The sequence below is a fragment of the Zophobas morio genome, unplaced genomic scaffold (assembly GCF_036711695.1).
Source record: "Zophobas morio isolate AGI-343-1 ecotype UQ-CSIRO unplaced genomic scaffold, CSIRO_AGI_Zmor_V1 ptg000014l, whole genome shotgun sequence".
Taxonomy (NCBI): Eukaryota; Metazoa; Arthropoda; class Insecta; order Coleoptera; family Tenebrionidae; genus Zophobas; species Zophobas morio.
The window spans coordinates 2,089,088-2,220,924 of record NW_026972119.1 but is presented as its reverse complement, the minus strand read 5'-3'; the positions used below and the strand labels follow the sequence as shown (position 1 = coordinate 2,220,924).

Here is a 131,837-nt window from a genome sequence, read left to right as displayed (position 1 = left end):
AGTTTACCCCAGACGAGTTCCACAATAGGTCACATTTAAAAACGAACGGAAAATGGAATCACCCTGAAGTACTATTTAATCTGAGATACAGTGCGTAGTGTGCCCCAAGCGTCTATGGACTTTCACTAATTTTTATGACGGTTTGACGACCCACTGTTGTAAGTAAACTAATACACAGAACTTAAAAAGAAAGCGCTTGGTAAAACGTGTAATCAATGTAGACATATATGTATATAAATTTCGGTATAACTGAACTGAATAACTTTATGTTTTAATATACTTTACGTATTCTTTTCCCTAGCTACACATACGAAAACTTATTCTTACGCAGCGAAGTTGTTTTTTTTTTTCGGAAATGTTTTAACTTTTCTCTACTATATTATATATAATTTGGTAAGAGGTTATTTCTGATAAAATATTGATAGGTGTACTTAAAAAAATCAAGGAACAAAACCACTTTTCTTTAAAGATGGAATATTTCAAATTTAGTTAATAGGTTGTTAAGGAAATGGTTCATTAGTTCGTAAGAAAATGAAAAAAAAAATTGTATCATTTGAGGAAAATTGACTTAAGTAAATGGCTACTACAAGCTTTCACACATCGTCGGCACCATATTAAACTAACAAATGTGGATTTTCATGCTTTTCAGGAGAAGAAAAAAATTTCAATTTTCCACAAAGTATTAAGTGACTTTTAAAATTTAAAGTCAATTAAGTCTAATAAAGAATACAATTTTCGTTGGCTGCTTTTATATTTTCTCGACGTTTCATGACCCTTAGAGTATAAAAATAGGTCTCCCTTTTCAGTCTGTCTGTCGTCTGCCTATATGTGTCGATTCTTTTTACACATATAAGCTCCAAAACTACTAGACCAATTCTTGTCAAATTTTATATGTATTTTAGAAACATCGTCTAGAAGGTAAAATACTAAGCAAAATGTCCCTAATCATCCCAACCAACAACGTGATGCTAGCCCTACAAAAGTTTGTGTAGCAAATACGATTTAAATTTTATAAAATAAAATACTCCTCTACTCGTAGTTACTGAATCCCCCCGTGGTTTTTTCTGAGGTATCTAAATTTTCGCAAAATATCGAAACTGTATGCGAGCCTTTTCTACTGATATCGCAGGTCGCGCAATGGTATTCGAAAGCGCAGTGATCACCGTGGGCGACTTCGAATCTGTAACAACCCGAACGTTGTGCTTTCGACACTCTCATAGGCCTTTTTATATTCACAGTCACTGCCATTATCTATATTTTTTAATGTATAGCGGCTACAAATAAAATTTTCCACATTAGATTTTATAATTTTTCAAAGAAGCGGGATTTGTTAGGCCGTATGTACTTGCGCGGCGAGGGAAGTTCTTTTGAAATAACCTTCGATCAATATGTTTGTCATTGTTGTAGTTTTAATTAAGGTATATTTAACACAATTAATAAAATTATTTTAAAATATGCGCTACTTTACACCATATGGAAAATTTGTGATGGGATATCCGCGGATTGAAGGTAAATTATCAAATGTACAATTTTGTTGTAGATTCGCTAATGTACGATGAATTTTCATTTCAGATAATTATCATGTTACTAGTGAAAAAATTGCTCGGAGGTTATTTCGACAGACGTATAGTCCGACAAATCCCGCTTCTTTAAAAAAATATAAAATTTGATTAACTTTGTCGCTTCAACGTAGAAGAGAGGACTAATTAATTAACCACACCCTGTGTTTTTCCAAAAAGCACTCATATACATATTTGAAGAATATTTATTCGGCATCGATTTACAATGCTTCCAATAAGCTTTAAATATTTGCAAGATTTCGCAGAATGAGGTTTTTGCAATTTCAAAGTTAAATTGTAAATTATTGTTATATAATTTAAATTTTTTGCCCCAAAATCTAAACGTCTAGGGTAAAAACTCAACACGGGTTCATAAACCCGATGTGCACGAGTATCTTATTTTATAAAATTTAAATAATAATTACTAATGTAAATTTTGAGATGACGTCATCAATTTCTAGGGGGGAGGTCATAAACGGATAAATTTTAATTAACGATTTACTATGTTTCCGAGCGTTTTCACGGTTTCAGAATATTCAGTTTTGCAATTTTAAAGTTAAATTGTAATATGGTGTCGACGTTTACATACATACATTTTTCGCAGACAATGCTTTTCAATTTTAATATTTATTTCAATTAGAAATGACATTTCTTTTTTTTTCTTTTTATAATAATGAATGTACAAAAATGAAAAAGTTAATAAAACTTTAATTTTTGGAGAAAATAAAAAAAAATACAGTCGAAGTTTCTAATTAATAATTACATTCTTCTTCCACGATATACTGTCGATTAAATGTTTTGCAAATTCTAAACAGTTTTTATAACCTTATATTTATCAAGAATTATAATGAAGAAATTTTTTCATGTCTTGCATCTTGTTTAGAGACAAGGAAAAATTTTTGTATAAACTAGCGGTCGTTTAATTTTCCATTTTTTACAATTTGATTCAAGTATTCTCCTCGGAAGAAGTCTCATTTTCCACTGTGGATCGCCTACGACTTCAAAGCGTGAAGAAACTCTGTTTTGAATGGAATGTTAGAAGGAAGGTACCGCAGTGAAAGCTTAGGTAAAAACTGGATCAGCAGGGGAGCAGGGAATATTAATATATGACCCCCACGTAATCTTTACATAGTAAAAAACAAGTTTGTCGAATACCAGTTAATGGTCGTGAGATGTATTTAGGAAGCCAGAAACAAAATAGATGCAGGTACTGAAATAATTCCTGAGTTATCGATACGTGTTTCACAATCTTTATTAAACAGGTTGCTAGTAATTTTATGAAGAAAGGATACACATTTCGAGTATTTGTTCGTTAGTTACACTTCTCATTTTTTTAATTTGAAAATTAGAATAGCAAAATTTAATGTAGATATAAGATATAATAGAATTTGTTTATTATTATGTCATGTTGTTTTTCTGTCATGTAACTATAGAAAGCACTCTATAATATACAATATTTATGAAACCAGCAATGGTGTAGTGGTTCATATTTTTTAAATAATTTTAAAATGCAGAAAAACGTTTGTTGGGTTGCAGTTACAATTCGTCGCCGTCATGCTCTTATGCGAATCCTGTTACTTTGGATCACAGCTTTGGATGTAGTTCACGGCATATGAAGATGTTCTTGAGAGTACCTGCCTATTATTTCGAAAGCAAATGAACGCAAAATTATAAAAAAAAATAATACTAGGAGAGTAGAACAAACTAATCCCGACTGTTGATGTTAAAGATTATTATTAGGTTTTAATGAAAAAAAAAATGGGAATTTTGTTTTTGGAAATTGATTATTTCATTTTCAGAGGGTGTCCTTTTGCCTATCTGTAACTTTTAATAAAAAAATGTTCTAAAATTAGTTACACAGCCTTTCGCATACCTCTGAAACACAATCAAAGAAGTTCAGTTTCTTATTGGTTAAATTATAAAAATTTATTCTGGTAATTTTATTATTTTATGTTAAAATAAGAAATATAAATGGATTGGTAAATCACATATGTAAAATCATATTATTTTGCATATTTTAAATAGGATTTTTGCGAAGGGGCTTTGTCCCCATGATACATACCTATGTAGTCAATTAGTCATACAATACAGTACAAATACAATCTAAAACCAGAAATCAGTAAAATCAGAAAGTACACGTGTTAGTAAAAGGCACAAAAACAGAACTAGTACACACACATCTACTAGTGCGTGACCTATTCGAAAACGCGGGTAAAGTGCGTAGCATATAACGTTTCAAACCATCAGACCTATTAAAGCGAAATACTTAGGTACATAGTTTCTTTATTATACTATCTGATGCATATATAGATATGGGTGCACTCATAAACTACAATTATAGACACCATAATATTTTACATATTTTAATTAAGATTTATTTATCTAAATTTTGTTTTTGGTGCAAATACACCAATTTTAGTTAGCGATTTAGCATATTTATATCAACCTCAAAATTTTATTTTATTTTTTTATACCTATTTACCCACCTATATCCTATTTTATAAATTTTGAGATGAAGTCAACAGAAATGTTAGTAGGATGAACGCACAAATTTTTGTTAGTGCTTACTACTTTTCCGTAGTATTAAAATTCATCTAAGATTCCGTAGATTGATCCCGTAGATTGGTATTATGTTTTAAATAAAATTGCCAACAGACTCGGACGAAACGGGAGATTCACATTTTCGCAACTACAAGCCGTAAAACGTGGAGAAAATATGAAATTAGCTTTTCGTTAAACTCCTGTTACAAAAATGTATAAGAGATAAGAGGATGGACTTAAAATCATAACTTACAATTTTGATATTAAATTAATAAATTAAATAATGAAAAAAAAATGCATGCAGATATATTTATTAACGCTTTTTCTTTAAAGTGACTACAAATTCACCATTACTACATGCATGTGGTGATATTTGTAACATTGAAATAACGAACATTTTTTTGTTATTCACTTAGTTATTTCAAGGTGACTTAACAATATTAGAAATACAGCGATATTTGACTGATCTATCTTTATTATGTCAAAAAATTTGTAATTACCAACATATATATTTGAAAAAATTAGTCTATATTTTTGTAAAACGTTCGCGAGTGTGCGTAACGTGCATATTTTTTTTTTTTTTTTATTTAGACACAAAGATGCATCAGTGGAAATGTTCGATCTCATATACCTACCATATACCTGCTAAAATTAGTGATCCTGTACTATATATCGGCTACAGCAGCCTGTCAAGCGTTTCTGAATGTTTAGACAAAATGTAGTTTCTGTCGCTGAGAGTTCTGTATTCTGTATAGGCAGAATATAGATACATAGAGAAATTAATGTTGCTTTCATTGTTTCTTATTTAAACGATCTAATTGACCTAAATATATCGAATACTAGTACTGACATTGAAGAATATAATTTAATCCACTTATAGGTAATGTACTACTCATATTAAAGATTAAAAAAACACTTAAAATAAAACAACAAACACAAATCGTAAATCAAATAAGTATAAATAAAATGCATACTTAGTTTTTGTTATGTGAGATGCATATCTACAAGTACATTTTCACGATAAATAAAAGATGTGTGAAATGACATTGGTATTGGTGGTCAAGTTAGTTACAGTTAGTAAAGCCTGTATAGACAATTAAGCCAGGCTTAGGTTTTTACAGTTAAATATGTATGAACAAAACAATTTCAAATGTGCTGATGGAAAATATTCTTCCCTATAACCTATAACCTATAACAAAAGATATAGGTAACGTTTTATACTGTCGACTGAAAGGGCAATTATTTGTATACAAGTCAAAATCCATAAATTGTGATATTCAAGTCCGCTTCAACCAAGTAGGTAGTTAATAACAATAAGAACATTTAAATGTTTTCGTGATAAGATATATATCATTCTATGATAATGATAATACAATCTGTGAAGCGATCTTGGAGGTGTGTAGTTCATTACAAATTTTTTGACGTCATATACAATTTAAAATTAATAAGATATCATTCAACAAGTTTTACTTTAATTCAATGTTTTTGCCACTCCCTTGTTTATGTAACCCTCGAATTGTACCTACATCCTATAGCAAAAAAGAGAAAACAACTGAATCTACGTTTGAAGAGTAGTATACATATATAAACATTTCACAACTGTTCTATACAAGTGCAACGTTCAACAAGTTTTTTTAACTTTGTACTAGCACTGAGGTCGACTGAGATTTGTTTACATGTTGTAATCAGCAACATGGATGAGTTCAAGTTTTTAAAGTCTTAGTCAAAATACTTGTGATGTACGAATTAGGATGCAAGTGACGAATTAGGATGCGAGTGGTGTTTTGTCAATTGATTACAAAAAATGGAAGACAAAAGACTTGAAACGAATTCGAACGAAACCTGTGTAAAAATTAAGTTATATTCGATGTGACCCATATGCATTTTTAACATACGGAACGAGCTCGTGTAGTTAGGTTGTTGTAATATGGAATAAAAAACCGTTTTTTAAAAAGATAAGAACAAATTTTTTACAAATATAACACTGACATTTTGGTATAACAATTTTCTTTTTAAAAGTAAAACATTTGGAGAGTAGGTAAACATCGCATTTGTACCACGTAAATCAGTCATTACGTTTTATCGTAATAGATGAATGATTAGTGTTCACACCTTGTTAAAACAGTCACCATTTAACAGGAAATACCTACTTATAATTTGGCAAGACATATAAAATTACATTTTTTTGTTTTTTGAGTCTATTTTCTACAGTGGTTCGACATTTAATTGCAAAAGCTCACATTATCAAAATTTGAAAATGTCTTGTCTATTTGGGTAGATCTACTCTTTAAGAATCAAAAACTATGGCAATAGTTTTCGCTAACATGTGTGTCATAGATTTTCTGTTCAGAAAAAGATTTGTCTTGAAATGCGAAGAATTGCAAGGAACTGATTAGAACTTTCCTTGAAGAGTCGATAACGTAATTCGTTGAAATCGAAGTTGCTGATTACTATCTCATCTCATTTTACTGATTTGGCGGGTATTGCAACAAATTCTATAGAAATGCAAACGCTTTTCTACCAGTACTAGTGTCAGCTTTTTATTATCATGGTTTTCGGTGTGTGCTCAGTTAGTAATTTTTCTTCATCATTCCTAAACAAGGTAGGCATCAGATAGCATAAAAAGTTGTGATTCGTCACAATTGCAATAGTTTTACTAAGTCTAAATCTTGTCTCAAGACACAATTCTAGAAAAAAGACTATCGAAATCAAAAGAAGTTAAATTCTTCTGTACAACCACTACTCAGATAGACACAGTCTAAGAATCCAATATACTTACTCTTTTCTCACATCCAAATCATCATTTCAATTTTCCAAACAGTTGCTTTCGGTAAATAGTGTTCTGGAGTTAGCTCGTGACTTAATTTTCAGTGAAGAAAAACTTGATACTGGCTATTTCATTACTAATACGAAAACTCTTTGCACCAAAATTTGACTTCAAAATAACTTGGTGCATTTTGCCTAGATATATATAACATGTTCCCACTTATCGTTTTTCCCCGCCCTTTTGATAAAAAATGTATCAGTCCAAAATTCCACTTTAATATTATTCTTTAAGAATTACCACATTATTTACATTATTGTTAAGAGCAAAGATAAGTGATCTGCGAGAAAGAACTAGAAGCATCTCAAATGTGTTGGGAACTCACAGTCTGGTACAGCAAAAGCCGTTACAAAAATCATTCACATTCACAAATCGGAATCCAGTACTGTCAAAGTGCTACTATAAGAGATTGAAACAACAACAATTTGTTTTTACAGACATAACGGATATGATAGGTACTATATGTGGTGTGTTGTCCGTCGGTATTGATTTATTGCTTCATCTAGGTATCAGTTTACAGTTTAATGACTATAAATACACCAGATATTAAAAATTAGGTGTAAATTACACAAGTCAACAATCAAAAACGGTAAGATAAATATTAGAAGTACATACTATATGAAATTTTAAAAGAAAAGAATTGATATTTTATTGGCTTTGTCGAGCTAAAGCTAAAATTCACCCGATTTGTAAATGTTGTTAGCGAAGACAACTGGACAACTTTTCTCGAAAGAAAAATTCTTTGGAATACTGGAAAAAAATGTTCAAATAAACTGATTCTAAGAACTTGAAAGCCAGGACAGGTCAACTAATGGATTTTTGATTCCATGTGTAAATAAACTAATGGTCAAAAAACTCCAAGTGTAAAAACAAAGTTATACAAGCTTATTTTATTAGCATATGATCAGGTACATGCGAGTTATGTCGGTTTTTGAACCTCTGTCAAAAAATGAGGATAGGTAAATTGGCTCCGATGGTGCAGGGAGGATAGATTTTTGATCTTTTTATCGAACAACCAACAAGTGAGTCGCTCCATACTAAGCTTGATTCACTTTTTTATTCAAAACATCCTAATATCAGTTTGTAGAAGTTTGAAAAATATAAATTCAGACTGCTACATACTGCAAAAAGGCAATTTCCGAGCATAAATTTATCGATCAAACAAAATACAACAACAAATTTTTAATTTGTAACATGTATAGCATATTATACTTAGAAACAAACCGAAAACAAATAATATTTGGTTTTGTTTTGGTCTATTATTTAATTTATCTTTGCAGCAAAATACAATAGTATTAACGAAAATAAGAAAATATATTTGCTAAGTAAATAACAGTGATTTGTTAAAATTATTACATGTAATCGATCAAATATGTTTTGTATTTTTTTTGTATGATGAACACTAATAAAATAATAACTTTAATTTGAAATAAACATTGTAATGCTTAATTTGTAGGATTATTAAGTTTTGTGAAAATAACCATTCGCCCGGCAGGGGATGGAAGCCAATGGTCTAGCAGGAGCCAATTTACGTGTAAGTCACAACCTGAGTTACGTTATTGACGAGTAAAACACTGTTGTCCTTCTGTTGCTGTAATACACGTCCCATAAGGGAAAAGGATTTATGACTATTTAACCTATTTATACATCTGGAAAGTTAGCTGTGCATATGAGATCACAAGGGTCAGTGTTAGGATCATTTGTGTTTCTCAATTTTATAAATGATTTTAGTTGTCATAAGTAGGTATAGGTCGGCCACGGAAATAGTGGTTTTATGACTTTACCTTTTCCAAACTCCTCGTTTGCCAAAAAGAGAGTAATTTAACTAATACCTCTAAACAGGTAAGCCGGTCCTTTATGAGAAACGTGTCTGCAAAACACAACAAACAACCATTATCTAAATTTGGGGTGGTGTCTTAACTTGCATCTACTAAGTTGCATTATTCGTTGATACGGGTAGCGAAGGAGTCATAGTCGTAAAACTGCATTGTTACAAAAGTATATACGAAATTGTATAACACAATATGTAAACATTGCTGTCAACAAAAGCAAGAATACATGGTGTTTACTTTAAAATAAGGTGATCAGTTGCCTATTGTCTTATCCGAAGAGAGAAAATTTCTAAGGGTAATTGTCGATTCTAAATTAATCGTGATATGAGAAAATTAGTAGGAACACTTATTTTATCAGCACTATGTAATTAACATAAAATTAGTTCTTATGTGTTTCGAACAATACTCTACAAACTATCTATGTCCCGATCTTATTGTGTCAGGCTTAAATTTTAGAGACGATTGTTGAAATGCCTTTAAGGGATCGCAGGTATTAAAATTTCCTTTTCTTTTTATCTTCCATAACACCCTGAACATAAGAGCCAAAATAAATGCATTTCATTCATATGAAGATTTTCATGAATAAAACATTCGTGGGAAAAATATATGGTAGAATGTAGACATAGGATTCACTATAGAACTCAAACGGTAGACAGGTAGCAGGCTATACGTTTTTATAATGGCGTGTCGGACACTATTAGATATTTGGGGGTAAGAGCACTCAAAAATAAAGTCAAAAGTGTATTCATAAATCAGAAATTCCACAGTTTCGACGTATTCTTAAATTTTAAATTTTTTGGTGGCATACCTACTGCAAGTAAATGTTATTTTAAACTGGTGTACTAAACTGAAGTAGCCTTTGGATATTGAATAGTTATAACTTCATAATAGCAAGTAGTGTAATTTTTAATATACAAATATTAAGAAAAATCTATTATCATTGATTTCACATAAAAACAGGTAACATATGATTTGATCATTTGAAGTCGACAGCCCTAATCCACACTAACGAATAAACTTCAATAACTGCAAAAAATAATAAAAACTATTTTCGAAGGTCATGACGACGAAACTCAAAAGAACTAAGTTTGATTCTCGATACTTCAACCAACATTAAATAATGTATCATTAAACATAAAAACTTTTCAGCTCACCAAAATTCCTTTGTTTGTTTGCTTTTGGTTATTCTAATCGTGAAACCATAATTTAAAATTAAACAATAAATCAGTACCAAAAGATAAAAGAACAAGAAAGAAACAGTCGTACCTATGTACATGTCTCTTACTAACAAGTAATAAAAGTTAAGCAACACGCTTTTTAAAGAAAAAAAAAATATATCAACAAAACAATTAAAGCTGAATAAGTATATTAATATAACTCTAAATGAAATTGTGAAATATCTACAAGAACCCTTTAATCAAAAGTTCAGTTTAAGTAAACAATTTTTTATTAATTAATGATTACAATGTAAATACTGAAATGAAAACATTGTTTTTGTTAATTTAAAATAATTTGAAGAATACAAATTAAGATATTCTGCTTTTAATTTATGGATTTTTATTAAAATTTTTGCCAACCTGCCACTGTAGGATTAGACCTATTAACATAAATTTGTATTATCCTAGAAATGAGTTTTTTGACTTGTTTGATCTCATTTTGATGCTGATTAGTACGTAAATTAACAAACTTTATTTCTTTAAGTTGAGAAAGAATGTTTCCAATTATCAGGCTGGTATAAGTGTAAATTTTTTCTCTATATAAGTACATTGTAAACACGGTGGACTACACGTAGGTAAACTGGGTTCACTTTAAGAGCTGAGTGTTAATTTGTGTTTAAGCTGTAAGAATCGGCCTATTCGATTCAGCTCTGAAATATCCATAACTTTAAATGTGAAATCCGTCCTAATTAATAATTATTGAAAACGTAATAAATAATAATCTAGTGAACTTTTACGTTTGCTGTAGTTTTACAGTATGTGGAATTTGTACTATTTTGATACCCCTGTCATGACGCAATAGTGCAATTCTCATTAAACCGTTGGTTTTTTCAGCACACCACTTTATTAAATAAAATTTTACCTTATCAGTGAGGTCACAAGTTCACCACGTGCTATCAGTAACATGGTGGGGCACCGGCTTAGCCCACGAACTTGCGTGAGGAGAGTCTCCGAGTTGCCGGCTTGTCGGTGTGTAGTGCCAGTTCTACGTACTCTTTCAGTAACTCAAATATGACATTGATTCAAATTTTCTAAATCAAAAACATGTAAATTTACGGTTTTTTACCTTTCTAGTAGAACTGTCTTTAGTGTGTACAATATTATCCGAAAATGCAATAAAAGAAATCAGTTTTTCGAGGCTGTTAAAGATGATCGTCACCAAACTCTTACTTTAGTTAACATAAACACCATACGGCAACTAGGTAAGTCCTTTTTCCACTTTGTAACTTCAGAGCATTAATCAAATACTTGAACCTACCTCAATGCATGTTCAAGGAGTGAAAGCATAATTGCTGCAGACAAGGTCGGTAGACTGAGCGCCGGTCTTTATTGATTAACTTGCAAAAACATGAGATAAGATTTTTAAAAATATCATTAATGTGTAAATAAATGCTATAGTTGACACGTTAATTGTAATTACAAACCTTGCCTGTGTACTTTTTTAAATTTAGTGCTTATATATTCAAATCATAAATTATTTTATGGTCATTACGTCAAACCATATAAGTATTTTTAAGTTTAATTTCTTCACATTTCCGATTATTTCAGTACATTACGTGGTTTTCTCCCTAATATTAGAAATTTCGTGGCATGAGTAGGTGTATTTTTTTCTAATGCAAAATTAAACTTTTATCACCTGCGATACAAGGGTTATAAAGATTTGCGTAGAAAAGATAAAAACATCGGATGTAATACTTATTACAGGCATATTTATGTGAAAACTGTTAGTCCATTGAACTTTATCTTTTGAATTCTGATACCACTTACTGCGGATGCGATTACCATAACATTCGAAATTTCGTCAAGAAATTAATCTAATTATTTAATTATAGCTAAATAAAAGAAATGTTTTCGTTCAATAGAATTTTTGTTGTGTTAACTGTTAAATACTTATGTGTTGTACTTACTTATGTGTACTCATGATTGGAATGTAAAAAAGGCTTCCTTATTACGTAGGTATTTTTCTCCAGACCGAAACAGATAAATAAAATTTCAGATAATAAAGATAAATGGTCAAATTTATTATCAAAATACATGGAAATTTTCCGTACTACGTAGCAGACAAATCTCACAAATTAGACCCGTGAAAGTGTCATCTTATCAAATGCTAATTATTTGGGAAGTGTAAAAGTGCCAACAATCATCTGGCATCTTGTACATACTAATTTAAACACAATTGCAACGACCTTACAATAAGACATGAATTAAGCCTTTAAATGAACTAAATTAAGCTAGACAGAATTCTCTAATTGTATACAAAACTGATAACAGAACAGACAAAACTATTTTCATTAAAATTTTCCGATAATAAATTTAGCGATTTACATAAAAATTCACTCGTATCTTATGAAACTCCTTGCTGGCGTCGCGTGATACAAGAAAGTAGTGGGGTGTCTAATGTATTCTGGGCAAGCTATTTTGAGGTTTTTATGCCATGCGGTAGGTGACTGATTCGATGAACTTGTATTTGTATCTCTATTTAAAGATTAAGACATTTTAACAGTTAATTTTAAAGCAGTGTTCACCTCGAGTTTTGCATAAAGGTGAGTTTTAGTACATGGCCGTTTTCTGCAGTAGATTTCTGCAACTAGATAACATTGAAACGGTCCTTGTATTTCTGTGTCACTAATAAGGGTTCTAAGCACGGTGGCAAATTTTTGCCAAATACACAGGATAAGCAATTTTGAAAATGTGGAAAAGAATTGATAAAAGAAAAGAAAGCATTTCAGTTGCAACTACACAATATAAATGTTGTAGAAAGCCCTTGTATGCAGCAAAGACGAGGTCAGTTTCGTTCTCGTTCCATTGATATACTAGCAAACTGTATCTAACAGGAGTGTCTACCTACGAAGTCTGTTTCTTAGGAACGGATTTTTAAAACGCAACGCGTATGCGTTCCACTGCAAGAACTGACTGAGCATGAATGGAAAATAAACTATTTTAACAAAAGCTTGGGTAGAATTGGTACACAGTTTCGCCCCCAGTCAATCGCTTGATATTATAAATAACTTTTTGATTTTTGTACTGCATTTCAGTAACCGGTTATTGAGGTTTCACATCTATCACATAAATCTAATCCGTTTTTTAAATAATTCAGATTTTTCTTTATTTGAAAATATTCCGATAAAACATTTTCATATTTTATTTTATTTTTAACTGTGGTTTTGTTTTACTCATTTAAAACATGATAAACTTAAATACATTAAGTTAAAAAGTATACACTGCGTTTAGTTTTTTGCAAAACTCTGATATATATTTGTAAGTTATTTTGTGCTGTAATGGGGTTGCACAATAATATTTTTACTAACTAGTATCAAAGTAAAATGGTAAGTTGTCACGGACAGGTTCTGCAGTGAAGTTACATTATTCAAAATTCCATTTTTTAAATAATGTATCTACTCATATTCATGATAAAATGAAATCAACAAAAATAATTGCTATTTTTTCACTATACAGTGTTTTTTGCGAAATCTTTGTAAGGCACTGCTTCATGAGGGGACCTTGCCAAACTGGTTCATAGTTATTTAAAAATAAAGCAGATATAATCAAAAATAACTGACCATGTGCGCAATTTATTCTACGTTATTTCGTTATACAACCCGTTTTTGTTATATAATGTCGCCCAAATGAAAATTTTCTCATCATCAGTTTTATTTAAATTTACAAAGATTTCAGAAGTTCAAAATGTATAGAAAAAATATTTATCAAACGAGGACGCAAGTCTTGTATAAAATTTCTTCATTGTGTTGATGGAGTGACAGTAATTTGCATCACAATGGCTATATTTTGACGTATGCAGTTATTATGCCACTTCAGAGGACTTCCAGCAGTGGCTCACAAAGATATTGGATTATCGACTTGATACTGTAGGTTCAAATTTCATGCACCTCTTATAGGTATGTTTCATTTCTTATAATCGCCCAGGGTAACTACAGCATCATTTAAATACAACATCTATTACAGTAAAAAGTTGTAATAAAAGCTCCAAAAAAAAAACAAATAATGCATAAGACAGTATATTGATACATACAGGTGTCTGAACAGTTTGGTGGCGGGAGATAACGCATTTATCTTGAACTAATACTAAAAAATGTTTGATGCTATCTAGTAAAACTCGGATTACTATTTAAAAATATTTTCAAATATACAAGAGGCTCCATTTAAAGATTATAGATTTAAGTTGCAGTTTTTAAATAGAACACCTATAGATATTTATATATTTAGATTCTTAGTGAAAAAAGGAAAACAAATATTTTGGGCACAAGAGTTTTTGACCAAGAATTCTGATAAGATATATTTATAGCATTTATAGATTATATAAAAAAATTCTCACATGTGAAAATTCACACCTCAGTATTCAGTATTTTTTAAAATGGTGGTTTGGAATTTTGCATACAACTTTTTGGTCACATGTTGCTTTTAAATAGGACGACCATACAATATACAGTTTTTTAAGATTTTGAAGTTTGCGTCTAAAGTAATCTTCCTTCTACTGCTAGAATAAGCTTTAAGTAAAATAAACTAATCTTCCTTGAAAATTATGAGAAGACAGACAATTTGCAAATTGAATCACCCTATACAAATAAATTAAAATATTCTTCAATTTTTATACGTTTTAAAGGTAAATAAAAAGTTTTGTGTAAAATTCTGGTCGAATTGGGAAAACCCTTTATGTCTGAGGCTGCGGTATGTTTTTTCAGTTAATTCATAGAAAATGCGTAATAGCAGTCATAACAAAAGTTATCAAAGTGTATATCTCTTTCCACAAAATTAAATAGGTTAGCGATTAGTCAAATGTTGATACCTACTTAAAAATTTTGAAATTTGTAGTAACGAACATTTAAATTCTTCATCTATTTTTTATTAAATATTTCACGTTCTGAGACAAAAGGAAATGACATAGTGACTGATCATAAATAAATTAACTTATATTTTCTAGGCAAAGTATAATTATTTCAATTTTTTTTTTAATTTATAAAAAAAATTGTACCTACACTTAATTTTTATAACACTATAATACATGCAATTTCTCCAAATTAGATGACGCTAGGTACTAGAAAACATTTTAAATGATTTTGTGTCTGTCGATTTTAATTAAAATTCTGCGCATCAAACTTTGTATTCATTTTAAGTGATTTGAGAATGTTTCGCTAAAGAAGTGTCTAGTAAAATGCAAGGTGTTTCATCTCATTTGTACGATCTCGAAATATGTGCAAACTGAAAACAGCGATCGCCCGTATAAAACAGAATAGGTGTAAATTATCTGCATAGAGCAGAATCGATGCGCGTGTAAATAATCGTCTTAAGAGCATTTAGATTTAAGCAGATATCGTGCAAACGAAGCCAATTTTTGATTTGTAGTAGAGAAAGGACGTTTATGGTATGTAAACTAGTAGTACTGTGGAGAGTGTTTGTGGAGTTTAAAAATACAAATTACTCTATTTAACGACTCATCCTTTCCGCTACCTACGATACAATTCGATTTCATCAGGCTGATAAGTTAATATAATGTTATATAATAATATAATTAAATACAATAAAAAATATCATGTCATTATCTCTTACAGATTTCGTCGTATCACCCAGTTGTATTTAAAATTTTATTTGTTTGTTCTATTTAAATTAATTTCGGGAGTAAAAACCGGATAAATAAAATATGCTGTGCAACTTGCCAAAAACATATTTTAGTTAACTTGGCATTATTATTTTTAGCTATACGTCCTACAGTAAATCTGTTACATAGTATAAAGATAACAAACAGTTATATTTTTTCCTTTTGTTTGGAAGTCAACCCATGCACATGAAGTTGAAAAGGGGAGATAAAACACCATTCTGTGTTTTATATTTTAAGTAATATCACAATATCCACTTTGTGGAGGGGCTGAATACATTGAAAATAGAACAAATTAAATTTACTTAACAAATTTAATAAGATCTAAAAAAACAGAAATATGAAAGAGGAAACGGACACAGAAGGCATAAGAAATTTGCATTTTTGTATTCGACGGTAGGTGGAAATAAAAAAAAACATTGATCACGACAGATGAATGTACCACAATAATTTGGTCCAGTTCTGAGCCTATTTGGGATGTAATTTGGTTGAAATAGGTCTACATTTATCTAATGTATCATTTAATCAATTTAAATTAAAGTAAATTATTAGATAAATATGACGACTGAACAACACGACATACATATCAAGCCTGCACAGACAACTCTAAATATGAAGACTTGTTACAATACGTAAGACTTTTAAACACAAACTGGAAAGCTACGTAACATCAAACGTAAAACTAAAATCTTATAATCTAGAAATGTGTAAAATATATGCTGCACGGTGTATTGAAATTTACACAAAATTCAAGAAATTTTGTTCGTCGAGGATTCAAGAATATCTTTTTATAATGAACTTAATTTTTATTGAAAAATAATAACATATTGTTCGATAAAATTTTGTTCTTGAAAAACAGGGTATCTTACAAACAGTTTTTTAAGACTGCGGATCTTGTGACACGGCATTTGAAACCTCTCTCATTGTCGGTTTTAAAATGTTTAGAGTTAAAAATTACCGTCTGTTGTGTGATGAAATAACGAATCTTGGAAATTTGTAAACAACTATGTAAATAAAACGAGCAAAGAAAAATTGTACAAATTAACACAGATACTGTGGTCATAGTAATCATTATAATTATATAAAGCAAAAATATCACTAATTAAAAGCTAGTGTTCAAAATATTTGTGTTTTAGTTGGCAATTATTTTTTAGTTTTTATGAATTTTGGTAATTCAGTTCTTATTAATAATTTTTAACGAATTAACACGCTGCTCTTTTCTACCTCAAAAAGTTTTTATTTTTTTCAAAAAACTTAATTTGCATATAAAGTCTATCATTAAAACATGACTGCTTCAATGTATAGTACGGAAAATTAATTTCCGTGTAACCAATAGAGTGATTCTGAGCAAATTTAGGAAAGAATCAGTATAAATAAAGATCTCTTATCACGTTGAAAATTTGGTAAGTACCACATCTTCGAAACTTTGATAGTTTTCTATTTTTGTAATGAAAACTAATTCTTGGATGCAGTTTCATTTATGAAAATTGTTCTAATCAAAAAATTCTAATTACCGAAAGAAAATATTAACAAAATCACAACACTTAATAAACTATCATGACCGTTTCTTATGTCATTATAAAGACATTAATCTGACGAAAGTGGTTTGAAAATTTTTGACAACTTTTCAAAAAATGTCGCTGAGGGTAATTCGAGAGCTTTCGACAAGCCGTTCGAAAATTCAAGAATGATTCTTGATATCAGATGGAGATTTTAAAATAACTTCCACCATCTGCCGAAATTTTCCACATGACTTCTGAAACCACTTGTTCGTAAAGTTTTTTAAATTACCTCTAAAAGGAACGAAATAATTTTAATTTGGCAAACAGACATGGAGAAAAATAATTTCCGAAAATTTTTTTGTTTTTTGAGTGTTTAGCTTAATAAAATACGCTTTCCAATAAAATATCCTTTCAAATGGTTGTAATTTTTATAATATTTCTTTCTCATTTCACGAACTAAGTATAAATATCTTAAAAAATTCTTAAATTTTGATATCTTAATAAGTACCTACATATAAAATTACACTACAAAGTATTTAACATGCAGAAGGAAAACATTCCTTTTTAGTATTACGATGTCATACAACATCTTGTTGAAGGTCACAGAAATTTGAATCGTTTTCGTTTAATGTCTTTTTAACAAATAAACTAGATTATAAACAGATTATTCTTTGATTAAACAAGTATTAAACTTTAATGAATTTGTCTTAAAAGATGAACGCAATGGAAAATAACCAAAATAGTACTGTGCCAATTTTTGATCAGCGTTGCTGTTATTGTGTAATTATTTGTATTTATTTTAAATTTAGTATTTACATATATCCAGTAGCACATTTTTTTTATATAAAAACAAGTTAATTATGCGATAATGCGTTTGACCAATTTTTGTAGACATTAGGCATTATATTATTTTCAAATATTACACATTCTATTGAATCATATAATACACCTTAAAGTTTAAAACACTTGGCATTAACTTTGCCAGCTATATTTAACTCAAATACTATTGAGAAACCACGGGATGTTCTGTATTTTGATGCCACATTTTTTTCAGCACTCAGTGTCTCGGGGTAATTTACGAAATGCTGGTGTCACACAGTCCTCCCGTGTTCAGTCACAGCCCTCCAACAGGCTTCCTCTCCGAGTACTCTTCTTTTCGACTGAATTCAGACCATTTTCCACGAATTTGTCGCTCCAGTACTCAAGCATCACTACCAATCTCTAAAAAGATATTTTCGAGAATGCCGGCGTCTCCCAAAAGGCCGTGCTTAGTTATACGCCCTGATGAGAATTCCGTATCCAGCGATGAAGATCCTGTAAGTCCTACTCGTATGAAGAAAAAGGTGGTATTCGCCGACGACAAAGGCATGTCATTAACGCACGTGCGTGTTATGACTGAACCTTCAAATGTGCCACCTCTGTGGAGCTACAGATTCTTAGCAGAAGTAACTCAAGGGCTATCTGCCGAACCGGAAGCTCAAGATGAACCATGGGAGATAACTTTTCCACAACCAGCTTCAGATTATGTGGATTTTCGCAAAAGACTGGAAACGAAAAAGGTAAAATCAAGAGAGATTCAGTCCTATGTTAAAAACTGTTAACCGCCCTGTCGTTTTAGGTTTCACTTGAAAACGTTATAATCAAAGAGACTGAAGAAACTGTCGTCGGAACAGTAAAAGTTAGCAACCTTTCGTTCAAAAAAGAGGTTGTGGTTCGAGTATCTTTTGATAATTGGGACACTTACGAAGATATTTTTTGTAACTTTGTACCGAGTTCATCTACATCTTCTGGGAGTTCGGCATATGTACTGTACGACACTTTTTCATTCAAGATACCACTACGATTACGAACAAACAAAATAGAATTTTGTATTTGTTTTCAATGTGAAGGGACTGAATACTGGGACAATAATAATAGTAGCAATTACATAATTATGAAGAAAACAAGTATGCCGTCCATGCACAAATCCTTCTCAGCTGATGATATTTACAATAAGGACAAAGTGGTTGCTCCTTCTTTGACGTCGACACCGAAGTGTGCTGATGCAGTGCAAGCTAAATTAGATTCCTGGTCGGAATTTGCTAGCTGGAACCATTTAGAAAATTCTAGCCCTTATTGGTGAATGTTGTCATGTGTCTTGAAGATAACAATTTTACGACTGAATACAAGGTGAGTGTTGATATTTGCCGATTCTATTGTAGTGTTAAAATTGCATTACTTTCTATGAATAACAAATCCTACTAATTTTACACACCTGGGCTTTGCCTACAGAAATTTTTATAACCTATAAAGGTATTCTTGTTGTAGTTTAAATTTTAAGAGTGTGAACTCATCTTTGCTCTTTCATTTTTCACTTGATCTTGATGCGAATGATCCCATTTTATGAATATACATTTACGAATTAACAATTATTAACTAGGTTATTACTAACTTATCTCCGTTTACATTTATTGGAGGCCGATTGTATGTTGCAATTTCGTAAATAATATGACAAATACATGCAAAATAACTGATAATTCTGCAAAAAACTTGCGCATAATACTGTAAAATGAGTGTTTTGTCTAGAGTTGGGTTCCTGTTCATATACACCTGATATTCGGTAGAAATTTTTTAAAACAAAAAGTGACAGTTACATAAGTTACAGTTGATTAAATTTTAGTAAGTTCCTATAAATTATAATAATTGATATAATAACAGTTTGAAAATGCAGTTGTATTATCATTATCTTGTTTACTCTGCTTGAACTATCATATCAGTTATCAGTATAATTGTCACAAAATTTTACGCATTTTTCTAGTAATTTATATAGATATAGGAGAAATTTCAAAAATAGATTAGTAAGTTTAATAGAGTTTTCCTAAATAGAAATATTCTGAATAACCTAATTCAGAATTAATTGATTTGAAACTATTTCAGCGGCGGTACATTATCTAAATTAAGTACTAAAAAATATGCAACTGTGTACCTTCTGTCCATTTCACAGAGTTCGAGCTTTATAACTGGTATTACTCCTCCAGGTATAAAACTAAAACAGCTTTGTTTTTTTAAATGCATCTTTTCTAGTTGACAATTTTATTAACTCCTATAACAGGAACGGTTAATATTATCAGGTCCCGAAAATAACTTATTAATAGCTACACTTTCGGGATGAAACTCAATTCAAATTATAAATTTTAACCTCGAACTTTTCGATATGCTCTATCACTACCTTGAGCTGTATTGCTTATTATTATACTTGGTGTAATTCTTGGTGTCCATATGTTTCTGAAAATTTATGCGCCATGCTTGCGTACAATATTTACTATACCTATCCATCATATATCGGAAATTGTGAAAAAATAAAAGCACAGTTTGACAGTTGATTATAATTTCTAATTCTGTTTCAACAAAGCGTACACAAGTTAACGCTGACATTGATTTGACATTCATTTATTCGTCTTGTTGGCTGCCGAAAGCAACTATCTTTAAATACAAATTCTAAAATGTTACAAAACAACCTGCAAGAAAATGTTTTCATCCGTGTAACAACTTGCTATATTTAATTTAGTAAATTTAATCCATACTCCATGTAAACAGAAAGAAGACTACCGAACTAAAATTTTGAAAAATATATTGGTGTGGTTCGAATGCAGTAACGAGATCGATTTTCGTTTAAATTTAAATGAAACTGTTGGAGTAGAGTCAGTATAAACCAATCGCTGTATTAAGTAAGAAATATCTGCAAAGAACAACATTGTTTACTGGAAGAAAAGCTTACAGATTAATCCTTTCTTAGTCAAATAATCTACTTTCAGAGATAATTTCAATTAACGCGATGAGGTGACTTGGACAATACGCAGATTACCTATTTTATCAAAGACAAATATTATGTTAACAATATCTTTAAAAATGTATTTCATGATACCTATTCGTCGCAAAAATATTGTGTTAATAATAACTTAACTGTCTGACCTCCACGTGACATGCTCATGTCTTTGCTGGATAAATATTTGATTTTACCGTAATCGTGATGACTGCATGAACAGTGTAATGTAAAATTTAATTTTGCTTTGAAAGAAGGGATACCGTTTGATTAGAAACGTGAGGTGATGATGGGTTTCTAATTTTTGCAATTATAAGTACTTTTCCAAAAGACTGAGTTGAAAATATGTTATATTCATAAATATGCCGTACAGTAACGACGATGAATAGAATTTACAATATTCAATGCCGATATCCGTTATTTCAGACATTAGAACTACAGTGCAAAAATGATAGATGGTGTATTGATTGTCTAACAAAGAGGTCAAAATATTTACTTTTTTTATTTTGTTTCAGAATCGCATGGTGTCCGTGAATTCACAGTTGCCAAACGAAGCGATCTTAGGGAGAATTTAACGACTGGATACTTCTAGAATAGTCATTCTCTGCTATCGATCTGTGCAAATTTGTTCCTGTTTTGTTTAATTTTAGTTACAGCGGAAGATAGAAGTTAGTCTTTGACTGGATCTGTGATATGAACTTACAAATTTTGGATAAACAGTTTTAAATGATTACAAGTGCCAAACCGCGTAGCTGTGCCTTTAGTGTCAGTTATTAGAAGATATTTTGTATTACACAAAGTATCTACTGCGAGAAAAGACTGATTATAAACGTTGCATGGCTGTCTACATTTTTTTTTCTTTTTGTAATAAATTATTATATACTTAATAAGTGATGAAATCCACCTGGACGAATCACATTAGTTTTACCCGTACTTTTGGTTTGATATTATCTTTGTTTTTTATGTTTTAAAATATGGTGTTTTGCAGTACATAAATGTATTTTTATAGCGTAATATGTTACTATGTATATGGTTTTAATGTTTTCTCTAGGTACATATGTTGTCTTTTTTAATTGTGTATTATTTTTTTTCTTTGTAACTTAAGACACTACTACACATTGTTATAATAGAATGGAAGTGTTGTACGTTATGTATGTAGATATTACCATCTCACTGAGTTTTTCTTTCATATTGTGGAGATCTTGTTAATAAAGGTGTTGACATTACATATACATAACATTCTTTTTTATTTTTTCTAGATTTTGTTTATGTGACATATGCTCCCACGTGACTGGTACCATGTATAACTTGCAGCATTTGATTTCACCTTCTTCTAGATATCTGTCATCCAAAAATGTACCTACGTTTTAATGTATAAGTTTGCGATGATATTGTTAGGTTGATCGATAATAATTAAAATCGGCGTGGGTAAAACTCGGCAATTTATTTCACAGTGATACAAAACTACACGACCAGCTAGACTTATAGAGATTATGTACAGGATAATTCCGACTCGATCGGAATGGATTCGACTAGACTCAAATTCTCTCATTTACTGGACTCGATTGACCGCTTCCGGCAGTGGTCCATATTTAAGCAGTTACCGATCATCACCGTACATATTAGACAACCCATAGGGGTCCTGCCGCGACGGCGTATGGGTTTATTTCGTAAGAATATGTGCCGCAAATAATAATAATACTGTTTCTATTCCTTGCGGCACATATTCCATCTGGTGGGTGTACAACTTATTACAAGAGGAATTGTTTTCCCTCATGTACCTACGCATTCAGTTGATGGAGAAAAGAAGGGTAATAATCATAATCTTGAAAATACTTGTTTGGCGATACATTAAAATATTTAATATTTTCCGGGACCGTTTCGATGGAATTGTGTGGATAGATTGTGATATGTACCTTTTTCATATTCTTTTCTTCTTTTGAGAAAATGACGCTACATATTATTAGGTACAGTTTCTTGTAGTTTCAACATATTTCCAAAACAAAATTCTATTAATCCAAATTCCACAGAAATAAGATAAGAGATTTTCGAATCATAAATGAAGAAATTTTTAAATTAGTTGCAAAAACAACTAATAATATTCTTAGAGTAAAGTCATAAGCTGAAACGCTGAAACAAAGAAAGATGAAATTCTTAAATTTCTTCAGTTTTTTCTAGCAATTAAGCGTATATTTCAAAGAGACAATGTTTGTCTCCACACAGTTACAGAGCCATATTATATTTTATTTAGAAAGCGTGCCCACAAATGTATCAAGGGCTGTTTTGAAATGTCAAAAAATATAACTGTGGCAATAACTAACAAGACCAACCTTGATAAATCGACACATTGTATAAGCTATTTGAGTCCAGTGGTTATACATGCAATCCAAAATGTAACACACGTGAAGTGACATCAACCAAGTCAATTGTATTAAAATTTCGGAGTATGTTAATCTACAAGGAGAAGGAATCATTCAGATCATTTTTATTCTGATGTACATATATCTAAAAAAAGATTATGTGAAATGAAAATGTTTTACTGTAACACGGTAAGAACGGACGGAGATGAAATATTAAAAGTTTCAGTACTTAAAAAAATTGATCGAAGGTTAATTCGACAGAACTTCGCTCACGCCTAAAGTACAGTTGAACAAATATCGAAAAATTATCACATTTTACTTTGAGAATGTTTTTTTATGATGACCCCTATGAGCTAAAATTAATATATTTATCGATTGTTAAAGTACAGGTAAACAAGCACTCGCCTGCAATGTTTCTAGTGAGCTTTTCCGTACAAAAATTTATTAATGACGCCATCAACATTGTAGCAAGATCAATTTGAATAAGTACAGGGTAACACTATTAATAACAGTACCGGATTCTTAAAATGGGAGGGGAAATAAAACATGTCGCCTCATTCATTAATTTTTTTGAGTCACCTTGTATTAGCAATTCAAAAAAATATGTATTCATAGATAAACGACAAGTATAGACTCTTTAATATTGTGCATATTTTAGATTTACACATATGTGTATTTAAATTGACGATTCACTATAATTACGATAATCGTAAGACGTTTGTAAAATTCCAGAGCATTGGGTTTTGCAGTTTCAAAGTTAAATTGCAAAATGTTATTAACAAAAAATATATTGGTACTTAGTTCTGAATGTTTTCTACAATAAAAAACCTAGAGAAAATATTAAATTAATTAACCTAGAATTTCAAACTTAAAAAAACCAGTCAACTAAATTCATTCAACTATCTAACAAACCGTGTTGTACAGGTTCTAATGCACTTATACCGAAATGGGTGTTTTTAGCGGACAGCGGCTGGATTCTACTTGTATAAAGATTTACCTAGTTCAGACAATTTCTGGTCTAGGAAGAGTGGCCTGCGTCTAGACCGAGCTATTTCTAGCATTCTTTTTACGTTTGTTATTGAGTGTACTTAAGATAAACGCCCATGTTATGATTTTATCGGATTTTTCTTGATTAAGACTTCCTAAACTGTTATTATAAGATTACTACTCTAATCCGTAAACAAAGTTTTTATCTATAGCTAAACTGCACGTCGCCTGATCTAATCTGGAATATGTTGCCAATACAGAGTGTTCCAGATAAAACTCTTCGGAGTTATATCTTGAGAATGGATAGAAATATCTATTGCAATTCTGTATAAACCACTGAAACAACAAGGGCTCAATAGAAATGGTAAAGTAAGTATTTTACATCATTGTAATCGTGATTTAATAAATCTATCAAAATCGATTAAAAATTGTATACGGGGCAATTTAAGAAACAAAGGTTTGTATCGCGACACCGACGCCATTTATACGTACGTCATATTTGCACTGTTACAATGGTCTTTACAAAATTTCAATATCTCTATCCATTCTCAGAATTATAAGGCCGGGGAATTTTATTTGTATATTAGACTGGACATGATTTTTAATGTGTTTTTATTCTCTTTTAGAAACATAATCTTGTTTATAAGCACCCAAATGCAGGCATAAATTGGCCTTTATGACACAAATCAGTTAAAAATTGCTAAGCAACGATTGATGATTCATTTACATTAATCAATTAATTAATTATTCAAACAAGTTTCGATTTTCAACATTTTTATTAAAGTTGGGAAAATAATAGGTATTTCATCAAACCATTCCCTAACTTTAGATTTTCTAAAATTTTTTTTGAATAAATGTTTTCCCCTTCTTCAGTTTCCATTTTGAAAATCGATTATTTAACAAATAAACAACATGGTATCCACAACAACATCAAAATAATAGCCAGCTTTGTATTAAAGTTCTTATCGGCACAATTCAATCTTGCCGGAAATACCTACTCAATATTTCGTTAAAAATATTTTAGAAACTAAAATAAAATAAAACGTTGTACGTATCGCGGGCATAATTGTCGATTGTGCCCTTCGGGAAATTAAAAGCCCTCCTTCGTCGGGCTTTAACCATTCCCTCGTGCCATAATCTCCTTAATTAGGCTCTTAATATATAAATAACTATTATAGTTGTTGAAGGTAGTGGTGTATTAAAATTGTTGTTAGTTTGTTGTCACCATTCCTTTATTTTGTTTATCATTCGTTTAGAGACATTATATTATTGAATTTTATCACCAACTTTGTTAAAATGTAGTACATTAACAAGTAGGTACCAAAACAAATATATAGATACTCTGCCCACTGACAATTGTCTTGCGGAAAATGACACCAATGGTAATTGGTGCCACCCATTTTACAGAAAACGCTGAATGCGACATGCAATAAAACAAATTAATTATTTTAAATGTGCTTTATTTAAATGAATTAATATTCCATTTACAAACTAAACTTTAATAATTAAAAAACTACGTTTGATTCATATTTTACGTCATCATGAATATTTTTTAAAATATCATGTATCCACTCTACATACATGCCGACTTTCGTGAAAATTGTAAAATAATTTGGATCACAAAACGAAGTTCCTGGACGCCGCGGGCTTATACTTACAATTCCTCGAAGAAAATACTTTGTGGGATTTTGGGCTGAAGGAAACATGAGTCCTCCACCGCTATCGCCATTACAGACTCCAGTTCCTGAAAGTAATCGATGAGGATAAAGGTTTTCCCACAACCTTATATACAACTAGACTTCATATGTGTTAGTTTACTCGAGAAAGCAACGTTTTTTATTTTTTAATAACAATAATAAATTTGTCGTAATCATCATATACGGAGTCGGCATAGATTTTGTACCTAATTAATGCTGTGAAAAATGCAATACCCTAAAATATTTTTATGACAATCTTTTGTTTGACCTAAAAATTTGTCCATTATAAAAGCTTAAGTTTTTATGAATTTGTTGTATACCTATCATACTATGAGTGGATGCGATTACGGCAAGTATTACAGAAAAGAGTTGGACCAAGAGTTGTATTCAACAAGACAATGCAACAAAAATAGCTAATGTAAAAAATTAACTCAAACAGAAAAATTATAGGGGAGTAAAATTTGATTTTGCGAAATTTTATTATTATTTTTTTTTATAATAACCTGCGTATAAGTTAAAATAATGTCTGGAGGGTGAAAATGGAGGGTTAAAATACAAATAAAGAAACAGACTAGGCGTGAGTTTTTCCATAACAAAAATTTTAGCAATACACGTAAGTTTGAATAGGTTCAGTAGTGTATTAACTAGTATTAACTTAGTATTAGTAGTAGTATTAACTAATAATAACAGTACTGTCAAAACTTCCCAAATTTTCAGGAAAATGGGGTGAACCGTTCTTGATTTGATCAATAAAATAAATTTCTTCATTTTTTAATTTTTTTTAAGTCACGCGTATGAGCAATTCTAAAAAATATGAATTGATAAACTACAAATATAGAATCATAGTACATTTTATAAAGAATTTATTGAGTAAAATTTTGATATGACGTCTTCAAGTTTTTGGGGGCAAAAATAGATAAATTTTGATCAGCGATTTACCATGCTTACGATGCAAAATTTCAGAGGATTCTGTTAAACTATAAAATGTTGTTATAAAATTTTGCTTTTTTTCCAAAAATCTGGATATCGAGGGTGAAAAATCAAGGCCAATTCGTAAACCATGAAAATAAGAGTACGTTATTTGATAAAATTTATGTACCATTTAATGTGCAAAATTTCGAGGTGACATCATCAGTTATTGGACAATCAGACAAATTTTTCTTAGCTCTTTACCATTTACACAATATTCTAAAATATACACATAAAATTTCACAAAATCAATCCAGTAGTTTTGGAAACTTGCCAATAGACAACAGACGACAGCTAGACGGCAGTTAGACAGAAACGGGGATATATTTTTTCATACTCTAGGGGTCATGAAACGTCGAGAAAACGTGAAAGTAGCCTGCTACTTCGGTTACGGAACACGAACAATTGGAATATAGAGTACAATACTTCCCTAGATTACAACAGGGAAATGAAAATGACATTTGCGCATAATCTATTGTAACACGATTGTTTTCTTTAAACTTGAATTTTCTACACTATTATTGTAGATCCTTTTGAAGGATTGCGTACACGCTCAGCTGTGTTCTCACTTGTCAAGAATCCATAATCCATGCGTCCATTCTTGTAGCATCAAGAATTTGTAGGTTGTCTGCGATTGGTCAGTTTCACTTAAACGCAGCCATTTCATTGGTCAAATTTATTTGCGTTGAATTGTCCTGTTTTCAGCTTCATGAGCAAAAGTGTAAGAGCTAGGGATCGATTTACTTTATAGGTATATTTCACTACTCATTAAAATCGGTGAATGAAGTCTTGTATGTCTTGTATTTTGGAATCAATAAGGAATGCCCGTTTTGCCAACTAATACCGATCGGAAAAATCAACCCCTACTTCCTAAAGGAGCTAAAAAAGTTTATAATTTCTATTAACTAGCAGGTCTGGCATTTGAAGATGAGTCGGTAGTTGTTGTGAAGAACAATACTTCCAGAACATTTTCACTGGATAATAAAAAATTGTATATAGTTTTTTTTTGTTTATAAATTGGTCTGATGAATACTTCGAAATAATACCAGAACAAAATTCCATCACCAAACCGTCGCCAAAGGCGCAAAAACCTTTATAAATTTCGGGTTGTTTATTCCATCCGGTATCATTTGCCAGAACGGACATCCTTTATTCTGTAGGTATACAAGATTTTGGTTATTGATTGATAAAAAAGAAGCCCAGTTATAGATTTATTCGACTGTTATTCGAGTTCCTTAAGGCTGGCGTCTGGTTCGGTTTAGCCCTATACTAAATACATTGAAAACATCGTCGCGGTTTCCGGAGTTGCATTTTAAAAATATGAGAAATATCGCTTTAAAAAAATTATATTTCGAATTAACAAACTTCAGTCCAGGGGACCTCCATATTTATATTCATATCTAGTATGCAGTTTTTACAAAAAAAAATTATAAAGTTGAACAACTTTTACATCACATTTTAACCGGCACATTGATGCATTTTTTGACGAAGTGCTGAAGTTTTTTGCATTCTGAGATAGGAGGTCCCCTGGGGAAAAGTGTCAGCTTTCTTTTGATACCATTTATCTATACTTATATAATAAAGCTGAAGCTTTTGTTTATTTGAACACGCATATCTCAGAAACTACTGGTTCAAATTTAAAAAATCTTTTTGTGTTGGATAGTCCATGTATCATATCTACATATAGGCTATATAACATCACGCTACGATCATTAGGAGCGAAGTAGCAATGAAAAATTCGGAAAAACGGGAAAATTATTCCTCCTTTGACAGCTTCCGTTGCTTACGCTGCTTAAACGGTTAAAGTTACGTAAAAATCATGTGTGACGAAATTGTTCCCCTCTAAAGGTTCTAAAGAAAAGTCCGCGACAGCATATGTCTATCTTTTAAGGTCGAATCAGTATAACCTTTTTTATGGTAATGAAATTTGTTCTAAAATAATAACGCATTATGTATAAAATTCTCGCGTCACAGTGTTTGTAACCAAACTTCTCCGAAATGGGTTGACCGATTTATATGAAATTTTTTATGTATATTCGGTAGGTCTGACAATAAGTTGTAAACTATTTTTTAAGCCCCTAAGTGATAAGGGTGGCCCACCCTAAAAAATGTTTGTCTATTTTTTGGACAAAATTTTTTATTTTTATTTTTTTAAGATTTGGCACCAAAAAATACACATAACCCTAAATTTTCACCTTTCTACCACCAACCCCCATTTTTTAATCGTCTATAAAATAAAAATCAATTGTTGTTCCTGTTAGTCTCGCTAAGACTCAAAAACGGCTTGACCGATTTGAAATTTTTTTTATATTACGGGGATGGTTTATAAATAAAAAAAATAAGGATAACTTAAAAGAACAGTTAAAAAATAAAAACATTCTAAAAATTTTGTATGGGAATTGCCACTTGGAAATAATTTCAATAGTTGGCGTTTCTGACGGACCTGTCGTCTAACTGACGTGTCTACAAAACTAATTCTTCCGTGCAATTGTGAAAAGTATATTGCATTTCAAATCGTTCTTTGTTTTTTCGTAAAAAAAAAACGTCGTTTATTTTAAGAAAAGTCTTGGTTAAAGGGAATTTAATTACACATTGCGAAAGTTTCTTATTAATTTTGATCTGCCACTCTATTTACCTATATTCACTTTGTTGGTTTCGACAAAACCTCAAACTTTACCGTTATTCGAGGATTTAATTAGAAGTTTTCAATATTTTAAAATTCTCAAGACAAAATTTACAGATTTGATTGACTGTGAAAATAATTCTCTGTCGTTTTATGAAGTTCATTAAAATGCCGAGAAGACGACAACCTCACATAGGTCCACGAAGTCATTCAAATGTGGGACGAACTACCTCAGGTGCAAACCGCAATGATTTATTTCAGGGGTAATTCGGATATGGATGTTGATCAGCGTTGTGCTCATAATCAACTTAATCAAACATTGAAGCGAGACAATGAGTGGTATGAATAAAACTGAGTAGGAACTAATATTCGAAGTACGAAGTACCTACTTCATTATTACTCTTATATACCTTAGCATCTACTCTATGTACAGAGTACCTACTTGGAAACATTGTATCTCCCCGGACACAAATTGAACATCTACGCGTTTTGTGAGCATTTAATCTAAAAATGAGCAACGGCGTGGCAAATAACTGAGCTGTCCGTAAAGCCGCTTAGAAAACGAGATCGTTGTAAGAATGAATTTTGACTAAACATGGCGACTTTCATGAACGTGGAACGTCGTCAAAAGGTGCATTCAGTTTGAAAAACACATTAGGAGCAGGAATATCGAAAACTTTTCATGTAATTAACTTTTATTTATGCATAAATTGTGCCGTGCGTTTTTTATAACACTGGCCATAGAGATTCCCATCTCAAGGTGTCTACCCCATACTAACTTATATTTTGGTGACTCGATTTTTGTTTTGATGGTTGAACACTGTCACTGTTGTCCTTTTTTGTTGTATCGAGATGCTACTTGAGCATCAACTGTTACCTACTGAAGTATTAATATCATCTAGAAAAACTAGAAATATTTTGATTTGATATTCGAGTAGATACTTCGTATTTCGAGTATGAGCATCTACTGAGTTTTATTTATATCAACCATTGTCAAAAATTGATCGAACGTTGTTTCAACGCACCAAAAGTATAATGAAACATATTTAGCATTTTCGAGTTGAGTCTTTTCTTCACACAATTTTGTGATGACCTAATCAATATTTACGATCAACACGTATACCACCTTGGATTGGTGCAGTGTAAAACTAAAAATAACTGTATTGTATTCCAAAAATTTTCTGCGAAAATCGAGTGAGCCATTCCATCAATTTTTTGGGGGCAATAAATAAATATTCTTAACAATTTACCATGCTTACAATAACTTTAAAACGTCTGCAAGATCTCAAAGTATACATTTTTGCAACTCTTGAGTTATTCACTAAAATAAATTGACTGATCCATATATTTTTTTGAGTCACTGTAAAAGCAAATCTAAAAAATATGAATGCAATGATGAATTACGAAAATATGCTGATGATATTTTCCACATTTTGTATAGGATTTATTCGGCAAAATCTTGAGATGATGTCTTCAAGTTTTTGGGCTTGATAAACAGATATATTTTGATTGAAAACCTACCATGTCAAACAGTAACTTCAAAACCTCTGCAATATTTCAAAATTCAGTTTTGCAATTCTTGATTCAATCAATAAAATAAATTGACTCAGTGATTAATTTTTTTGAGACACCCCCTATAAGCAAAACTAAAAAATATGAATGGAATGATAAATCACAAGTATAATCTCATCCTATTTTGGACATTTTAGATAGAATTCATTTGGCAAAATTTTGGGCTGACGTCATCAATTTTTTAGAGGAGATAAGTAAATATATTTTGAATAAAAATGTATTATGCTTATCATATGTTTAAAACATCTGCAAGATTTCAAAGCATTCGATTTTGCAGATTCAAAATTAAATTGTAGGCGAAACGAAGTTCACGGGGTCAGCTAGTAATATTATAAAAAATCCACGACTGAGGTAAATAACTCGCGAAAAGTCAAAATCTATTGAAACGAGAAATCGGCATTAAACGAGCTGTGATGCGGTAGCAGAATGCAGGTTTACTTAGATTCTGACTTGGTTGGAGATTTCAGTATTTTAAAAATGCAATTCCGGAAACTACGACGATGTTTTCAATGTATTTAGTATTGGGCGAAAGCGAACCAGACGCCACCTTTAATGAACTCGTCACCAAAATAACTACTTATTTACTAAATGCATAAATAAAATTCATTTTAACATCAGTTTTCGTGGTTAAATAATAATTATTAAAATTCAGAGATTTATCGATGATAAATACTCTTACACTAAATAGGACTAATACAAGATTTATTCCACAACAAGTTACCGATATAAAAATTTCTATCTCTCCGAATTAAAGATTTCAAATCAATGACACGACTTGTACAGAAGTAACGACCACCCACATTAATCTTGCCGCTCCTTACAACGCCCCCTGTCTTGGCAACATCACCCCTGCTTCCCGGTTAAAACCCGTACCGACACTAGTTTCTTCTGTGTTGGATGTTAATTAGAAAAATTTGTGAAACGGTGTAAACATTCTCAAAAAATAACTTACGTAAAAAGTGTGTATAACCAGTGAATAATTAAACAAAACAGCTATATAAGTACCTAAATATCGCCCTGCACTAGAAGAGGTAGGTACATTAGATGAATTATCCTGAAGAAAATGCCAAAACAAAAAAACATCACAAGGAAGTCTAGTGGCTAAAAAACTGACTAGTTCTAATTCCGTTCCAATAATTCCACTCTTTGCTCAGCATCCTCAAAACTTGTTCCATAAATTGATAAATACTAAGAATACTAACAATGTTTCTAGTTACTACAGCTACCTCAAAATTGACGGAGAGACTTAACTTGATTCCTTGAGATTCATCTATGGTAAATACCACTACTAGCAATAAAATAAAATAAATAAATAAAATACTAAGTATTAGCACTCAATGTCTTACACGGCAAGGTACCGAAATCAAAATTTGTTATGGTGAGAAAGCTTAGAACTCTTAGAAACTTATCCAGTAACCCGAGAAAGTGTACACTTTTAGGTATAAACTTCCTTTGAACCCGTCCCAGAGATGTTATTAAAGCACAGGTTGATCAACATTTTGAGCGTGTAGGCTGTAAAAGTAACTCCCCCAAAGATTGAGAAATCGACAGATCATAGGCTGCTAAATATTATTTACCAAATAAAATAATAAAAAATAATAAAAGTACATATTATTTGTTTCCACCAAATCGGAAACGTTACTGTATCAAGCAAAATGAAAATATAAACATAAAATATTTATATGTATGCTATATACACACCATTTCCCCATCCGGCACAAAATGATGTAAACGTAAGGTACTTCTGGAAATCCCTGTTCTGCTTTTGGATACAAAAAGTATTGTTGACAACGGGAAGAAAAATTGCTCTAAGATGGGTACTAAACGTATCATTTTCGGTTACCCCCATACCTGCAATCTTAATTGTAACTTAATTAACTGCATTGAAGTAGTAAATAGGTATAAATGTACCAGTCCCAATTTGTTACTGCTTAATTGTTCAGATAAATCGTTTAAATTCCAATCTAAACAAGCAGGGCGAATAAAAGTTGAAAACTCCACCGAACTACTCAAAACCAGAATGGCTATATCTGATCCATAGTTTCCTACAGCATCTTGATAGGCAGATTGAACAATAATTTTCGAAATATTTTTAAACTGTGCGTAGTCTTCTTCTTGGTAATAATCGCTGTAATATTTATTCAGTCCGATCTGGAGCATTTCTTCTTTTATATTCCATGCACAATGAGCAGCTAATGGTGTTTGTTTCATTTTAGTTACACATGTTGACAATATTTAGTAATTGCGTTTACCTGTTAAAACAACTTTTTCCGTCACTAATGTACCTCCACAAGTGAAAATCCATTTTCCTTCTTCTAAGGTAAATAACACTGCATGCCATGGAAATCTTCCTCGTTGAGTTGTCCAACCTTTAACTATTAATGGCGCAATGTCAAGTTCTGTTGTCCCACAATCTAAACAGCACCAAATGCGATATAGATTATTAATGTCATATAGTTAATCATAACCAATAGTAGGCATAAATGCTGCTAAAATGATTTGCTGGACAGATAAGTCGCTTAAGACAATTTTTATATAATTTAATAAAGGACTACTGATTTTAAGCAGTTCACATAGCTTTATTTTTGTTATTTATTTTGCAAAGCGCTAGAAAATTTTTTCAGTTGCAATAAGTCATTAGATACACACGCATCCTTAATTCATTACATTACGTCAGCGGGGTTCTACTTCTTGTCTTGCGGTTAGTTAGATAATAACTTTAAAGTATATTGTGAACTGTAACAAAATTGTTCAAGATGCAAGAGTAAAATTATTAAACGACAACAATCAACAGCAGAAGAAATAAGTAAGTATTTATAATACGAAGAGACCAGCTGTGAATCCAACTTTCAGAAGCAAAACTGATATAAAGCATAATGACAACAGCATGACTATAGAGTTTGTCGAAAACCATTTTGTACGAATAAGTAGGTATACTGTATGCATTTTGTATTTACATTGTCAGAAAAATAAAAATCTAAATATGTAGAGTAGAAGATTCATGCTTCATTTTCGTATAGTCGTCAACAGTAAAATTATGCTCCAAAGCACTTAGAAGGATTGAGGTAACTGAAATAAATTGAAGCAATTATGCTTGGAATTGAACGAAAGCTTTTCATAAAAGCACATTTTGTAAACTTAATCAACTTAATCTGTATCTTTATCTGTAGCTATCAGTTGTTAACATAACATGAAGAAATAGGAGTCACCTGCAGATAACTGTAAGTTTAATAATCAAAAAAATTATTCTGTATTGAATTGAGGATTATCTGTCTAAAGAAATGTGTCAGCAAAACTGACTGTCTCTCACTATATTCGAGAAGCTCCGTGGGACCATGGCTTGTGGGAGTGCCATACCTAGCCGTACAAGCGAACGGGTGATTCTTCTCGGTCTTGATTTCGGGTAGCGTTAGTGAACTCACCTTAGCGCTACGCCGAGACGTTGACCTGTACGGTCCCGCATCCCCTTGAAGCAATATTATGTAATAGATTAATCAAACTGCATTCAGTTCAAAGGCCATTGAAGCTATGCTTTCATATGCGGTTCAAGGTTGTTTTAAGAATTCAATGAATGCTCGAAAACTCACACTATATACCTCTACAAACACCCTACACCTACTCACACTAAAGTTGTAACAAGAATTACTGAGAGAACAATAAAAAACGTAATCAAAGGCGGCCATGGATTTTTGAAAATTTGTCTTTAATTGATGAATTTTTAATTGAACTATCAAATTGACGGTAATCTCACAAGATGACAAATTCATGGTTGTTTTGATCGTATTTTTTATTGTTCTCTTGGTATAGTTTGTGTACGTCAATTATTGAAAAAAGAACTTTTAATGGTTGTATCAAAGCGTGTTTTCGTAATGAGCTGGTCAAATTCGCTTTGATCATTATCACCTTTGCGGGTCTGGTTCAAAATAAGGTTGGCAAATGACCACCACAACTGTGACCAGGTGCACAAAAATATAATTCGGCATTTGGACGGAACCGCAAACTGATAAACATATGCCCGAACTTGTACTACTATATTTTGAAGGATTCTACTTGTTCATTGTGAAAATACTTAATTACTACGTCTCCATAAATAATAGTTTATTATTAACTTCAATTACTAAAGTATTGTAGCGCATTTAATTGCAAATAAAATATATAAATAATAATGGACAAATACTTTCATTTTACTTTTTTAAAATGTGTTTAATCAGTTTTGTAAATAATTAGTTCAATTCTTTGGTACGTTAATTGTTTGTAAAAAAATCCTCCATCGCCCCAAACTTTACTTATCATTTGACTTATTAGGAACCTGGGTATTATTTTTTTGTGCACGGTCAGAATTTTCGAAATTAACGTAAAGTAGAAGAACCAAAACGCCAAAACAATCCATTTGGTTACAGTGTTCAATGATTTATCACCTGGTAAACCGCAACAATAAGCTTTTATGTCTTACGAATGCAGATTAAGTTAACGACGACCTAAGGCGTAGGTTTCATAATTTATTACATAATAACAAAGTAAGATTAGTTTTTTACCAAAAACCTTCAATCACCCTGTGAATGTTTGAACTATCAAACATTTATTTTTTTTATTGCAGAATTTTAAACAACAAAATATAAATAACGCGATTGCACATACGTATTTTTCTTCATCTCATACAGCCATCGACAAATTTGCCCTTTCAAGAAGAAACTAAGGCAAATGACAACTGATATTGTGTTCTGTAGAAATAAGTTTGACAAATCAAAGAGAAAATTGTATTCAAACCCAACTAACGGAAAACTTGAATAAGCCGCACAAACAATTAGTTGCATGATGCATTAATATCTAAAACTACCTTAAGAACAGTAACAAAATGCTGTTTTCATTATCTTCACCTGAATTAGAAAGTAAAGTTGTTCTGGCACATGAATTTGAAAATCTCTATTCAAACGGAAAAAATGAAAATATGAATGAACAAAAATTTCGCTAAAATATAATACATAGGTATGTTACTCCTGATGAAATGGAAAATAATATTGGACATGGAAGTAAAAATTAAATCATTAAAGTTTTCCAAACAATAATATTTTCTATTCAACTAACCGTCGCCCCGGAATGTTTAGTATACGACCAGCGCATAAATAACCCGTAAGCTTATTATCTCATCAAACGACAAATGTGTCCAACTCTGTACCGTTTGGTCAAGAGTCATATTTGGGCTAACGTTAATGTCATTTTCAAACCAATAATGCCAATCCCACGACATGATGTCATGGCCTAGTGCAATTCAAAAAATTTGTGCTCAAACCTCACAAAAGTGGACAGCTGAGGCACAAGAGAGTGATAATACAAAATAAAAAAAAATTAAAATATGAATGACGTAGTTAAGTGTAGGAATTTTCTCAGGAATGGTTGAACAAATAAATAAAATTTACCGGGTATGCACCGTAATAATTCACGATTCCATGTACCATCCATCTGACAAATCACCTCTTTATTATTTTCATGTTTGAGACTAGCTGGAATATAATACTCCTTGCATTCATAGTGGACTACTGCTCCTGGTGGTAAGGGTTGGTTACAAGGATAAACTCCTTTCTTTGGTCCAGAAGGTATCTCGCAGCGAACATTTATTCTGTCTGATACAATTCGAGGACACTTTATTTGCATATTTTCTGAAATACAGATATAATATAATTCATTCAAAGATTAATAACTTTATGATCCTAAAATTTTGGTCAACGATTACTATAAAATTCTGTATATTTTAACAAAATGATATAAAAAGTAGCTTCATTACTGTATTTTCTTAGATTTTTATGTTTAAATAAGCCGGATATTTTACATAATTTGGTAGTAAATTTCTATGATATTGTTCCGAAATAAACCCATACGCCGCCCTGGTACGACGCCTATGAGTTCTCTAGAATGAGTGGAGATGATCATCATCAGTCAAGACGGCCGAGCGGCGCTAGCATAAAGACAAATCTGGAGCCGGTTACTGGAAGTCTCGATTGCAGAAGTATAGGTTTAACTAGAGGCCACCTTCGGGAACGATTATTATTCAGTGAACAAGTCAGGTCCAACGTGTGCCGAGAAAACCCAGTGAAATTGCTCCGGAATTATTTTGTACATACTTAATCACTTTGTAATGCGTCGTGTAAATTCGAGTTATTAAGAAATAAATTGTTGAGTTTTACCCACGCCGATTTTAATCACCCATACAACGTAACAATATATTGTGATACACTGATAACTGTAGCGGTGTGTCCAATATGTGTTTGATATTTTTATTTCTTATTATTTAAATCTATTTATACGTGAACCATCATCATCATTACTCAAAGTGAACATTAAATGGAACGCGACATAAGATTATGGTATATATTTCTAATCATTTTCTTGACTTAAGTACTCTATGTGGTCGTTTTGCAATTATGTGAAAACTCACTTATGTTGGTATTGGTAAGTTCAACTACAATAATTTTACGTTTTTTATTTTTTCACTTACAAGGATTAATGGCTACAAATCATTGCAGAAGATGCTGTAAAAAATAAATTATCTATTTTCATTGCTATGTTTCTTCTAGTGGTTAATATTCTACCAGCTGTGAAACTTCGAATAAAATATAAAATTCAACATTCGTCAAAGTGACTGCTTTGTTCTTCTCTAACTTACTCGCAGGAAGTACAAAAATCAGAGTTAGACAGAGCGTACATGGCACCATATGACAATTCTTCACAAAAGATAATAAATAAAATAGGCCTGAAGTAATTTCTATCGTAAGGTTTCTTACGGTTAGTATCAACAATTTCTGCATTATAAATTTCAACAGAAAGTCACAATTTAGTCCAAATTATAGCTTCGTAATGAAAATTAAAAGATTCATGTCTATGTGTTTATCGCACCCGTCATCTCAAATTTTGTATGAATAAGTCAAAATGTGCAAAAAGTTATGACTCTATACTTGTCAAATCATGAATGAAGCAATTTGTTTAGTGATCAGATCAAAAACGGCTCACCCCACGTTACAAAAAAATTTCGGCATAATAACATTACTGTTAATATTTTACTAGTCCATAATGACTATACTTGTCCAAATTGATATATTTATGTCTCCTTACTAAAATAATAATGACATAATCACAAAATTGTGAATACTGATACTGCTTATAGATTTTTTTTCAATTTTATTTTGATTTTTAAACACAACATTGGTTTTTTGGTTTACCTTTATTATAGCAGTCGTCACTAGTACAATTTAACATTGAACACAAGATCGTTGATTCATCGGATCCATCAATGCAGTCTCTGTGTCCATCGCATCGTTGATCAAGATAAATACAACTTCCAACGTTACATCTATGAGTAAAGGGTGGACATGTAAGTTTTTTACAAATACTTCCTTCGTCTGTATTATCTTTACAGTCTGAATTTCCATTACAAAGTTTTTCAACTGGAATACATTCTCCAGTAGAACATTTAAATTCAGTTGTACTGAAACACAAACACATAACTGAAGAACACATATTTTTAGCTTGAGTTATAGTAATTGTAATTTTTTGTAAATATGTATTAATGAACACCCTATTAAAAAGTTGTAAATATGTAAGATATGATTACATAAATAAAATCGAACCTGCAGCTATTTAACTGTTCTTCACACTGATTTTCGTCAGATCCATCGGCGCAATGCTCAATACTATCACATCTCAAATTACTTGCAACGCAGCCTCCATAGTGACAGCGAAACGTACTCACTGGACATCTACGAAAAAATCGGTACTATATTATTCTTTATGTAGGACAAATTACAGTAAAATTGTTTAATAGCTCTAAATCATTAAAGAAATTCTGATTAGCTTGTAACCATTTAAACCAATCCACGACGATATATCCAGTAGTTTTGGAAATTAGGTGCTTATTAGTGAAACGAACAGATATCGAAGCACTTTATTTTGCATTTTGTTTAAAATTTTAAAATGACGCAATCAGTGTTTTGGAGAGGATAATCAGATAAATTTTTATAAGCGAGTTACCAGCCCTACGATAACCTAAAAATGATTTCAAGCATTCGGTTTTGCAATTTCTAAGTTTTTTTTCAGGAATCGGGTGACAGCCAGACGGAAATGAAAGATCGACTTTTGTATCCTCCAGAAGTTATGAAATGTTGAGAAAACATTAAATTAGTCATTCGCCAGATGGACCATATTAGGATACTTCTTACGATTACGAAATAAAAAATGTTATAAAACTAAAAGAAATGGAGGTAGATCTTAAACGCAACAAAAATAATGTGAAATCAGTTGAAATAGAGCTAAAATTTGGAATTTTAAAAAAGGTCGAAAATCAAGTAAAATTGTTTAAAATATGGCGATATTTTCATATTTTAAAACACAAAATTAATTTTGATTTTTGAAAAATCAGTTCATTTTATTTAAAAAATAGGCTGCAGTATTAGTGGTGCTATACCAGCAGCTGAAAAGGATAAAACATGCTCTGACTAGAAATATGAATTTGTTCTATTAATTTAGTGATACTTAGAAGGGTATTTTGCTTAAAATGTTGATTTATCCTGGAATATTTGTAATTATATTCGTATACCTACATATTTATTGTAGTACGAGTATTGCTAATACTTACAAGATTTGATAACATAACTTTCGTGTTTCATCAGCGCCATCCAAACAATCTTTTAACCCATCGCATATTTTGTCTACATTTATTACCTGTCCATCATTACAAATAAATTTTTTCTCGTTGTGCGAAACTGCAGCGCAAATAAAAACTGAAATATAAGCAATAATTCTCATTTTTCACTACAACTTAGAAATATTATTTTGAAGGTAAGAGAAACATTTAAACTGAATTGGAAATATTATTGTAACAAAAGACAATTTACTGTCAGATATGGTTTCAACATTAACATATTTACAAATTATTCTATTAATGTGCATATACTATGTGATTTCAAACGTGCATGAACACAGCAGTGGACGATTACTTACAGAAATAAAATTCCTTTGTTTATTTATTTTTTTGAGAGCAAAATACGGTTTGCTTTCATCTTTACTCCTTTTGTATTCTTCATTTCTGTGAAATTGTAATTATTTAAAAATAATAGTAACAAAACAATGTATGTAAACGCACTGGATTTGGTTAGCCAATATATAGTTTTAAAAAAAGCATAAACACTTGTTCTCTTTAAAATAAAACGTTTTGTTCATAAATTTTCATTCATTTCGGTATTCTATTGTAATTTATATTGTAATAATTGTATCTAAGACGATGAAGTGTGTGTGTGTGTGTACGCCTCCAGAAACTGAAGCAACAAAATCGATTACGATTTATTTACCAAGAGAGTTTAATGAAAATTACTAATTTCGCTTTCATATTGTACAGTCGTGCCCAAATTGTTTTTGGCCGCGGCCGAGCATTTGGACATTAACAAAATTATTTATTTGGGTGTAGGCCCATTTCCTTGGCAATGGAAGAGCTAAATAGCGTGCGGGGACAGAAGCAATAATTAAACGCTCATAACATGTTGATACATAGATTGAAAGACAAAAACTACAATGTTAATAAAAGAAAAATGAGTAAATATATCAGGAAAACGGCAAAATAAAACACAAAGCTAAACTTACATAACTAAAACATACATAACTGATACTCGTAATACTAATTAAAATTAGATCTAAAAATTCACTAATAACTTCATGCGATTAAAACCTAAGAATAAACTAATAAATCCCAAAATATGTGTTATTCTTCTAATATATAAAAATGGATGTTGGTATATATATATATATCTGTGATCGATAGACTCCGAAATCGTTTGACCGATCACCATGAAATTTGGCACATGTAAGTGGTTTTTCATGGAGAAGGTTTTTGTGGTATCCGCTTTGCTGTAACTAGCCACTAGATGGCGCTACAGCACATCAACTTCTACACCGTTCAACCGATTCTGATAAAAATTGGTACACGTTGGCATTTGACTATGGAGAATATTTTCGCCCTATCCATTTTGCTGTAACTCGCCACTAGATGGCGCTGCAACACATCAACTTCTGTACCAATCAACCGATCCTCATGAAAATTGGTACACGTTGGCATTTGACTATGGAGAATATTTTCACCCTATCCATTTTGCTGTAACTCGCCACTAGATGGCGCTGCAACACATCAACTTCTGTACCAATCAACCGATCCTCATGAAAATTGATATACGTTGGTATTTGACCATGGAGAATATTTTCGCGTTATCGATTTTGCTGTAACTTGCCACTAGATAGCACTGCAGCACATCAGCCTCTCTGTTAAAGTATTATGAACTTAGAGAATCAGCGGCACCCATATATCGAATACTACTATATTGCTATCAGGCCTCAAAAGAGTCCGAAAACACAACGGCAAAGCAATATATCGGACCTCTTTGTCTCTCTATAGTGCCAAACAGTACTGCTCATATACTCGTACTTGCTTGATTTTTAGTCGATAACGTGACTAGATGTGTTTTGACATTTCATACGTTCGCTTCTATTTTGTGTACGTGCGCACAGACCCTCGGTACTTTTCTAGACAGAAAACAATATCTTCCGTCTCCCTTTGTCCGTGAACACCGTTTCTATTATGTTACTTCTGAAGAGTTAGCAAGTATTAGATATATGGCGGCACCAATGACAGCATTGTTTTCGTTGGTATTACAACAAAAATCGTATTGACCGCAAAATAAAATCATTAGTGATGTTCACTGTCTACAATCCTCAGTAATAACAAAGAGTGAATTACTAGAGATTATTGAAAATGCCATCCAAAAAATCAAACTGATTCCGCGCATTCCAATGGTTCCTACTGATTTGCCCTTTACATTCAAACGACTACAGTTGCGTCTTGCTTTCGCGATGGCAATCAACAAAGCCCAAGGGCAGTCTCTGCGCGTTGCCGGATTAAATTTAGGAAATCCATGTTTTTCGCATGGTCAACTGTATGTTGCTTGCTCCAGAGTAGGAATTCCAAAAACTCTGTACGTCTATACACCAAATCGAAAAACCAAAAATATTGTTTACCCACTAGCGTTACGATAGATGTTAGTATTGATTTAAATGTGTTCAAGTTGTTTCAGTTATAGTGGACCAAAAGCTATAAGGTTATATGGCCATCATAAAATTATCCCATTGTGTCGAAGTTAAGTTGTTTACAATAGAAAAGGTTTTAGGGTCGTAAATAACGTGTCCAATGGAGCTCGACCGGCTGTTGTGGTTTCGTTCAGGGACGGCTTTCACTAAATATGTAAATCCACCACTCCATTATTTCTTTACTACCTGCAGCCGCTGAGGGTTCCGAAATCACCACTCGCTTTGAAAGCCGGCTCTGTTAAATATGAGCAAGAAATGTTGAGAAGACGATTTATTGCCAACCGGGTAAGCTTAGTGCGAACCACACAAAGGGGGTACTTATTTGCGGTCAACTACTTTTATAATGGTCAAAAATTTTGTTCATTCACGTGAATTACTAATACAAAAATGTGTACATTGTGTATACTAATGAAAATAAATGGAATAGCATCAATATGAGTTATCTTATTATTCAGTTTTCTACAACGCATTCTGCGCTCCAGACCATACATTTATATCCACATATATACAAAGTAAATATATACACAAGCAGGACAACGTCTGCCGGGTTCCGCTAGTACTTTCTAAAAATAATAATACATGTGTGATAACTAAACCTCGAAAACTGCAAGAAACGAAATCGAATAATGCACTTATTAATCATTTAATAAACTGCGACTGGGTATCTATACGCTACCTAAGTACTATGAAAATGCTAAAAACAATTTAAACTAAGATTTTAGTGGAAATCGAAGGAACCTTCCCCTGAGCATAAAAAAACTAAAATTAACCAGATTAAAAAACACTTAATAGGTACGGTCGAATCGAGAACACATTAGGGTAGCGAGAGCGAGATAAGTTAAATGAGAGTGAGGGTAGACTTACACAGATGCACCATGGAAATTTTTCTAACTACTTCTTCCCGGTTTTAGCAAATTTTTTCCAAGTCCGGATTTCTTCAAAATTTAACCAAAAATAGTGGAAAAATCGCGAAGCAAACTGATAGCGTGGCCCACGGCACGTCGAGACTGGAATGAAGTTCGCTTTCTGCGCTATTGCTTTTATAGGAATTTTTGGCCATTTATTTTGTCTCCCGCTTCATTAGAGGGTAATAAATGGCGTTCTTTGATCTGTTTTTTATGCGTCGGGGTTTCGCCTCTACTACTGTTTTAGTTTGGGTATGAATTTTAATGAAAACAATTAAGATTGGCGGTTTTTATGGATATCCAGTTTTGCGCATGTTGTTCACAATGTCTGACAAGCGCAATGATTTTTAATATTTGCAAATTTGCGAATTTTGTTTTTACGTTTTTCGACTTTTTTGCGATTTTCTCGTGAACTGACTTAGTGACGGCCCGGCACAGTACATTATTTAATACTGAGGAATATATTGAATTTAAAAAACAATGCTAACATAGAACGACGCTATAGTACATTGCGTGCAAAAAAACAAATCTGAATGATATGCTGCTAAAAAACCAAAACCATTCATTCTATCAGTCAAATTATTTTCAACTTTTGCTAACAGTGTTTTCGAATTGCGAAAAAACACCGACATGCTTTTAACTTTTGGAAAAGTGTGATAGAAATTTCAATGCTGCCGTTCGTCTACATGCCAGAGGCGAAGAGAAGAAAAGTTGATTAATTTAAGAAAACTAAAGTTAGACACGTCCTACAGTAGCAACGCCAGAAAATGAAGCTGCCCTCATTGAAATTATAGAAGATAATCTTCACCGTGAGTCAACGGCTGATCGCAAAACAAATGCAGATTAGTCAGAGTTCGGTTTTTAACATCAATGGAATTTGTCAAAGTAATAATTTTTTCGTAACAAAAATAATCTTCAATTATTGAAACATAAAACACAAACATAAAATTAACTAAAAAGGCATCAAAATGTACTCCACGACTCTTTTCACATGCGTCCAAACCGTGGAGGTAGAATGACAGGAAGGGAGCATGTCTCATTGAACCAATATTAAAGAAACGCCGGCAAAAGAACTCCCCACCCTTTCCGCATCACATCGGGAGCGGTCAGGTAACAGCAGAGAGTCAGAGGAAGTGTCATTTAACTTAAAATGGGTTCATAGAGAGTAAAAATGTCTTACTGTTTGCGTAATTATGGTATAAAAACAAGAATAATTCTAGCAACATAAACTCTTAAGTATTTTTTTTTATATTCTATCTTGTTAAATTTTTCTGTTTTATGCTCAGTACACGGCAAATGCTTTCCAGCACGTCACGTTTCTCGGAGGAACTGGAAGAGACATTTATTAACCTTCGAAAGCCCGGTACCGAGCACTTTTCTAAACTATCTTCCCTCCTTTCATTCTACCTCCATATGCTCCAAACGACCTTTTACACGTTACCAGCATATCAGGGGTTATTTCGTTACACGCTTGTCTAATGCGATTTTTTAATACATCCAAGCTTTGTTTCTCAAACGTTCTGCTTGACATAAGGTCGGCACCACGGTTGTCGGGACTATGCGGCAGTCAGGCATGTTCTACACTTCTTCCAATCGATTTATTTTGATACCCACATGAGGATTCTCCGTGACTGCTCGTATAATAGTCGCTTCGTTAGGGTTTCCAAGTCCTTGTCGAAGTTAAGCCAGAGATTTTATTTGACGTAATAATGTGAAATGTCGAACTCTCGCTTCTAGCGAGACTTCGTAGGATGGAGGAAGGGAAATCTTACTTGTCAAAATACGACAATGGGGCGTTTTTCCGGTGAATTTTAAATTCAGGTAATAATTTTTCCTCGGCCGGAGATTTTATTCGGTCGGTCGCACACCAGAGATAAGATCCTGAAACCGGAGACTCTGGCCGAAAACCAGAGACTGGCAACCCTACGTCCCTACGCTTCATGTTCGGGATCAGTTGCAATTGTTGCCATTGGTTTTTTAAATAAGCGGCCAACTTTCGCGCATTTTTGCTTCTAATCTTGTTCAAATTGTTTCCCTTTTCTACAGGTCTTCCATTGGGATATTTCCTCCTAAACACAGCAGCTTCCTTTGCTTAAGAACGGATGTCAACCTTTTCATCACTAGCTTTCATCGTTAGACAACATTTTAAAAAATAATGAATTCATTTGACACACTTAGGTGGAGTTCTTTCTGTAGTGCGAGTAGTGCTGTGCCTGCTCGCCAGTTCGCTATTGTTGTCGTTTTCGTCGTTCTAAGGCGTATTATTCTTATCATTTTTTTATATTTCCGGCTTATCAAATCAGTTCTTTTCAGAACTACAATTCATTTTAAGAGCGGTTAGGCAAATTAATGGTTGGCAAATGCCGTATACAAATAATAATGGTGTAAATTTTCAGTTTGAATTTTTCAATTTTTATTGTGCAACAATGTTAACAAAAAAATCAGTTGGAATTAGTGTTTTCAGTTTTTTATATTTACGTTTGCAATATTTTTCATTGACCCCTGTAACAACAACTTCGACGCCACTGGTCGATTTCCTCCACGCAGCTTCAAATGACTCACGTGCTGTTTCGAAAAGATTCGTACTATTGAAACATTAAATTTGGAAAAAAAAAACCTAGACAGTAGGTTCCTTTTGTAATGCAAACACCCACTATGAAATGATTTTTGAAAACTCCACCCCTAATGAGGTAAAAAAGCACAGAAATCGTGGGTGTTACGGTTTTTTTATGTCGAGCGGATGCCCTGGAACTTACATTAGTCAATTAAAACTAAATTCAAAATTAAGTATTAGACATATTTATTTACAATGAAAAAGTAAGCTTTTTGTGTACTATATGAACATAAAACATTAATCTGATTCACTTTCACTGCTTTCAAAATCTCCTACATCAATAGAAAACTGATATTCTTGATCGCAACCCAAATAAGCATCACTCATAAAATACAATGTATAATTATGATGCCCGGGACTTGGAGCGACGAAGTCTAATTTAACACGAGCCTTCTGTTGTAAAGTAAGTCTCTTTATTGATAACAAAGAATTGGATTTTGGATCACCAATGACGACCCACCAGCCTTCTTCACGTTTCTAAAAGAAAAAAGGTTTTTAATTATTGGTTCAACATAAGACACGAGAATGTTACAAAAGCATTATCGTCCGGATTTTTATTTAAATTTTGTACCGAACTATAACATTTTTGTGAAAATTTTAATTTTTCAACTACATTTTTGTTGTCCGGAAAAAAAGAAACGTTCATATGCAAAATGAGTTAAACATACCTGTGGGAAAAATGGTGCAATAACTGGTCCGTTAACCTCATCTTCTCTTTCAAGCTGAACAGCTACATGTACGGATGATCCAGAATGTATTTTATCTTTGTCCAATACTTCATGCTTCAGTTCTATGTTGGGATATCTGTTACAAAATCTGGCAACGTCAGCCATTTGGGCATCCGTCAACTGTAGCAACCTCGACCTATCTTCATCTTCCAGTTCCATTATGTCAAACACTGTTTCCACCTTCTTATCTTTACATCTTTTCACGATATCTGCTGTAAAATGGGGTAACTGCTTTAAGAGAGGATCTTTACTCCACATAGCCTGCGTAACCATTTGGGCTAATTCCATAGCAGCCACTGCCGGTGACAGCCATCCATTGGAACTTAATACATCCACACATGCTTGAATAAGCCTGATAGCTTTGCTAAGAACAATTTCAGTATCTCCTTGTAATTCTGCGCCCAATTGCAATCGACACAGGTGAGCTTGAACAAGAAGGTTAGTCTTGACGTGGGGGTCGTTGAATTTAGGTTGGCTTCCTGTAGAAGACGTCAACTTATTAGGCAATTTTGCAGCTAGTTGTCGCAAAGTATTATCTTCATGATGTCGAACCGGAAGATCTTCATACTCTGCAGCTGATGATATGATTTCCAACAAACCACGAATTTTAGTTTTGCTGTTTAACGATAGACTGAATAATTCTAAAAAACGGAGAATTACAAGAGGAACACAACATTATACAGGTATCACTTACCAATAGTTGTATAGTTAATATAATAGTATGCAGCGATCATTCCTAAATTAAGTGGAACACAATCAATGTCATCTTCTATACTAATACATTTGGATTGCTCTAAATCGGATAAGGTAGTTTCTACTAGTTCTGACAAATGATCAGACAAATGCCTATGCGTCACTCCTTGAAGATTGTAGTAATTTGGATTCTGCGTGAGTCTTCTATACAAAAACGTCCATGTTAAGTAATCCACAGCATCTTGTTTGTTTTCAATCGTTTTTGTAACTATTTCAGCGTTGAAATGATCGTGAAGTCTGTGGTCCAAATGACTTTCAACAGGTAATGGATCACTAAGAAACTTCTTAAAGAAGTCCTTCTTGGAACTTTGACACATTAAGAAACACTTTGCGTCATCGTCTTCGAGAGGACGATTCGCTCTTCCAATCATTTGAAGTACATCAGTAATAGGATAATCTTCATAAGAATGTATCTTGCCATTATAAGATTGAGTGTCCATAATGATCACCAAATGAGCAAAAATGTTGACAGTCCAACACAAGTCTCTACTAACCACAGCTATCTGAACCGCTCCCGAATCAAACAATTGTTCTACAAGCCGTAAATCGCTTGCAGTTAAACCTTCATGCATGTATGCAACGCCTTGCGAGAGGGTTTCCTTCAGAGTCTAAAAACGAAAAATCTTATTTTAATAGTTATTAAATTACATTCGTAGTGGCTAACTTGACAGACAACAGTTCGCCAATTAGTTGAAATAACCGCATAAATTGAAAGACAAGGTTAAAAATAAATTGAGAAGTGCACAAAAATTATATTGTGGGCACCGCGCTACAATAACTACTTATGTGTATGCAAACATGTTTTTGTGAAGTATGAAAATAATATCACAATAAGCGAATTATTGCCTTTTAAAAAATAAAATTTGAAGCAACCAATATATTCTAACTAAAGGTTTACCTTGTCTGTCATGCGATCCAAAAAAGGTTTGATGTCTTCTTCTTCTGCATGGAAAAACTTATTAGACTGCCCTTCGGAAGCCGCGTACGTAAGCAAATCTATTGCCGTTAACCTTGACTGCTTTCTTGTAGGAACAAATACAATCACTGGTTTGTGAGGACTATATCTAACAATAGCATTATAGACTGGTTTTGCCATCGCTACTAGTCTGGAAGCGTTGTGAGTGATGTTAATGCCTTGAACGTGTAATTCTAACGGAACTGGTCTAACACTTGGGTGAAAATTAAAAGTACAATTAGCGCTGCATCCCAACCATTGGGAAACATCTTTATAATCCATCAACGAAGCACTTAAAGCGATAATTCGGATGGGTTTTTCGATCTGGGACGAAATATATCTCATTCTTGAACAAACTATTTCAATAACGGGCCCATCTTCACCCCCAATCAAATGCAATTCATCAACAATGAATAAGTTCACATTTTGGACGTTCTTTCGTTGTTTCCATCTTCGTGACAGAACATCCCATTTTTCAGCTGTGCTAATAACTATCTGACCCTTGGCAAGTAGTTTCAAATCTGTTCCTGTTTCTCCTGTCAACAAAACCACTTTTTTGCCCAGCATCTGACCAAATTTGTTATGCCAGTCGGCAAACGCCAATTCAGCTAAAGCATCTTTCGGAACCAAATAGACACACCGTCCTTCTGGATTCCTGTCAAATAAACGAAGTATCGCAAACTCGGCTATAGTGGTTTTTCCCGAACCCGTTGGAGCACCAATGAAAATATTGTCGTCACCGTTATAAACAGAGTTAAAAACTTGTGTCTGAATAGGATTAAATTGAGGAAATTTGTCGCTGTATAATGATTCATATTTGTCGTTTCTAAGTGCCGTAACAGGCAAAGGCTGTAAATCCAATAGTTCGGTGGGCGGAAAGTTCTTTTCAGGCAAAATTAAATGCCTGAAAGAAACAGGTAACTGTGTTTCGGCGCCAATCCATCTATCTGAAACTATCCTTAAGAAGTATTGTGGTGGCAAAGGTTCGAAAATAGGGACAAAAAACTTGACCAAGTGCTCGTCTTGACAATATTTTGATTTCAAAAGGAAATATTCATGATGAAGGATGACTTCCGAGTCCACATCTTCAACTAAAATCCAAAAGGCCTCTGAAGTCCCGTGCAGTTTGTCGTCCCATTGAAAATCTGGCGTTATCGTCAGCTCAACTTTCAACATCGATCTTGTAATCGGTTGGATATGAGTAGAAAGCTCGAGTTTAGGGAATTGATGTACGTATTTGTGTATCGTTTTCCCTAGTTTGGGAACGCGAATCAGCTCGCCAATTTCATTGGGTCCCAAATCATACAAGCGCTCCCACGGGAAATTTTTCTTTTCGATCTTTTTGACGATTTCTTCAGGCATTTTGCGGAACTGCCTCAATGGTGACATTGATTGCCACATCCTCTTGTCAATCATCTTGCATAAAGCCAAAGACTTGTCAGCTAACTGGGCCCACCCTCTATGCAACACTATTTCAAAAATTGCTCTCATTAATCTTGATGCTGATTGTGTAACGTAGACCATGTCAGACATTAAAGCGAAACCTTCCAGTTTTAACTGCGAAATGTATGCTTGCAAAAGAACGTTTACTTTAGCACTCGGTTCTTCTATACTTTCTTTAATTGGAATTGGAACTCGCTCCATAAGTTTTTGAAGTTCCAACTTTTCTTCTTCACGAACTGTGATGTTTTTGAATTCCGACGATAACGAAAATACCCGGAAGAGCTCTATTTCACTGAGCATAGGTTTAAGTAGTTGATTGTAAGTTTGCATGGTTTCATGTGTACAGTAGTAATGCGAGGAAATTCTACCCAGTTCAGTAACCTGGAACTGCCCAGTTTTTCTGTCATATTTGACTAATCCGCTGCGATCTAAATGTAAAGCAGCAGTGTGGATCAAATCGGCTCGATGCTGCTCTAATAACTGATCTTGTTTCATGTGATCGTGAGCAATTCCATACAGATTTGGTTGTCTCAACATTCTAATATATAAATAGGTATATCCCAGCCAAGTCACTGCATCTCTTACATTTTGCACTGTGCCTAACACTATTTCAGCGTTCAACATATCAGGTAATTTAGAAACCATCTGCGATTCAATTGGTAACTGCTGATTGAGAAGGGATAGGTAATATTGAAGTTCACTGTGATTCGTAATCAGAATGCCTTCACCTCTAGTATCATATTGAGGTCGACCTGCACGTCCTAACATTTGGAGAACATCCAAGGCACCTAATTCGACCCATCTTCCTTTCTCTGGATTATAAATCTGAGTGCCTTTAATTATTACCGTATGGGCGGGAAGATTTACTCCCCAAGCAAGAGTGGCAGTAGATACCAACACTTGGATGTGTCTATCTGCAAATAAATCCTCTACCAACGTCCTATCGACTCGAGTCATGCCAGCGTGATGTATAGCAAAACCATATGGCAGAAGATCCTTTAACTCATGATTTTTCACTTGTTCAGCTTCTGTTCTCAAAACCTCCATGGAAGCAGATCCTTCTTTTAAAAACTGACCCAAAGTATCCTTCTCTAAACACATGTCACGAATAGCTCGGGCCGTTTTTCCAGTCTCTTTCCTTGAATGGACAAATATCAAGACTTGATTACGTCCCGCGTGTTCCATAGTTTTTTCATAAACGATTTCATTCATTACTTGGTATCTTTTTAAGGCCTTTTTTTCAGTGACACCAATATACTGTTGCTCTAAGGCAACAGGTCTAAAACTATTGTCAAAATAAAACAGTCCACTATCTGACTTTACTCTCAAAAAAGCGGCAACATCTTGATAGTTGGGCAACGTGGCTGACAGACCCACTATACGAACATCTTCTTGAGTAGCCTCAATCATTCGAATTGTTCTAGCAACAAGAGCTTCTAACACCGGACCTCTCTCATCATGCAGCAGATGAATTTCGTCGATAATAATTAATCTAACGAGGGAAGCAAAAGTTTTCTCACCTCCCTTTCGAGTAATGATATCCCACTTTTCGGGAGTACATACAATTATTTGTGTCGCAGCTATTTGTTCTCTAGTCAATTGGTGATCACCGGTTAACTCTGATACAGTAATATTGTAACTTGAGAGTCTTTTTCCAAAATTGCCAACCATTTCTTGCACGAGAGAACGCATAGGTGCTACATAGATTATCTTAAAATCATCTGCGTTTATGGTGCCATCGGTATTGATGTGCTTTCCGATTTCACGCATCATACACAATAAGGCAACATTTGTTTTACCCGCACCAGTTGGAGCACACAGGAGCAAATTTTCATCTGTCTCCAGGGCGGTTTTACACAAACGACTTTGAATCCGGTTAAGTGTTTTGAAACCGTCAAATACTGGTTGTACGTACTTTGGCAACTGATCGATTGGTTGTAATTTTTCGTTATCTCCAAACGGTTTTGGTTTAAGTGCCGGAACATGAACTTCTTCATAACCTAGAATAGAAACATAGTCATTTGAAAGACTGATTACAAAATACATTCGTTTATAATTCAATTCATTAGATTTTAATATTTGAGTTAAAATAGCAGACCAAGAAACAGTTTACTACACGAATTGCATATTTTTTACCAATTTCAGTCCTTACTCAATGTATAGAACATTATTAGATATATATCTCAAAAAATATATATCAACACATACGACAGAGAGACGGAAATACAGGACACACTTTTCCATGAAACATTGTGAAAACATAAAAGTAGCCGTTCAACCGACCCTCTTACAATATTTCTTTATCTTACGGTCGAGGAGTAAAAAAACAACTACTTAAGACCCGAATAAATAATACGAAAAACCGTCCCTCAAGGAGCGCTTCGACTAACAATACTATTCAGGAATTAAAAAAAATCTAGCAGGATAGTGTTCCTCGATACCAACCATAGGAAGAACCCGGATCTCTCACTTATCGAGGTCACACCACCGACTAGTACCGGCAGCCACAACACTCAATGATAAATAATTCAGTTTTGTTTTTAAAGTTTGAAAGAGTACTCAGATACAAGAAAGTGTATAGTTTGGTGCAAAACGAAAGGGATCATCACGTAATCTGCGCATAGTAGAGTGCCAAGCAGAACGAAAGGTGACATGGGCGGAGCTTCAGATGCGCGCCTATCTCTTACCAGTGGCGTAACTGATTTATCATAAAATCTAATTAAAGTAATAAATGCTCTGAGGTCCCTATTAAACAAAATTCTTCTTGCTAATAAATACAAAGTGACAAAATAAATAATAATAATTTAAAAAAATAGGAGACACAAAACGCTGGCACCAGACATACGAAGACAGTACAGAAGTACGACAAATTAACAGCGCTACTGCCCTATGTTTCCATCCCCCGAGAGCTATGAATAGACTCGACCAACTTAACTTGCTTTACTGTGCAACCCACGTGATGGCCCTTTTCGTTTTGATTGTCATTCTACCAATTTATTTCGGTCGAGTCCATTCTTTGTTCGAAAGGGAGATTGTCTTTGCAGTGGCGTGCACCCAAACTCAAAATACATTATTTGTGGCACATTTAAAAAATAATATAGGAGAACCAGCGAGACAAAACGTATACGTTATCGTACGTCCATGACGTCACTTTCGTAAACACATTCAGTATGTCCCCGGATTGAGTTCAGAAGAGGAAAAAAACCTGCATTTTACAAAAAAATGACATAGGAATAACATTTTTTGCTTAATTAATAAATCTGCAATTAAAACTTCCAATATTCCTGGTCTGTATTGTTAAAATTATTTTTTTCATATTTCTAAGTTCTTCGTTACTTTTAGTTTTTTTTCGATTTTAAGGACACAGCCTGATAATATTAAAGTTTTAATTGCAGATTTATTCGTTTTGAATTAAGCAAAAAATGTTATTCCTATGTCATTTTTTTGTAAAATAGAAAATAGTTTTTTTTTCCTCTTCTGAACTGATGAAGATGAAGATTTTCTTGGGGACATATTGTTTACACAGTCGGACGCGGTTTAATCACCTTGACACTTTTAATGCTGTCATCAAGCCAAGATTTGTTAGTAGTACTGTTTTGGAAAATCCACGTTTCGTCCAAGAAAACGCACTGCATTGGATTCTCAGATCTCACACGCCTGAATCGCTAAAAAGCCGTGCAAAACTGTCAAAGCAAGTTGAAGGGCACGCTGACCAACATAACAACTGCGAAGATTATGCGGACTAAGCGTGATCTGTTAACAAATTTTGGTTTTCATGTTGACAGTATAATACGTCATCATTTCAAAACTTACGACGTACACGTCTTCTCTCGCTGATTCTCCTATAGTAATAGTTTTAACACTAGGAGGACGGCGTTTAACGCATACCTCTACGGACGGCTTGCGGTCATTTGACCGCTGTACTATTTTTTCAGTAAAACATGGCCAATTGCGTAAATACTTTATTAAAATTAATTAAATAACTAAATTACAATAACATAAGCATTTGAAAGTGGAAATCATAAATGAAACTTATGATTCAAAGCAATTTGCATACAAGAAATTTGTAACTTTATTACATTTTCCGCATAAATTGTTTTTGCATCTATCACGCGTTCGGTTTTCTTTTTTGCGGCATTTAGTTGCATGGCATTGTTTCCTTTTTCCTCTAAACTTTTTCTTCAGCAGTAGGTCATTTTTATTAGTTTGACCTGACCTGACCCAACATCACTTGCTGCGAGTTCTTTTCACAATTTCAAGAGGAATTTTCGTCTCCTGATTTTCTTCTTTATCACTTCCTGATATAAAACCCATGCATTTAATACAGCCAAGTCTAAAATGTTATAAATAACTTGCCCTTGATCCCGCTTTGGACAAATTTTTTCTAGCCACTTGGTCCACCGTATCGTCGACATATTTTGTAAAGTTGCAATAAGCTATGGTGTCCAGAAGCTTTTTTCGATTATCTTGAATTATTATATCAGGATGCATTGTGCTCAAAAGCAGAACATTTTTGTTTTTTTCCCTTGATATACAGTCGGCGTGGTAGTATTATACTTCAGAACTTTTGTGTCATATACATTACCACTATCCGTCTTGAGGCGAATTATTCGATTCTGCGAGTAATTACAAATCTGTCATATATTTTCTCACCGAATGTTGCGAAATTTTCAAAGCAAAAATCACCAAGAAAAAGCACACCCTTCACGAAAAGAACAATATCCAAACCAAAGAATGTAATCAAGTGCAATGCCAAAATAAATTAAGTTACCACGAAAATTACCAACCATCTTAGTGGAAATTATGTCCAGATGTTGACAGTATGGGGTTTCAGGTAATTTTAATTTTTTCGAGAATTTTTGAAGCGATTTTAAAGCAGCGGTCAAATGACCGCACTCCGTCTTTCTAGGAAGACATATCCCCACACAGGTGACGAACAGTCCTATTGAATTGAGATTTTTTCCACATACAATCAAGAACAAATAAATAATTGTCACGAAGAATAATAACGAAACACTTTATAAAACCAGAGATATCAAGAATAAAAAATTCAAAAGCGGTCAAATGACCGCCTCCGTCGTTCTAGTGTTAAGGATGTGATTATACAATTTAGATTTTCTTTAATCTTTGAAATTTCCTATGATTTTTTTGAAAGTACACAATATTTACTGTAACTATGTAACCTTCTTATGCTACAATCGTTGCGTCACTGTAGTCTAAAGGCCCCGCCCCCGGCCTTTTTCGTGCAGCATTTGATTTGAAATGTGATTAGAATTACTTTTTTATATCAATATTATAATTACTCACACCATCAAATTAGATATCACAGCATACAAGCTTAACGTTAATGTTGCTCTATCATTTGCAAAAACATATTTGTGCATATTTTACCTTTTCTTTGTTTCCTGAATGAGCCATCTGGTAACTGACAGCGTTTATTTGCCATAAAATGAGAACCCTGAGAAAATACTAAATCTTCAAAATCTATTAGATGTCTTGATCCTGCAACTTGTGAACTTGTCCCTGTTTCCATTTCATCAGAGTGATCCTTCTGTCTCGCTGACCTTGATGTTGATTCTTCGTTTTCACCATCTTCGTCCCCTTTTCCAGTTTCCAAGAGACGTAAGATTCGAGCTAGGCTAGAATCTTCAGACATCTTATCTTTAATTTTTTGCCTTTCAGATTCACTTTGAGATTTTGCCAGTAAAGTGCAATACAAAACTAAAAAAAATCCGATATAATAAAGCGATTATACAATAATAAGATAAACGTACTCATCTGTCTATGTTTCTTTAATTGTTTTATGAAGTCAAAACAATCATATCCCAGTAGTAACACTAGCTGATTCTCGCATTCTCGATCATCAGTGGCATCTCGTAAAACATTCAAAACTTCTGCAGCTTTAGCCTGAGAAACCATAGCATCGTCGTAAATTTTTGAAAGGCGTCGTTGTAACCAATAAGCATCTATGTCAAGTGGATGTAAGGTTTTTTCTTTTTTCATTTCTTCTACACCACCCAACTGTAACAACACAAAAAACATAATAGATACATGTATCTTGTCAAATTAAAAATATGATTACCTATTAAGTGGGCAACATTACAGGAAAAAACCGATACGACAAAAATTTTAACACCTTTTTTTATTTGCTTACTTACATTTTCAGCATGAATGGCACTATCCTCTTTAGCTTCTTCACCTTCTTCGTCATCCATATCTTCACGAACTTCACCATACATGTCTTCGTCATCTTCTTCTTCTGACTCTTCGAACTGAACATTAATACCGTAAGTTTCATCTATGTTTTCGTCGTTGACGGAGGTTTTGTTTTCTTCACTTCCAAAATCAGTTATTTTTTTACCCAAATTAACAAGCAAAGCAAATCTTTCATCCGCAATCGAGCCTGTAAGTTATTGATCTTTTATTAGTGCATTTTATACAGTATAAATTTCAACTTCATAACATTACTGAGGTATTTATAACCATAATATAGAGGTACAGAACGAAAATCTGATAAGTGACGAAAATTCGAAAAACTATTTTTATATCCAGTACAATCATGTAACCTTAACACAATCAATTTGGCTTTCCCTACAGACCACAAGCCAATATTCCTAGTTATTTGAATCTCCTTGTTATTATTGTTTTACTTTGTGGATAAACCTTACTGAAAAATGATTTAAAAAAAATGTAGCTTTGTTTCGATTTTCGTCACTTATCGGGTTTTCGTTCTAAACTCTCGATATGTATCTACTAGCGAAGAAAATGAACGAAAAGCGAAACCGTACAATAACCGAGGGTTTAAAATGGAAAAGAATTTTATCAGTTTATTTAAAATTAAAAAATGACTGAACTATGGCAACACTTTTCTCTTGTGACGTGTTCAATACATTTTCAAAGTGTAATATCTCCATCATTAACAGATTTATTGTTATGAAATTTTAAATATAACTTTGGTGAAATTTGTCATCACGATTTAATGCATTTAAACTAATATGTATCTCAATTACTTATGGAAAGTTAAAAACGTGGTTTTCACCATTATTTTCAGGTTACAAAACTCTAGAAATCACAGAAGAAGTATCAGATTTTTTTTGTTGGAAAACAGTAAAAAGACCTTGTGTCGAGAAAACTGTTTTAACTGTACCTCATTTATGATGATGTCATATAGAATTATTATGACTACCAGGGACTAAACAAAACAAGTCAGCTGATACAGTACTGCGCACTACGCAAGCGCATGTGTTCTTAATTATGCCTGACTTTTAACTGACCGATACAGGTTGACTGTCTACAAACTGAATTAAAACTACTTGCCTAACAACGCCTCAGTTTCTTTTTTCTTTTCTTTATCTTTTAATCTATCATTCTTTAATACTGCAAGCACTTCATCAGCAGCTCCACATAGAATATCACGGGGCTGGTCGCCTAGAGCTTCTTGTAGAAAACTTAAAAGAACTTCGTACGTTTGTCTAGTTTCTTGTGTCTTTGGGCGATAAATTATTCCCACCATCTCATCAACGCCCTCAGACAATAAAGTTGCACCTTTCATCCTAGCGAAGTCATATTGTGCTTCATCTCGCTTCTGACGCCTACAGAGAAGTGTTAGCACATTTATGACCATGTGTACAGATTTTTAGTACTTACTTCACTTTACGTTCCTCCGCTTTGCCCGGGCGGGTTCGCTGAGCGCGATCTCCCATTTTAGTTCCGGACAGTTTTCCAACAAGGGAAACAACTTCTCCTGTTGCTTCATCTCGGCTTCTTCTTTCGATTAAACGAACGTCTGCTTGAAGTACAAGATTTGAATTCTGAAATGAAAGTCGTTTATGTTTACTTGTTTACTAACGTAACCTATACGTTGACTGAATACTGTTTTAAAATTAATAAAGACATTGTTTTTAACACTTTTAATACTTCTGTAATTTACGAATGAATAAACTGAGTTAATTAAAACCACATCACTGAACATAAAACATTACTGCTAATACTTACAGCTTTGTATTCGTACTGTAACTGCCTAGCCGCAGCATCCGCCATTATTACAAACACGACACCGAACGGATTAACATTTTGACAATTGACAATGTTGACATATGTGAATTTTTGCTGCGAGTAAGTGCACATGCGCATGTCAAAGTACTGCAAGGAAAATCCCTAGACATAAAAAATAACAATGAATAAAAACCCTAAGCAGTTAGAAATTAACATTAAGCATATTTTCGCGATAAGGTCGTCAAATTCGTGTTGTCACGTTTGGTCATGTAAAAAAAATAAAGATAATAATAATAATAATAATCCTATATTTTAGCATGACTATATAGTGACATGATTAAGATAATACATTAAATATTTACATGCGAAATTTGAAAGGCGTCTTCCTGATAAAAGTGAGGAAATTTCAGCAACTAAAAATTAAATTCCACAAGGCGTGTGATAGAAAACGCTTTTGGCTTATTAAACGGGAAGTTGAAAATATTGGACCCTAATATTTTAAACAGTGTGTAAGCACTATTTAAACTGCAGTGGTAAAAAGACCGATATTCTTGATATCTAACTTGAAAATATCCAGTGAGCGAAAGCTTGATTCTGTGTGGTTCTGTCGAAGAAAGCAAGTTTTACGATTTTACAGTGTACAAGAGTCCATTATAGCACATAGTGTCTATTATAATAGACCAAATTCTAGGTGTTTTCTACGCATATAGTAGCCCCAATTGTAAGATTTTTTATGGTTTTACACATTTTTTTATGGAAGTTGTGGTGATGAATTTGTAAGAGTTTCAAAATCCTAAAAGAAAAAATCGTTAAAGTGAACATGAAAGAGCTAAGAATGCTCTGAAACCAGTGACGTCTCGTGATCTTAGAGACTGAGGGGCAAATCGGAATAAAAAAGTTGATGCTATAAGTTTATTATATGTATTTTTTATATGCTTAAAAACTGATTCTACCTTCAAAATTTGTGAACTACTACTCCTCTAAAGTCCTTTCTTATGTATTTTTAAAATTGTATATAATTGCAGGTAAATTTGGGATAAACGAAGAAGTTGTGGCGGCACAATAATACGTCGGTAAGCAGAGTAAAGATAAGTTGTCTTGTGGTGTAGTGGTCAGCATACCTGCCCGGAATGCAAGGAGACGTGGGTTCGAATCCCACCGAGGCACAACATTTTTCTCTGCTTACCTACAAAGTGATTACAAATGCGCTTAAATCAAAAAAAGCTAAGGAGATGGCGCTTCAAGACTAGAAAAATCACTTTCTTGCTGTTCTTGAGGTAATCAATCTTTATTAAAATTAAATTAAAAATAGTGCATATCAAATTCTACCTAGGTGTAATACAGGAAATTTTTTATTATTTAAATTTAAAAGTTAAAATTTTTAAAAATTATGAAAAAGATTGTTGTTTATATTCAGATGAAACGCTTTTAACACCTGGAAAGCAATACTGCACAGCTTCCTTCTACTACACTCACCGGCATCAAAAACGAGCCACCTTTTTTTTTTTAAAGATCCGAAAATGTGCAAAATAAAGTACGATTTCGATTGTAATACTTCGATGTTGTTAAGCAATGTTTATTGTAATAGTTTTATCCAAAAAAAAAAAACTAAAAAATATATTATTTTAATAGAAAATGATAAAAATTCAATAATCAAACAAAGCGGAAAAAAATTAAAGTTTCCAAAAAAAAACAAAATTAATGATCATTGACACACTGTTTAAGGACGTCAATAACGGGTATTTCCTCCACGAACCTCTAAGACTGCTGACATTCTCCAGGTCATCTCATGAAATAAATTTTTTATTTACTTATATTCTTGTTGGATATTCTCTCATTGCTTTAAATGCATATTCTGAAGCTCACCTAAAGTGTGGGGTGCAAGTACACTCAGTTAATATGCTGGTCAAGAAACAACATCAAAAATAAGCGTAGTAAAAACGTCGAAGCACTGTACTCAGAAAAATATTAGCTGGTCCGTTTTTCATGCCGGTGAGTGTCGTGATATGAAGCCTTGGAAAAAAATATTAAAAATATACCTGCTGTCAAAAAACCCGAAAAGTAAAGACAGAGACATATTTTTATTTCGAAAATTCACATGTAGGTATACCTAAGCTCCCGTGACATTATAGTAGGTACTAACCGACATAGCATGACCATCTATAATCAATAATTTCTAAACCTGGAAGAAGGAATATAAAATCTGAAAAACTTTATTTTTCATGAGTGTGATGTATCTTGAGACAACTCCATTAGGTACCATAATGGGGGCGGCAACTATACTGAAAACATCGTTTATTGCTTTCATGAATTTTGGCGCGTGATCACTTATTTGAACTCTCACTCAGTTCTTTATATTTATTCGTCCATGGAATTAAATGAGGGGATTCGTTAAGCGGTGAATAAATGACAGCACTGCGACTTGTGGTTGGTGTTTTGGGTGATTGGTGGATGATTCGACATCTGTGATTGGGTAATGAATGACGTCGTCATCAATGTCAATGAACAAATTCAGTTTTATAATAATACTAGCTGACCCCGTGAACTTCGTTTCACCTACAATTTTATTTTGAATCTGCAAAAGCGAATGCTTTGAAATCTTGCAGATGTTTTAAACATATGATAAGCATAATAAATTTTTATTCAAAATAATATTTACTTCCTCCAAAAAAATGATGACGTTAGCCCAAAATTTTGCCAAATGCATCCTTTTTAAAATGTCCTAAATAGGATGAGACTATACTTGTGATTTATCATTCCATTCATATTTTTTAGTGTTGCTTATACGGAGTGTCTCAAAAAAATTAATCACTATGATGAGTCAATTTATTTTATTAATTAAATCAAGAATGGCAAAACTGAATTTTGAAATATTGCAGACGTTTTGAAGTTACTGTTTGACATGGTAGGTTTTTAATCAAAATATATCTGTTCATCAAGCCCAAAAACTTGATGACGTCATCTCAAGATTTTGCCGAATAAATCCTATCCAAAAAGTGCAAAATATCATCAGTATATTTTCGTAATTTATCATTGCATTCATATTTTTTAGATTTGCTTTTACAGTGACTCGAAAAAATGTATGGATCAGTCAATTTATTTTAGAGAATAACTCAAGAGTTGCAGAAATGACTACTTTGAGATCTTGCAGACGTTTTAAAGTTATTGTAAGCATGGTAAATTGTTAAGAATATTTATTTATTCCCCCCAAAAAATTGATGGGACGGCTCACTCGATTTTCGCAGATAATTTTGGGAATACAATACAGTTATTTTTAGTATTACACTGCACCAATCCAAGGTGGTATACGTGTTGATCGTAAATATTGATTAGGTCATCACAAAATTGTGTGAAGAAAAGACTCAACTCGAAAATGCTGAATATGTTTCATTATAATTTTGGTACGAAGGAAGTTTTGTCGAAACAACGTTCGATCAATTTTTTGACAATGGTTGATATAAATAAAACTCAGTAGATGCTCATACTCGAAATACGAATTATCTAGGTACTCGAATATCAAATCAAAATATTTCTAGTTTTTCTAGATGATGCTAATACTTCAGTAGGTAAGAGGTAATGCTCAAGTAGCATCTCGATAAAACAAAAACGGAAAACAGTGACAGTGTTCAACCATCAAGGCAAAAATCGAGTCACTAAAATATAAGTTAGTATTGGGTAGACACCTTGCGATGGGAATCTCTATGGCCAGTTAGGAAGAACTCACTGCACAATTTATGCATAAATAAAAGTTAATTATCTTATGACTTCAGTTTTAATTTATCGGATTCCGTGATTCGTTCACTCGACAATGTTTAAATTTTGGGAAAATTTTCCAAACGATTGAAGTCGGTTGATCAAAGCTATACATTTGCATGATATAAATTAATAAATTTTAAACATAATTAATATCACTTATAAATATGATAAGCATAAATATATATGATAATTAAACCGAAACTCGTTCTCCTAAAAGCCCGAAATTATTATAAACAAATCAATTTGTTTAAACATTGTTAAATTATCCCCAAAAATGTGCATTTTCCCGGCCAAAATATGAAAAATAATTTTTGCAGTCTCATCGTGACGTACGATGACGTCAGTGTCACGTGAGTTACCTGTATAAAGGTCACGTTTTGCGGTCCTCTGTGTTCAGTATTAATTTCTGTTTGATGGCAGCAAGATCGTCGCTTCATTTTGGCGTAAAAGTGGAGCGTTTTAGCGAATTTCTAGTTTATTATTAATACATATTACGGAAAATATGTTGTGTTAGTGCTGTGAACACGAACGAAAATGGATATTTTTCCGAAAAGGACAGAAAACAGGGTAAGTACGACTTCAGTTTTAATTTATCGGATTCCGTGATTCGTTTATTCGACAATGTTTACATTTTGGATAAATTTTCAAAACGATTGAAGTTGGTGGGTCAAAACTATACATTTTCGCGATATAATTAAATAAAATTTAAACATGATTAATATAATTCATAATGTTTAAGTATGATAACTATTAATATATGATAATTAAACCAAAAACAATTTTTATAAGAACACGAGGTTAGCAAAAACCAATTAGTTTGTTTAAACATTGTTAAATTAACCCCGAAAATGTACAATTTCTGAGCGAAAATATGAAAAATAATTTTTGCAATCTCATCGTGACGTACGATGACGTCACTGTCACGTGAGCTACCTGTTAAAAGGTCACATTTTTCGGTCCTCTATGTTTAATTTTGATTTCGGTTTGGTGGCAGCAGCATCAGAGCTTCGTTTTGGCTTAAAAGTAGGGCTCTTTTCACGAATTTCTAATTTATTATTAATAAATATTAGTGAAAATGTGTTGTATTAGTACTGTGTATACGAACGAAGATGGATATTTTTCCGAAAAGGACCGAAAACTGGGTAAGTACGATTTCAGTTTTAATTTATTGGATTCCGTGATTCGTTCAGTCGACAATGTTTAAATTTTGGGAAAATTTTCGAAACGATTGAAGTCGGTTGATCAACATTTTCACGATATAAATTAATAAAATTTAAACATAATTAAGAAAATTCATAATGTTTAAATATTATAAGCATAAATATATATGATAATTAAACCGAAACTCGTTGTCCTACAAGCCCGGGATTATTAAAAACAAATCAATTTGTTTAAACATTGTTAAATTATCCCCAAAAATGTGCATTTTCCCGGCCAAAATATGAAAAATAATTTTTGCAGTCTCATCGTGACGTACGATGACGTCAATGTCACGTGAGTTACCTGTATAAAGGTCACGTTTTGCGGTCCTTTGTGTTCAGTATTAATTTCTGTTTGATGGCGGCAAGATCGTCGCGTCATTTTGGCGTAAAAGTGGAACGTTGTAGTGAATTTCTAGTTTATTATTAATACATATTACGGAAAATATGTTGTGTTAGTGCTGTGAACACGAACGAAAATGGATATTTTTCCGAAAAGGACCGAAAACAAAGTAAGTACGACTTCAGTTTTAATTTATCGGATTTCATGATTCGTTTATTCGACAATGTTTAAATTTTGGAAAAATTTTCGAAACGTTTGAAGTTGGTGGGTCAATGTTATACATTTTCGCGATATAATTAGATAAAATTTAAACATAATTAATACAATTCATAATGTTCCAATATGATAACTATCAATATATGATAATTAAACCGAAATCCATTTTCCCTACGAACACGAGGTTAGCAAAAACAAATTGGTTTTTTTAGTGTTTAAACATTGTTAAATTAACCCTGAAAATGCACAATTTCTGATCTAAAATATAAAAAATAATTTTTGCAATCTCATCGTGACGTACGATGATGTCACTGTCACGTGAGCTACCTGATAAAAGGTCACATTTTCGATCCTTTCTGTTCAGTTTTGATTTCGGTCTGGTAGCAGCAACATTGGAGCTTCGTTTTGGGTTAAAAGTAGCACGTGTTCGCGAATTTCTAATTTATTGTTAATAAATATTAGCGAAAATGTTTTGTGTTAAGTGTTGTGAACACGAAGGAAAGTGGATATTTTTCCAAAAATGCCCGATTTTTTTTTAAATATGTTGTTAATAACATGCATTCAGGACTGATAAAGTACGCCTTTAGAATATACAAAGTACTGCGTTCATAATTTACAAAATACCATATTCATCATTTTTAAAGTACGGCGTCCAAATTTACAAAATACGGTGTCCTTCACCCATGCTATCAAACCTTAGTCCTCTCTTTTAATGGCAAAACGCACTCCAGACCTCCTCGTATTGTTTGGTTCTTGCTGGACAACAGCAACGAGCGAGCACAGTCATCGCTCTTTGGTGGCAAACGTGGAGAAATTTGTATATTGTAACTTTTGTAATTGAAGCATTTTGTACTGTATATTGTATGTGTTACTAACTTAACTTGGGTCTTGCCAATTTAGCTCCAGTGGTGCAAATGCTTTGTTTTCACGGTGCACTTGCTTGGGTTTTAATTTTGCAACAGTGCATTCTTTGGTTCCGAGACTGAATTCTCCATGTCGTCAGACGCTCTGGCCTGGGGGGGGGGGGGGTTTGTTGGCCCTTAGACGCTGGGTCAACATCCTAAACGGACGAGGTCAGTCGGCCCTGTATCTATGCGGCTGCGTTCTCCCTTGAGCGTGTGAGCGCTGCGACCTATAGATTTCGTTTCGAGTTCCATCGGTGTGCTTGCTTGGGTATTAATTTTGCAACAGTGCATTCTTTGGTTCCGGGTCTGAATTCTCCATGTCGTCGGACGCTTTGGCCTGGGGGGGTTCTGTTAGCCCTTAGAGGCTGGGTCGCATCATCCGATAAGGATGAGGTCAGTCGGCCTTGGATTTATGCGGCTGCGTTCTCCCTTGGGCGTGTAAGCGCTTCGACCAATAGATTTCGTTCCGAGTTCCATGGGTGTGCTTGCTTGGGTTTTCATTTTGCAACATTCTCAATTTTTGGTGCAATTTTTTCCGGTGGTGTATTGGGTACTAACTTTGCATTTGTATTGTATCTGAATTGTATCTGTATCTGTAGTGTATTCTGTATTGTAGTTAGATTGTAGGTACCTGTACTGTATTTCTGTTGTATTGTACTGTATAACGTTCTATCCCTCATTAACAAATCCTAGCCCTCTCCTTTCCTAGCGAGATCTGCTCCAGACCTTCCCGTGGTTCTTGCTGAGCATCAACTATCGAGGACGACAGAAAATTCAAATTCAAAACCAGCACAAAGTTTCACAAAAATCATGAAAATCGCTCGTTGGTGGCCAACGTGGAGCAAAAGAGACTTTTGTAACTCAACTAACTTTGTTAACTTTATATTCTTAAGGAAACAAAAATATATTACATTTAATTTATTATTTATAAGGACAAATAGTCATTTGCCACGCCGATGCTCATTTTTAGATTAAATGCTCACAAAACGCGTAGATGTTCAATTTGTGTCCGGGGAGATACAATGTTTACAAGTAGGTACGCAGTATGTACATAGAGTTAGCTCAGGTATATAAGAGTAATAATGAAGTAGGTACTTCGTACTTCGAATATGAGTATCTACTCAGTTTTATTCATACCATCCAATGTCTCGCTTCAATGTTTGACTATTATGTTGATTATGAGCACAACGCTGATCAACTTCCGTATCCGAATTACCCATGAAATAAATCATTGCGATTTGCACCTGAGGTAGTTCGTCGCACATTTGATTGACTTCGTGGACCTATGTCAGCTTGTTGTCTTCTCAGCATTGTAATGAACTTCATAAAACGACACAGAATTATTTTCACAGTCAATCAAATCTGTAAATTTTGTCTTGAGAATTTTAAAATATTGAAAACTTCAAATTAAATCCTCGAATAACGGTAAAGGTTGAGGTTTCGTCGAAACCAACAAAGTGAACAAAGGTAAATAGAATGACAGTTCAAAATTAATAAGAAACTTTCGCAATGTGTAACTAAATTCACTTTAACCAAGACTTTTCTTAAAATAAACGACGTTTTTTTTTTGCGAAAAAACAAAGAACAGCTTGAAATGCAATATACTTTTCACAATCGCACGGATGAAATAGTTTTGTATGACACGTCAGTTAGACGACAGGTCCGTCAGGAACGCCAACTATTCAAATTAATTCGAAGTGGCGATTCCCATACAAAATTTTTAAAATTTTTTTTATCTTTTAGCTGCTTTATTTTTTATAAATTTTCTTACATATAAACCTTGTCCTGACAGTAAGGAACACATTTAAAAAAAAATCATCCATTTCGGTACAGTCGTTCTGAAGTTATGGGCGTACATACATTGCGGCGATTCATTTTTATTTATATAGATTTTAAAATAAAAATTTACGGGTATTAAAACCAGCGTGGGTAAAACTCAACAATTTACTTCTCATTAGTAGGTACTAATTTACACATTACTCGACTAACTATACAGCGATTATGTACAGAATAATTCCGATTCGACTGGAATCTTATTGACTGGACTAGACTGCCCCCATGTCCCATAGAATACCCCCACTATAGAGTACGCTCTATTAGACCTGCTCACGTAAGGTTAGAAGCAACCACTGTAAGCCATCACTTCATAATTCAAAATGCTATGAGTTCCTTATGGGAGCTTGATTTTACAGACAAAATATATCGGATAGGTAAAAATCTTAATTACTTCTTGTTGCAAGCGGTAAAGTTTGTATAATTATCTTCATGTTGCTAAAAGTTTAATTCTATAGAAAGGTGCAGTTAAAAAAATATTGGAAATTGAAAACAACGATATCATCAAAGTAATGCAGGTACAAAGACTGAATAAATAAAAAAAAACATAATACGTTGCACCAGAAATAATCTAGAGTACCTACCATAGCATTCCACATTGAAAGAAGAAAGAGCCAGTATTTAAGATGAAGATTAATTGTTATTACCTAATACAGTACTCGATAAATAAATATGGCAAATTTATAATCTGTAGTGCCTTGAAGGAGAAACAAACTTAAACGTGAACGCTATTAAAAAGGATAAAACCTGGAACACTGTTACACTACAAACTTGGCTGAAATAACATTAATTAGCAATTTCGAAAACAAAACAGTGACAGCGTATGGCGTTTTTGAAACGCGCTACCTCACAAATCGACAGTTGTAATGGCAAAGTTCTTCGGACATAGCTTCGTTTGACTTCTTCCTCTTTACGTCCTTCTTCCTCTTTAAATTTGACTAAGTGGAAAGTTATTTTCATTGAATAAAATGGTCATTGAGTGGGCTTTTGCAGGGTTTGAATAAATATGCTTTACTGACTGGATGAAGACATCGGAAAACTAGTTGGACCAAATGAATAGCTCTCAAAGATTGTGTTGAAATATAAAATTGATTTTTTCCAGAAAAATATTTTGCTTTTTTACCACATTTATAAAACCTCGTATTATCAATAGAGGATTTAAAAAAAGGTTACTTTTAAAAGAGAAATCCGAATTTTAACCTATTAACTGCAACATTAACTAAAATTTCTAATATGGAGTAAAATCGCAGATCTAAAGGTTTGATCTATACTACATAACTATATAAATACATATGTTGTACATAAATTTTTGAAAAAGTTTATTAAAATTATAATTTTGTACTATAGCAGTCTAAAACTTGTGAGGGAACAGGTGAGCAACAACAAGTGTCCAAGGATACAGTGCTAACAGTTTCTTCCAGAAAAGGTCTTCTAGGGACAGATGGAGATGGGGCTCTAATTATAATCGCCACAATTGTTTCGTAAATTGCACGCCCAGGTTGCTCGCTGTTTACACAATGAGCTGTGGCACCACAGTAATTTTTTAAATCATCATAATTTTCACAGTAATATAAAAGCTAAAATTAATTCATTATAAATATCATCAATATCAACATAAGTATATAACAGTAACTATACCTCAGCGTCGATGAATTCTTTATTGTCTTTTGGATGAGTTTTCATTTGTTTTAATTTTTCCGCCTCTGGATGTTCTTTAATATTGGTAACAGAACCAGTGTCCACGTTAACTTTTCTATGTAACAGTCGTTCTTTGCAAACAGAAAGTTCACATTCCAAAAAGATTACTCTTAAAATATTTTAAATAGAATATACTATTTGATAAAATTCTTAATTTCTCACCTGTTGGGAGGAGTGTAAATAGAGTCTAAGTATTCGAAGTCTTTTTTAGAAAAGGGAAAACCAGTTAATACCCAACCGTGCTCTATACAGTCTTCTTCCAAAACCCTCTTATGAATAACTTCCGCCAGTAATTCTGAATGTAAACATACATCATTTTTGCAGGATCGAAGTCTTTTACCCAATTCTGATTCGGACATCCAGGCCTCACAAATCAAGCGTTCGAAATCAACTTAAATAATAACTTGTTTTAAAATGTGCTGCCCTTTATTCTTGTTATTATTATTATTATCATCATCATCATAGATCATAAAACAATGAAAAAGTACCACATATGTTAAGCAAGGTTTAAGTGAGGGGTCTGAAACACGTTTTGATATCCTGTAGTATGTAATTAAGATGATTTTCTCTGTCTGTGTATTTGCATCAACACAGAACCACCTGCACTAACAGTACGTAAAAAAAATACAAATGCAACATATTTTTGGTTTTTATTTATTATTGTTTAAGAGAAAATTAATGACTTCGCCGCGTTTAAATTATATAAATTGACAACGCAGAGTTAAAACTCCATCCGTGCGTCCCTGGGTCGACGTACCCTTTTTTTTTAAACAGAACATAAGGATTAAGCCCATATTTAATGTATTGGGAGTTAGAAAAATGTGCCGGTGTAACAACGAAATAAGTTCCAGTCTTGATCGGAACGTTAATAATAAACGATCACTACACACTTACCATGTACCAAATTAAGTCCTTGTGATAAAAGTTTTGCCTGAGTTTTCCTTCCACATCCTCTTGGACCCAGTATTAAAACTCTTGGTTTAATTGCATATTTTGCGGGTTTTATTGTTAATATTTCCACACATTCTATTACAATGTCTTGCAAAGTACGTTGCTGTATAAAAACTTCCTAAGAATATAAATTAAATCATAATCGTTAACGAATTACTAAATATTACACTTAAAACAGATTTAAAAACATCCCTCAGTGCCATAATATTTCTTCTATATCCAGGCCATTCAATAGGAACGTGACAATAAAGTAATTCAGTCAAAGATGGAAGAAACGAAGGTATAAAATGTATTACATGCGTTGGAAGAATACCCAGTTTTATGAGAGCTTTTGCATCTTTTTTATTTCTAATACAATCTAGAAATTTACGGGTATTTTTGTGTAATCTTAATCAAGTTGATCAACGCATGAAACAATAAAATTGTTCAGTTTTAAATGTATGTATAACACAAGTAGTACATTTAACATTTAAAAATATCAGTCTATAATTTTCCAAGAAAGCTAGTTTTTTATTTACTTGCAAATTACTCCAAATAATAACAGAATTCTAGCCATTGTTTATAGTGGGTTGATTTATTTTAAGGAAATATGGGAAAATACGGTTGTTTGAAAATTGTAATTTACTAATTTACTTACCCACCAAAATCCAGCCATTTTCGTAAGCGTTGTCTCTACGTACAAGACGAGCTGTGTATTTAGCTCTGACACCCGAGTTTTCTAGATTCGAATGCCCACTCTAAAGGTAATATTGCTATTAAATTTTGTTTAGTAAATAAATTAATTTTACATATGTAACTAAGGAACTTTCAGTGATAATATTCTGATTAGTTACTCCAGCAATTGCTCTAGCAATTTCTAAGCAGTCAATTTTTGGAGAACATAAAATAATTAATCTGCTAGTATCTCTGCTTCTAGCGGCATTAAATAGAATTTGTTTGAGAAACAACACATGATCGTTTGGCTGTTGGATAATAAGTTCTCGGGCTAGTTCCTAAAAATGTAAACCTTATCTAAATCATTTGAAGGAAACTGAAATACTTAACGTGAAAAAGTTCAAATATTCTATGTTTTTCCAAGTAGGGAATTTGCCACGGAGGAATGTGAAGAGGTCTTTTTGTAGCGTCGCCCATTCAAAATAATATTTGTTTGACATGTGATATTATCTATGGACATGTGTCACATATAAACTTTAACAAATTTTTCATAGCCTATTTATTATATAGTACACATTATCATACTATTTGGAATTTCACTTGTATCTCCTTTAGGATGGCAGCGGTCGATGAGATTAGCAGCTTTATAGTTACTCGTCAGTGGAAGAAACAAAGACACTATCGTGGCGTCCAAATTTAAAAATTAAAATTCGCGCCGAGGATAAAACCAAAACCCCAAAATCGGATTTGAAAATAAAAATCATTCTAATAACGTAAGCAACCATCCGTTTTTAGCGCGTTTACAGAACTGATAGAAGATCACCTTTTATGTTGGAAATTTAGGGAGTGTTTCAAACCGTAGCCTTTTTTTTTTGAAGGCCACGCACTTCTTGTTGTTTGGTGTGCGAAAAAGACGACAGATTAAGTTTTGTTTGCAATTTTACCAAAGGGAAATTGTTTAAACAAAAATAAATCGAGTTAGACGACGCAGTCCCCGTGAACGAGTATAATTGTAGCATAGTGAAATCAATTTTTTAACGTTTTTACTTCCCGAGCGTAAGCCAAGGAAGTAACTTTTGTAATCGAGTCCATCCGGCGAGTAGCTACTTTTAGGATTTCTCGGTATTTTATGACCCCCAGAGCACAAAAAATAGGTCTCACGTTTCCGTCTGTCTGTCTGTCTGTCTGTCTGACTGTCTGCTGTCTCCTCGGATTTTTATTAGATAATCGCTGAAACTAATAGAATGACGTCATTTCCAAAATTTACAATAGTACAATATATCTATTTTTTAATTTTATAAAATAACATACTCTTGCACATCCAGATTTTTGGAAAAAAAATCAAAATTATATCACATTTTACAATTTAACTTTGAAACTGTAAAACCGAATGCTCTGAAATTTTGCAAACGTTTTTAGATTATCGTAATGATGGTAAATTGTTAATCAAAATTTATTCTTTTATACCCTCCTAAAAAATTGATGACGTCATCTCCAAATTTTGTCAAATAAATCCTTTCTAAAATATACAAAATGTGATAAATCTATACTTGTGACGTATCATTCCATTTACAGTTTTTATAATTGCTTATAAAGGGTGTCTAAAAAATAATTAATGAGTCAATTTATTTTATTGTTTAAATCAGAAATTGTAAAACCCAATGCTTTGACTTCTTGTAGAGATTTTAAAGTTACTGCAAACATGGTAAATTTATACTCAAAATATATCTGTTTATTTCCACTAATAAATTGATGACGTCATCTCAACATTTTGCCGAAAAAATTATATCGAAAATGTAACAAAATATATAGTCTATGCTTGTGATTTACCATTGAATTTATATTTTTTAAAATTACTTATACCGGGTGATTAAAAAAAATAAATGAGTGAGTCAATTACTGTTATCAAGTCCGTCAGCCAACTTTGTACTTTTACTTTTTCTCGACCATTCATAACCCCTAGATTACGTAGAAATAAGTTTCCCGTTTCCGTCTGTCTGTCTGTCTATCTCTCTTCCTGTCTGTCGGTCTCTCTGTCTGTCTGTCTGCCGTCTGTCCAAATTTTTATTAGACAGATATTCTCCGAAACTACTGAACCGATTGTTGTCAAATTTTATATGTGTATTAGGATATATTATATGTGTAGAAGGAGGAAAATTTGAATAATCATCTCCAGCAACAATTTGATGATGTCCGCTCATTATATTGTATAATTAACATTACCGATTTTGTATGAAATGATATGTTCCTGTATTTGTGGTTTATGAATATATCTTGATTTTGTTTATTGTTGCTATATTTTTTTATTAATTTACTTAAACTTTAAACTGGAAACGATCATTCAATTTTCCCGAAAATTTGGGAACACAATACTGTTATTATTAGTATTACACTGCATCTATCCAAATTCTTATCCATGTCTTTGCAAAAATGTTGAGACGTCACAAAATTTTGTAAAGAATAAACTCATTTGAAACATACCCGTAGCACGCTTTTTTACATTTACTTTAACATTACATACATATCTTTATCTCTAGATGTTCTCATAAAAAAAAAACGAAATTTACAAAATTCTATCGAAATAACTTTCAACCAGTTTTTTAAATTTTTGTTCTAGTTGGCTATGACGCTTACGTCAGCCGTTTCAATTGCACTGCTGATGTACGCGTCATGGTCAACTAGACGAGAAATTTAAAACATCAGATGTTGTTATTACCCTTATTGCCGCGACATACTAACTTATATCTATTATAACTTATAACTCTATAAGTGATCAATTGTATTCTCCATAACATATAAAACCCTGTAGTACGCCATAGATACATTTAAATTTTCTTTTCAAGATTGTTTATTTTAGTAAATAAAATAAAATGATAACACGTAGAGGAGAATAAAACAGAAATCACATTTTATTTACATGAATTTAACCATAATGTTTTACAAATAAACATATCTATTTTTTTATATACAAAACAGTATTTTTAAATATCGCTACGAAGATTGATATGGATATTCCACACTTATTCGGAAAATATAATTTTTGTCACTTAAAATTAATTAACAACGGTAATAAAAATGAAATTATGTTTTATTATTGCGATGCTAGGTAAAATTATTTAATCGCAAACAAAAAGAAAATTGTTCTTGGTATTTTATATGAAACATTAATACACAAATCGCTTTCAGTATATCTACAATATCACATTTTAATATTTATCTAACAAATATTTATATCTAAATAAATCTCCATTGGTAGATAATGCAAAGTAGTTGATTTTAAACATTTTTGTTATAAATATATTGTTAGTTTTAATTTTAACATTCAAAACAATCATTTTGTACTACGCTGTCACTAAGAAAGTGTGTAAATCACGTTTACTACATTATGTATGCAATGTAGGTATACCAATAAAATTTTATTGGTCTATTTAACACGGAAAACCAAAATCATTATTAATAGTGTTATCGATTTTCAAAGCAACAAATCAATTACTTCGCATTAATAAAATTCTACTTAATTTATAATGTACACTATATATGTATATGTCAAGAAGTAAATCATCATATTATTTCAGTATTAGATAGAAATATTACACAAACAACAAATTCCTAGTGATTAGAATATTTTCGTACTTGTAATTTTCACACCAACTTCAGCACGTCGGCATATTTTTTTTGTGAATTGCATTCTATATTCGCAATAATAAAGAGAATAAACACCGGTAACGTGGTGTAGAATCAGTCTTCTACAAATATACGTCTGGATATTTTTTTTTACTTTTAGACTTTAGTAGATTATATTGGTGTTGTATGGAGTAATAAGAAATGTAGACACATCAAGTTTTTATATTATTAACATATAAAACCTATTAGTTTTAAATTAAAGTGTTTACGTTTCTACTGTAAAACAGTCGACCTATATACATGCTGACTGTGTGTAGGCCACTTCTCTATCTCTTATTTTCTAGCAAATCAATAAAATTTTCTAGAGCACCTATTCCAGTTAATAAATTTATATTTTACACAAATTCTAATCTTTATTAAACACACAAGTCTCTCAATTTTAACACAAATATGGATATGTAGATTGGACAGTGTATGCTGATTCTGTAAGTTAGACTTCACTCTAGCTACGTTTTGGTAAAATTAAAACTATGATTATTCTGACAAACATCGCATTAAATTGGGCTAGTGAACGGGGTTATAAAACAGAACAAAAAATGTAGGTATTTAAATTAATAATAATAGTTATTTTTGTATTAGGGGCGTGATGAAGGCGATTTTGACGTACGCCCGAAATGCAAATAAGATTTTTTGTAAAATCGATTAAATCCACTTTAAAGTTTGAAAAAAAATACTCGTAAATTACACAATTCGTTTTCAAAAATCAAGTTATATTATTGGTTGCTAATATGGTGCAAAAAAAAACATTAATAAAAACGTTATTGACGTGTTTCACTAAGAAGTTCAATTTGTGAAAAAAATATGTCCGAAAACAGAAAACAAGAAGAAATAGCTATTTTAGTTGAAGAAGCAAAAGCTGTAAATATACAACAAAGTCAAGTATTAACCTTGAAGATAAACATTAAGTAATTTTGTCTGTTGTTTTAGTTTTTTAAGTTTTCATTATTTATTAGGTATTTTAATTAACTAATTGTTTGTAATTCATATTTCAATAAAATAGCTATTTCAGTTCTTGGTTTTTTCGGCTTTAGGGCACAAAAGGCACTATTTACGCCCTTCAAATTATTGTATAAATGACTGCATTTTGATACGATTTTACAAAAAACATTTAATAAACACAATTATAATGAAACCTAGATTTGGTTTTGGTTTTAAAATTGAAGTCGAAAGAATGCCTTATTCTATTACCGTATTTTGATATTACTATCAGTATGATAAGAGATGTTCAATTAAAAAATCACTCAGGTCAGAGTAACCCTTGGAATTTTATTTGATACAATAACATACAACATACAACATATAACAGGTTACGTTTCTGCCAAATGAATGTTATAAGAATAGACATGCCGTTTGTGTCAAATAAAATTCCAATGCTTCTATGAGTGATTTTTTAGTTGAACATCCTTTATAATCGGATATGTCTGTCAACTTCTAAATGTGTTAACAACATGACATGACATTCGTAAACTTAAACTATCAACTCCATTTTTAAAATCACAGCCAATTCCCTTTGTTTATCGTATGATAATTCACTTATAAATTATTATAATTTTCAGTATACATATATGTACATAAATATTCTATTTTCATAAGTTAAATCGAGAAGTGTATGTACTGGATGTTCCATCTTAACTATTTAGTCAAAATTACTATCAAAATTGTCGCCGTTTAAGAAAATTACACAAAAAAAACCTCTGGAAAATAGATTCTGTTTAGGGGATCATAAAATGAATCGTAGTGCTTTCTGTTTTGAAAGAAATAAAACCAACTGTTGTTTCATTTATCTGTTTATTTATTTGGAAATATTATTTTTTTAATACAATTAAAAAAATACAGTAAGAAACATAACAAAATTTTCAAAGTGAAAAATGATTGTTAACAATCGGTAAAATAATCGGAACTAATGAATATGACCACAGTGTACATTTTTTGTTCAATAGATAATATACATACACATTGAGTTCTCGGCACTTTAGAAAGAAATCTTGATACCGTATTTAATTTAACATCATCATATAAAAAGCAAAAATATCTTTATATGCGCTAAAACTGAAAGTGAAACCGTAAATTGATAACGTCTCTCAACAGCCATTATTTTGAAAATTCTTTATCTTATAATTTGTTTTCAAAACAGGGAAAATTTTTGAAATAATTTAACAAATATAGTTGAGATGAAACACCCTGTTTAAAGAACATGATAGTGTAGTAATTTGGCACAATATTTTCACTCACTGTGTTTAAATATAATTGCCTAACACGTAATTTAAGATTTACTTCTTGAATAAATTCTATCTAGCAGAAATTGTATAGACAATTTCTGTGGAGAGGTACACAGAACAGCAAATTTTTCTAATTTATAGATATGATCACGTAAGTTCATACTGTTTTCTATGTAAAGCATTCATATCATTTTGCTGATTTTGTACCACTATGGGTATGGTAACACTGCTTTGGTAGTTTCTCTGCATTCTGTATCCCACAGGTTGTTGGTTTTGTATCAAAACTTGATCCCTTGCTTCTTTGTACTGTTGATACTGCATCTGGTTATAATACTGTTGCTGTAGCAATTCTCCATTACTATACATTGGTTTGACAACAGTTACGGGCGGACCGTACAATTTATGAGTAGGACTATAAGCGGGTTGCTCGTAAGGAATGTGTTTTGGCGAGTTGTTCATGTAAGTCTTGATAGGGCTTCCGTGTTGATTGTAGCTAGGATATTGTCGAGTTGGTGCAGGTTGATAGTTGGGTTGATTTGTGTACATCGGACTGATTGCTTGATATTGCATTGCTGACGAATAATTGATTTGGTGAGGAGAATTCTGTGGCATGTAACCAGGACTGGCATAGTTCAGTGGCTTATATGACACTTGCGTAATACCATAAGACTGATGAATAACACTTTGTGGTATCTGCAACAAATAGACAAACAAATTATGTGACAATTGATTGAGCCATTTTTGAAATTTTTGAAATTTTAATATTGAATCGGAACAGTTTATGCGTGCTCATTATTCACTCTCAAATCTATTAGATTTGGCGGCAAAATTTGTTAAATTTAAACCTATTTAAAAAGCAATTAAATGTAAAGTTTAAGATTTTTCATTATTTATTCTCCATACTGAAACTAATGGAAATCAGTACATCTACACATATACTTGATGTACTATATAAAATATTGATTTTAAGTTTTTGTACCTGATTCACATATCCTCTCTCAGGTGGTCTGGCACCTTCTCTCACAATTTCAGCAGATCGTATACCCTCCCCACGTCCTTTCTCAACTGACGGAGCTTTTACTCTGCGTTTTGGGGTAGCTGGCAGAGATCTAGACCCCGCACTTGCTGTCTCCCAGTCCTTCAAAAGCGCACTTAAACGAGCCGCTTCAGCGGCTTTTTCAGATTCACTTTCAGAGTTATAGTCCGGACCCTGGAATTGAAAAACAATTAGTGTAGTAACAACGTACAGTTTTTTTGCACAGATTTTACTGTATCAATTTACGTAACATATGAAGGTAGAAAGAAATAATCAGAAATGTATATCATTCACAAAGTACATATACTGAAAAACTAGTGCTTGTAAAAATTCCCTGTTATAGAAGAATTAATTTTCAGGACATTAGCACAATTATTTTATGTAACTAATATACCTATAAGAACACTGTCATAAAGGTAGTACCTACAGAAACACATGATTTTATATGCTGATGACAACTCTTTCATTACTAGTTAGTAACAAGCTTTTGAGAAATCTTAGCACGAATATTATAAAGTCAATAGATGAAAATTGCTCGCCGTAAATCTCTAAGAGCTCACAATTATAACTCAAAATATCATGTTTTATAGAAACTTCCCAATTTAACAAGTTGTTCATTTTTAGTTAATAAGCTAATATAAATAAGGTATATCGGGCGAATGGCTACCTGAATTATTTCTCCCGTTACCGATTTTATTAGGCAGATAATCTCAGAAACTACTGGACCGATTGTTCAAATTTTATATGTATATTAGGAATACCACTTATATAACCAAAATCTATCTACTCATGTCGACCAACAATTTTATGACCTGTATCTTTACTGTAACTTGTACGAGTTGTTTTAAAAAAGTAAAATATGCAAAATTAGACTGAATCTGCCTGAGATACCTCTGGAGGAGGGAGGTGTTGGAAAATAATTAGTAAAATTAAAAAATACTAATTTCTTGGACGATCTAATAATCTTTTGTTATTTAGTTAAATTGCAATTAACAATTTTTCGCAAACGGACCAACGGACTCGGTAGGGGCTCGTAATCAATGTTTTACAAAATATACAAATTTTTTGCCTAAAAAAAACAAGTTTTTACGATAAGTGTTTCGTATAAATTTACTTACATTTTGTATTTTTTCATCCAACATCTTAAAGAAATCCTGCTGACTCGTTGAAATTTCTCTATAAAAACAAATACGTATTAATATGTATAAATGAGGATGAATTTATTACGCTTGTGCTAAAAGAGGTCCGCCAAAAGGTTTTACTTTGATTGTTTTCCTTGCCTCGCAGTCTTCTATATTTTCACCATTTTCCAGCTCGTTTTCTACGCTTTCCTCCTCTTCAGATTCCGTTTTTTCAGGAACTCCTGCAAAAACAAATAATATCCTTAACTAAAAAAATGTGATAAAATATTTTATTATTTATTTTAAGGGGGATGGGAGAGTTTTTGTTATTGAATGTTACACTATATATAAATATAATGTTATTGTAAAACCAAATATTTTCAGATACATCTAATAAATTCTTCAGACGAAAGAGAGCAAATATAATTACTGCTTTCGCATTTGTTGACGGTTCAAATCCCGCTTTTTGAAAAATTATAAAATTTGGTTTTGCCTAAATAACATCCTCCGCAGCCCCTGTGCCGCGGGGCCCTAAATTGCAATGTATCGTGGTCCGCATAGTCCAAACGATAGAAAATATATTTAAACCAGATAACCAACGGGAAAATGAACTATTATTAGTAGTTAGTAATTACATGATTAACTAAGTATTTATGTTTATACTTCGAAAGAATGCAACTATAATCACGTACAAGCATCAGCGGCCCCATAAAAGAAAATGAAATTTGATTGATTTTGACTCCTTAAAACAGATGAGTGGACTGATTATTGTAATAAAAATTATTTGCAATGTAATATTCTTCTTGATTTGATAAATAAAATTGATCGAAAGTTGTTTCGATAGAACTTTCCTCGTACCTAAAGTACAATGAAACATATCCAGCATTTTCGAGTTGAGTTTTTTCTTTACATAATTTTGTGATTACGTCATCAACATTTTTGTAAAGACACGTAAATCATCTTGGATTGGTGCAGTGTAATACTAAAAATAACGGTAGGGTAAATGTGTACAAGAGTGCGCATATGTATAAGAGTACGCACTGATGATTTCTGCTTATTAGTGCCATCTGGGTAAGATGAAGTTATACCATTCAGAATTTAATGTTAAACCTGAGATAAAGGTGCAAAAGTGACCTGAATATAGTTTATAGTTTGGTCGTACTGACGATTTTATGTTCACACGTTGTGTGGATGTAATTTTTACCGCTCATAGTTTTAGTTTTTTGTAAGGTACGTACCAGTTCTTTTATTTTACAGTAATAATTTTCATTAGTTGTAACTTTTAAGGTGTCGTTATACACTAACAGTTTTACACTTTCTGTCCATCAAAAGCTTTTAACTTTGAAAACATTATGTTATGTACAATTGTACAAGAGTGCGCAGCGAGGTATTGTATAAGCGTGCGCATTGCTTGCAATATGTAGTCTAATAGTCTTGGAGATACATATCATACGGTAATGAATTATTTAACTCTACTACTTTGTACTGCTTCTCGAGTTGTGGGGTGGTGGTTATGGTGATTTTTTTTTTATTTTTACTTCCTGAGCGTGTTGTAATCGAGTCCGTCGACCGACTTTCTATTTTTACGTTTTCTCGTCTTTTCAAGACCCCTAGAGTACGAAGAAATAGGTCTCCCGTTTTATGTGTAGTCTGTAGTCACTTATTCCCATTTATTTTCACCTTAGAAACAAATATTTTTTCATAAAATGTAATGCGTACTCATAAGCGTTCAAATGCGCACTCTTGTGCAATGAACTGTCTAACAGTGCGCATTTACACATCTTGACAAAAATTGAAATTACTCTTAAAATATAGTGGTGTTGGGGCGTACAATTAAATATATCTGATCTCTAAACATGTATATAACGAACCCATATCATAAAATTTGTCTATCCAAAAAAATTAAAAAGTTGTTGACAGTTTTACACTAAGTGCGTACTCTTGTACACATTTACCCTATTGTATTTCCAAAATTTTGTGGGAAAATGGAGTGAACCGTCCCTGATTTAATGAATAAAATAAATTTTCAGACACCTGTTTAAGCAAATCTAAAAAATATGAATGCAGTGATAAATCGCAAGTAAAAGCTCATCATATTTTGCACATTTTTTAGGGGAATAAAGAGATATATTTGGATTAAAAATTTACCATGCTTACAATAAGTTTTAAATGTTTGCAAGATTTTCAAGTATTCAGTTTTGCAATTCTTGATTTATTCAATAAAATAAATTGACTGATTTAATTAATTTTTTTGAGTTATCCTGTGTAAGCAGATCTAAAAAATATGAATTTATTCGGCAAAATTTTAAGCTAACGTTATCAATTTTTTGGAGGAGATAGGGGATAAGCAAATATATTTTGATTAAAAATGTATCATGCTTATCATAACTTTAAAACATCTGCAAGATTTCAAAGTATTCGGTTTTTCAAATTCAAAATTAAATTGCGAAATGTTTTATAATTTTGATTTTTTTCCAAATTCTGGACTTTTCGGGTAAAAACTTTATTAAAATAAAGTAAAAATAACTAAAGTAATAATTAATAATAATTAGACAATAACGGATCTTGTGAATTATCACTTGTGTGCACCTAAAAAAATAGAACACTCTGAAAACAAGACTTGACTTAATTTGATGTAAACCACATTTGCAACTCATAATTTAGGCAGAATTACTACATTGGAATTCGATGTAACAGTGCAACGCAATAGTGTCGAGTAAAAAGTGTTTCATTCCTTTCAAGAAAAAATATTCACCGAGGGGCGAAACCCCACCATTCAGAAATCGTTTTAAGTAGCTTTTAAATAATTAAATGAAAATATCTTCATTGATTTACCATTTTTTTATGTTATAGGTTTAAAAATAACATATGCTACCTCCATGGACATATGTTAGAAAGAAGTGAGGTCAGAAATAGCCCACTTCCAAACTTTTAAAAAGCTTGAAAGTGTAACGTTAGTCACATTATTATTGACCGTTTTAAATAAAAATAAAATGAATTGTTGTTCTATTTTAAGTAAAGCGATTTTAATCGATTAGTTAGTTCAGGCTCCTGTTTTGGTGTCAACTTATTTCTTAGCTTCTCTATTCCCTCAATGTCTTTTTGAAAAGTGTTGTGTTAAATTTGGGCAATAATGAACCATTAATGCTACCCTAAGAATGTTATTTATGTTATTATCCTGTGCAGACATGCACTGTTTTCTAACAGCGTCCTTGGAATGGGCTTCCCCCACAGGCAATTTATTACTTAAAAGATACCTATTTGAGCAATCTCATTCGAAATCAAATATGTACCACCATCATCGAGTTTGCCAAATTCCCACCAACCATCAACGCTTTCTTTGGTAGCTGTCTTATTTTATTAACAGTAAGAGATTTAGGAAAGCTCCGGTATACCGACTGAAATAATTTGAAACTGTATCGAACGGGATTATCTCTTGCAAAATTCCCTGACTACGAGAAATAATCGACACTTAGATAACCTGCATGCTACTGAAATGTACATATATGCATATAATGTGGGGAACCCATGATTTACACGAAGATATGCCTAAGCTAATTGAAGAACCTGGACTACTTGTCACCACCTAACCCTGGGAAGAACTCTATCGGATTGTCGCAACCATGGCTCCTCTACACGTCTTGTATACTTCTGATAGAAAACAAGAAAGTACATTCCCGCCTCAGTATTAACAAACATTTATTTATCTGCTACTGCTATCCTTTCTGAAGAGTCAAGTTCCAACAATTAGTTGTATTTTTAGCACTGATGCATTGTAAATTTAAATATCGTACTATAGACAAAGAGAATAACCATATCTTCCTATTATACTGTTATGAAATAAACCCATTCGCCGCCCCGGTACGATGCTTGTATGTACGGCGATGACCGGTGGCTCATCATCGGTGACTGTGGCGTTCGACTAAAGACAAGCCTGGAAGCGGTTTGCCGGAAGTCTGGGGAAGTTTCAATGGTGGACTCCAGAACAACCTCGACAGCGGCGATCATGATTTCTTCAGAAGAACGTATGGCTGTTTAAATAGGGACCACTATCGGGAGTAAGCCAGTCTAGTCTAATCTAATCCAGTCGTGTCGATTAATGAGTATCAGTCAAGTTGACTTGGAATTATTCGCTGTTAAATTTTCGCAGTGCAGTTAGTCATGTAAATTTGTATTACTGAGAAATAAATTGTTGAGTTTTACCCACGACGATTTTAATTACCGATCATAGTAACACTGATGTCATAAGTGAGTTTCAAGATTAATAATATAATTACTTTTACGACGACTTGCAGATCAGATAAAAATTCAGAAAAATTTATGCCTGTCGAGATGAGCGCTCGGTCTCCAGCGCAAGAAATAAAGAAATTGACGAAAAAATGGACGCAACAATGGAAACACAAAAGACGAAAGAACTAACGAAAAAATGGCAATAATGTACGTGAAAATAAATAAGCAAATCAGCCTACAAACTACAGCTACAAAATTCTAAAAGGACATGGAAGCAAACAAAAATGAAATAACAGAAATTAAAGATCAAAGGAAGGAGAAGATAGTAGCAAATATAGAACTTCGATTTGGGGATGAACATCTAAAACAAGTTTTCGCACTCAAGTAAATACAAGGACACAGAAAGTTGGGGAATTTCTACAAGAATTTGAAACAGATGTTAAGGGAGTGGTACGTGCCGCATATTCCGACAAACCACCAACTTTTCAAGAGAGGTTTGCGGCAGAAACCTTTGTAAATTGCATTCGCGACGTTGCAGTTAAGAAGATTACACATGCAAGTCTCGAGGTGTCAAACATCAGCGTCGGAAGTACAAGCTGCTTACAATACTTCTAGAACGTGCGACAATATCAGAATAGTAGAATTAGAGACCGAAGAAGATGACAAGGTAGAAAAACTACTGGAAAAATTTTCAGAAAAATTCTCAGCGAATAATAGATGAGTTATGTAGCTCAAGGACAAGAGAACGGTGTGCGTCCTAAGAAGAGCATGGGATGTTTTAGGTGTGGGCGCCAGGGACATCTCAAATGTGATTGTCGTACTCATCGCCAGTCCCGAGGAGAAGCACACAATAGAGATTTCTTCACTGAAACGTTCAGGAAAACTAAAAACAGCCAGTACTTTGGAGGATGTGTTGACTGGTAACACCCCAGGGGAGTCAAAATAGGAAGTTTAACCAGAGGCAATAGTCGAGCTATACCGGGGAAGATTAATGGGACCTCCGCGGCAATCACGATAGATACTGGAACTGGGGTCTCAATTCAACATAGAGGACTCTTGAAAGATCTAAGGGCTGTACGCGAAACAATTGAAGACCGTGATTGGAAAGTCGATGCCAACCATGGGCGAGGCAGACGTAGAAATCTATAATGGTCAGCTGAAAATAAAACATCGGACTCTCGTGGCTAACACTGAATATGTCTTTATTTTGAAAATGGATTTGATTAACAGCCATGAATTGACAGTCAATCCAGTGGAGAAAATCCTACATCTCGCCAATGAAAAATGTATCCTGAATAAGCGTTGTACTGAATCGAAGCCTGTAAAACTGATCGCTTAAGGATTGCTGCTCTGGAGCTCGGACATCTAAATGGTCATCAACGAAAAGTGCCAAGAGAATTTGTGCAGAAACACAGGAGAATGTGTGAACCCATATGTCGCCCCGATATGACGCCTAGTGTACGGCTGAAGAAGAGCCTAGAAGCGATTCCCCGGAAGTGTGGGGAAATCTCGATGGTGGGTGGACTAAAGAACAACCTCGAAAGCGGCGTCGCGATCTCTCCAGAAGAAACATATGGTTGTTTAAATAGGAACCACCGTCGGGAGCAGGCTAGTCTAGTCTAATCTAGTATATTCCAACTCAATTTGATTGATACTCATTAATTGTCTCGGCTGGATTAGACTAGTGTACCTATATAATATATTATATATAAATAATATATTATATATAAATAATATATTATATAGGTACACTAGTCTAATCCAGCCGAGACAATTAATGAGTATCAATCAAATTGAGTTGGAATTATTCGCTGTTACATTTTCGCCGTGGAAATTTCTATTACTGAGAAAATATTGAGTTTTATCCACGCCGATTTTTCAAAAAATTGGTCGAAAATTGTTTCGATAGAACTTCCCTCGCTCCTAAAGTACAATGAAACATTTCCAGCATTTTCTAGTTGAGTTTTTACTTCACATAATTTTGTGATGACGTCATCAAAATTTTTACAAGGACAGGTATATCAACTTGGATTACCAAAAATAACAGTATACATATAACTATATACCCAAAACTTTCTGTGAAAATGGAGTGAGCCTTTCCTGGTTTAATCAATAAAATAAATTGACCTATTCATTAATTTTTTTGGGCCACCTATTTAAGCAAATCTAAAAAATATGAGTGCAATGATAAATCACAAGTACCAACTCATCATATTTTGCACATTTTGGGTAAAATTTATTCGGTAAAATTTTAAGATGATGTAAGATTTTTTGGGGGGACTAAACAGTTGTATTTTGATTAACAATTTACCATGCTTATAATAACTTTAAAATGTCTGCAAGATTTCAAAGTATTCAGTTTTGCAATTCTTGATTTATTCAAGAAGAAGTCAAGAATAAGTCAACTGATTTGAGTCAAGCAAATGTATAAACAAATCCAAAAAATATGAGTGGAATGATAAATCACAAGGTTAGAATCATCATCTTTTGGACATTTTAGATCGGATTTATTTGGCAAAATTTTTTGGAGGAGATAAGCAAATATACATATTTTGATTAAAAATAAATTTATCATGCTTATCATAGCTTTAAAACATTTGCAATATTTCAAAGCATTCGGTTTTGCAGATTCAAAATTTAATTGCAAAATGTTGATTTATAATTTTGATTTTTTTTTCCAAACATCCGGACGTTTCGGGTAAAAACTTAATACGGAGTCACAAACTACATGGGTAGGATTATGTTATTTTATACAATTTAAAACCAATTTACTATATACAATTTTGAAGTGGCGTCATCACATTATTGGTGGGGATGATTAAACAAAGTTTGGTTAGCGTTTTACCAACTGCATGATATTCATAATACACAAAAAATTTGACAGTCGGTCGAATAGTTTTGGAGATTATCTGTCTGTCTAATAAAAATCCGGACAGACGGTAGACAGACAGACATACAAACAAACGGACAGACAGACAGACGGACAGACAAACAGACAGACAGACAGGCGAAAACGGGGGACCTATTTCTTCGTACTGTAAGTAAAGAGTCGATCGACGGACTGTATTACAATACTTCCTTCGCTTACGCTCGGGAAGTAGTAATCATAGGAGTTTTTAAAATAGAAGCAGAATATAACGAACCAGCTTTGTTAAACCGCTGGTAATTTCATGATTGACTTTAAAGTTTCCAAAGCTCACAGCCTTTAATGTCTCTGATACATAACTAGTAACGTCTTCCCGAGATGATGTTTAGACAATTACGAACGAATTCATCAAGCTAGTTTACTATGTTGTTACTTCGTGTCTTGTTTTTGGCTAGAAACCTCTTTAATGGGAGTGTACAACATGCAAAGAAACTTAAATATAAGCCGGTAAAGTTTTTTCTTAACTCCCATTTTAACCGAAGCTCATTGGTACCGTTTCACCGACGCCCGAGTCAAGTGTTCGTTTCAGCAAAATGAACCACAGGGTAAAAAAAAGTTAGAAGCGTTTTTTTTTTAATCCCACTTCTTTCTTAGTATTAGTTTCTTTTAAATCTTAGAAAATTGGTTGCATAATAAGTAAGAAATTTTAAATTCATAATCAAACCATGTAAGTAAATAGTCGTAGCTCAGATAACAAAATGTGTTACTGTTCTTTTTACAAACAAATTTTTTCAGAGTCATGAAGATTGGTTGTGAAAGTTGGTATTCCCTTTTTTGCTGTCAAGGTCTCCTTAAGGATGGGTATATAAATTTATTGAAGCAGTTTCATCGTTCAAAATGAATTTTTACGTCCCGACCATAAGCAAAGGAAGTATTGTAATCGAGTCCGTCGGCCGACCCTACTTTTACATTTTCTTGAAATTTCATGATCCCTAGAGTACGAAGAATAAATAGGTAATAAAATTTAAATTTGCGAATTTTATTTTTACTTCCTGATCTATAGGGGGGCTACAGACAAATCTACAGACGGATGAAGGTTTCAATGTTGAAAGTGGTTTAAGTTATTACCATTAAACATAGCCAAGAACCATCCCGATCAAACCAGTTTTCAAACAAAAAAAATACCGCATTGAAATCGGTTCATCCGTTTGGGAAAAATCATTTAATGAGATAAAATATAAAAGCAGTGGCAATAAAATTATTTGAGTTGTTATGTTGCTAGAAATAATTTTGGTTTATATATACCATAATAATTAAGCAAATAGCAAGACATTTTTATTCCCTATAAACCCATTTTAAACCAAACGGCACCACGTCTGATCCTCGGGTATTGACCGATCGTTTCCGATAATCTCCGGAAAGAGCCCCATGAATTGCTCTTGCGTGGAACTCTTTTGGCGGCGTTTCTTTAACATTGGTTCAATGAAACATGCTCCCTTCTGTCATTCTACCTTCATGGTTTTTACACAACCGATGTAATCGTAAATCACTGCTTGACGTGTTGGATTCAGCATAATGGTGCTTGTGAGTTGGAATTTGAGAAACCAAAGAATGTAGAGAAGATGGTTAGTAATAATTCCAAATGCCGTCAATTTTCATACAATGTTCTAAATACGAAAATGACGTTTGGACGTTGTACTTTTTTCCTTTTCAAATAAATTACGACACAAAAAATGATTTATACAATAATATACAGTCAATATACGAGCCCTAACAACTAAATGTTCGGACAAACTAACCGGGGCGTTCAAAAACCACTCTTTATGAATTAATTTTTAATTTTTATTATCAAATCACATAAAAATAGGAAGCTAAGATTTCAAAGAATAGTTTTTAATAAAAAAGTTGAATGTTTTACTTTACATAGAATTTTAATTCAACTATGACTGTGGATTTTTCAGAAAAAGTGAATACACTTTGGCAACTAATTATTCGGACAAATAAATAAAAAAATTAATTTTCACTAAGTAGGCGGTGTGAATTGTTTGATTGTTAATAAATATCATTCTCCTCTTCCTGCTTTACCTAACTGTGTTGTAAGATCCATAGAAAAATATATATATTCTTTAACAAAATGGTTCGTGGACGTCCACTTGAAAAATCATTACGTGCACTTATTGTAAAGAAGTATTGCCAAGGTAAAAAAATTCGGGAAATTAGTGAAGAACTGAATTTAGCAAAGTCCACTGTAGCGGACATAATCTCACATTATCGCGAAACTGGTGGACTAGATGTTAAAGGAAAAAGTTCAGGAAGACCGAAATTAGTTTCAGAAAGAAGTCAAAGGCTCCTTGTAAAACTTTGTAAAAAAAATCGAAGAAACACATTGCGGGACATAACAGCACAATGGACGGATGAAATACGGCATAAGCTGTCACGAGAATGTTGTAGGAAATGGATTCACAAGTCAGGATTAAGTTTTTATAAGGTAATTTTTAAGTTTTTGGTTTACATTTGTTCCACCGTGCCGTTACAGGCCAAAGAAAAACCTTTAATAACGGCAAATCAAAAGAAAAATAGGTACAACTGGGCAAAGTCTAAGCTGGTATCGACCATGGAAGATTGGTCAAAGGTCATTTTTAGTGACGAGTCAAAATTTGATGTGTGCGTGGGAGATTTGCGGAGAAGAGTGATAAGATCAAAAAGTGAAGCGTTCAATAAAGACTGTTTAAAACGAACTGTAAAGTTTCCTAGAGGAATAATGGTGTGGGGATGCATGTCAGCTAAAGGGTTGGGGAATTATGAATTGGTGGAAACGACTATTAACGTCATGAAATACCAACAAATTTTAGAAAACAGTTTGTTGCCCTCTGTTGAAAAACTGTATCCGGACAACGATTATATTTTTCAACAGGACGGTGCATGATGTCATACCGCAAAAAGTACTAAGAAATGGTTTGGGGATCATGATATAAGAGTCCTTTCATGGCCTGAGAACAGCCCTGACTTAAATGTCATTGAGACACTTTGGCACGACATAAAATCCGTTTTGCGCAACAACCCCCAACGAACACTCTTAGGTTTAAAAGCAAAAATCGACGAAGTTTGGGCAAGTTTTACTCCTGAATACTGCAGAAGTCTTGTAAGTACTATGCCTGCAAGGATACGCGCAGTAATCAAAGCAAAAGGAGATGTTACACCATACTAAGTAAAAAAAAATACTCATGTCCGAATATTTAGTTGCCAAGTTTATTCGTTCATACCAGCTTCTTGTTGTGTTATAATTTTGTTAAGTTAATAATATTACAATTTTTGTTGAGAATATTGCATTAAAGATACCTACTTATATATTACTCTAGTTTTGTTTTTGTAAAATACATTTTTTTTCATTAAATTACATTTTTTTGTATAAAAGAATACGTGTCCGAACATTTAGTTGTTAGGGCTCGTACAGTCTAGGTTGGAAAATCTTAAACGTCATTTCTCTCTCATTTTGAATGCAGTTTGTGCCTTATAGTCACTTTGAAATTTGAAGTTTTTCACTTCACAGTATAAAAAATAAAATATATGATATTTACAAATGTTTTAATCTTTGCGAAAGTAGAATGATATTGACGTCCAAGATTTTGTCGTCCCGACTGTATCTAATAATGTAATAATAATAACACTGCACTAACATTGCTGACAAGTTAAAAAAAATCGACATTAAAACGACAAAGCAATATCGGACTTCCCTGTCATGGTAAATATTGTGTTCCACATGTTGTATAACTCATAACAATGCAAACCTAATTATTTTCATACATCGTTCATTTTTATCACGTCTAAATTAAATAAAATTTGTGTATATGTGCATAAACGACTAACATTAACAAATACATATACACCTGATAATTTTGATGTGGCTTTAACGAAAATATGATCTCTAGAACTAAAACGACTTCAAAATAACGTACGGTTAATAAGACCAGTAAATAGGTATAGATATGGTGTAGATGAATCAAGAAAATTTTTTTTGGGAATTCTGTCTGAGAAGGAAAATTGATAGAATTTTTTTATGTGAATTCTGAATTTAAACTGAAAGAAGTTATTTAACAATGATCAGGGAGATGAAAGAAAGGAAGAAATCTGCTAAAAGATCACAAAGAAGGAACATTAAAGTTATTCTACAAGCGACAAGATGTGTGGTGTTCCGTCTCCCTTGGAATGAAAACAGTTCTAATAATCGTAACGTGATTTCTACAGAGCTACCGATATAAAGTCACAGATAAAACTGTTTCGTATATTGACTGCAAGCTGCCTATACATAGGGACGTGGATTTTGCCATAATCCAATGTGATAACAATTTAGGCTAAGACCAATGTCACTTATATATGTCAAATGAATATTTAAATCTGTATCAAATCCTTCACTTGTTACTTTATATTGATATTTGTAATGGACGAAGCGTCAAATTGTTGGCAAATTAAGAGCAGGTTATTGTGCAAATTGATTTTGACACCATAAGTTTTGTCTGCGACCTTAGTAGTACCTCCTGTTAGATACATCATTAGAATTTTTACTAATTAATGCAATGAATTTGTAAAACCTGATACCATGAATAACAGACTAACATTGACATTTTTTACTTCCCAAGCGTAAGCGAAGGAAGTATTGTAATCGAATCCATCGGACGAATGGCCAGTTTTATGTTTCGACGTTTCATGACCCCTATAGTACGAAAAAAGCAGTCTCCCGTTTCCGTCTGTCTATTTGTCTGTGTGTCTGTCGGTCTGGTGTCTGTGTCCATTTTATTAGACACGTAATCTCCGAAACTGCTGTACCGATTGTTGTCAAATTTTGTACGTATATTAGAAATATCATGTAGATGGTTAAATGCTAACCAAAATTTCGCTAATCATCCCAACCAACAATTTGATGACGTCATTTCAATGAATGGTATTTTAAAATGCTTTCAGTGTTACACAAAAATATACTCATATACTTGTAGTGTAGGAATCCGCTTTGAGTTTTCTCGCTAAACGTTCCAATTTTCACAAAAATATTTGCAAGGTAAAATAACGTTTTATTCCCAACATGCTCTGTACGCCTCCGTGGCGCAATGAGTGTATCGGAGAGGACGGACACCTGCGGTACTGCGATTGTTTTTTTTTCTTGCATTGGTATAACGCTGTGACTACTTTTCTTTTTTCAAATTTTTTATTGGTCAAATTTAGAACGAGTGACCCCATTTTCTCAAAAATCTGAAGAATAGCACGTCTTTATATAATAATCATAAAATAAGAATTATAATATTCAGCACATTTTGTTTGATTGTGTTTTAATAACTAATTTTAGTCCTGTTTTGAAAAGACGAACTCATTCAATTCAAACTAATTTCTACGTGACATTCTATCGAGGTAACATAAATAAACACTTGAGCTTCAGATTGCTATTACGTACTGCTGAAGGACAAGAGGTGTTATTTATGCCTCTGGTTTTTACTTTACAGCGGTTATCACAAAACGAAAATTGTAAAATCAAATTTTATAATTTTTTGAACAGCTGGATTTGTCGGATTATACTTATAGCCTTCGACCAATTTTTTATTGATCAAATTAAGAAACCTTATTTTTTAGAACATATGAGAATACCCACGATTATGATCAAATAAGAATAGTAATAATCATATTCAGAGCATTTTGTTCCATTGTGGCTTCATTAATAATAATTTTAGTCTCTGTTTTGAGGAGATAATTTATTCAAATTTAACAAATTTCTACGTGACATTCTTTCGATGTATAAACATTCCTCTCGACATGACTCTTAATAACATAAATTATTCTGGACCGAAAATGATTGTAGATGCTTTTTCTCTTATGTATAAGTCAGTATATAACTCTTCAACCAGTGCCTCCTTGAATAGCATTCCAGTTAATTCATGTTTCCCTCAGCACGTCATTGCATTATCACCGGTGTCAGAGAAGGACGTTATGGAAGCGATTTACAAATTAAAACCGAAATACACGGCCGGTCCTGATAAAATTCCGGCAATTGTTATTAGAGAGTGTGCCCTGGCTTTGGCCGGTCCCTTGACCAGATTATTTAATATGTCAATTAAAAGTTCTCTCTTTCCTGATTTGTGGAAGGAATCGAAAATTGTTCCCGTTTTCAAAGGTGGTAATAACATTCAAATGGAGAATTATCGCCCAGTGTCTCTCATCAATAATTTTTCTAAAATATTTGAATTTGTATTATATAAACAACTATTCTTTCAATTCAAGAATTCCTTTGCTGAAGTACAACATGGCTTCATGCCTGGAAGGTCAACGGTGACTAACTTGTGTGCGTTTACGCAGTTTGTTTCTAAAGCTATTGACGACAATTGTCAGACGGATGTAATTTATCTCGATTTATCTAAAGCGTTTGACAAGCTTGATCATGGAATTTTGCTAAACAAACTTGGTATAATGGGAGGCACATCTAATCTTATTAAGTTTTTTTCATCCTACTTATGCGATCGTTTCCAATTTGTGTTCATAAATGGACATTTTTCTGAGAAATTCAAGGCTTTATCGGGTGTACCGCAGGGTTCGGTTTTGGGCCCGTTTCTTTTCAATATATTTGTCAATGGCGTAGTAGCTAATCTAACTGTCCCCTGTCTATTATATGCAGATGATATTAAAATATATTCTAGGATAAAAAATACGTTAGATTGTGAAAATTTGCAAGAAAATATTAATGTAGCGTTGAATTGGTTTCAGCTAAATAGGCTACCTGTTAATGGAAAGAAGTGTACGGTGATGTCGGATGGGCTCAAAAAGAATGTTATTTCCTTTGAGTATAAATTAATGGATCAGGTATTGATAAAAAGCGAGTTTGTGCGCGACTTGGGTGTAACATTTGATATAAAATTGGCGTTTACCAAACATGTTGATGAAGTTGTTGCTAGTTCGCTTAAAGTGTATGGCTATATATTGCGTCATGCTAGAGAATTTTCTAATATATCCACATTATTGTGTATTTTTAATACTTTTGTTCGAACTAAACTCGAGTATGCATCCGTATGCTGGTTTCCTCACCATAGTACTCATAGGAATAATCTGGAGCGGGTACAGAGAAGATTTTTGAAATTTTTGTGTCTTCGTGAGGATGGCGTTTATCGTCCGGTGGGGTATTCAAAACAGATACTTTTAGAGCGGTTTTCGGTACAAAGTTTAACTGAAAGGAACAAAGCGTCACGCCTTACATTCTTATATAAAGTTGTAAATTCGATTACTGACTGCCCATTTTTATTACAATCGATTAATTTTCATGTTGATAGTAGGCCGTATTTATCACGAGTCAAGAAAACATTTTATATGCAAGCTCCTAGAACGGATATATTAAAATATTCCCCGCTTTATTTAATGTGTGATTTGGCTAACACCGTACAGGATGATGTTGATATTTTCAGATCCACAATTGGCGAGTTGAAAAAACTTCGGTTATATTAGAATTAGGATATACATTAGATTTTAAAGTTTTATATATTTTTAAGTGGTTGATCAAGAGCCGGTCGTGTGTTCGGTAATTGGAGTTTACTCTGTTGAACACACTTAACTGCAATAATAATAATAATAATAATAAACAATCGAAGTTAAGCATGTACATTGATAATAATACACTCTTTTCCGTTGGTTATTTGCTTTGGATATATTTCATATTGTCTGTATAACTGTGGACGGCACCTCCTTGGAATTTGCACCCCCGCGGGGCAGCGAGTTCGAGGTGTCATTTACACCACTGGTTTTTACTTACTATAAAGGTTATCAGAAAACACAAATTTTCTATAATTTTTCAAAGAAGCGGAATTTGTTGAACTGTACTTCAAAGGCCATGGAAGTTCTATCGAAGTAACTTTTGACCAATTGCTTAAGTATACAACAAAAAATTCATCTTTTAAAAAACATTTTCTTAGAAGTGCCTTTTTTTAGTTCAGGTGTTATACAAAACTCCGAAATATCAGTAGTACCTATCAGCATATTTTTGTGTGTAGCGGACGTCCTGTAAATTTTCTAAAGTTGAATCTATTTTATTGATGTAAACACATAACTGAGTGCTTGCCAAGGATTCTTAAAACATTCCTAAAATTCTTTCATTTGCAGTGACGTTAAAACAATAAACGTAAGTTTTTTAATTCCGGACAGTGTTGTGATTATGATAATCTGATAACCATAAGACACTTGAAAATAAAACCCTTGTTAGCTTGTTACTTGTATGAAGGAATACATGCTGTAAGAATAGATTGATGAGTCTTCGAATAGAGCAAAGTTCTACTTTTATTTTCTTATTAAAAACCTTGATTTCACCACGTTATAAATTCTCAGCAAAAGTTGAACCAAAGATCGGAGTAGTTACAATTTAGAAATCGATGATGTGTATTTGTAACTTTGTTACTTTTTGTGTTACTACTTCATTTTTGTACTTTTTGAACTGTAATTTACTTGTAGTTATTTTGTATTTTATGTTGTATTTTATATTAATATTAAAAATTTGAAATAATTTTTGTTCTGTAATAGTTTCATATTAATTAAGGCTACAAAAATGTTCTTAATGTCAAAAATAAGATCACGATCACAATAATATATTTTATTGTCAACAAAACTGGCAATACTCTAATAAATAACTCAATTAAACTAACGAACATTTGGAGATTTTGTTTACCTATCAAATTCACAATCGTTACTTGTGCAACCAGGTTAGAAAAGTGCTATTTCTCTGTACAAGGCGTGACATTTTTGATCGAGGGAAGCGAAAAACACGCCGTGTACGGAAAAAAGCCCATCTTTTGTTACGTGTCGCACGTTACATTTTTTCGTATACTACATATATAGATGGAAGTAATAAGAAGTAAAAAATGAGAATTTTAATATAAAAATGTATTTCTTGAATTAATTAGTATAAATATACATATAATGAATTAGTATAATATTAAATTTTTATTTGTAACTAATGTACCAAGAAAGAGTTAAAAAATACGATCAAAGACAGCTACGAATTTTCGAAGAATTGTGTTTGATAGAATTTTTGTCTTATCAAATTACTGTCAATTTGAAACTTTGTGTTTAAAAATGTAACAATCAACGACTGAATCCCTAACCGTATTTTGATTATGTTTTTATTGCTCTCCCTGTATAAATAGCACGCATTAACTTCAGTAACGAATACCTACATGCATAGGAACCATTCATAGCAATGTTAGGTTCATATATGGAATGATTATTAATAACTAGACACCCTTCTTCTAATTAATAATTTCACCTGAAGAAAAAAATTGTCTAATGTTGTTACAGGCAAATAAATATTGTTAAAAACGCAAGACGAAGAAACTAACCCATTTACTCTTGCATTTCCGTGAAGTATTATTATTTTTTAACTTATTATTCCAGAAGTATTTCCAGTTTTACAGAATAGAACATCTCGAATAAAATACAGAGCAGTCTACGCATAATTTAGTAATTCCTTTTAATATCTAAGAAAATGATGGGTGAAAAGAATGCTTATACCGTTCATATCTCATGAAGCGTATCTCGTGAAAGCTTTTAGCCATCCATTGGGATGCCTAAGACAGAAATTTATCGATCGCTAGAACTTAAAGTCTTGCACTTTAGTGTATTTTTATAGAAACTGAAGTGTCAGATTTAGTTGGTTTAACGAAAACAAAGAAGAGTATATTTTATAAAATTCTATTTTTCCCTTGTCAAATTCATTAAATGTGAGATGTTTGGTCAACAATGTTGTGGTGTAAGCAAACTTCTTTAGAACCTTTAATGTGGTACACTGCAAAAGTTATCGCACGTAATTCCGTATCATGTTATTTAGTGGAAAATTCGAACGAGCATGAAATTTGATGTTAAACTCTCATCTACGTTAGAGACTTGCTTTCTAAAATTAGGAAAACGGAATCAATATATTTTATGGTTCACGTTGAAGATAAAATTAAAAAACAAAACGTAATTTAGATATTTTGTTTAATCAGATTTGAAATTTTAATAATATACCGTGTGCGTTCCATTATTTGTCGACACTAAAATTTTAATTAAAAAAATAAATACAATCAAGCAATAAAATGGTACAGTATTTGAATAAGAAAAAAAATGTAACCACGGGAAACGAAATACCGAAGTGAGGCAGTCAGAAAAATTTTAACCCAAAATTTAGTGTTTGTAATCTGAGGATATAACTAATTTTTTCTTACTCATGACTGAAATATAGTTTTACATACAGATGTCCCAATTAAAACTCTGCGGACATATATATTGTGTCTTTTTAACGTTGTAATGTCCCCTCCTGCATCTACACGTAATGTAGCAAAAGATCGTCGAAATGAATGCCTGTATATCTTTCTGGATTTGGAAGGTTTAGAAAGAGAGCAATTTGTTTCCCATTTGCACAAATTCGTTAATTCTAATATTCTGGTTAGTACATTTCCCCTTCTGATAATTAAGGAACCTAGTGGACACGTGGTAATAAATTTTTTCACTAATTCGTAAAAATTTCCTATTCCACTAAATCTACGAACAATTTTATTTTGTATTTAGCACTTCCAGTAAACATTAATCCCATAAATAATGCAACATAAAAAAATAGCATTTTTGAAAGGGCTATAAAAAAATTGTTACCTTTGTTGCAAGATACTACTTGTCATCGACATTTTTCAGAAAATTATTTATCTCTTCCGAAGAATATGTTTTCGCTTTCTTTGGATGGTACCTATCCATTGGATTTCCGTCTTAAAACTGCTTTAAGTTTTCCATAATTTTCCAGCTTGATGTTATGCTGGGATTTCAAGGATACTTCTTAATATACTGTATTGAGTCCAAAGTGAAGATTTGTAATTTTCTGCTGCTTCTGCGAAACAAGCTAATAGCACACTGTCGGAAAATGAATTGGCCTTTTTTCGTATCACGCCACTCATACATAATTTGTAAGCTGCTTCATACACTCTTCCTAATTTTTTTGGCAACAAATTAGCTGTTGTTATTTTTGCCTCTTCGATTATTTCTGGAGACGTACAGTCAATATCTTCATCAATCATCACTGTCAATATCCATGTTAGCAACTGGTCTAAAGTAGTAGTCAACAGGTCAAAATTTATTTCTTGCCTTCTTCTGTTTATTGTAGAAAAGAGATTAGCAAAGAAAAACGAAGTCGATTAGTTAGGACTCAAGGAATATGTTTGACTACTGTACAATGTGCTCTGATGTATCACTGTGCGTTTTGAAGGATGAGGAGTAACTATTATCTAGCAATTTATAAAATGTAGGTATTTAAGCCGCCAGACAAAGTGGAATAAAGTTTCTCAGGAAAACTGGCTAGGGAGGAAGAAGTTTATCCTGGTACCGTTCTTTTAGTGGTTTGCATAAACCAACGGCAACCTTTCTTGTTGGCCATGTACTCTACCTAATTCTATTTTCCAGAAGTTGAAAACTTGTAAATAACCTAACTTTTTTAAAACCAACATTATTTTTAATATACAGCGTGTTATTGAAAGGTAGGTACGTACAAAATAAAATCGGCAATTGGTCTCGAAGTATGAGTGCTAAAAGTAAAAAAGTTCAGATAAATGTGTTCTCCTTTTAGAGATAAAAATTATTAAAATATATGTCTAAATTCGTTGGACGCCTCTGATAAAAAGATCATCTCTCGTTTCTATAGCAACATTTAGTCCTGACAAAAGTTTTGTTGTTACAGTTGCTAGGATTTACTAAAATAAATTAATTTTACCTATTTATCGTTCAGTAGCGTCTAAAATGGTTGGATAAGGGTTAATTTTCCCCTCATAATTTTGATAACACAAAATAAGTTTTTCAGGCTTCTTAGACTTCACGAATAACTGTCAGTTTTGTTGTATGTACCTTTCAATAACACCCTGTATATATACATATTATGCATTAGCGTCCTGAATGAAATATCTTTAAAAACTCCGACACACAATAATATAAAACTGAGTGCTCTGTAGAAAAGTGAGATTTATTTTTGAAGTAATTGTTGAATTTTATACCTTCAGATAGCTTTAAAAGGACCTAACGTTTTGGTAATGTTACAACTTTGCTTATGTGTTGAATAACCAAATAAACTACGAATAACACACTAGGTATCAAAAATCTAGAGTGTTTTTCTTGTATCTTATTGATAAGATTAGTCACCTTTATTTCCTTTGTTTCTTTTGTGTTTAAAACCGTGGCTTACCTGTGTGTTTCAAGTTAGTCACCCTGACAAGCCCCTGGGTGTGAAAACAGTGTCCTTGTCTGTGTCACCCCTCATTATTTTTGTCGCGTCCATTTTGGTTGGCGTCTTATTATTGTATAACATTTATTTGCGTATTTGTTTTTACCATGAGTAACAACTGTTTAAATTTTGGCAATCCTGCGAAGAACAATTACTCTCATTGCGACTGTTGCCAGAGACTTATACATTTTTCATGCACAGGACTATCTGAAAATGAGTTCAAACTTACTAGATCCAAATAAAAATTATTAAAACTGGTTTACAATACATCTAATGCCAATATTTCATAGTTTAAAAATATTCAAACACTGATAGATTCATTGAAGAAGCAATTTAATACTGATATGAATAATATTAAAGAAGAGCTCAATGCTCAAATTAATCCTTTGAAAGGTTCCATTGAACAACTACAGCAAACTCCGGCTCAGTCCATATATTGACTTTGAGGATGTTGTTCAGGAGGTAAGTGAACGTTTGAAAAGGAAAACTAATATTATTATTTTTGGCTTTCTCAGAACAGAATGCAGAAGTTCCTTCTTCGGATCGCGCTGATTTCAGTGGACGTTTTAACCGCATTGCAACCTGATCTAAATCCTTTACAAATTACTAGTCACGGATTAGGACGTCATAATCCATTCAATAGTCGCCCGAGACCTATTAAAGTTGTACTGGAGAAAGAACGTGACGTTATTAACATTATTCGAAATTCTGGTAAGCTGAAATCCATTGAACAATATCAAACTATTTCAGTATCTTATTATCGCACTCCCAGATAGCTTGCACAGTGTAAACAAGTTAGGCAATCATTATTGGAGAGAATTTTAGAAAGGTGAAAACAATATTAAACTACGATATGTCAATGGCGTCCCTAAAATTCAACGGTTAAACTAATCCTGCCCAAATACAGTAATGCTAGCATCGAATTCTACAACTAATGAGATCTTATCTAATCAATCGAACACAGTTTGTAGAGGTTCAGAATGTGAGCTCTAATCCAATCACCCCAACTCTGAGGTACCGCAGGGTTCTAATTTGGGACCGTTGTTGCTCCTAATATTTATTAATGATGTAACAACTGTTCCTTCCTGCAACTACCTGTTATTCGCATACGATTTGACGCTGTATCACAAAGTGTCAACACTTGAAAACTGTCTCTTAATACAAAAAGACATGAATGCGCTAATTTCTTGGTGTTTAAGAAATCGTTTGCTGTTAATTTTCGACAAATGTTTTATTGTAATTTTCAGTCGATCTGATAACCTAATATCTTTCATATATGCATTTAATAATAATGAACTGGATCAAAAAACTGTAGTAAAAGACTTAGGAGTAATATTTGCCGAGAAATTGACTTTTACTGAACACATTAATTCTATAGTAGCTGCTTCCTATAAAAACTTAGGGTTCATTTATCGTAACTGTCAAAAATCTTCAGATATGGACTGCTTAAAATCTTTATATATATATATATCACTAGTAAGGTCGTAGGTAGATCATTAGTTTTGCACCTTATTGATCAAGTTTATATCCATCAATTAGAAAGTGTGCAAAGAAAATTTTTAAAGTATCTGGTGTTTAAAAGAAATGGACAGTATCCTGTTCAAGGCTTTAGTCATGCACTCCTGCTCGAATGGTTTGAATTTCATTCCTTAAGCTCCAGACGAGCGATCTCTTCAATTAAATTCTTATATGGAATGCTCCATAATCGTATAGATTGTCAGAACTTATGAAATAAATTGATATACTGGTTCCTCGTATGAATACTCATACGCCTATCTCATTTTATCCACCAAAAGTACGTACAAACATTGTTAAGAAAGTTAAAGTTTTATTATTGTATATATATATGTATTTCCTGTATTTGGGCTACTAGCCTGTAAGGAATAAAGATGATGATGATGATGATGATTATTATTATTATTAAAAAAATATATTTTTGAAAGATATAAAATAGCTACAAAGGAGGACGGGCTATGAAACAGGCAAAACAGTTCCACAGTTGCAGCTGACGTAATAAAAGATACACAAACCTCATTTGACATACACCTGTTAAAATTTTTATAACTTAAGCGGCTTAAGCCAAAGCACCTTATAAGTCAAACTGGCTATTGTAAGCTTTGTGGACACGAACCGCAAGATTATTACTGTCCATTGTTGGCATAATGTAGCTGTGAACTGAGTTAAGTAATGCAATAGCCAGTTTGACTTATAAGGGTGGTTTGGCTTAAGCCGCTTAAGTCATAAAAGTTTTAACAGGTGTATTTCAAATAAGGTTACTTTACCTTAGGAGCGTATTTGAAATTACCAAGTGTTACAAGGTGGAACTCACTGTTTGATGCTTTGGTTGCCATCGACTCAAAATTTTTATGTTCAGTAATTCCAGCAGCAATGGTAGTGACAAAATGGTGACTATATTAATTGACCCTTTTCCTGTAAGATCGTAAAACTTCCATAGTGACTTTCTGTGCGCACGCATCTTCAAAATCACGTTGGAAATAGTATCCGACAGCAGAGCAAGTGCCTGTGACAACAAACCGCTTTTGAAGTTGACACAATGCAATCGAAAACACATGCGTAATCTGTAGCTCATTGGTTAATTTTAACTTGGGGCTGCAGAAAATCTGACTTCGCCTGCGCGATTTTGTCTCACTCTGTATCATTGGAATTTATATAATGTCTACTCACTTTGCTTAGTCAATTTCAAGTTGCATCCACCCTAAATTCAAACTCGTTTTTAAAAGTAATCAGCAATTGGAATGAATTACTTTTAAAAAAGTAATTTGTAATTGTAATGAATTATTTTTTAAAAGTGATTGTTCTAATCACTGGATTTATCATTTCGTTCTTATTTTGTAGAATAGCTTAGACAGGTGACTGTATAATTATAATCAATGTGTCAATTTATTTTATTTACTGAATCAGGAACATGGTAAATTTATAATCAAAATATATCTGTTTATTCCCTCCAAAAAATGGACGACGTTATCTCAAAATTTTCTCAAATAAATCGTACCTAAAATGTGTAAAATATATATGATGAGTCCATACTTGTGATTTGTCAAACCATTAATAGTTTTTATAATTGCTTATACAGGGTGTCTAAAAAAACTAATAAATGAGTCAAGTCTCTCCATTTTTCCGTAAATTTGGGAATACAGTACTGTTATTATTAGTATTAGGTACACTGCACCTATCCAAACTGATATTCATGTCCTTACAAAAATTTTGATGGCGTCATCACAAAATTTTGTAAAGGATAAACTAAACTAAATTAACGAATTAAATCAATTGTTCAACCTGACGGCCTCCATTGGTGAGATATGTCGCAACACCCCAAATTAATGACGGCTGTAATCGAACGATAATGTCGGGATTTCCCCCAATCTCCGCTGCAGCATTCATAATCCGATTTGCTAGCCCTTGAACTGTATTGGCAGCAGTTTCATAAACCAATCGTTTCAAATGCCCCCGAAAGCAAAAATCGCATGGATTAAGTCCGGAATTCGAGGTGGCCATAACACTGATACATTCCTTCCTTTCTATTGTTTTGGAAAATGTTGATCGAACCGTCGCCGCACTTCTCGACCACTGTAAGCAGGTGCCCCATTTTGGAGATACCACCTATCTCGACGGGTTGCTACAAGGGTGTCACTTAATAGATTTGGCAAATGTTCATTAAGAAATTGCAAACAAGCTACTGCTGTTAAACGAGGAGGTAAAATGTAAAGGCCTACCAAATCATTGCCAACTATTCCGGCCCATACATCGACACTAAACCGCTCCTGAGAGTGTCTTTCTTGGATAGTTTGCGTGATTCGCGCGTTAAATATACCCTTGTCAATGCCGCTTCGTCTGTGGAAAAATGGTCGGTACAAAACATAGGTATCCCTATTTACTCAAGCAACCGTTTACAAAATCTCATTCAGCACGGTAGATCTTTTGGTTTCAAAGTTTGAATTCGTTGAGCGTGGTAAGGATAGAGTCTTCATTCATGTAATCTTCGCCATACAACAAACAGTGAAACTCCTACACGGTAAAATAATTTTCTTATACTGATGCCTGGTTCGTCTGCAACGATGTCCAAAATTTATGTACCCGCATCTACTCACGCTCTGTTCGTTCGAGACCCCAATCCACGGTCTTTAGACTAAACGTGCCGTTGTTTCGAAGATGTTGGAAGACCTCACCGTAAACACACTGCGCTGTTTCCAAATGCTCTACCATACATTATACATTAAATGCATATCAGCCATTTCAACATTTGCATTACAAGACATTTTTTATTTGATAAAGATCGATTTTATTTGTAAACATTTTATTGTTGTTAAACACCAAGAAAAAACTTTCGGGAACATGCTTCATTGACACTAATAAGTATTTTGATGTAAAAATTCCGAATTAAGAAAATTAGTACATTAAAATCCAGAATTATTCTCGTAACTACAGGAACGGGAAACTTACCTACAAACCTAAGGATATATACACATCTTAGAATATTGTTGATAGTTTTGCTAATTACACTGGTCCACAACCAAAAATCGTGTGAAGAAAAAAAGAATAGGTAAACTTCATTAAGTGCGCTGAATCCAAATCTGTAATTAGTTCTTTCTGGCGCGTCATATTATATCCAGATGATCGACATGACTCGAGTAATACGCGTTTATATCTTGTAAATATTCGAACCGGTACATTTTTGACAAAGTCGTGGTCATGTCGAAGACTTTACATAAAATTTTCGCTCAATTTACTGATTAATTGAATTTTATATTCTTGCGAAGTTGATAATGATTTGTTTAGCATATATATATACCTTATTTTTATGATTTTCGGATTACAAAAATATGTAGAAAAATTATACGTGGTAAAAAAAAATTAAAAACACATTCGTCATCACTCATCAGCAATTAAATTCGGCATGTGTATTTTCATTTTTGATGGTTAGTTTCATTTTGTCGACCAAATGGTATTTATATATAATAATACGATATCTGATTACTTAAACGTTATATATACATATTTATAACAGGCATAAGTAAAGACGAAATGCACTAAAAAATTTAAAGACACCATATTATCAAAAACCAAATTCGATTCCAGCGTTTATAATTTGCGATTGCAAAAATTATGCTTTTCTGAAACTACTTAAGATTATTTTTGACAATACATTACGACATGGGCTTTTTCCTAAAGTTTGGAAGGTTTCACGTGTTTGCCCCATTTTTAAACAATACTTTTTTAATACAATAACCCCCGACATAAAAAATTAAATTTTAGAAAGTCTAAAATTGGTTAAGATTCGTTGCGACGACGCGTTATACCGACCTTCGCATGAACCGAACTGATTCCGACACCAAATGGGTTAAACGCAAACATTTCGTGCGTTTATGGCTTTGACGTTTAAAGTACTTTACACCCGACCCGTCATAAAATTCCAAAGGCCTAGTTGTGGATAAGTGCGAAACTCAATACTGCCCTGTGCAAGAAAATGTCTTTTCAGGTAGGTATCAGTAAGCGGGTTTAAGACATCCGGGTGTGACGGCCTACTAAATTATAATGGGAGTTAAAGTGGTGTGAAGCCATAAACGCACTACATGTTTGCGTTATATGACCTGACCATTTTGAAATGACTAAAGTGATTATTATCAAACATAGCGAAGAACCATCCCGATTAAACCAGCTTTCAAAAAAAAAGTATTGGAATCGGTTCATCCCTTTGGAAACTTCAATATCACAGACAGACAGACAAAGGCTTCAAAGCTTTGAGGTAGAATGAGAGGAGGGAAGACAGTTTGAAAAAGCACGTTGTACCGGGCTTTGGACTAAAGTTATAAATGCCTCTTCCAGCTCTTCCAAGAAACTGGTTGTTTCAGTGACGTGCTTGAAAGCGTTTGCCGAGTACTGGGTATAAAACACAAAAATAATTTAATAAGATTCAATATAAAAGGTTAAAAGTAAACGTTACTAGAATTTTTATGTTGCAATAAATATTTTTGTTTTTATACGTAGGTATCATATTCATAATTAACGTTTTAAGACGTTTTTACTACCTATGTACTCATTTTAAACCAAACGGCACCGCCTCTGATCCTTCGTCGTGGACCGACCGTTCCCAATGTAGTACGGAACGGGTCATAAATGACTCTTGGGTGGAGTTCTTTTGCCGGCGTTTCTTTAACATTGGTTCAAAGAGGCATGTTCTCTCCTGTCATTCTACCTCCATGTTTCAAAGGTATAATGCCCGCCTTTTTGCGTCCGGCATCATACCACACAGTAACGTCTGATATGATGGCAGTTTTTGGACTTCCACAACATGGTGCGTCTTCAGTGAATATTCTGCTGCGCTTGAAGTAATTAACCCAAACACGAATGGTATTCAAAGGAGAATATTGTTACGTTGAACGGGGATTTATTTCTTAATAACTCGTGTTTACACGACTAACTATTGCAACGATTATGTAAAGAAATTATTCCATCGAATTTCACTGGACGCTCTTGACTCAACTAGCTGAATAATTCGTTCCCGAAGGCGACCTCTATTTGAATCCATACTTCGGCGATCCAGGTCTTTCTCGAATTGAGTATTCGCGACTTCTGTTTCCAGGCTTTTCGAACGTCGCTGGGCTGCGTCACCAACGACGCGTCATCCGTTATTGCCGTCCGGCCTAGAAAGTTCTCGACGGTCCATAGGCGTCGTACCAATGTAGGAAAAACTCTTTCATGGATTTCTTTTGTCGTGTTTCTTTCAAAAAAAAAAAGACCTGAATCACAATACGAATATAGTACTTTCTCCATTTTAAAAATCACTCGACACACTTGTTTTCACTTTTTCCTAATTTTTGGCTGTCATTTCTTGTTTAGTTAGTGCTGAGAAAACGTGTGTTAAAGTTAATGGTACACCTAATTTTGCTTGTAATTTCATAAAAGGTCAATTTTTTAAGCAAAAATAGCGAGTAAATCATCATTTATCACGAAAAATCGGTCCGACTCAGAAACTGCTCAGAACCACCCCTCTTCGCCGCACAGTTATACACTACCAGTCCCACCCCAAGAGTTTTGTGGAACTCTCATGATCACGTGATGCAGCGCGACCAACACGACAATTTAATTTACGATTTATTTGCCATCACACCATTCTAAAGACTTGAGTATTTGTGATGTACCTACAAATATTTGTGTCTATATGTAACATTTCATTTTCTTTTCTGAAAGTTACAAAATGTTTTTGAAGCTGGGTAATAAGTTCTCTTTTTTGCAGTTAATGGAGGAATATACAATTTGTCCTTCATAATTTGCATTTTGATTTAGGGGCATTTTTCCTACTTTGGGGTGCATCTCTTTGAATTTGAATGCATTTCGCCATTTTTCGACTCACAACGTAAGGTTACATGTTGTTGATGATCACAGTTTAAGGTCAAATTTTGAATTTTTCGCGGATTTTAAAATTTTGTTCATATGCAAATATGTATTTACTTTTGGCGGGATGTTTAGTTTATAGCAACGTTCTTTTTTAATTGATATCTTAGGTTTGCATTGTATTCGATTTTTCATTGTTGTCTGTACGACAATTTTTAGAAATTTAATATCTTAGGTGGGGTTGTACAGCACGAGCAACAAATAGTGTTTCAGTTGGTACCTATCCATGAATTGTACTTGAAAATGATAGGTCTATCACTTTTTACTTCCTTTTCTCAAAACTGACATGGTTGACAATGGCATTTAATTGACGTCAAATTTTTTTAATTTTTTCTTGATTTGTCAAAAAAATGTTTTTTGCTTCATTTATTTTCGAGATGCAAGGTCAACTTGATTTGTTTAAAATGGCACTACCATATAATTAATGCATTTTTGAATAGAGCTTTTTTTTCTGAATTCATTGATGTAATACAATCACACTTTCTTTCTTATTGAAATGGCAAAATAAATTATTTTAAATGAGAATAAATAAAAAAAGAAAGAAGACGTACTTACCTTTGAAAATAATTTTAATTTGGCATGTAAGATGTTTCTTGCAAAAATGGTGCATCTAAGTGAAACTAAGCGCATAGAATTATTAATAACTATCGGTTACGGTGACAAAAGACGAAGTTTTGCTGAAGTAGTAATACTTTTCAATGAAATTCATTCTGAGCGAGAACCCATTTCTAAGTCAACGGTTTCAAAAATCCTACCATGATTTTTGAAACTGGAAGTGTTGAAGAACGTTCAAAACCTGGCCCGCCAAAAACTGCTACAAATGATGAAAATGCCCTTAATGTCCTCTTAGACGCAACAAAAAATTCCAAAACGTCAGTGCAATAACTAACACTGAATTACAACGTTAGTAGAAAATCAATTCAAACAGTAATAAAAAGGGGAAAGTTTCACACATACAAAATCCATCCGGTACAAGATTTAAACGAAGATAATTTTGATCAAAGAGTTGAATTCACCGAAATTATTATGAACAGAATACAACAAGGTGGAAATTTTATCAACAGGATTTTGTTTTCTGACAATTCTACTTTTTGTTTAAATGGTCATGTGAACAGACACAACTCCACACTGGGTGGCGCAAATCCACACACAGCGTCTAGAAAAACTAAATGTTTGGTGCGATTCGTTACCATGTAACGAATAATACCGCTTAATGTAATTGGTCCTTTTTTTAGAAATGGGAATTTGAATTCTGAGGGATACTTAAGGCTGTGCGGGAACGTATAGTGCCTAGACTTAGATAATTGTTTCCCAATTACCAAATCCGGACTTATCTACCAGCAGAAACTATTTGACTTCAACAAGACAGTGCTCCACCCCATTTTGGACGCCAAGTGCGACAATACTTAAATGAAACTTTTCCTGGCAGATGGATAGTCCGAAGGCGTAGCATTGTGAGTGGCCTGCCAGGCTACCAGATTTGACAACGTTTGATTTTTTTGTGGGGCTATTTAAAGAATCGGATTTATATCAATAGACCGATTCACATTACGGACTTACAAGAACGCATACGTAACGAAATTGCTAGCATTCGTCCAGAAATTCTCATTAACTCACTACAAAATTTTATTCAGCGTTTTTTTTACTGCCAGGAAGTAAATGGAGAGTATTTTGAGCATTTTTTATAGAAAACAAAAGTTTAATTTTGGTTTCGGTTGTTATTGGTTAATTAGTAATTACTTTATTGTTTAATATTAATTAAAGTTAATAATTCTTAATTATTATTATTTAATCATTTATTTTTCCATTTCAATCAGAAAGGAAGTATGATTGTGCTATATCAATGAATTAAAAAAAAGTTCTATTCAAAAATGCATTAATTATATGGTAGTGTCATTTAAAAAGAATCAAGGTGACCTTGCACCTCAAAAACAAATGAAGCAAAAAAATATATTTTTGGCAAATAATTAGACCACAACTTCTTGTATCTTAATACCTAATTTCAGTTGATTTGTATAATTAGTTCTCAAGATATTTAACCATTTACATGCATTCTAGCGACCTGTATATTTTTCAGCGGCGGTTCACATGTGATTTGGTAATCCGGTGAAAAATAAAATTCTGACAAAATAAATCAGTGCAACATATAAATATTACATTATATTAAACGGACACATTTACCAACAAGTAATACTGATCTTTAAGAAATTTAGCTTGATATAAAATTTTGTTAATGAGGTACGAATTCTTTGTGACAAAAACTAATATCAGTCTCATCAAATATTTGAAAAAGGTAATTAAAAAAAATTAATGACAACAAAAAAAAAACACGTCTCAAACAATTGAAACTAACCATTTTTTATTCATTAACATCTCTAGATACGATGTATTTCTGTACAGTTGCGGCCATAGAACACTGGACCACTAGGTTTTGATACACACTTTAAAATAAAAAAAAAAGATGTTTCAGTTAAAGTTTTAGTTGACAAATCAAATAATGTTGACAAAGTTACCGTCCTTTGTTTTCAAATCAGGAGCGTACATATTAGGCGGAGCGTACGTATTATTATTATATTGTATATAGTATATTATTACATTGCTATTACATATATTAAAAAAATACACAATTAAAACTTTGTGTATGTCAAAGTGGTCCAGTTTTCTTTGACAGCGATTGTAGATTTAAATGTAAAGAAATTTTTTATAATTCTGTTATTTAAAATTTGTCCAAATAAAGTCTAAGCACCGTATTTTACCGCTGATTAATTTTGAGACATTTTTAGAATAGCTATTTATATTTAATACTTAAATGTCCATTACTTTTGTAATATTGGCATCTTAGAGAAAAACTGTTGCTACATTTCATACCTAATTCTTCTCTTGTTATTTTACCTAGATGATCATGTGTCTTTCCGGTGCTGTACGTGACTTTGGTCTCTTCAGATAAAACTAAAATTTTAACCGATTCGTAGCTTTTTTTTTTCATTAGATGTATAACTATTTAGTTATATAGTAACGTAATTAGTTTTCGTTAATATGTATTTTTTGTTTAACGTTTCAAACTGAAATTTATTAATTTAGTTGTAGATATAGATTTACGACATAAAATACTTTATTAACAGATAAGATAAATTTACAGCGACATAAAGAGTGGTACTTTTCCATTTTACTTTACCAATTCTACAAACAAGTATAACTTTGGGTGTAGCACATGAAATTACAAACTGTGAAGTATGTTAATTATTAACCCCGTAAATGTAATTTTCTATGCCAGAGCAACACTTGAATAATTTTACTACTACCATCACAGATGTAAGCATCCACATATTATAACGTAATTGTAAAACTGACCACAGCTCACCTGATTTTTTATTATTAGTTTTGTTTCTAGATTTCCTAGGATAAATATTAATTTTACTGTGGCCACAGCCCATTTCTGGATGGGTGCAGCGTTGGGCCAAAAGACACCAGCCTAGTTTCTTGTTTAGACAAACGATCACATCTTCTTATAACCTGATGACCACCATCAACCGATGTCTGCGCTGTATGCTGTTCGATGACCGTGAATTTTCAATGAAGCTCTCATCTACAAATAAATCGACAGCTAATTATAAAACGGAAGCAATAAAGTATAAGCTAATTATTTTTATGATGCTATGTAGGTAGACAAATATACAAACGCAGTGAATTTGTATCGTCACTACTGTTTGCAAACGGTTTAAACAAAGTTAACAAAAGCCACGACCTTTATTGGAGGCAAAATATCTAAAGTTTGCATCATCTTTGTAGTACACCTAAGAGTATTACAAAATGCTGTCTGTTTTACACAGTAATTTTGTAAATTGACATCAATTTTAATCATAAAAACAATATAAATCTTGGGATTCTCGTTTGCCGATTAGATCGTTTATTCTTCATAACACGGTAAATCTTGTTTTACTATTTATGTTAAATGATAATAATCATGTAATTCTAAAGTACTAACTGTTCTAATTTTAACAGTCGCATATCGGTTAAGTTCTTTATTGGATTATAAACCAAAGCAATAAACTGGAATGATTGATTTCTAGATAAATAAGCACATTGCCACTTCCTACACCAGATCATAAACTTGAAAACATCGTATGAACGTAATATGGCTTTAGTTGTTTAATTATAGGTGTTCACGTTAAGTTGTTCTCATTTGTTCAACACTTACAGGTTTTGAACATTTGAAAAGTACGTCTCCTAAATAATAAAAAAGTTAAAAATGTAAAAGAAAAAAGTTCAGAAACGTGCGTGTAAAAAAAATATATATATTTTTTGGTAGAACAAGCCTTTCTAGTAAATGTACCCACTACAAACACAACGTAGTTTAGGTGACATTACATGGTAAAAGACATTGTAAACGATGTTACAAGAAAAATATTATAACAGTGCAAATGGCGCTTTTTGAGAAAAAGGGAACCAATTAACTTGAATAAAATCACCGACGTATTTTATAGTCTTGATAGCGAAAGTGAAAAAAGAAAACCCCGAAACTAGTCGAGCACAAATAGTGGTTTCTTCTGCATTATAAAAAGAATAAACCATATCATATTATTTTATTTCAACCTAAATAATCTGTTATTATTACTTATAGGTATTATTATTCTATGGGGCAACAAATTTATATATGTACATATATGTATGTATATTTAAAGTTATTTATTTATATAATGCCCGTTTTGAAGTTTAAAATAATATTTTGTTTTAAAATCGTTTTAACTTAAAACAATTAAAAGTAAAACAATTTGTAATACAATAATCTCTGTTATTTTGTTTTTACAGGTCAAGTTCTAAAACATTTGTTTCTGAATAACTCGTTAAATTCCCTCTTCAACTGCACACGTTATCTGCCGCTAACAGCACACAAATGACATGTAAATTAAGGCTTATTAGACATATAAGCTGATGAGGTAAACACAATTTACTCAATCTCAAACTTAGTTAATATATTCTACAACCATTTGAATATCAACAGCTATTCATCGGAACTCATTAAATGGCACAATTAATGCTTTTGATAGATGAATAATAATGTCAAAACTCTTTAACGAGCATTAAAATAGAATAAAAAAAGATTCAGACGGACTAATCGATACTAGCTTCTTAAACATGATATAATTTCAAGAAAATAAAAGAGACTGGAATATTCTAGAGGGCGTATTAAGAAAACACTGTGAACACTTCCCAAATATATCTGAAAATCAGTTGAATTGTCACACAAGAGCTGAAACTGTCGTGGTATTATTATCAGAACAGTGTATACCAACTTGAATGCCTCTTTATTCAATAGCATCTTTACAGTAGATATTTGTACAGTAAGTTTTGAGTAGGTAGTATCTATTTATTTATTAAATACAGAAAATATAAACATTGTAGAACAATAATGAATGTATTGGTAAAATCAAGTAATAACGCCGAATTCAAACAGAAATGACAACACCCTGAAAAAGGTAAAAAAAAAACAAAAATTAATTTGTAGTATGGTAGTTAATCTATATTTTTGTACGACCATCGCTTTTTCGATCATTTACCGTACAGGTTTCCATAGCAGTAAGTTTAGTTTACGGGTTGCTACGACTAACAACTAAGAAGCGAACGGTAAGTAAATTACTTACTGTTCAGCTGAACGGTAAGTAATCATGCATTCAAGATTTTTTTTATTTGAAATTCCATGTGTGTTCGACTTAGATATTTTCGCTTTTAGCATCACTTATGATTGGATATTTTAAGCAAATAAATCACTCACTTATAGTCGCTGAAAGAAAATTAACTCGAAATCAAGCCAGATCAAATCTAAATCTGTAATTGGGCCTCCGGCCTGTTGGGTAACGTTAATCAATAAAATAAAATAAAAAATAAAATAAATCGACAGCGGTCAAAATGGAAACTGATTTTTAAAATTGTTGTTTATATTAATCGAAACCATAGTAACAAATTTTAAATTAAAAAAAAAGATCTTGTTGATGTTTGATATAAATTCTTTCAATTTATGAATTTGATAAAAAGACGCAAATCTTTTGATGGTCGTACAAAAAATAGTATAAGCATCACGAACATTAAGGGGGTTTAGTGGTCTCAGACAAATTGGAGACGTCGCTTCGCTCCGTCTCCAAACTTTTGCCTTCGATCAGTAAACACCCCTTACCGTTCTTAATACTTAATATACTATTCCTAGCTTGCTGAGTGTTTTTTTTTTTTAATATCGTGAGTAGTTTAATAGTAAGTATGCTAACAAAAATTTTAATATTTCTCGGATATACCTCTTATAATATCTCTTAATGTATAACTGCGAACTTGGCCTAGATTTAGATATAATAATTCTTTTTTGGTTTATGTACCATATACAAATAAACAAACTAGGATGCTACATAAATATACTCTGTTCGTTTGATTTGTACCTCATAAAATTTTACGGCTAATAACGATGGAAGGGTAACTGACAAGATTTATGGCTTGAGTACATACTAACGTACTCTTCGGTACTTGCTGGTCAGGGCTGCATTTTTCTTATTTGTTAGCAATTTGCAAAATATCTTGAAGCAGTGGCGTAAATAACACCCCCGCAGACCGTAACGTAACTGATATGATTTTTTAAAGTGTGCAAACGAGTAAGTACATATTTATATTACTTTTTAAATTTGGTGTGTGGGGGCGCTTACTATAAATTGCAGGGGGGCGCAGTGGAAGTTAGCTACGCCACTGGCTTGAAGTTTTTCAGATTTAGCAGTGACAAACAAATCGAAACGCAGGTAAATATATACCTACTACAAAAATTGTAAATATTTAATTTAAATTAAAATATAAAATTGCACGTGTCTGCAGAGGAGATATGTATTGGTGTACTGTAGTAATGATATCAGGTGCCTGACAAGACCAGTTCAATTATGTAGTGTTGTCATAAATTATAAATTGTCGGTGTGTTAACTCAATTAGATGAAACAAATTCATACAATTCTATGAGGTATTTATAAGCGAACAGAATATACAGGGTCGCTAGGATGTATAGTAACGGTTCAATATCTTGAGAACCAATTGTACATATCACCGGAAATTAGGAATAGGGGTACAAAAAGTTGTGCTCTAATTATTCGTCTTAAAATTTTTTGTTTGCTTCATTTGTTTTCGAGATGCAAGGCCAACTTGTTTTTTTTTAATGGCACTTCCATATAATTAATAATGTTTTTTGAATAAAGCTTTTTTTCTGAATTCATTAATACAAAGCAAAATCATATTTTCTTTTTGATTCAAATGACAAAATAAATTATTTTAAATAAAAGAAGATGACATAGTTACCTTTGAAAATAATTTTAATTTGCAATTTTAATTGGTCCTTTTTTTATTAATGGGAATTTAAATTCTGCGGAATATTTAAGGCTGTTGCGGGAACGTATAGTGTCTAGACTTAAAGAATTTCCTAATTACCAAAATCCGGAGTTATCAGCAGAAACTATTTGGTTTCAACAAGACGGTGCTCCACCCCATTTTGGACGTCAAGGGCGATAGTACTTAATTGAACACCGTTTGACTTTTTTTGTGGGGCTATTTGAAGAATCGCGTTTATATCGATAGACGATTCACATTGAAGACTTACAGGAACGGATACGTAACGAAATTGCTAGCACTCGTCCGAAAATTCTCATTAACTCACTACAAAATTTTATTCAGCATCTTTTTTACTGCCAGGAAGTAAATGGAGAAAACAGAAGTTTAATTTTGGTCTCGGTTGTTATTGGGTAATTTATTTATTGTTTATGTTAATCAAAACTAATAATTATTAATTTATTTAATTATTTTTTAACAATAATTTATTTTGTCATTTCAATCAGAAAGAAAGTATGATTGAAATGTATCACTGAATTCAAAATTCTATTCAAAAATGCATTAATTATGTGATAGTGTCATTTAAAAAAAATCAAGTTGGCCTTGCATCTCGAAAATAAATGAAGCAAACAATTTTTAAGACGAATAATTAGAGCACAACTTCTTGTACCCCTATACCTAAGTTCAACTGATTTGTTCAATTGATTCTCAAGATATTTAACCGTTTCCATACATTCTAGCGACGCTGTAACTTACAATCTAATATTTTTAATCGCAGACAAATTATCCCGTGCTTTACAAATTTTTCGTCTTAATATAAGATTAAAACAATATACAAATCAATCTATAAATTTTACCGCCAGTGATTTACAGAGAAGACGAAAGATTTTAAGGTCATACAATTTGTTCAGTTTTATATTAAAGTTAATAAATCAATCCCAAAACAATTTTCCTATCATTAAAGAAAAAGAAGTGATAAAACTGATCGTTAAAAAGTAGTTGACACTAGTTTTCAAATTAATGAATTGTTTATCTCCTTAACATGAAGTTTCAGTCAACTAGTGCCTAAAATATTATTTCATAGCTGTGAAGTATTTTTGTATGTTTAAAAGAACGTGTCAACCATGAAAATTCATTAACGATAAGCCAGAAGGATTGTACACGTATTCTCGACAGCTGGTTAGATAATAGTCAAACGACAGTAATCTTGTCACACAATCGTGTGCTTTGTGCAAGTCCTATTCTTATTATTATTTTTTTTTAGTTTTTAGTTGTTTTTTTGTAACAACCAATCTCGGGAAATGTTGCTCTGAATCCTAAAAACTCGAAGATAGAAATAAGATGTATTATAATTGATTATGCACCCGTTATCATAATCATATCTGTATGTTTGATACGATAAAAGACAATTAAATAAACGGACATGTTCCGTCAGATTTATCAACCATTAAACTGTTTGCTTTATTATTTGAGTAACATGCAAGCATATCTTCAAAAAAATATGTATCACGCAAAAAGAACTTGTCATATCAGTATGAATAAATCAATGCAAGTTTAAACTTACCTTCCACGAACATCAAACGCATCAATTACACAAAACTTTCCCAGTTTAACAACACTTACAAAGGTCCACTCCAAATTTATTACAGAAAAAAAATAAACATGTTATATTTTTAAACAGTTTAAAATTTTTGATTTTTTTAAAAATAACACATCACCCATTTTTCACGTACTAATTTAAAAGAACGTCAAAAAATACTTTACTAGCATTTGCCAAAGTATGCATATTTATAATATCTGAATTGGCTCGAAAATATTTAATACATTGATATGAAAATATTTCCAATAAACACGAACATACGAAAATATTTTGATTACTTTAGACAAAACCGCATTTAAAATTTTATTCAACAATGTTGGCACTGCTATGAAGTGAGTTACGAACGTTTAATTTCTTAGTTGTTAATTGTTTACTTATTTAGCTATGAAATATACAGATAATCGACGACACACTTTAATCACACGGTCGACGCGTCGCGACGCCGGTTCTACACTGGTCGTGCGTACATTCACGATTGTACCTCGGAAAGACTCGGCAGAAGATCGACCTTAGCTACGTCCAGGAGGTTTGAACCCCATGCCACCCCTAGAATATCGTAAATTGGTTCCGGGCTCGTATAATGCCATAAAGCATTAAAGCAGCAATGGATAATTTTAAATCGGTTGCTTTTTATTAAATATAGGTCCAAGTCACGAAGAGCGTTAGCACATGACAGCACTAAATGATAAAGAGATATCATGTAAACCAGAAAACCAGAGCGATTTTCTCGCTTGATAGCTTATTGACAGACACTAAGGATGGACGCGTGGCATGATTTGATGTGGGTCACGATGGTTCACGCATCACGCTACGCCTCGATGCGAAAAGACGCAATCAATTGAATTTAGCACTAGACGTACATCATGATCCGAGATTACGAAAATTAAATCCACGTTTGTTTCACTGCATGTATTCCAAAACGCTTCAAAAATAAATTAAATCTGTTACCTTTTACTACATGGAAACCCACGCGCTGCAAATTTAACAAAAAATTGGTCTAAAAAGTTGAGACAGTACTTTCCTAGCCCTCTGAAGTGTGCACGTCAGAAAGTATTTTTTTGCTAAAATTTCCGGTCAAAAGCATCTTTATAAAAAAAAAAACAGATCATTTTTTCATATCACGTCACCTTACTTAGTCCTACATTTTCAATTCATCAACATTTTGGTTAAACTCAAATTAATTTATTCGAAACCTGACGGCCCTAAAATATAAAACCCGCAAACCACTTATTTATTCCATTACTATGACGTAACTAGTGAACCCTTGGAACACCTGTTGTAAAATAATAATTGCTCTATTTGTTTATCAAGGACGAAAAGTGAGAGGTCGCTGTCTAGTCGGGAAGTTTTGCGTACGAGGCCTAGTCGAGTATGCAAATCCCGACGTAACAGCGAAGCTTTCTTGTCCATGGTGAACATATAATTGTTTGACTAGTACTTCTAACTAAAACTTTTAACTACTTCATGCACAATACATACCACAGGAAATACGCATTCATCGTTTAATCGTATCAACTGGTTGTGGTTGCTAAGGTTATATTAGTGAATAATACCGTCGTTAGGGGCAGAGAAGTGATTTACAGGCTGAGAAGTGCCACTTCGCTGCCCGAAAAAGTTCAAACACAGGCACCTTAGAAGTACATATGGAAAAAAAGTTTTTATACAAACACTATTAAAAGTAAGCTTTTTAACATCTGTCATGATACGGTAAAAGTGTCACTTTGTATCACTGGTGTTAAAAGCCAATTACACAAATCTCATTTGACATACACCTGTTAAAACTTTTATGACTTAAGCGGCTTAAGCCAAAACACCCTTAGAACTCAAGCTGGCTATTGTAAGCTTTGTGGACCCGAACCGCAAGATTAGTACTGTCCATTGTTGGCATAATGTAGCTGTGAGTGAGTTAAGTAATACAATAGCCAGTTTGACTTATAAGGGTGGTTTGACTTAAGCCGCTTAAGTCATAAAAGTTTTAACAGGTGTATGTCAAATGAGGTTACTTTACTTTTAACACTGGTGTGCTTGTAAACATTTATTATGCAACGTTTTGTTTGTACCTAAGAAAGAACAAACTGACAGTTTCTCTGAATTTGGTCACATCTACCCCGATGTTGTTCGTTTTATTTCTAAAAATTAATAACATTTATTTTACGTTCATTAAAAATATAACATTTTTTTATTAATTTTTGTTTGTAAAGGATAGGTTTGTTTCATCGCAATATGTAGAAGCGTGAAAAAAGTGTCATAGCGTTTCATTTTTAACGGAAGACATTTAAACGGAAAACATAGAATAAGGCCTGCCGTTGCTATGACGATTCATCAACACATTTGTCAGAAATAAAAATGCATCCAAAAATGTTGTAATTTAATCCATATACCAGTGCTTTGTATAAGTTTTCTAGGTGTTTTGTGATAATAATTTGTCTGCTCGCACAATAGAATCGGACAGCGATGAAAATTTCTCGTGCACCCCTGAAGAAATTGTCAAGACAGCAAGTACGGTTACATTGAATTTATTGCCGGAAAAATTCAAAAGTCAATATAAAAAGAATGCGACTTATTTATGAAATGGAGAGCTAAAAAACAAGTCTATAGTTTTACTGAAAGAGTTTTATTAGCCGACTTTGAAGAAAAGTCAAAACAGTGGAAGTCGTCAACACTTTGGTCGTCTTAGTCTAAAATAAAGTCTACGCTATTAATAAATAACAATGTGAATATAAGTAAATACTCAAAACTAATCGCTTATTTAAAAAACAAGGCGGTTGGTTATAAACATACAAAATCAGAAACATTTTCCCGGGAAGAAGTCTACAAATTCCTCGAAGATGCATAAGGTAGGTAATGCCATTTTTTTCTCTTATGCGTATCATAATCTACTGTTGTTTGTAGGTCGGTTTGGTATTTGAAATCGCGGAAGCCCTTCGTCGTGAAGAACTGTACTGGAAGATATTAATAACAAGGGACCTATTTTGATCATTAGGATTCCGGATTCAAAAACACTATTCAGCGACGATTTACCGTAGTTGGCGAAACAATTCAGAAAAACCTGGATTTAATCAAAATTTACCGGAAATATAAAGCCCAACGACCAAAGAATATAAAAAGCAATCACTTTTCTTGCAAATTCGAAACGGTAATTGCAAAACCCAAGTTGTGGGTATCAATACTTTTTCTAAAATTCAGTCCATTATTGCTAAATATTTCAGTATTCCAACTACTTATCATTATACTGGCCATGCATTCAGACAATCTTTCGCGTCTTTACTAGTAGATTCTGAGGGAGATGTAATCCAGCTGAAAAAACACGGCGGTTGTAAATCAAATGCTATTGCGGAAGGATACGTTGATGATTCCATTCAAAATAAAATGGACTGCACGAGTAAAATCTTGACAGGAGGACAAGATTCCAGAAATATTATTTCCAATCCAGCAAGTTCCAGTGCGAATAATATCAACAATGATGTTCTTGGTTGAAGAATATCAGTTCTTGTAGCACTAAAGCCGTTTCAGTAGATTTAAATACTGCATTAGATCCTAAACTTCAAATTGTTAAGCCGCTTAATTGTACATTTAATATCTATGTTCTAAGATAAAAAGTTTTTGAAGTAGTGTTGTTGATTTTTGTTACTAACATGAAAAATGTTTTGTATGCAACTTGTGAGTAAAGTGACTCTTTTTCACTCGACGGATTTGCGCACTTTTTCCTTCTCGTGAAAAAAAGATACATTTTACTCACTAGTTGCATAAATAACTATTGTTTTTTTTTGTTTCTGTTGCTTTTTACAGTGTTTGTATAAAAAATAGTGTGCCTATGGTAGGTATTCATGTTAAAACCAAACTTCCACATTCACAAAATAAAATCTCACTTTTAACAGTTATATTTTAATGTCGACTATTCTATTTTAATTAATGAAATGCACTCTTAACCGCTTTTTATACATAGACTACAGGGGCGGCTTGTCCTATGAGGCAGGTGAGGCAGTGCCTCACTAATGAATTTTACGCCTTATTAGGATTTTTACTATTTTTTAACAACACATTTCGGCCAATAATTTGCATTTGCAGAAGTATTCAAAATTAGGCCGTTGATTGTTTTGCCACAAATCTGTGTGTGTATAAATTGATTCAAAATTTCGGTAACAGAATTTTGTCTTAAAAGTGCCTACGTTTGCGTGTGTCGCGTTAGTGTTTTGTGCTGTCATAATTTGATTTCTGTAATCGTTATTTAAGATTACGAGTAAATCGGAATTTTTCTCTACTAACGTTAAGTGACAATGGCAGTTCTGTTTTTTCTACTTTCACGTATGATGATAAATTGTATGTAGTTAAGCAATTAAAACGGCCGGTTCCTGATTTGCGTAAATCGTTAATTGATCTATAAAAAAATTTAAAATAAATCCAGAGTATTTATGTTTTATATTTTTTTCGTTTTGTTTTTTGTTATAAATAAAATTAGATTTATTTTATGTTGTATTTGATTTTTTTCCATATGTTTTCTTTAAAGTTTATTTTAATATTGTTTTTTATTAGAAGTTATATTAGTTTTTTCTAACCACGTTTCCCTGTCCTTTTGTCCTGTCATTCCCATCCTTTCCTTACAAGAGTTCCTTACACCTTCACGTTGGTTCTTGGTGGACAGTCAAATGAGTTTACAAATTTGTTTATTTGACTAAGTAGAAAATATTTAAGTAATCTTGATTTATTTATATTTTGGAGCGTATTATGCTTTGCCTCATCAACTTTTCAAGTCATGAGCCGCCCCTGATAGACTAAATTTATCGGTTTAGAAGCCAATAAAGTAAATAATAGCGTCAATTCCGCAAAATTAAAAAAAAAATATTGCTTAGGTAATCCATTTATGTAAATATTAATTGTACTATTACTAATATGATGAACATTTAAAGAAGGTAAATTCCCTAAGTTGCCTGTACTTTCGTCACGGTCAAATTCAAAGGATGTTCCTGGTCTTTCATTAGGATTGTTTTACAGGAGGTGGACTATCAAGCGTTGCAAATTTTAATTGAATAATGTTTACACATCCATAGCAACGAAAATTTCAGTGGTAGTGCGAATTTTTAGTTTTTTTACTTTATTCGTGTTGTCAATGATAGTGTGAATAAAGTGTTGCTATAACCATTTTATTCATCCTTTCGATTACCTAAACTATTGTTTTAATAGCGAGATTTAACATACAAAATCAGCATTTTATTAGTAGAAATTGGAAAAAAATATTTTATTTGTTGTTTCTATTTTCTTTCTCATTGATTGCCTTCGCCACTGTAGCAGATTTCCTGCATCTGACATGGGTGGTATGAATAAAATTGAGCAGATGCTTATACTCGAAGTACGAAGTACCCACTTAAGTATTAGCGAGTAGTTGCTCGTTATATACCTGAGCATCTTCTCTATGTACTGAGTACCTACTCGGAAACATAGTACCTCCTCAGAAATAAATTGAGCATCTATACACGTTTTGTGAGTATTTACTTTAAAAATGAGCATCTGCGTGGCAAAAGACCGAGCTGCCTGTGAAACAACTTAGAAAACGAGTAGGATCGTTGTAATAGTGAATTTGGCTAAACATGGCTAGTATCATGAACGTGGAACATCATCAAAAGGTGTATTCGATTCACTAAATGATAATTATTTTGAAGAAACTGATTTATCAACAGACTGAAGTTCAGGAGCGAAATCAACACAGTCAATTGACATTGAAAATGAACACGTTTTCTCTGACTTTTAAGTTCCTTTTTAACATTGCATACATATAGACCAAAGTGTGGACTGTTTTATCTTTTCAGCCCGTAACCACATGCATAAGTCTCGAGATTTGTATTAGGAAGAAACTTACTTTTTCACGAAAATAGTCGAACATTATTTTTTCTTCAAAGTTACCTGTTTCTTTAAGGATATCCAGATAGCAGACGCATCATAATTCCACTTGCTCTGTGATTTTGAGGGCAACAAGGCAGAAGTAGCTTCGAGAGCTGCTACCACAATTTTGGGATTACCTACGCTTATTTCCTCTCATTTTTGCAAATTTTGGTTCAAGCAATGGCTTTCGGCAAAAATTTGTTTAGATAGCTATTGTTTTATTTTATTGTTACGGCATTCTATATCCGCCTACTAAATTGATCGTCATTCCTTGTCACGACTTATTTCTCATACATTTGCAAAGAAATTTATTGAAATTGAAGTATCCGAAAAAATTACGTGTATTACAACCCAAAGGAAAGTGCCTTTTCTTTATTCATAGCGTTTCTAATCTCGGCTTCGCCCCGATTAGAAATTCAGTATTATGCATTTTGGCAATATTAAATTTTTTGTTGGTTTAACGATTGGGTCGGGAAAAAATAATATACATTGGTAACGGTTTAACCCTGTCTTGCGAGATTGGAAATCTCGAGAGTAAGCTCCCTCGATTTCCAAACGCTCTCACTCGACATGGTAAATCCTTAAACCGGGTGTCTAAATAAAACCTGGTCAAGTGTTGTCTTTTGCTTTTTTCGTATGTTGTTTCCGAAATGAATTTTGAAAGCTGTCACCCGCTTGTCATATCGACTGTTGTGGGTTGTGATTGTGAATTAATAACCTTTTTAAACTGAGTTTGGCATCATAATGACAACTGTCTCAAACATGATGACAAACACTATATTTTGGACCATATTTTCATTAGACACCCGTTCCATTCCCTTATAATGTAATATAATATTTTGCAGGATCGGGCGATAAGGGACGCTTACTGGCCTTGTTTTTAAAGCGGGAATGAATTCTATTCCCTAGAACGGTTAAATAACAATAAACTAATTTTATTTATTAATAAAACTATTAAATACGCAGCTGCTATAGATGATAATATTGATTAATACATTTTCTTTTTCCAAATTGTCTATCATAACACAACCTGTTGAAGTTGTCTCTTTAACATCCTCTTTTTCCGCATCATCCTTGGAATTAAAAGCTGTTATTGATGAGCCAACTACTAAATAGATCTAAGTTTTCAGTACTACATGAAATTTTGTTTCCATTTCTCCTCGTATTTCCAAGAGACTCCTCTATGTATCCTTCCGCTACAAAATCAGAACGCCACCCACCACGACGTTTGATACTCAAGATGTCGTGTCATTATTTGCAAGCAACGTGACTGAACTTATTCGAAACGCGTATGCCTTCAGATTATCCAGTTTAAGATATTCAGCTATTTTAGAAGGAATGGCCCCAAAAGTGTTTTACACACTTGCCTTTACAAAATATCCAACAAATAATCTTCTGTGGTTTACATCTGCCCTTAACTCAGCATATTTTTTAATTACTGCGATGAAATCAAAATTTTTAACATCTGTAGCCATAACTGTAAATATTCGGCTGATTATTGTCTTTGAATCAGGAATTCTTATAATAACATAAGATTCTTTAAAAGCTGTGTTGTCAAGAGGAAGATTACATAATTCCTTCCTACGGCAAACACCTGTCACACTAAAAATCATGACTACATAATATAAAGAATATTATTTACATTAAATGGTTTTCTCCAAAAATTTGTTAAGTAGACTAAAATTTAATCATAAAATCGATGTAAATATGATGATAAATGTACTGACCTTTATCATAAGATAGTCCTTAAAAAATCCAAATATTTCCTGCGGACTACCCAAATGTTTTTGATTTTTTGGACGATATCCCTCAATTTTCCTCTTCAGAAACATCAGAACCTTCGAATATTTTCATATATCGAGAGATTCGTACAGCATAATGGTACTTTTTAACATCGAATATTCAGACCATACTTCGATTTCCAAAGTATAACTTTTTCCGAGGTATTTATGTTCTTCGACTTACACCATTTGTTGAAAGTTTCGTAGCATGCAGTATAGCGTTCATTGGACTCTTTTGGTAAAAGTTCTGCGCAAATTGTGTTGGCAATTTCTTCTGTATCTGAATATCCACTCTTTTCCACAGGATTTTCCATTCTAAATTCAGTTTTCTGAGAGAAAAACCACACAAAACCGCAAATTGAAAAAACCGTGAACGTTGTTTACTAATGCACCATGACGACAAGCCCAAAGGCATTGCTACTTTGCCACTGTATATAAATTAAGTATTACTTTAATAATTATATTTTTTATTGCTCCTATATTTTTCTGTTGTGGTTCCGATCGTGCAAAAAACGTAATAAGCACCACGGTAGTATAAAATAATACCCTCAACTGGTAAAACGCTATTACAGCCCTAAATGCTAAAAATAACTATGGCGTTGTTATAAATTACTGTCTGTCTATCTGTCTGTCTGTCGTCTGTGTTAATTTTTATTATACAGATAATCTCCGAAAATGTTGTGTGTATATTAGGAATATCATAGACGGTAAAAGGCTAACCAAAATTTAGATAATCATCCTCACTAACAATTTGATGACGTCATCTCAAAGGTTTCTAGTTTAAAATGATTTAAATGTAATACAATAATATATTTCTGTACTTGTGGTATACGAATCGGCTTTGGATTTTTTTAAACATTCAAATTTTTGCAAAAAAATTTACAAAGTATAATAACATTTTACCACTGTTACGGAATATAAGTTCCATGGAGCAGTGGCTTAGATACGGACACGCCGACCTGCGGCCTGACCGTTTTTTGTATTCTCTTGCACTGGTGACTAGTCTTATCTATGGTGATGATTTCATCATAAAATTTTGTTATAGAAAAGCACACAAAAGCTACACCTAGCATGCTCCTTTGTTTTAACACAATTGCATGCGGCGGCTGATGCTTGATATCTGACCATGCTAATCGTTGCGTTCTTTGGAAGTAAACATAAACACTCGAAATTAAGCATGCTGAGAGGCTATTTTTCCCGTTATTTGCCTTAAATATATGTATTTTACATTGTCTGTACTTGTGCGGGCCCCTTGGAATTCGCGCTCCCACGACACAGGGGTTGCTGAAGTGTTATTTATGCCTCTGGTTTTTACTTTGTAATAATAATAATAATAATTTTATTGATCCCAACATGTAAAGAACCCCATTACAAGAACCATTGTTGAAAATAACATAAAATTGATGATTGAGCCAACTAAAAATAAATAAAAATATAATTCAATACAAACCAAAACAAAAACTAGAAAAGCGATTAAAAAACTAAGACAAATCGGAATAATAGAAGAGAAGTTATTAACTGAAACACGGAAAACATCATACATTTGCTATTTTGTTAAACAATGTGAACGTTATAAATACAAGAGACTTGGTTAAACGTTGGTTCGAGATTGTGGAATATAAAATACCAAATGTTGACGGATATCACGCGTTTAACATCTTCGAATGAGAAAATTTAATTTAGATCTAATTCAGGACAGTATATGCTGTTATTCAGCAAGTTATAAAGAAACCGTATCATTAAAATGTTGCGTCGAATACTAAGTGGGCTGAAGTTAAAATCTAGACAAAAATGCACTATGGTCGAATGCTCTGGACGAGTAAACAACATCTTCGACAAGAGGCAGGAGTTTAAGGAATTTTCGCTAAATAATTTCCAGATTCTTACAATGTATACTTCATAAATCGAGTACTCATAATCGAGGTATAGAGATTATCACATTACAAAAACCGCAAAATCAAATTATATCATTTTTCAAGCGGGATTTGTTAGACTGTATTTTAGGCGCGGGGGAAGTTCTGTTGAAATAAACTTCGACCACTTTTTGCCTACTGTTAATTTTAACTCCACGCTTAGTTGTTATCGAAAAAGAATCAAAACTGTCCAGTTTATATTGGAACTAACTGCTCTGAAATTTTGAAGATGCCTCTAATCCCTAATCAAGAATTATTTATGAATCTTCTCAAACAATATGAATAAATGAACCTTTTCGACGAATACACTCCAACATTCATTAGTTAATTGGCATTTTTTTCATATCTACAGAAACAGTTATAACTTACCTACATATATTAAAGAAATCCAGGGGTCATAAGTAAATTTTATTATAACTTCTTAAAAACTCCTGAAAAATTCCTCCTTTAATAATACAAATTTATATTCTCAATGCAAGTATAGATGTTCGATCGAAATACTTAGTTATTATGTTCAACGATAACACTCCACCCGTTTGTTACCGCTTTACACTAAAGATGGAAATTTCTGCTCAAACAAGCAATCCTAAAAGGTCCAGCCAAAGCATGTTTCAGGACTCATTTCGACCGTAACCCGAAACCTAAAATATTTGTCTAACAAAGACCGAATTCGGATCTCATGAGCACATAATCTTTACTCAAAGAGTATTAAATCGCATAAAAGTGAACGCAGTTCGTCTACATCTTTCTATTTACAACATTTTTGAATAAGCATTTTTTTGTTTGAAGAAATAAATATTTATACCTCTAATACTGACCGGCAAAAGAAACCGGCCACCATGAAATTTTTCGTAAAACTAGTTTAAAAATTATTAATTTAACTGTTAGTCATTTAAAGAATCGTTCATTGTTGACAGAGGAGTACAAATTAGCTAAAAAAAGAGACAAATAAATAAAATTACTAGTTAAAATATAACTGTTACAGTGGTTTTGCGAAATACTTCAGGATGTTAATATTAATTAATATCTTTATAATAGGTACATTTTAAAATAATTTCATAAATATTAATTTAACTACATAATATTCCCTGACACGAAGGAATGCATAACATAAAAAACTACGAAGGAATATTAAATCAGAAGAAAACTTACATTTAAGTCCTACGTACTTATTAGCAACACGGTTTATAAACAATTTGATCAATAGTCTAATTAATCTTTTGGTAGAGATTAATTCGATGTATACACCTATCTAACATTATAATCCTATAATTACATTTAACCGTATTTGCACAATTTGGAAACAATTAGTTGAGGTCTTTCTGAAATAATTAATAAAATAAGTCAGTTCATATTGATTTTTTCACTCCAAGTAAACAATTCTAAAAAATAAAAACTTATTACTGAAGCACAAGCAGCACTCTGTAAAGTTTAAAATAATTTTAGTGCATAATACTAATGCTAATATACCATTCAAAGAACCATATAACGTTCTTTTTCTACTTCCAATAATAATTAATGAGATAGCGAAGAGCGCCCGTTTAGTGACTCCCTGTATATACACGCACCGGCATGAGAATATCCAACAAGAATAAACAGATAATTTTTTTCGTGGAATGCCCTGGATAATGGCAGCAGTCTTACAGATTCGTGGGGGAAATACCCGTTATTGACGTCCTTAAATGCGTTAACGATCATTGGTTTTGCTTCTTTTGGAAACTTTAATTTTTTTTAGCTTTGTTTGATTATCGAATTTTTATCATTTTCTATTAAAATATATATATTTCTTAACCTTCGTTAAAAAAAGTGTAACATTTTTTATTAATTTTTACTTATAAAGGATACGTCTATTTCATCGTACTAGAAACATGAAAAAAGTGTCATAGCGTTTCATTGTTTCATGCATTTAAATGAAAAAGTGTCGTAGCGTGTCATTTTTTTGAACGGAAGACATTTAAACATAAAACATAGAAGCCTGCCGTTGTTATGACGATTCATCAACACATTTGTCAGAAATTAAAATGCAAAAATTTTGTAATTGAATCCTTATTTAAGTGCTTTGTATTAGTTCTCTCGGTGTTTTGCGGTAATTTGTGTGCTCGCACAATGGAATCGGACAGCGATGAAGATTTCTCGTGCACCCCTGAAGAAATTGTCAAGACGGCAAGTACGGCTACATTTAATATCCATATTCCAAAATAAAAAGTTTTTGAGGTTGGTGGTTGTTGAATTTCGTTACGAACGTGAAAAAAATGTTGTATGCAACTCGTGAGTAAAGTGGCTTTTTTTCACTCAGCGGATTTGTACACTCGCCTTCGGCTCGTGCAGCAAAATTTCCTTCTCGTGAAAAAATGATACACTTTACTCACTAGTTGCATAAATAACTATTTAGTTCTTTTTGGATAAAAAAATACAATAAACGTTACATAACAACATCTAAGTATTGCAGCCGAAATCGTACTTTGTCTCGCATATTTTCGGATCTTTAAAAAAAAAATACGGCCCGTTTTTCGTGCCACTGAGTGTATTCGACGACAAGATAGCAATGTCAAAAACTACAAAATTTTGTCTTGGAAATTTCGAATTTCTTCGTTCTGTGAAACCGATATGAGTCATTAATGTTTTAGAATCTCACCGACTGCTTCCATAGTGTAGGTACCTATGGGATGGCCACACGCCACATCAGGAACCATAAAACTGGTTAAAAGAACCTTACCTAAGTACTATCAAATTAGAGTTCATTCTTCTTTAACTCAATATCTACTAACATGGGTAATACTGTAATAATGGTGCTACTGCTAGCCAATTATACAAAAGCTACAACCGTACAATATTACTGTTAAGTTGAAAAACATTTTCACACCCTAATGTCAAGATTTTATACGTTTGGAAATATAGGTACTCTGTATCCAAAGTGACATTCACAATTTATTGTTACGTTGATCGGTGAATAAAATCGACGTGGGTTAAACTCAACAATTTATTTCTTAGTTAGTTACTCAAATTCACACGACTAATTACACAACAATTATGTACAAAATAATTCCTGTGCAACTTGTCTGGATTTTCTCGACACTCGCTGGACTCGACTTGTTAACTGAATAATCCTCGTTCCCGCCGGTGGCCTTCCGGTAACTCGCTCCAGACTTGTCTTTATGGAACGCCGCTCGTCACCGATGATGACTCACCTATCACCGCCGCACCTACCAGAAAGCTCTCGACGGCCCATAGGCGTCATACCGGGGCGGCGTATGGGTTTATTTCGTAACAGTATGTTATTTATACGTTGGAAGACTTGCTATTATAGAAGATTATTTCGATGATGCACTAATCAATAATAATAATAGATTTATTTTCAACGAACACAGCGTCCAATTGCCGAAAATCATAAACCTAAAAACATAAAAATAAAGACAGAAAAGAAAATACAGGGTTAGTATAAAGTCCCGGAATGACTGAATACCTTTGTTATTTGAAAAGCTTTTTTTGGAAATTTGGTGTGGATATATAGTTAAACATGGCGACTTGATTGCAATATTTTTCCTTTTTTATCGCTTTCGGTTTGACACACAAGGCCGCCTACTTTTTTTTTAATGAAACACCTAGATTTTTCTGACGTTTTCTGATGCATAATAAAAACCTAATTTCAAAATTATCAGCATGTTTATTTCTACCCGTGATTTCTACTGATACAAAAAATAGAAAAAATTCACAAAAAAGCATCGAATATTGTAAAATCACGCCATCTTTGCAAAAACTAATAAATAATAAACTATAAGTGGGACTACAATAAATGTTCAAATTGTTCTGCGTTTACAATTTGGCAGTGATGTAATCGATCAACAAAATGTCTCAATGAATTGTGTATGATTTTACAATAGCAGGTGTTTTTTGTGATTTTTTTTTTGTATCAGTAGAAATAAACAGAGTCGAACCCACGTCTCTTTTTTTTTCCGGGCAAGTATCTTTACCACTAGACCACGAGGACACTTATCTTTCTCTGCTTACCGACGTGTTATTGTGCCGCCACAGCGAATCGAACGAGTAATCAAAGTTTAGAAACGTCAGGTAAACTGCGTAAGTTTATAAGCACGGTTACGAGATAATATCCTAGTGATGTGAAAGTGTCTTCTTCATTTTGGCCGTGACAATGCTCCTTCTCAGGAGGCTGTCGGAGGGCAGTACATCTAAAACTGTACAACCAACACGATTTCAGATAACTTAATAACGCCATAAAACTTCTAAAGTCAACACCAGAAGATCGTACTGTTACGAAATGAACCCATACACCGCCCCGGTACGACGCCTATAGGTCTTCTATTAAGTACGCGTTTCTTCTCGTATGTAGTATGATTCATCGGCCGCGCGGATGCAAGCGGATTTCGCAATGAGCCCAGAAAAAGTCTCGAAACGGCGCTCGAAAAGCCTGGAAGCGGAAGTCGCGAATACCCAATTCGAGAAAGAGCTCGATGGCCGAAATATGGGTTTAAATAGAGGCCGCCTTCGGGAATGGATTATCATTCAGCTAGTTCAGTGAAGAGAAGTTGCGCCGGAATTATTTTATCGCTGTTCGTCGTGTAAATTCTAGTTGTTAAGAAATAAATTGTTGACGATTTAATTCGCCGAACATCGTAACACAGTACGTACAACTGAAGACGAAGCTGTGGGGTTAACAGATAAATCAAATGTGCTGTGCTGTGATTTGATATACATCACCATGCTGCTTAAAGTACTGTGTTCTGCTAGTCTGCTAGTTTATTTTTATCTAATTTTGTTTTTTCGTGCACAATTGTTCATATTTAAATTTGCCACCACCCTCTCGTATTATTTTAACTTGTGTATTAGAATACCACCATCAAATAAATAGATTCTAACTAGTTACTTTAATTATAACCCCTACTTTAATAACGACTTCTTTTTTGTGGGTTTAATTAATTTATGATATCAAAACATTTGTATCATGTGGTTTCATTTTTGAAAGATGGGGAGGTTTTTTGCAGCTGGGAAATCCAGGGTAATTATTTTATCTGTTCATGCCTGGATAAGTCAGAATAGGCAACACATTTTACTTTCCATAAACGACTTCATCTTAATTTTTTGTCAATAATAAATCACATGTACTTAGATGGCAATAATTGTGCCAAAATTATAACAAATTAATTCTAACAGTCAAATTATTTTCAAATTTTACTAACAATAATGTATTCAAATTCCGAAAAAAACGATGTGCTTTCGGAAAGTATGATGGAAATTTCGATGCTGCCGTTCGTCTATATGCCAGCCGATACAATTCCTTCTAACCAAGCATTTAGAAAACTAGAAAAAACGAAGAAAAGCTGATCAATTTAAGAAAACTGAAGTTAAACGTCATACAGTAAAAACGCCAGGTAAAAACGCCAGAAAATGAAGCTGCCCTGATTGAAATTATAGAAGATAATCTTCACGTGAGTCAACAGCAGTTCGGTTTTTAACACACTGAGGTAAACCGATTTCACCCATGCCATTTCAGCCATTCCAATTCAAAATGAAGATCATTTGCGCGAAAGGATCGTGGTGTCGTACAGATCTTCATACAGCACCCGAGATTCCAATTAGACTACGTAAAAATTTTGATTGCAATATAGCGCTGTGTGAAGAAAGATAAGGCGCGCAGGTTGAGCACTTATTTCAGGATAGCTATTTATTTATTTTATTTATATTCCTTTAAGGATCGAATAAATTACGTTCTATTTTGTTTGAATTTTGCCATATTAGTTGCTTGACGTCTTTGTTGTGATTTGTGACATTGTATGACTTGTATGATTTTTGTGTTGTTCCTAACTTAACTATTATGATTGCGAATTACGATTAATAGAGGATCAAAGTTGCTTTGGGTAACATTTGTTTAAAAGTTATGCAACTAATTTAACACCTTTGTGTTGAAAGTGACTACAAAGATATCGTCACAGATTACGGATACCAGATGGTTCACTTGTGGGCGTAACTGTCCGCAAATTTTCCGTGCGCATGACACTAAAATTGGTTCAGCACGTTTAATAAATCTCTTTGAAACTGGTTCGACAAATTAACACGCAAAATAATATTAACAATGAAGCAGATATAAGAATAAAGGTTAGGTAATAATTCAGGGAATAAATAACATTACAAGGATTAATTTCTACGTTTTTTGGTTACGAAGGGATTTTTTAAAAGTTTTAAAATAATCAGAAAATTAGTTAAATAAATACCTACCTGAATTAAACTGTTTTATAGTATCGTTTAGTAAATATATCTTGTCTATAATGCCTGATTTTGTAAATTAATAAGAGAATAAAACATTTTCCCTTCTTTTCCTTTAAACTCATTTCAGTCTTAAATAACCACCAAAAATCGAAGATCACTATAAAGACGAGTAGATTAGAAAACTGTAACAACAAAGTTCAGAAAGGCAAGCGCAGCAAATTTCATTAACTATTCCCTCCAATTCTTCTAACTTTCGGTAACCCTTTAAGCCGTATAGTTAAAGAGGTTACGTTTATTCACCATGCAAAAATTTTAACACCACTTTCTTGTTAGCACTATATTCGAGAATACGTGTTTTTTATGTTCTAAAATTTTTTAATGCCGATATACGTATGTCCGCAATTCTTTTCAGAGGAAATTGTGAAATGTTAAGCATTTGTAATAATCATAAATCATTTTGTGTAAGGCAAATAAATATTTTGTTCGTTTTTTCTTCACTCAGAACCTCATCCCTTGCGTCATCGCTGTAATTTTTCTCTGACGGCCGCGCTTTTAAATTCAAAGCTTGCGAACCAATTTTGCGTAGTAGCGTAAATACCGCTTGAAATCTCGGGACACCGACTTCAAAGTGCCGACAGCTGAGTGAACTATCTGGTATCCGTAATCTGTGATATCGTCGTCTTGTGGTTCCTGGTGGTCAGGTGGTTCGTACCATCGTACCATTGCGTATGAATTACTTTATATTTGTCCTGCGTTATTATCATTCTCAAAAGAGAAACCACGATTCAATTATTCTTTCCAAATTTAATAAAAGATGTTCCCTTTCACCTCCACCATACCCTTCCTCCTGCGCAGTGCACTGCTTTAAATGGATGAACGCATTCTATTACTTTCAAAACCACAACGTCTCTGACAACGTAGCTCCTCCATTATGTTAACGTTCACACCTAGTCACCAAATTTAAATTTTCTCGAGTTTTATACTTTTTGTGTACATGGCCCGACTTTAACATGTTTGGATTATTAATCCAAACAGTAGTATATCCACGACTGCGTCCCAATATTATCCTCAACAACCATTACTGTCTTTCTATAAAAACAAACTACGGGTTGTTTAAATCATATAAACGTTATTCTGCTGATTCATTTTTGCAGATTGGCAAATTTTAAAATTTCGGTCATGTACTCGTAAGCAAGCAAACTTTTAAAACTTAAAACTGTCCCTCTCAGTTAAATTATTGCACTTGGAATTATAACTTGAGTGTCAATAACTATAGTCAAATAGTAAAATTGTTATAATTTACACACTTGATCAATGAAAACGGGATTTACATCATGTGTTCAACAGAAACGTCCACTATATATTTAATAAAAGTCAAGAAAACATAGAATTATGCAATGTTTCAAGTTCAGCTTCTCTTTTTTTAGCTCGTATTTTTTCTTTTCTAAAGGCTTCATAGTCCTCATCATCAGTTGGCAATTCAAATCTGCACAAGGGGCATGAATTCGTCTACGAAACAATTTTATAACAATTGTAACCAGTGACATTTCTTACAACTATACTTTTGCAAGCCATGGTAAAATACACTCGGAATGAAACTCATGATTACAGGGCATCCGCTTTATGACGTCTCCTGGTCCATATTCTTTTAAACAAACTGGGCATTTCACACCTAAAAGAATAATTCCACATTAGGTTGAAGCATAGAAAAAAAGAAAAACAAACCTTGGTTAGTCACTGTGACTGTAGACAGGTTTTCTACAGCAGCTTTTGAAGCAGGTGGTGCAAGTTTTTGCGTTAGTGATTCATCAAAAATATTATAATCCCGAAACAACCGAGCAAAATGTAAAAGATGATTCGGAGCCTGACCATCCTGTAGAGGTTGCCATCCCATTTCTTGAAAATAGTCCGCCATTTCACTTTAATACATTCACAAAAGAAATGTCAAGCAAAATTCACGTCACTGAATTATTTGCAAAAGTAAAAATGACCCCAGTTTCCTTTTCAGGTTGTAACAATGACTTTCCATCAAACACTGCTTGTTCCACTTTTTTATTGTAAAGACAACCTATTATGATGACAAATGACAAGCACAGAATGACAAGCAACTGTCAAAAATTTGACGTGCGACAAGCGCGCAAGATTGTCACGTGTTAATGTTTTGGTTTTGTTCGCCGAATTGGGGGAGTTGTGAGCTGTTGCGGTATTTTGTGGTGCAGTCGTTTATGAAACAAAAAATCAAAGATATTACAAAATAATGGAGGAAATTTATCCCCCTGAAAGCTATGGTGCCTCAGGCCACTTATTTTGGAAAACATATTTTGAAAAACTTAGTAAAGGTGTTGAGACTTTACCTATAGTTAATGTTGATGGAGAAATTAACGAAGCAGAATATCTTCTAGCAATTAAAAAAATGTTGAATGTAGAAATACCTTACACTGACATAAAATATTTATCAAAAACTTGCAGGTGATTGACTTGGGTATTTAAATTAATGTGATTAATAATTATGCATAACTTTTAGCCCTGTTCACCTGACTTGTGATGGCGAAGACACTAAAAATTTCCCTATGGAATTACCAGAACATATAAACTCCACTTCAAAGCTGCCGTCATCATTTATTGTTGGAGATACCAACAATTTAATGGTCAATAAGTGTTTATTAGAGGTAGAATCACAGTTACATCCACTGCAATTGTGTCTAGGAAATAAAAGGAATTATCATAAAAAACTGGATGTTAGTAATATTGTAAATCTATGTTTAAAAAGTTTATAATAACTTTTCAGTTTACAATACCAGCAACACCTCCAGATCTATCTCCAGGTTCAGAATTTATAATATCCGTACTAATATATAGACCAGTGGCATTTAGATTTTTCAATGCCAAGAACGCATCAGAAAAACTAAGATTTAACCACGAAATTTTAGTTTTAGGCCAGAATACTTTGACTGAGTTAAGAGATGCTATCGTTTGTTCAGCAGACTTTGGTTTATGTAAAGAAGTAGAGAGTACTTCATCTGACCTAAGGCCATTGGCTAACGCTAAAGTATGTATTTAATACTTCAAAATTACACACTTAACATAAATTATTTAGAGCATATATCCAT

At 32.9% G+C, this 131,837-nt stretch overlaps 6 protein-coding genes across 8 annotated transcripts; 1 reads left to right on the top strand and 5 right to left on the bottom strand.

The window, feature by feature from the left end:
• Positions 1–6,610: 6,610 nt before the first annotated feature.
• Positions 6,611–22,322, top strand: LOC135129165 (protein phosphatase 1 regulatory subunit 3B). 3 transcript variants are annotated; one of them, XM_064056272.1, is made up of 4 exons: positions 6,611–6,702; positions 18,141–18,645; positions 18,705–19,255; positions 21,404–22,322. In XM_064056272.1, the coding sequence occupies exons 2-3, from the start codon at positions 18,169–18,171 to the stop codon at positions 19,206–19,208; spliced, it is 981 nt and encodes a 326-aa protein (XP_063912342.1). In that variant the 5' UTR covers positions 6,611–6,702; positions 18,141–18,168; the 3' UTR covers positions 19,209–19,255; positions 21,404–22,322. The 3 variants fall into 3 exon arrangements, with proteins under 3 accessions (XP_063912342.1, XP_063912343.1, XP_063912341.1); XM_064056273.1 differs by lacking the exon at positions 6,611–6,702 and adding an exon at positions 8,401–8,458; XM_064056271.1 differs by lacking the exon at positions 6,611–6,702 and adding an exon at positions 10,908–11,175.
• A 2,090-nt stretch (positions 22,323–24,412) lies between these two features.
• LOC135129122 (modular serine protease-like) lies at positions 24,413–41,548 on the bottom strand. Its single transcript, XM_064056202.1, has 11 exons — positions 41,511–41,548; positions 41,310–41,395; positions 39,723–39,867; positions 38,719–38,847; positions 38,311–38,576; positions 36,514–36,753; positions 33,349–33,510; positions 33,008–33,288; positions 32,798–32,954; positions 25,753–25,979; positions 24,413–24,571 (listed from the first exon to the last, which is right to left on the bottom strand). The coding sequence occupies exons 1-11, from the start codon at positions 41,546–41,548 to the stop codon at positions 24,413–24,415; spliced, it is 1,890 nt and encodes a 629-aa protein (XP_063912272.1).
• Positions 41,549–45,905: 4,357 nt separating this feature from the next.
• Positions 45,906–57,714, bottom strand: Brr2 (Brr2 U5 snRNP complex subunit). The gene is made up of 10 exons (XM_064056270.1): positions 57,611–57,714; positions 57,263–57,426; positions 56,933–57,207; positions 55,774–56,018; positions 55,390–55,636; positions 55,007–55,336; positions 48,116–51,615; positions 47,159–47,825; positions 46,405–47,105; positions 45,906–46,213 (listed from the first exon to the last, which is right to left on the bottom strand). Exons 1-10 carry the CDS (start codon positions 57,653–57,655, stop codon positions 45,974–45,976), a joined length of 6,414 nt encoding a protein of 2,137 aa, XP_063912340.1. The 5' UTR covers positions 57,656–57,714; the 3' UTR covers positions 45,906–45,973.
• Positions 57,715–67,190: 9,476 nt separating this feature from the next.
• On the bottom strand, positions 67,191–70,260 carry LOC135128957 (adenylate kinase 8). The gene is made up of 8 exons (XM_064056037.1): positions 69,556–70,260; positions 69,300–69,503; positions 69,149–69,248; positions 68,679–68,869; positions 68,455–68,629; positions 67,723–67,951; positions 67,501–67,669; positions 67,191–67,439 (listed from the first exon to the last, which is right to left on the bottom strand). Exons 1-8 carry the CDS (start codon positions 69,640–69,642, stop codon positions 67,191–67,193), a joined length of 1,404 nt encoding a protein of 467 aa, XP_063912107.1. The 5' UTR covers positions 69,643–70,260.
• Positions 70,261–72,415: 2,155 nt separating this feature from the next.
• Positions 72,416–113,400, bottom strand: LOC135129163 (uncharacterized). The gene is made up of 6 exons (XM_064056269.1): positions 112,899–113,400; positions 107,349–107,573; positions 77,332–77,467; positions 77,223–77,280; positions 76,048–76,278; positions 72,416–75,761 (listed from the first exon to the last, which is right to left on the bottom strand). Exons 2-6 carry the CDS (start codon positions 107,419–107,421, stop codon positions 75,216–75,218), a joined length of 1,044 nt encoding a protein of 347 aa, XP_063912339.1. The 5' UTR covers positions 107,422–107,573; positions 112,899–113,400; the 3' UTR covers positions 72,416–75,215.
• A 16,606-nt stretch (positions 113,401–130,006) lies between these two features.
• On the bottom strand, positions 130,007–130,847 carry LOC135129161 (E3 ubiquitin-protein ligase RNF181-like). The gene is made up of 3 exons (XM_064056268.1): positions 130,453–130,847; positions 130,290–130,399; positions 130,007–130,236 (listed from the first exon to the last, which is right to left on the bottom strand). Exons 1-3 carry the CDS (start codon positions 130,640–130,642, stop codon positions 130,102–130,104), a joined length of 435 nt encoding a protein of 144 aa, XP_063912338.1. The 5' UTR covers positions 130,643–130,847; the 3' UTR covers positions 130,007–130,101.
• Positions 130,848–131,837: the final 990 nt, after the last annotated feature.

Coding starts and splice junctions, on each gene's coding strand:
- LOC135129165 (XM_064056272.1), top strand. CDS start 18,169: ATGCTGGTGTCACACAGTCCTCCCGTGTTCAGTCACAGCCCTCCAACA. Junction 18,646..18,704: donor AAAGACTGGAAACGAAAAAG/GTAAAATCAAGA, acceptor CTGTCGTTTTAG/GTTTCACTTGAAAACGTTAT.
- Brr2 (XM_064056270.1), bottom strand. CDS start 57,655: ATGGCGGATGCTGCGGCTAGGCAGTTACAGTACGAATACAAAGCT. Junction 55,337..55,389: donor AAAGAAACATAGACAGATGA/GTACGTTTATCT, acceptor GATTTTTTTTAG/TTTTGTATTGCACTTTACTG. Junction 47,826..48,115: donor TGGATCGCATGACAGACAAG/GTAAACCTTTAG, acceptor TTTCGTTTTTAG/ACTCTGAAGGAAACCCTCTC.
- LOC135129163 (XM_064056269.1), bottom strand. CDS start 107,421: ATGGGCTGTGGCCACAGTAAAATTAATATTTATCCTAGGAAATCTAGA. Junction 77,468..107,348: donor AACTAATAATAAAAAATCAG/GTGAGCTGTGGT, acceptor TTGTTTTTGCAG/GAGTTCCTGAAAAAACGGAA. Junction 75,762..76,047: donor AGAGAGGATATGTGAATCAG/GTACAAAAACTT, acceptor TATTTGTTGCAG/ATACCACAAAGTGTTATTCA.
- LOC135129122 (XM_064056202.1), bottom strand. CDS start 41,548: ATGAGCAGTACTGTTTGGCACTATAGAGAGACAAAGAG. Junction 38,577..38,718: donor GAACAGTTAAATAGCTGCAG/GTTCGATTTTAT, acceptor TTTGTGTTTCAG/TACAACTGAATTTAAATGTT. Junction 33,289..33,348: donor GGAAAAAGTTGTTTTAACAG/GTAAACGCAATT, acceptor AAACACCATTAG/CTGCTCATTGTGCATGGAAT.
- LOC135129161 (XM_064056268.1), bottom strand. CDS start 130,642: ATGGCGGACTATTTTCAAGAAATGGGATGGCAACCTCTACAGGATGGT. Junction 130,400..130,452: donor AGTCACAGTGACTAACCAAG/GTTTGTTTTTCT, acceptor TTATTCTTTTAG/GTGTGAAATGCCCAGTTTGT. Junction 130,237..130,289: donor TTTTACCATGGCTTGCAAAA/GTATAGTTGTAA, acceptor ATTGTTTCGTAG/ACGAATTCATGCCCCTTGTG.
- LOC135128957 (XM_064056037.1), bottom strand. CDS start 69,642: ATGGGCGACGCTACAAAAAGACCTCTTCACATTCCTCCGTGGCAAATT. Junction 69,249..69,299: donor AAAGTTCCTTAGTTACATAT/GTAAAATTAATT, acceptor TATTACCTTTAG/AGTGGGCATTCGAATCTAGA. Junction 67,952..68,454: donor AGGACTTAATTTGGTACATG/GTAAGTGTGTAG, acceptor TTATTATTTAAG/TTGATTTCGAACGCTTGATT.